We start from the raw sequence: 144,179 nt of genomic DNA, 5'->3' as shown, positions 1-144,179 counted from the left end.
AAAGATTCCCTTTTGACTTTCGGTATTGCTATTGAACTCAATAGAAATCAGTTCAGATTTAGATATAGTTCCTTCTCAAATATTTACACAACGATTTACTCAATAGCTCCTACAATATGTATGGATTTTGATTGAATTTCTATATATCAAATTTAAACAAATTTTAAATTCGACGTTTTAGCCTGCATATCCAATGTGGTGTAGGGTATCAAAAGTTCGGCTTCGCCAGACTTTAGCCCGTTCTCACTTGTTTTTTACTTCATATGTCCTCTTAACACACGAAAATTTTTTTTGCACCAAACTATTTTTGTAGCCTACACAGCAAATTTACTAAAAATACCGATTTTGAAATCTTCTTTACCTCTAATGGGTATTTTGTGGATTTTCGTAAAAAATTATTTTTGATTTTTTAATACACTTTTATTTGAAGAATTCAAAAATAATTATAAAGATATTTTTTTTTTTTCCTTTTTTTACTGTTTTTCCAATTTGAGTTTTCGTTTTCAGAAAAATTAAATTTTTCGCCTATTTTTTAAATGAATGTCCGACTCATGAAAAGTGGAAAATGAATTATGTGTCAAACAAAAAATAAGGGAAAAAGTGAAATTTTCTGATAAAGATTAACAATTTCTAAGAAAAAAAAAAAAACCAACAGAGATATCATATTAATTCTTGTTGAATTCTGCAGATAAAAGTGTCTTTAAAATTTAAAAATAAATTCTGCCCGAAAAACCCCCAAAATACCCATTTCGATTAAAGATGATTTCAAAATAGGCATTTTTTTTAGTAAATTTACTGTAGAGCCTACAAATATTGTTTGGATGTGTTTAAACGTGTGCTAAGTTCAGCCGGGCCGAATCTTATATTCACTCTACCATGGAACGCATTTGTCAAGTTCTTTGAATGACTTTTTGAAATATATATGAACCGATATGGACCGTACTTGTCATGGCTGTTAGGAGTCATTGAAAAATACCACCTCGAATTATATGGCGGCTATAGCAGGTTATGGACTGATTTAGACCATACTTGGCAAGTTCTTGGAAGTCATACCAAAACGATATGTGCAAAATTTCATCCAAATCGGATAAGAATTGCGCCATCTAGAAGCTCAAGAAGCCTAGCCGATATCCCAGTTTTATGGTTATGAATCGATTTGAACCATACTTGACACAGTTGTTGGAATTGATACCAAAACACCAGTGCAAAATTTCAGCAAAATCGGATAAGAATTGAGCCCTCTAGGATCTTAAGAAGCCAATACCCAAATCGGTTTATATAGCAGCTATATCAAAACATGGACCGATTTGGCCCATTTACAATCCCAAACGACCTACACTAATAAGAAGTATTTATGCAAAATTACAAGCGCCTAGCTTTACTTCTTCGAAGGAAATTAGTTTATCCCCATCCTATGGCGGAGGGTATAAAAATATTAGACCGACTGGTGGATCAAGAAGTAAAATAGAGAGATCGATTTGTATGGGAGCTGTATCGGGCTATAGACCGATTCAGACCATAGTAAACACGTATGTTGATGGTCATGAGAGAATCCGTCGTACAAAATTTCAGGCAAATCAGATAACAATAGCGACCTCTAGGGGCTCAAGAAGTGAAGATCCCAGATCGGTTTATATATATGGCAACTATATCAGGTTTTGAACCGATTTGAACCTTATTTGACACAGTTGTTGAAAGTAAGAATAAAATACGTCATGCAAAATTTCAGCCAAATTGGATAGGAATTGCGCCCTCTAGATACTCAAGAAGTCAAGTTCCCAGATCTGTTTATATGACAGCTATATCAGGTTATGAACCGATTTGAACCATACTTAGCACAGTTGTTGGATATCATAACAAAATACTACGTGCACAATTTCATTCCAATCGGATAAGAATTGTGCACTCTAGAGGCTCAAGAAGTCAAGACCAAAGATCGGTTTATATGACAGCTATATAAGGTTATGAACCGATTTGAACCGTACTTGGCACAGTTATTGAATATCATAAAAAAACACGTCGTGCAAAATTTCATCCCAATCGGATAAGAATTGCGCACTCTAGAGGCTCAAGAAATAAAGACCCAACATCGGTTTATATGGCAGCTATATCAAAACATGGACATATGTGGCCCATTTACAATACCTACCGACCTACACTAATAAGAAGAATTTGTGCAAAATTTCAAGCGATTAGCTTTACTCCTTCGGAAGTAAGCGTGCTTTCGACAGACAGACGGATGGACGGACAGACGGACGGACGGACATGGCTAGATCGACATAAAATGTCGCGACGATCAAGAATATAGTTACAAACAGAATGACGAAATTAGTATACCCCCCATCCTATAGTGGAGGGTATAAAAAACAAGTAAGAGCGTGAAAAGTTCGGCCGGGCCGAACCATTGATCGCATTTGTCGAGTTCTATGCGCGGTATCTCTTTTTAGACAAACATAGAATATTGAATAAGAACTGTTATGCTATTGGAGCTATATCAAGTTATTGTCCGATTCGGACCATAAATTAATGCTGAACATTGCAGAAGTCATTGTGTAATATTTCAGTTCATTCGGATAAGAATTGCGCCTTGTAGGGGCTCAAGAAGCAAAATCGGGAGATAGGTTTATATGGAAGCTAAATCAAGCTATTGATCGATTCAGACCATACTAGACAAGTCATGAGAGAAGACGCAAAATTCAGTCAAATCGGATGAGAATTGCGCCCTCAAGAGGTTCAAGAAGTCAAGATCCCAGATCGGTTTATATGGCAGCTATATCAGGTTCTATATCGATTTACGCCATACTTAGCACAGTTATTGGAAGTCATAACAAAACACCTCATGCAAAATTTCAGCCAAATCGGATGAGAATTGCGCGCTCAATTGGCTCAAGAAAACAAGTTCCCAGATCGGTTTATATGACAGCTATAGCAGATTATGAATCATACCCAGCACAGTTTTTGAAAGGAATACCAAAACACTACGTGCAAAATTTCAGTTAAATCGGATGAGAATTGCGCCCTCTAGAGGCTCAAGATGTCAAGACCTCAGATTGGTTATAATGCAGCTTTATCAAAATATGGACCGATTTAAACCATACTTAGCACAGTTGTTGGAAGTGATATCAAAACACTACGTGCAAAATTTCAATAAAATCGAATAAGAATTGCGCATTCTAGAGGCTCAAGAAGTCAAGATGCAAGATTGGTTTATATGACAGCTATACCAGATTATGAACCGATTTGAACCATATTTGGCACAGTTGTTGGATATCATAACAAAACACGTCGTGCAAAATTTCATTCCAAGTGTTGGGGGCTCCATCCCTCCCCAAAAACACCACCAAACAGGACTAATTTACTGACCATCGCAACATGGGGCTCAAATGGAAGGTATTTTAGAGTAGAATACGAAAATGATATCAAACTGTGGAACCAAGTGTTTTGGGGGCCGCTCCCTGCCCCAAAACACCCCCATAGAGCACAAATTTACGAGCATAGCAATATGGGGCTCAAATGAAAGGCCTTTGCAAGTACCCCATTAATCTGATATCAATATTCGGGGAAAAGTTTCTATTGGCCCAACCCACCCCATAACACCACCCAAATAGAAAGTATTCGCTGGCCATTGCAATATGGGGCTCCAATAAGGGATACTTTAGAGTAGAACACGAATCTGATATACATATTTTCAAAGCCAAGTCACTGAGTGGCCACCCTATCCCCAAAAACACACCCAAACTGGTCATGTTTGCAGACTATGGAAAAATGGGGCTCAAATGAAAGGTATTTGGGAGTAGATCACAAATCTGATATCAACATTCGGGACCAACTGTCTAGGGGACGTTCCACCACCATAACAACCCCCAAATAGGTCGTATTTGCTCACCAAGACAATTTGGGTCTTCAAGACAGTGGAGCTCGATATTCATAGTTTTTAGGGCCCAAATCTCAAACCGGACATATTTGCCGGATTTTGCAATAAGGGATTTAAATGAATGGTATTTGAGATTAGAAAACGAATTTGATATCCAATTTTGAGGCAAATGCCAATATGAGGTTCAAATAAATGATACATAGATATATAAGAATGGAACACGTTGCTGATATATTTTCAGGGCTTAGTGTTTGGGTGACCATCGCACTCCCCAAAACACCCCTAAATAGGGCATATTTACCGACCATGTCAATGTGGGGCTTAAATGAAAGGTATTGGGGGGCAGAGCAAGAATTGATACCCACTTTCGGGACTAATTTTCTAGGAGTTTACCCCTTTCCCAAAATACCCCACAAACAGCAATTTTTAGTGACCATCGCAATATGGCGCTCAGATAAAGGAATTTGGAAGTAGAATACGAATTTTTTATTATCCAAATGTAGGACCATGTATTTAGGGCATCACCCCTTCCCCAAAACACCGCCAAAAGGGTAAAAAATTTTCGACCATGCCAATATGTGGCTCAAATGATTTTGGGGCCATGTGTTTGGAGGGACGCCTCATCCTGTAAACTCCCCCTCAAAACCAATGGCAATAAGGGGTTTAAATAAATGGTATTTGAGAGAAGAGCACGATGCAGATATTGTTTTCAGAGCCAAGTATCTGGGGGATCGCCTCACATCCGAAAAGACCTCAGACATCATGAGAATATCGGGTTGAAATAAAGTATTTTAAGAATGGAGTACATATCCAAACTTAAGTTCGTAGACCAGTAAAGATCATATGGGATTCAGATAAAGGCACTTATATTGTTAAACTGTTAGTCAAGCGATATATGTACTATTTTCGTAGCATGGTATTTCACTAAATGCACTTTAATTGTCGAAAATAAATATTCAAAGAAAAAGTTTGCTCCTTATAAAGTAAAATAAGGCGCAGAGGAGCGGGCTCGGTTCAGCTAGTGTTCTATAAATATCAATGTTTATTAAAGTTCTCTTATCACACTCATTAATCTTCTTAACCTAATCTTAAATTAAATTCCTAACTTAGAGATACTTTCTAACTGTAGCACTACCAAAACATCGGACCATATCCTTAGGCAAACAAATTTCCTTCTGATAGTCCCAGGCATAAAAGAAACTGCATCGGAAAATGCTCAAGTATCCTGAAATACATTTGTAATAGTATTCACAGCGCCCAGGATGTGGATAATAGGCATCGTTATGACGATCACACACAGGTCTTGAGTTAATAAAGTTTTGTGTTGGAGTTACGGCAGTCGTTGCAGTGATCGAAGTGGCTAAAGGAGTAGTTTGAGTGATACTGGTACTTGACTCCTTCACAGGTCTATCAACAGTTTCCTTATGGGAATCTATGTTTTCTTCTGATTCATTTGCTTCAACTTCCATATTCTCTGGACATGTATTGAGCTCATCTACTACACACTCAACAATTACTGCATCAAAATAGGTTCCCTCTGGACATTTTTCTTTAAAGGTGTCTTCTTCTGTGTCACTACAATATATGTAGGCATAACATTCATTAGGAACACCAACATAAGTATTGACCGGCGCTGAAGAACATTCTTCAAAATGTTCCCCCATAATGGAGGTGGTAAATGCAAAAAAAGACATAAATAAAGAAAAAGTCTTCATTTCGATAGGATATTGAAGATTAGTTTTTTTTAACACTCTAATATTATTATACAATTTTGTTTTTTGAAACTGTTAACTTTGTTCGTTTAGTATCTGGTATTTATACATGCCGGTTTCAATGTTAGTTTGCTTGAACCTTGAAATCGCATTGCAAAAACTTAAAATTCTGTCGAAGATGTTGTTATCTTTTGATAGAATGGTGACAATGGGCGCACGTTCATTGCCCTTAAAAGTCATTTACCCCAATTCAATTAACTTAACTAAAATATGTTGTCATTAAATGAGTCAATCTCATGCGAAAAAAAAGAAAATATGGGTCATGTAAGCAATATGGCGAGCCCTTTAAAGAAGGTTGGTTCTATATTCGTTTTTCACAGGTGAACATATGTTTTGCACGGTTACTTTTTTGAAACACAACAAAACTCTCAACGATAACGTAATACCTACTTTTATGAACATTTTTTCATATATTCGATTTAGCGAAATTTTTCATGATTAGTTTTTTTAGATAATAGATTTTGAAGCAAAACGAGTTAGAGCGTGCTAAGTGTGGCCGGGCCGAATCTTATATTCCCTCCACCATTAATCGCATTTGTTCTTTGTTCAATATCTCTTTATAGACAAACAAACAATATCTCTTTATAGACAAACAAAAAATAATGGATAAATATTGCTATGCTATTGGAGTATGGCTAAAAGAACGGCAAAAAATATAGGAAAATCGAAAAAAAAAAAATAAAAAATATGCTGTGTGAGAACGTGTAGAGATATCTCTCTTTGAAATTTGGAATGGTTAGAGCTGAGTTCGTGAGCAAAATTTCCAGGGCCCTAGATGGTCCGGGCGCCTCTATTCAGACCCCCTAAAGTTGGTCACCTCGGTACTCCGAACAATTTTTGGAGTTTTTGACCAAGATCTGCTTTGTATTTCGCAATTCACGAATGCATTTGTGGTTCGATTTTAATTTGTATGCTGGATTCGTGACAAAATTTAAATTTACAAAATTTACACAAACTTTACCGCCACAATGGTCCACATCTGATTATTCAGTTAACCGTTATACAATTTGGAAGTCAAAAGCGAATAAAGTGTATTTTTTGCATTTTTTGGTAAAAAAAAGTACTTTCCTTGATTAGTCTTTATTGAAAAAAAATTGCTTAAATATTTTTTTTCTTTTTTGTTTGCAAAGTGGATATATAGTAGATGCTTTCAAAGACAAATTTGAACAAGATATGTCAACTTAAACGAGTGCTATATGTACTTCAAAATTTTTTTACTCCATATGTCCTCTGCAAAAAAATATTTTGCACCTTCCAATATTTGCAGCCTCCACAGCATCTGTGCCCGAAAGGGGTTTTTTTGGGGATTACTAAGATTTATACGTTCTTTTCTTAAAATTTTTTCAATTTGAATTTTCGTTTTCACAAAAATGTAATTTTTTCCATATTTTTGCTTTTACAAAAATTTCTCTTCTACAAGCCTAGACCTTTTCAACAATGTATAATTTGTATATAAAATATTTTATACCCTGCGCAAAAATCGCTACCTAATTTGCACACCTCTATGATTTTATCAACTATCCGGTAGAGTGTTATTGTGTAGAACATTTGAATAAAAGTCGAAAGGTGAGGTTTTCCTCTAATTTGTGAATTGCAATATCAAAATACTGACTGATGCCAAATTTGGCCCAAGTTTATCCTTCACATATCCGAATACCTCAAATTCACGTGAAATGCCTTATACTAAAAAATTGGTATTAAGTCAGGAATTAAGGTAAACCTTTTTGTTGCATTATCATTATTTTTAAAATACATGTAAAATTTAATCTTATTTTTTTGAATTATATTATTTCTTGAAAGTAATCGTCTGTATTGCTATCTAAATCTGAAAGGTAAATCAAATCCTCAAATTCTTTGAAATTAGAATTAGAAAAGTAATCGTATGTATTGCTATCAAATCTAAAAGGTAAATCAAATCCTCAAGTTCTTTGGAATTATTGAATGTTAAAGTTCTGTAGCAGAACCACCGATTTCAACAAGCTGTTAAAACTGGATCTAAAGATAACAGAAGTTTTTTTTTAAAAATATCGTCATTTTGGAATTCTCTGGAACATTTTCTTCTGTGGAACTGCTGAATGTGCCAAAAATCGCGGTTTCTTGCCTCTTGTGGTTCTTCCGTATGTTCGCCCAAATGAAGAATGTTCTGAAGAATTTTCGGTTATGATTTTACCATGATACAATTTCTTATGAAGTGTCGGTGTCATTGGCTTCCATGGATAAAGATTTTTATATAAACTCGAAACCTCTGAGCAGTAGTTGCTAAATTTCTCTGAATTAATTTTGGTGTTTGTTATTTATCGACATTTTGATGACATTTAATTTTTTAATTAAGATTTGGTCGATTCCTGTAATTTTTGATGTGGTTTCAGAATCTTTGAAAAAACGTCTTGCAGTATTACCATCGTTATTGCTTCCAAATAGTGGCTTATCGATTTTTAACGCCTGACCGATATTAAAACTCATCCTGTATTCTCTTCTTTTCCGAAGCTCGCATTTCCTTCAGAATTTGTTTATCGACGGGTGTGCTCTCTAGCATCCTGTAATATTTTAAATCGTATGACAAGTGCAGGAAATATTCCAAAACCCGTATGCGTGCATGCAATGGAGATATTCCATATTTCAAAGCTTCTTCCTTAATTTCAAATTCCTTTGACGAATCCGGAACTCCTTTTTCCACAAATTCCACATCTCCATATTGATGACGTTTCAGTTAAAGCGTTGCTTACTTTTCCGTCTATCATCGTTAGTTTCATATCGAATCCCATTTCAAAGGAATATTCCATTATTTCGACGGTGATTGGTTCCAAGTTTTTAAACTCAATTTCAATGCGGTGAACTAACTCTTGTGTATTGACTGAAGACTCTATAATATTTTTAAAGCAAATCGGTCTACATAAATTTTTTGAACCAGGTGTTGAATTTATCCAAATGTCTTCTCAACTCGTTAAAGGCAGGCCTGTATTATGTATATTTACGGATTCTAAGTGGAACCAAAGATGCCATAAAAATGCTCCTATAGTCCGTTGATGATGCTTGCTTATAATGGGCCAAATTGAAGAGGGTTGTCGAAGGGCCTAACGCAACTCAATGTCCCAAATCGAACAATAAATGCGTCTTTTATAGGCCCAAAACCTTAAATCGAGAGATCGGTCTATATGGCAGCTATATCCAAATCTGAACCGATCGGGACCAAATTAAAGAAGTATGTCGGGTGGCCTAACACAACTCACTGTCCCAAATTTCAGCATGATAATATATATAATCGGATAATAAATGTGGCTTTTATGGGCCTATGACCTTAAATCGGCGGATCGGTCTATATGGGGGCTATATCAAGATATAGTCCGATGTAGCCCATCTTCGAACTAAACCTGCTATGGACAAAAAAAGAATCTATGCAACGTTTCAGCTCAATATCTCTATTTTTAAAAGCTGTAGCGTGATCGTAGACGATCAATAATATATTCTTTATAGGGTCGGAAATGAGTATTTCGATGTGTTGCAAACGGAATATCAACATGAATATACCTCCATCCTTTGGTGGTGGTTATAAAAACATAAATGTATTACCTATTTCCTGTTATTTACATAGGTGAAGTCTCTAATTTGCCAATAAACTAAGGTATCAAATGTTACAATATAAAATTATTTCCCACAAATTCGGAAGGGTTAGGATACTTCGAGAAAAAGTAAAAAAACTACAAGTTTTATTACCTTTTTTTAGATAAGACACCTCAGTGATTTTAAGGTATTCAGGTAAGAAGGCGAAATTATTTGAATATGTGAAGGATATACTTGGGTCAAATTTGGCATCAGTCAGTATTTTGATACTGCAATTCACAAATTAGGGGCAAAACCCACTTTTCGACTTTTATTCAAATGTTCTACACAATTACACTCTACCGGATAGGTGATAAAATCATAGAGGTGTGCAAATTAGGTAGCGATTTTTGCGCAGGGTATAAAATATTTTTATACAAATTATACATCGTTGAAAAGGTATGGGCTTGTAGAAGACAAGAAAGAGTATGAAACATAAAAATTAAGATTTGTGATGTGAAATTTTTGTAAAAGCTAAAATATGGTAAAAATTAAATTTCTGGGAAAACAAAAATTCAAATTGAAAAAATTCTAAGAAAAAAAAAACGAATAAAGTTATCTTAGTAATACTTTTTGAATTTTGGAGATAAAATTGTCCTTCTTTTTCAAAAATCCCCTTTCACGCAAAGATGGTTTCCAAATCAGCATTTTTTAGTAAGTTTGCTGTGGAGGCTACAAATATTGAAAGGTGCAAAATATTTTTTGCATGAGTTTAGAGAACATATGGAGTAAAAAAACATGAGGGAGTTTCCCCATTTTTTAATAAAAAATTGCCTATTTTGAAGCACATATAGCTTCCGTTTAAGTTGACATATCTAGTTCGAATTTATCTTAAACAGTATCTTCTATAAATCCTCCTTACAAACAAAAATTAAGATATTTAAGCAAGGAAAGTACTTTATTTTACCAAAAATGGCAAAAAATATACTTTTTCACATTTGTTGACTTCCAAACTGTTTAACTTTTAAATGAATAATCAGATGTGGAACGTTGTTGCGGCTAAGTTATTGTAAATTTTGTCACGAATCCAAATCATGAATAAAAACCAATCGTATTTTGCAATTCACGAAGGCGAAAGCTGATCTCGGTCAAAATTGCAACAAAAAAATTAAAAGTTGAATGTCTCAAAAACCTCACGCGGACCAAAAATTTGAAAATCGGACCACAAATGAAGATTTGGCAGCCCCAACAATTTTTCGGAGTACCGAGGTGACCAACTTTAGGGTTCTGCCAAGAAGCGCCCGGACCACATTGAATTTTGCACACGAACTCGCTAGAACTTCAGCTCTGACCATTTCAAATTTCAAAGAAATATCTCTACCCGTTCTCACGCAGCATATTTTGTATTAGTTTTTTTTTCGATTTTCTCCCATTTGTTGTCCCAATGGTTTACTTTTGTAGCGTCCCTGTTTAAAAACCTTTTACTTATATGAATTAAACAGCTGGTTATCACAAAAACAGGGTTCACTAAAGAAGATTACCTTACTTGCCCAGCTGATGGAATTGTCCAATTCCAGAGTGATATCCAAATTCTAGAACGTCAAATGCTTGATTTGGATTCAAAAATTTTTTCACATTGCGTTCCTTTTTTCACATTTTAATTATTTTAATTTTTTATTTACACGTTTATAATTTTTGATCTTGTGGGTGCTACACATGATAATGAAAATAAAAACCAGATTATCAATTAGGAAGTGTCCAGAAATTTTACAGCGTATTGGGAATTTGCGCCGTCATCGCCACAGGGTTGAATCATTGATTTCGTTGTAGTTGGACAATTCTTCTTAATTCTTCTTAATTCAACCATGGTAAATACTCCTTTAGCTATTCGCAAGATATCAACTATCATATTCTACTCTCTCCCGCTTTCTTCTGCTGGCAAATAAAGCAAACGAACAACTACCAGTAACAGTTTGTGCAAATTTGCACACATTTTTGAAATCGCGAGCATACATAATATTATTAAGAGACCGAAATTCAAGCCATGGGGTATAAAATAGGGGTTTCTCCATCCTTTCAATTGGGCCGTAAAACCACGTTTGCACTAGAACCCAAATCGACTTGATTAAAGTAATGTCAAAACAGAATGAGCGCGTTGAGCATTGTTGTTGAGCGTTGCGTTGAAAAATGCAACTCTGCAAATAAAACCCACAAAAGCAACGCGCAAAAGTTAAAAAAAATGTAACTTTGACCCCTAAAAACACTACACTCATAGAAAAAGTTTGCTGAAAATAGCAAACACTGCCTGCTGAATATGGGTAGTTAATGTTGATGCTATTGTAGCAGTGGTTCTGCTATTGCAGCAGTAGTACTGCAATTTCAGAGTAGCAGGCTTACTGCTGAAATGTATGTTGTTGGCTGAAAATGACTGCTGCTTAATTATGTAGCGGATGTTAGAAGAAAAAAATGATGTTTATAAGCACTACTCAATGTATATTTTCCATAACCTTTTTTCTATAAATTTAAATACAAAAGATCATGCCAGTCATGTGCACATTAATAGAGGAATAACAAAAAATGCGAGCCAGATCAGCCACATTTCGAAATGTATACCAATGGATGGATCAGGTAACCTCTTTACAATAATATTCCACAAATTAAAATCATCTCTTCCAACAAAATTTCTAAAAACTCCCTGAAGTAATCAAACAAGTAACAGGCAACCATAAAAAGTAGCATTCACATTTTTTTTCAGCAGACTTGTGTACTCAATACAGCAGATTTTGTTACTTGAAATAGCAGTAAGAAATGTTTGCTAATACAGCAGCCCTTTGTTTGCTGAAACATGTCTTTCTTTCCCATTTTCAGCAGACAAAAACTGCTGTTTTAGCAAACATTTTTGCTGTTTTGAATAACAAATTTGGTTGATGTGCTTTACAACTTACTGTAGATGGAATGGTTGTAAAGCACCATGATCCAGTTGACATCTGCTGATAATTTTTCTTGGTAGAAAATGAAACCGCGATACAGGAAACCAGTCAAATGCTTCTAGCAACAATACATTCTTTGCTGACTTTTAAATGTTTTTCCTATACTATTCTTTAAATAGAAAGCATTAAACAATGGTCTAAAGCCGGACATTATCCTGCAATGCAATCTCTAAAGACAAAATTTTAATAAAAATTTTTCTGAAAATTATATTTTAATGATATTTTTTTTCTATCGACAAAATTTTCGTGATAAATTCGTGATAAGACAAGCTTTTGTCCCAAAATACAAAATAAATTTTTTTCTATGTAAAGATAAAAATTGAAAGATATTTTTTTTCTAAAGGTAAAATTTCAATGAAATGTGTAAAGGCAAAATGTTGCTCAGGCCCGGGCATCCCCGAAACTATTTTGTCTAAAAGAAATTTTTAAAGATTTCGATAAATTTCAATAAAAGCTTTTCAAACGAAAACATATTTCTTAAATTTTTCTATAGACAATTTTCAATAAATAGTTTTAACGACAAAATTTTAATCCATTAAGCTTGACCCTCGATTCTCTTGTCCCATTTGGATGAAATTTCATATTCATAATTAAGTGCGGTTATATTGACGTAGTATTTTTTTATTTCCTTAACGACAATTCTTTTAAAGAAATTTTTTAAAAAAAAATTTGTTGACATTTTTGAATAAATAAAAAAACCTTTTTATTTCCTACTTTTTATTTCCTAAGCCACAATGTATTTACAATAAAAAACAAAAAATAATGCTTAAATTATTTTATAAGCATTTAGCGAAGAATGGTGGATTTAATTATAGAAACCATCAAATGCAACAAGATACTAAAATGGATTCCAGATATCTCACTCCTGATAATTTTGAGAAAAATTTTTGTTAGATATTTTTGAATGTAAAAAATTGGCGAATTTCGACAAGCCAATTTCCCCCAAAAACATGACCTTATATCACGGGTTAAATTGTTTTTAAATAGTTTTAGTCGTCCACTTTACGCCTATCCCAATTTCATTAGGAGACCTCTTTCCTAGCTCGAATTGGAATTATTTTAAGACAGCTCCATTCTTGTTTAATGGGTGAATTACATTTTCTTTAAAAAACGAGTTATGCAGATTTACATTTTAAAATAATTATTTCAAATGAAACCATTTCTTTTTTTCCTTGGAATTTCACAATACAGTATTTAAGGCAATTGATACGGAGCTCATAGTGAGTTAGGATCGAAATCTATCAGTCGATAGCATTGATTCTAGTAGAAATTTATTAGTTCTGTAGGCTTTGACCGTAGAGATGGACACAGTGAAATATTTTTTAACAAAATTTAAAATTTACCTTTTGAATTATTGATTTTCTTCAAAAAAAAAAATTCTACAATGAAAATATTACAATGAAAGGAACTTACTATGTATGAAAATGTGTTAAAATAGTATTAGTTGGCGGACTTTTATCTATGACATAAAGTTTTATATTACACTTATGCTTGTCGCTGGGGCCTTTGACATCAATTAATTATTTATTTCATCTACCGAGTAAAAATTAGTGAGCAAAGAAAGAAAAAGGTTTACAACTCCAACAACGTGGAAATCTCTTTGTATTTCTGATTTCCAGATCTACCACCTTTTCTTATGTTATCTCTAATAAATTAGGAAACTTTTAGGACTTATAAAGACATAATGCAGATTATAACCATATGCGGCAATAGTTGGATGCAATTTAAACCGAACATCTTTTCCTTCAAAATCGGATTTTCGATCGATTTTAATAAAGTTTGGAGGCGAACAAGGTGGCTTAATGAAGGTGGTCTCACGCGAACAGCTGAAAACAGCCGCCCAGTTTGACGGTAATAAAATGTCAGTTCAATGTTTACATTCTCAGTTAACTACCCCATTTTTTGCACGTTCTCTTTGTTTGAGTTTCTCTTCCTCTCATTCAACTGGCACAGTAAACTACGCAATTTTTTGCATGTTCTCTTTGTTTGAGTTTCTCTTCTTCTCATTTAACTGGCACACGTCGCAAAAATTGGTCAACATTTATTTTTTTGAAATATTTAACATTTATTGTTACTTAATTTTTTAATTTATTTGCGTAAAATTTTATGGAAATAAAATTCATTTAAAACAAATTGGCCGGCACAAACAATAACCGGTGGAATCATAAAACTAGTTTGAGATCAAATAAAAATGAGCGCAAAAGAATAATTTCATCAAAATACTAAAAAAACTATCACTATAAAACTAACATATTCGCAAAGACAAGCACATTTTTAAGGCTTTGAAAGATTGGGATCGGCCTGAAAATAGTGTGTTGGAACACATTGCTGGATTGCTGCAACCAGTAGCGACGACCATGGCAGCCGGTTGTACGCACCGGATTGACCCGATGGAATCCTCATCGGCAAGGGCTGCCGCCTCAGTGTACGTGTTCGTCTTTTTTCGTCATGGGAGATGCACATCCCGGAGTGCCTTCTTCGCACGCTTCTGGTCCGTGCCGGGATTGAAAAGAACCCCGGACCCTGGTTCTGTTCGGTTTGCCAGAACCGCCTTCATCATCGGTCGGTGTCGGTGAGGTATAACCGGTGCATGGAGTGGGTACATTTCCGTTCTTGCTCTGGCCTAACTTCACTGGCTATGTCGCAAGATGCTGTGCGAACATAGCCAGCAGTGGGTCACAAGCGTCGTCGTCGTCGGACTATGTGACCCCTCCGACCTCTCCCGTACGGCAATTTATGCAACGACATAAATTGCAGTTAAACTGCAACGGACTGCGTGGCAAGATCAATGAGATCGTAGACTTTATGAGTCGGAAGAGCATAATGGTCGCAGCGATCCAGGAGACAAAGCTGACCAACACCTGCAGCTTGCACAGTTGTCACGGTTACAATGTGCTTCGTAAGGATCGCCCAAGGAATGGAGGTGGGGGATTGGCCTTCGTTATACACCATTCCGTGCAGTATAGACCTATCTCGCCTGCGCTTGACGCTAGTGACCCCTACATGGAATGTATAGGGGTAGCAGTCAGGTCTGGTACTGCCGAGATAGAGATATACAACGTGTATATACCGCCGGTTGTTAGCTGTGTCCCGATTAATGGCCAGGCCACCTCCCCATAATTCTCACCATCGACCGACCAGCCGACTTCATAACCTCTGAGCGCCGGACGTTTATCAATTATAAGAAGGCCGATTGGACTGGCTTCAGAGAGTATACCAATCGCCGCTTCGGTGAACTGCCACGCCCCTCTGATGTGCTTGTGGCCGAGAGGAAATTCCGAGACATCATTAACGCAGCAGCCGCTCGCTTTATACCAGCCGGTCGAATACCCCAAGTGGATACTCGCAGACGAGCGTGATGAGATTCGTGCTATGGACCCGCTAACTCCAAAATTAGCGAGCTGAATCTGGAAATAAACAGGGAAGTCATCGAACATAAACGGAATTTGTGGCTGGAACACTTGGAGCAATGTAACTTAGGCACCGGTGTGGGCAAACTGTGGGCCACTGTTAAGTCACTCTCGAACCTCGGTAGACTGGACGACAGGACCTCAGTCACTTTTGGCGAGATAACCGTGACTGATCCGAAGAGATGCGCCAGGTTGTTCAACCGTCAATTTTTTTGTGCATCCCGAGAGAGACAGGGCAAGGAGGAGAGCCATTCGCCGTATTCGTGGTCTCCGAGCCGAGGAACAGCCATCACAATTTACCGTGGGCGAAGTTACGAATGTCATCCGTGGCGCCAAATCTTCCAAGGCGTTGGGCCCCGACGGAATCTCTACATTGATGCTGAAGAATCTGGATTCACCTGGAGTTGAGTACCTTACCACTGTCCTCAACCTGTCATTGAACACTCTTATAGTTCCCGATGTCTGGAAAATGGGCAGAGTGATCCCGCTACTGAAGCCTGGTAAAGACCCGAGTTTGGGGGAGTCGTACAGACCGATCTCCCTTCTCTCACCAGTGGTATAGACGCTTGAGGCATTACTCCTCCCGAGCCTCGTAGGGGAATTTCCATTCGCCGAGCATCAACATGGATTTCGGAGACTGCAAAGCACAAAAACAGCTTTGTATGCCATCACCACACACATTTGCCGTGGCTTCAATCAACCCAGGCCATGTGATAGGACGGTCCTCGTGGCACTGGACCTATCGAAGGCATTCGACACGGCCAGCCATGCCAAATTATTTGAGGACATCGCCAACACGTCCCTTCAGCCAGGCCTGAAACGGTGGGTCGCGAATTATCTGTGTGGTCGCCAGTCATTTGTGGAATTTAGGGATAAGAAGTCGAAACACCGTAGAGTGAAACAGGGAGTTCCCCAAGGTGGGGTGATATCTTCGGCACTGTTTAACCTCTACCTATCCTCCATTCCACCCCCCTCCCAGACGGCATAGAGATCGTATCATATGCGGACGATTGTACGATCATGGCATCAGGCCCCACACCCATTGATGACATCTGCGATAGGTTGAACGCCTACCTCAACGAGCTTGCCTCATATTTCGCTGCAAGAAATCTGAAGATATCCCCCACCAAATCTTCAGCCACACTGTTCACTACAAATACGCGTGAAGTGAATACTGAGCTGACTGTGATGGTCGATGGAGAAATGATTCCGACCATCAAGTGTCCCAAAATACTTGGCGTCACATTTGACAGCTCTTATACATTCTTCTCGCCACAGCAATCTGCAATAAAGTCAAAAGTAGAAACAAGGTCCTCAAATTACTCGCTGGCAGCACTTGGGGTGCAGACAAAGAAACCTTGTTAACCACGTACAAAGCAATTGGCCGGTCTGTGGTAAGTTGCGCAGCGCCAGTGTGGTCTCGTCAACTTTGTGACACGCAGTGGAATAATATTCAGATCTGTCAGAATGCCGCCCTCCGAACTGCGACGGGCTGTCTCCTCAGTTCTCATGTGGACCACTTCCATCAGGAGACAAAGATCCTACCAGTGCGAAGACATAACTACATGCTGTCTAAGCAATACCTTTTGTTCTGTTATCGCAGAAATCATCCAAATCATCATCTTGTGGATAGATACCCACCGCCCAGAAGCCTTAAGGTAGATCTACACGATCTAGAGCGTGAGGTCCAGCGCTACAAAAGAGAACCTCTAGATCAAGCGGCATATCAAGCGGGTCTGAACAACATTCATGCAGACACGGTAGCAGACGCGGTAATTGGCTACCGGGTGAATGTATTCCTTGAAGAACGACCGCTACCCATTGCACCCGAAGAATCGACCCCCCCCTGGCAAACCAGAGTGGTTCTGGCTTAATTACGTTCCGGCAGATGCAGCCGCCTCAATTCACACAGAGCCAGGATTGATGCCGACGTGCAAGATGTATGTCCCGATTGTAACCAGGGACCTCACGATACACGTCACCTGTTTAACTGCCCGGCCAGACCCACTCGACTCAGACCCAGATCCCTGTGGACGCACCCCATCTTAGTCGCAGAGTTCCTGGGTCTCGACACTCAACAGAATCAAGCAGACGAAAGATTGAACACGATAAACTGCTACAACAACAACAACGACAATTAAAAAAAAAGTTTGAGGTATTTTACCAATTTCACAGTAACAGAAACATTTTGGCAATTTTCGATTTTGAAAAAATGTTTACATATGTGTTCCATTTTTTCTTCTAACATACCCTTCAAAATTTAGCAGCAGTCATTTTCAGCAAACAACAGGATTTTCAGCAGTAAGCCTGCTACTCTGAAACTGCAGTAATACTGCTGTAATAGCAGAACAACTGCTACAATAGCAGCAAAATTAACTATTATTATTCAGCAACTATTGCTACTTTCAGAAAAAATTTTTTCAATGAGTGCAGTCATGTGCACATTAGTAGAGAAATACCAATAATGCGAGCTAGCTCAGCCACATTTTGAAATGTATACCAATGGATGGATCAAGTAACTTCTATACAGTAATATTCCACAAATTAAAATCAACTCTTCCAACAAAATTTCTAAAAAAAATCTAAAAGAAATGCCTAAGGTAAAAAAATCTAAAAGAAATGCCTAAGGTAAAAAAATCTAAAAGAAATACCTAAGGTAATCAAAACAAGTAACAGGCAACCATACAAAGTAGCATACACATTTTTTCAGCAGACTTGTGTACTCAAAACAGCAGATTTTATTAGTTGAAATAGCAGTAAGAAATGTTTGCTAATACAGCAGCCCTATGTTTGCTGAAACAGCAGTAATGTCTGCTTTCCCTTTTCCAGCAGACAAAAACTGCTATTTAAGCAAACATTTTTGCTGTATTGAATAAGAAATTTGGTTGAGTGCTAGCGTTATCTAGATAGGTAGATAGGGTCAAAGGGGGACAAATGCACTCCACATGAGTTGCAACCCAATAGGTGACATGGTGGTTGTTTGTGTTGTAGCCACATTCCCGTATGTGGAGGTAGCGATCCTCGTCAGGCTCAAATGTGAGTAAGCTTGATCCGGTTCACCCGACTTCTCACTGAGACTCTCCACTCGATATCGCTCATTGAGACCCTTCACTCGATATCGCTGATTGTCCGGAACTGCAACTGCAGCTACTCCGTATACGAATCATTTCACTATCCGTAACCTGTGAACGCCACCGATAGCTCCCAGCTGAGCTTCGCGTTGTGACGATGAACACCACACAAATCGAAAATCAGAGTTGTAATCATAGCCGGGCCTTGCCTGGCGGCATGGTGACGGAGCATATAACAGAGGTTCTTTCTTATTGACGAATTGGACGTCGTTTTTCCATGAAAAGAGGGCTCTCTGCTAAAGGCACTCTACTTTTCCCCTGAAAACGGATGGTCCCAGGTTAGGTTCAAGAAGTCACCGGTGCAGGATTTTACATTAAGTTCCTACGAACTTCGCTTGAAAGAGCGAAGAGCACTCAGTATTTAATTAAGAGGCAGTGCCACCTGACTCCCGGTAGCTTTCAGCTAAGCTTCACGTGATAGCGATGGATACCACACAAGTCGGAGCGTAAAGTTCCAGCCCGTGTGGTGCTCATAGTTATCCCCTATCGGCCGGAAATACCTATCCACAAGATGATGATTTCGATGGTCGGTGCGATAACAGCCCAAAAGGGCTGTTTAGACAACATGTCTTCGCACGGGTAGGATCTTTGTCGTCGTCGTTGTAGCAGTATGATGTACACTGAGGAGGAAGTCCTTGCCGATGAAGAATTCCATCGGGTCGATCCAGTACATACAACCGGCTGCCATTGGATCTTTGTCTCCTGATGGAGGTGGTCCACATGAGAACTGAGGATACAGTGCGTGTCGCAGAGCTGGCGAGACCACACTGACGCTGCATAACTTATCAATTTTCTTTGTACGTGGTCAACAAAGTTTCTTTGTCAGCACCCCAAGTGCTGCCGGCAAGTGACTTGAGCACCTTGTTTCTGCTTTTGACTTTATCGCAAATTGCTGTGGAATGTGGGGAGAATGTGTAAGAGCTGTCAAATGTGACGCCAAGTTTATTAAGACACTTGATGGTTAGAATCATTCTCCATCGACAATCATTTTCAGCTTAGTACTCACCTCACACTTATCTGTAGTGAACAATGTGGCTGAAGATTTGGTGGCAAATATCTTTAGATCTCTTGCAGCGAAATATGAAGCAAGTTCATTTAGGTAGACGTTCAACCTATTGCAGATGTCATCAATGGGTCGGGGCCTGATGCCATGATCGTACAATCGTCCGCATATGATACGATCTCAATGCCGTCGGGAGGGGGTGGAATGGAGGAAAGGAAGAGGTTAAACAATGCCGGAGATATCATCCGGCCTTGGGGAAATCCCTGTTTCACTCTACGGTGTTTCGACTTCTTATCCCTCAATTCTACAAATGACTGGCGACCACACAGATAATTCGCGACCCATCGTTTTGGGCCTTGTTGGAGAGACATGTTAGCGATAGGTCCAGTGCCACGAGGACCGTCCTATCATATGGCTTGGGCTGATTGTACTACCACATGCCTGGGCTGATTGAAGCCGCCGCAAATGTGTACGGTGAAGGCATGAAAAGCGGTTGTAGTGGTATGCAGTCTTCGAAATCCATGCTTATGACCGGCGAATGGAAAATCTGCAACGAGGCTCGGGAGGAGTAGTGTTCAAAAGTCTTGGCTGGTGGTGTGAGAAGGGAGATCGGTCTGTACGACTCCCCCAATCTCGGGTCCTTTCCAGGCTTCAGTAGCGGGATCACTCTGCCCATTTTTCCGACATTGGGAACTAAAAGAGTGTTCAAAGACAGGTACCTTACAACTGTCCTGTAAGGTACTCAACTCCAGGTAGATCCAGATTCTTCTACTTAAGTTACATTGCTCCAATTGTTCCAGCAACAAATTCCGCTTATGTTCTTTGACTACCCTTTTAATTCAAGACTCAGCTCGCTGATTCTGGAGTTAGTAGGGTCCGTACAACGAATCCCTTCACGCTTGTCTGTGAGTACCACTGCCTGCGCCGGAAAATTGGGCCGCCGAAACTGATCCATCTCGCCTGCGCCTGGCGCTATTGACCACAAAACGGAGAGTGTGGGGATAGCAGTTAAGTCCGGTACTGTCGAGATAGAGCTATACAACGTGTACATACCGCCGGTTGGTAGTTGTGACCCAGTTAATGGCCAAGCGTACAAGTCCGACAGAAGTGGGCTACTGTCTGGCCACAATCGTCTGGTTCTAGGAGACTTAAATGCGCATCTCGTTGCATGGCAATCTCCTCTAGGTAACGACCAACGGGGCATAGCTTTGGCAGAGCAGATTGAAAGCTTCACGTTTTGCACGGTAAATGAGGATGCCCCACTAGAATTAGGAGGAGATGCAGCAGCTCACCAGGCATTTCCATTGCACGCCCCGATCTCCTGAGTAACGCATCCTGGGAAGCCGTCATTTCTTTGGGATCAGACCACCTCCCCCTAATACTCACCATCGACCGATCACCCGACCGATCACATAACTTCTGAGTGCCGGACGTTTATCAATCAAGAGAAGGTCGATTGGGTCGGCTTCAGAGAGTACACCAATAACCGCTTCAGTGAACTACCACCTCCCCGAATGTGCTAGTTGCCGAGAGAAAATTCCGAGACCTTTTAATTGTCGGATTCCATTGCGTTAGTATATACTTTGCAGATCCTCAGATAGAATGAAAGATAAAAAAACGGTTTTTGCTACAAAAATAGCAAACAAGCATTAATTTGCATACTCAATTACCCATTCCAACTGGCCATAGTATATTTATGTTCTAATCCTATTTCTTGACGACTGAGCTTGTGGACGTTACTAATACACAATCCCATGGCAGTTGTATGTATCGGATTGACCCGATGAAGTTCTTCATCGGCAAGGGCTGCCGTCTCAGTGTACAACACACTGAAACAACAACAAGAACGTTGTTAGTACAGGTCATTTACTTGACGTAAATTTTAACCTAGAAGCACCTAAAAGTATGCTAACAATTACGTAAAATGAATACTGAACATCGCTACTGAACTTTTTCATTGACATTTTTTTTTTGCGATATTCGCAAGATTGTTTGCATTTTTGAAAACTTCTTTCCATATTATTTTACAACACGCTTTTTGTAACCACGAATTTTGCTTGAATTGGGAAACACTGGTGTTGTTGTAGCCACAAGCTCGTCAAGCTCCTGCAGGTGAGCAAGCTCTTTCCAGTCCAAAGGGCCGATCGCTGCGGGAATAGGGTGGCCATTGGTTATTTAAAGGCGCTAATTGCCCGCCTTATCATATCGAGCATCATAGGCACTCAGCACTTATGCAAGAGCCGGTGCCGCCCGGCCTCTCAGTGAGACTCTCCGCCCGATACCGCTGATTGTCCGCGACTGCCTCCGCATTCTACTATCGGCAATCTGTGGACGAGCCCGGTAGCTCGCAGCTAAGCTTCTCGTGACAGCAATGAACACCACACAGATCGGACCTTAATGTTCCAAACTGTGTGGTGTTCATAGCTATCCCGTGCCGAGATGATAAGAGAAAATAATAATGGAACATTACAAAAACTGGTTTGATTTTAGATATTTCATATATATTTCCAGGGCATGGTTTTAATGTATTATTATTATGGATATCCACTTAATTTTAGACGTTGCTTTAATAACAATAGCAATCCATCACTTTTTGCCCCTATCTTTATTGGTTTATGGTTATCATTAACAATATTATAACTTACCGGTGCCTTTACATATCCGAAAAAGTGATGGTTCATATTAATATTAATATTAATTCTAATTCTTATTTTTATAAATGGAAGTATTTGCATTTAGCCTACACTTGAAGCATAGGTCGTTTTTCTTTGCCTTCTAAGTTTTCATTTGTGAAAGCATAACCAGTACCACCCTGAAAAAGAAAAATTAAGTCATAAACAATATTTAAAAATGGTTTTAGAAATGCATAATAGCCATTAGTATATAATAAATTAACTATAATGGCATTAAAATCTTCATTATAAAAACTAGTATGGTTCTATATTCTCTAATTACCCTTTGCAGAGGAATGATATCCTTCTCTTTCAATTTTTGGTTTGTCAAAGGATGTATCATATCCTTTCTTATAAGTTTCTCAACACATTCCATAGTCACAACATCGCCACTGAAAAAAGGAAAATTGTAAACTAAATTATTCTACAATTCTGCCAAAGCACTTACGTTGGTCTTAGCACAGCACAGGGAACAGCATTACTGAGTACATCATGCGTGACAGGACACATATATCGTGCCTCTTTGGCTATCAAAGATTTGCTAGAGTCACCATCCTTAAGCAAAGTGAATTTAACATCTATCAAATCTTTAGCCTTTAATGGTTTCTCTGACACGGGACAATATATGGTTGATTCAGGCTTTATAGCTTTAGCTCTGCCAGCATTAGGACAATTCTCAGGTAACCAAAAACTTGGTAATTTTTTTTCGTGTCCGTTGGCCATATTCGATATTGAGCTTTTATCTACTTTGTTGGAAGTGGATGACTTGGAGGAGGACGGCAACTCCACTGTGCCATTAACAGGTTTACCCGATTTAACAAATTGTTCCACTTTGCTTTCTTGCTGGCGGTTAGCCTCTTGTGATTGCTCGTCTTCTTCTAGTTTGCGCAAACGCTCGTATTCCTTTAATTTGCGGCTATATTCATTTTTCTTGGTAATAATATACTGAAGTATTGCCTCCTTGTCGAAGAGATATCCATCCTTGGTAATTACGGGATTTCGGCAGGGCTGTAGGGATAGGGAACAGCAATCAAATGATTTTACTGAATCCTTGCCTAAGCGTTGAGCGTTTGTGCCGTAACCCGATTCGGCAGCATCTTTTTTCTTCTCATTGTAGGTGTAAACGGCTCCCGCAGTACAATTTCTGGCGTGCCTGGTCATTTTAAAGCTTTAAATCCTTGAATTATTTTATTTATTTTATCGAGAAATGTAATGCTATCCAAAGGAAAACAACCCGTTTTACACTATGCTTTGTAACTCATTAAAAGCCAAACGTCACAAAAACGATGCTACATTTACCGGCGACATGTAGCAAACACATGATGCACTAAACAAAGTAGTATAAAGCAATTTTGATTTAAGCCTAGTACTTACTTGACTCATACGAAAATTGTTTATTAATTGTTGGCGAAATATGCCGCATTATATTGGACGACATAACACAAACAAAAGTCAAAAAAAGCCACACAACAAAGCAACTATGATGAAACAGAATTGCTTCGACCTAATTCGTCATGGCGAAACAATTAAAGTTGGTCTCATTTGTACAACAACCACAAATCATATGGTGCAATCTACCATCTCGTCATAATGAGGTCATTTTGAAATTAACATTGTTCTCAACACAACTAAAGAAACTTGTCCTAGTGGGTGTACGTGTTCAAGTAAAATGAGAGAGCGAGAACACCCTGAGAAAAGTTGATACCAAACGTGCTCATTTCAGTACCATACGGTATTGATAGTAATGCAACACCGTATGGTACAAAAACAATACCAGATGGCATGGATGAAACATAAATTGATAAGTACCATCTTGTACTAGCTTTATTAAGTTATTATGTTAATGGGCAAAATTTGCAATGTTAATAATTCAATTCTTTGGATTCAGCAATTTATTCCATATTCATTAATTCCCAAAAGTGGTTTTCATATGAATACAACAACATAGCATCGTTTTCCACACAAGAGACTATTATGTTTTTGATGTAGAATGTCCTTAGAAATTTTACTATTTCCATTTTCACCGCTTTTGAGCAGGTTTTTTATTTGTTTAACAAATATTTTATAACGGCGTCAAGATTTTAAGTACAGAAGTCAACAACACTTCTGGCGCGATGACAAGAATACAAATATGACGCCGTAAATTCTCCTTTGTCTGGTATAACAAAATAATACCAGGCGGTATTGGTAAAGTACCGTCTTCTTTCTATCAGTGCAACACAAACAAAACTAATGTAAATGTAAGCACAGAATTGACATCTGAATACCGTTAAACTGGCCGGCTGTTTTCAGTTGTTCTTAAATCCGCCTTGTTTCAGTCGTAACCTTAATGGTGTGATGTTTCTGTATGGAATCTAGTGTCCTCAGGCGTATTTAAAAAGGTGGTCTCACGCGAACAGCTACTAACAGCCGGCCAGATTTGACGGTATTAAGATGTCAGATTTTTGTTTGCATTCTCTTTGTTGTTATCTTCTTTCTCACATAGTATCTGCTCAAGTACACACACTTTCTGCACATGTACATACATACATATTTTTTTTGTTAGTAAAATGTCGATCAGCTTCACGGAAAGATGGTTGTGGTTGTTGTTGTAGCAGTTTGTTAAGTTCTATATTTCGTCTTCTTGATTCTGTTGAGAATATAGGTCCAGAAACTTTGCTACTAAGATGGCGTGCGTCCAGAGGGATCTGGGTCGGAGAAGAGTTGGGTAGTTTAACAGGTGACGTGTGGTCCCTGGTCACAATCGGGACATACATCCTGAACGTTGGCATCAATCCTTGCTCTGTAGGAATTGAGTCGGCTGCACCTGCATCGTTATTGAGCCAGAACTACTCTGGTTTACCGGGAAAGGCCGATTTCTACAGGTGCAATGTGAGGCGGTCATTCTCCAAGGTCTACATTCATCCGGTAGCTATTTACCGCATCTGCTACCATGTCTGCATGAACCCGTTTGGAGGATAGGTTGAGGTTAAACAGTGCCGGAGATATCACCCCGCCTTGGGGATCTCCCTGTTTCACTCTACGGTGCTTCGACTTCTTATTCTCAAATTCCACAAAAAACTGGCGACCGCACACATATCTCGCGACCCAACGTTTCAGGCCGGAGGCTGAAGGGACGTGTTGGCTTGGCATGGCTGACCGTGACGAATGCCTCTGATATATCCAGCGCCACGAGGACCGTTCCATCACATGGCCTAGGCTGATTGAAGCCGTGGCAAATGTTTGCGGTGATGGCATGCAAAGCAGTTGTTGTGGTTTCCAGTCTTCAAAATCCATGCTAATGGACGGCGAATGGAAATTCTCCAACGAGGCTCGGGAGGAGTAGTGCCTCAAGAGTCTTGGTTACTGGTGAGAGAAGGGAGATCAGTTTGTACGACTCCCCCAAACTCGGGTCCTTTCCAGGCTTAAGTAGCAGGATCACTCTGCCCATCTTCCAAACATCGGGAACTATAAGAGTGTTCAAAGACAGGTTGAGAACAGTTGTAGGGTACTCCACTCAAGGTAGATCTAGATTCTTCATCATCAGTGTAGATTTCGTCGGGGCCCAACGCCTTGGATGATTTGGCGCCACGGATGACATTTGTTACTTCGCCACGGTAAACTGTGATGGCTGTCAATCGGCTCGGAGACCATGGATACGACGAATGGCTCTCCTCCCAGTCCTGTCACTTTTGGGATTCGCAACAAATTGACGGCTGAACAATCTGACGCATCTCTTCGGATCAGTCACAGTTACGTCGCCAAAAGTGACCGAGGTCCAGTCATCCCGTCTACAGGGGAGTGACCATACTGTAGACCACAGCTTGCCTAACCCGGTACCTAAGTTACATTGCTCTAAGGAATCCAGCCATAAATTCCGCTTATGTTCATTGACTACCCTGTTTATTTCCAGATTCAGCTTGCTGATTCTGGTGTTAGTGAGGTCCGTGTGACGAATCACACTCGTCCGCAAGTACCACTTCTTCTGATTAATAAACGTCCGGCGTTCAGAGGTTATGAAGTCGGATGGATGGTTGATAGTGAGAATTATGGAAAGGTGGACTGATCCCAAAGAAATTACGGCTACGTCACTCAAGAGATCAAGGGATGTAATGGAAATGTCTAGCGAGTTGCTGCATCTCCTAGTAATTCTAGTGGGGGTATCTTCATTCACCGTGCAAAACGTGGAGCTTTCAATCTGCTCCGCCGGAGCTATTCCCCGCTGGTCATTACCTAGGGGAGAATGCCATAAAACGTGATGCGCATTAAAGTCTATTAGAACCAGATAGTAGCTCACTTATGTTGGGCTTGTTAGCCTGGCCATTAACTGGGTCACAACTACCAACCGGCGGTATGCACACGTTATATAGCGGCAGTACCGGGCTTACCTGCTATCCCCATGCTAGCGTCAGGCGGAGGCGTTATATGTCTATATTGCACGGAATGGTGTATCACGAAGGCCAATCCCCCACCTCCATTCCTTAAGCAATCCTTTGTATCCGTGACAACTGTGCAAGCTGCAGGTTTTGGTCTTCTGGATCGCCGCAACGAATATATTCTTCCGACTCAAAAAACCTATTACCAGCACTGCACCTTGCAACATATTCAGTGTGACTATATTTCTGTCGTGAGTTAAGGTCAGAGCAAGATCGGATATGTACCCACTCCTTGCACCGGTTACACCTTACCGACACCGCCCGATGATGGAGGCGGTTCTGGCAGAACCAGGGTCCGGAGTTCTTTTCAATCCCGGCACGGACCAAAATGCACTCCGGGATGTGCCCCTCCCAAGCCGAAAAAAGGACGAACACGTACACAGAGACGGCAGACCTAGGCCGATGAAACACTTCATACTATAAATTTGTAGAAATGTGCGATGTATGGGCCTTTGAAATCTCCTTCCGTTTATATTATAGGTGACAAAATAGCCTTTAATTGAATTTACTTAAGCACCATATATAAAAATTTTTCAAGATTCAATTAAAAAATTTTTAATTAAGAATGCCACGAATTTCATTCACGAATGTATTTGAAAAAATTTATGTTAATTTAAAAAATTATTGAATCAATTAGTTTTTTAGTTGAAAACGATTTTATTTTCAATTAAATTAATTGAAAAATGTTTTTCAATTTTTTTTTCTGGGTACACAAACGAGCGCTAGTTTCTTTGGTTGTGTTTAGAACAATAGGGGTACTTTATTTATATATTAAGCGCATTTTATTAAGCCCGTTTAACTAACCGGCTTATGTTATCGCCGCTTATTACAGTCGTTTATTAAAAGATATGGTATCATCATTCAATTTGAATGGCATAATAAAAGAGGAAGACCGCAACATATTTAATCACTGGTTTAACGTTCTGAAGTGGCAAAACTGCTTAGGATTATAATAAAATCACATGTATTCACTCCAAGAAACATTTATTTTAAATTGAAATGACTTATTTTTTTGTTTTTTGGATATTTGATTATTTCGGATGTGTGTCAGTGCTGCCAACGTTTAAAGTATAAAGCATTTAGCTGGAAGAGTGTTTTATTTAAACTAAACACAGCATATGACGTCTTGATGACGAAATGGCGGATTGCACCATATGGTTTGTGGTTGTTGTACATATGAGACCACCATTAATTGTTTCGCCATGACCACTTCTACGGAATGTGTTCGAATTTTCTTCGTTACCATTTTTTATAATGCATTTTGACGGTTGTTCAGACGAAAAGTCGATGCCCATATTACCTTTAAGTAAAATCACAAAATAATCCAGAATTTTATATAATAGTCAGGTAAAGTGTCGAAGAAGAAGATTCATAATAAAGGATTTTACTTTTCCAGGGAAAATTTGCAGGAGAGTTAGCACAGCCTTTACCCTCTTCCAGTAACAATTTGTGCAAATTTGCCCAAATTTTTTAGTACACGTACACACTTATTCTGAATTACAAACAAAACGTTCCCAAGCATAGTCCTTATCAGTCAACATACCCGGCAGTCCAAACCACAGATGTTCAATAAAGATAAAAATGTATTTTGCGACTCTTTCGAAAATGGCTAGGCGCTAGGCTAGATTAGAAATTAACGAAGAAAATTAAGAGAAGAGAGAATTTTGAGAGTACTGTGATTAAACAATGAAAGTGATTTGCAATTTTTTTATCGATTGTGGTAGTTTTTTTGCTTTTAAACATACAATTATTTAAAAAAGCACGTTTTGTTAAGTGAATTGCGTTGTTAATGCAACTTGCAAATTAAAATGATGAATCGTATTGACAACTTCGACAAACATTTTCAATTACATGTGAATACAAAATGTTTTGTACCTTGTACAATTAAGAGGTAGAGTCATTAGCACAACAACAAAAATCTACCCCCAACGAAACTACCTTGAGTGGCGTATGCCGTAAATTAAAACGTCAAAGTGGTTTTAGAAATAAACTTTTTTTTACAACTTATCTTTTTCAAATGTGAATTATATTTATATTTTCATCATTATGACACTGTTTTGTTGCTTATGTGTGGAATATCGGATCACAGAACATATTTTTAATATTTTAGAAAAATATCACAGCTGTGTTATCAAGCCTTTAACATTTAGATTTACTGCAAAATCAAAACAAAATCACCTTATTAGTGCATCCTGGTTTTGTACACCAGTGAAAAAGAAATCTAACTGTAACAAATAACAAAAGAAAGAAACAAAGAACAATGTGATGGAACGTGACCAAGTCATTTGAGTATCAACGTCTGACTAGAACTTTTGTTATATTATTGAAAAAAAAGTGTAAAAAAATAAAAAACATAAAAACACTACGACATATTTAAATTATTGGTATGGATACTTTTTATATTACGCGTAGGTAGATTAGGTAGAGTTTAAATCTGTCTGCCATCAGACTCACTTAGACGTTTTCGTCCAATGTGATACCACAGGAACAAGAAGGAAGATACCTTCTAGCTCCTACCGATGAACAACTTGCAAACGTCCACATCCGCTAAATCAGACAGATTCTCAAGGAAATAAGAACCTGAAGTGGAACTTCTTCTGACTGCCAGTGTGGGACACACACACAGAAGGTGATCCATAGTCTCTTCTTCTTCGATGTCCTCACAGCTTCTTACTGCTTCGTTACTGGTAATCTTCAGTCTGTCAGCATGTTTACCGATTAGACATTAACCTGTCATAACGGACACAATGAGTGATACGTCTGTCCTTGCCGGTGACAGCAAACCGGTAGACCTCCTCGAGTCTAGATTAAGTCACATAGTTTTGGAATGCTCAAAGCCACCTCTTTGTAACCATTTATAATTCGTTGTCCTTCCTACACCAATGTCTTGCAGGTGTATAGGACAAGAGTTGTCTTTCGAAAATGTTGGAATTGAAGCTAAATTTCCTGTCACCCAGGTATTTTGCGCTTTCTGTAAATGGAACATTCTCTCCCCCCAAGAAGACAGGTGCCACTGTAGGTAACTTGTATCTCCTGCTGAAAAGAACTACTTCTGTCTTCTACTGATTTGCATCTAGATCATTTTCGGCAGCCCACTTTGCTGTTGAACGTAGAGCTTCCTGAAGAATATCTCTTAGAGTGCTGGGAAACTTTCCCCTAACCGCAATTGCCACGTCATCAGCATACGCGACCACTTTTATGCCTTTTTCTTCCAGAGGCAATAATATATTGTTAATGGCTATATTTCAAATTAGAGGAGACAAGTGAGGTGTTTTCTGCTGACCCGTGTAATGTATCTTTTAGTAAGTAAGTTATTAATAAACTTTCTAACGGTAGATTAGATGCCTAGAAACTCCAACTCCTTTATGATTGACGTCGGTTTTACATTATTGAAAGCAACTTCAATGACTCTCTCATAGAAATTAGTCAGTAAAAACAGCAAAAATTTCTGCTGAAACAGCATAAAATATGCTAAAAATGGGACAGCAGTAATCTGTTTCTAAAACAGCAAACATTTCCTGCTGTTTTCAAGTTTAGAAAAGTTGAAAAAGCTTAAAAATGTCATCAATATTTCAAACATTTTTATATTCTTTCTAATTTTTCAATTCTACAAGCATATGACTTAAATTTTGGCCCTAAAGCATAGTACTGACATCGACTTTTCACACTAACAACTGTCAAAACACACTATAAAACAAGTAAAAGCGTGCTTAATTCGGCCGGGCCGAATCTTATATACCCTCCACCATGGATCGCATTAGTCGAGTTCTATGGTATCTCTTCAGGCAAACAAAGAATATTGAATAAGAACTGTTATGCTATTGGAACATTATCAAGTTATAGTCCGATTCGGACCATAAATGAATGCTGAACATTGTAGAAGTCATTGTGTAATATTTCAGTTCATTCGGATAAGAATTGCGCTTTGTAGGGGCAAAATCGGGAGATCGGTTTACATGGGAGCTGTATCAAGCTATTGATCGATTCAGACCAAATTAGACACGTATGTTGAAGGTCATGAGAGGGAAGGTCAAGGAATCAAGATCCCAGATCGGTTTATATGACAGCTATATCAGTTTATGTACCGATTTGGCCCATACTTAGCACAGTTATTGGAAGCCATAACAAAACATCTCGCCCAAAATTTCAGCGAAATCGGATGACAATTTCGCGCTCTATTGGCTCAAGAAGTCAAGATTCAAGATCGGTTTATATGACAGCTATACCATATTATGAACCGATTTGAAGCATAAGTGATACTAAAACACCACGTGCAAAATTTCAGTCAAATCGAACGAGATTTGTGCCCTCTAGAGGCTCAAGAAGTCAAGACCCAAGATCGGTTTATATGACAGCCATATCAAAACATGGACCGATTTGGCCCATTTACAATCCCAACCGACCCACACTAAGAAAAAGTATTTGTGTAAAATTTCAAGCGGCTAGCATTACTCCTTCGAAATTTAGAGTGCTTTCGACAGACAGACGGACGGACATGGCTAGATCGACTTAAAATTACATGACGATCAAGAATATATACTCTTGATGGGGTCTCAGTCGCATATTTCGAGGTGTTACATATAGAATGACGAAATTGGTATACCCCCATCCTATGGTGGAGGGTCTATAAAATGGTGACGAAGGTAATGCGAATATATTCCGTACAAGTGGTACTGAGTTCTATGAGCAAAATAGTAGCGGCATGTCGCTGCATCAGAATAAATTTCGCACAATTTTAATTGCAAATGAAATTAAATGCTTACGAAATGGGCCGAATCAACTTAGTTTTAACACTGCTGTCTTTGTTGTGAGTTGTTGTTTGCGTTCTGACAAATAAAAGAGTCTGTCGGATTTTGCAATAATTTAATAGGTATTTTCGCGGTAATGAACTCAGTACTAGGCTTAAGATATGTTTCTATCAACCTCTCAAGAGTCTTCAGCATAAGGGATGACAAACTAATGGGACGAAAATCTTTCGCCTTAGTATGGTTTTCCTGTGTTCGGAATGAAAATGGCATGCCTATACAAGCAGAATATATCTTCCTAAGCCAAGGATGAGACACAGCTTGTAATTCAACCGGTGATACATCATCAGGGCCTGGCGACTTAAAGGAGTCGAAACTTTTTATCACAAATTATTTTCGGCTCAAACACAATTTCCCTTATAACTTCCGACGAACCCATACCAGTAGACAACCTCTTCTGGCACCACGTTGTCCGTTAGAGAATTTCCTGGGAAATGTGTATCAACAAGTAGTTCTAGTGTTTTCTCACTAGACATTGTCCATACACTCATAGAAATTTGTTAGTAAAAACAGAAAAATTGTTGCTGAAACAGCAGAAAATCTGCGAAAAATGGGACAGCAGTAATTTGTTGCTAAAACAGCTAACATTTTCTGTTGCTTTCAAATTTAAAAAAGTTAAAAAAGCTTCGAAATGTCGTAAATATTTCAAAAATGTTTATATTTCATCTTGTTTGTTAATTCATCATTTTGTTCAATTTGCTAATTTTTGATCGATTTAAACAAAAGCAGACAAAATAACTAGTACTATTATATTTTTGCTTTTAAACAAAAAATTTACATTTAAAATTGGCAATTTGTTTTATTAATATATATAGCAAATGTCTCAGTTGTTGTTTAAAAATTTTTGAATGAATTTAGTCAAAAGTTTACAATTTTTAAATTAATATCAGCAGACAGTGTTTGCTGATATCAGCAGATTAATTTTTCTGGGTGTACATTCTCTGACTTCTGAATATACCCCACCGTAATAGGTCTCGAGTACAGAATCTTCCATAGCCTAGAGGCCTCAAATGCATCCTGCACGGAGCTGCAGAACTCAACCGGATTTGTTTTGAGCTTTTCTCCGCTCGCCCTTATTCTCAGCCACACAGCCACTCGTGTGGTGCCCTTGTGGCTTTCGCTCCGTTGAAGAGTTTTCTTCCTTAGACCAACCAGCTTTGGGGTCCACCATGGCGGTCGCTGTTTGCTCCTTGGCTTGGCACAAACAGACAAATAAAACGAAAGGCACGTCGCATATGGTGTAGGTTACTGCCATGATTCATTTAACATCTCCCGTTGATGATTTTTCTTGGTCGGTTGAAATCGCGATCCGGGAAACCAGTCAAATGCTTCCAGCAACATCACACTTTTGCTGACTTTTAAATTAGACAATGGTCTAAAGCCGGACAATATTCTGCAATGGAGTCTCAACTTGTATTTTGTTTTTTGCAGTATTTTCTTTTTTACTAGAAGCCGTAAAAGACGAGGCGTTGACGGAGTATGTGTGAAAACTAACAACAAAATTCCCAGTAACAAAAGGAGAACCAAAATTAAATTATAATTAAAAAACTAGCCGAACCGGGCCCGCTCAGCTGCGCCTCTCTAATATCTTTTTAGGGTGGGAATGCTGAACGCTTTCGAATCATGGCGAGAACATCGGACAAAGTGGTGTTTATCCCCTCTTAATGTTGGCGACATTTGTGAGGTAAAGGGAATGAACACATTTCGAACCGAACACTGATTTTGGTAATAAAATTCAATGATTTGCAAGCGTTGCTCGTTAGTAAGTCTATTCATGATGAAATGTCAAAGCATACTGAGCATCTTTCTCTTTGACACCATGTCTGAAATCCCACGTGATCTGTCAAATACTAATGCATTAAAATCCTAACCTCAAAAAAATCACCCTTTACAATGCTATGCAAGGTCATTTAAAAAATTTTCCCCAAAGAGGTATCGCATTGCGGGACGCCGTTCGTACTCGGCTATAAAAAAAAGGTCCTTTAACATTGAGTTAAAACTTGATGTGTGACATTTAGTTCAGTTTACGGGTTGCTTTAGGGCGTACCCCAAAACATTTGGCTCCAAAATTGGATATAAAATTCATTTTCCACTCTCAAATACCTTTCATTTGTGTCCCATATTGCCATAATGGGTCAAATAACCCATTTCACGTATCTTTAGGAGGAAAAGCGCCACCTAGACTTGAACGCAAATTTTAATGTCATATTCGTAATCTACTAATAATATGCCCATTTGGGGGTATTTGGGGGTGGGCGACTTCCCATTACTTGGACCTATGGATTTATGCCATATTTGTAATCTACTGCCTAATACTTTTCATTTGAGTACTTTAAGTACTGAACTTCGAATATATCTGTTTAGAGGAGTTTTGAGGTTGGGGGTGCCCGCTGGGTACTTGGACCCAAATTTTCATACCATGTTCTTTTTCTGGTCTCCAATACCTTTCATTTGATACCCTTATTGTCATCGGACCATTTTCGCATATGGCTGGCTTTTTTGGGGAAGGTGAAGGGTCCGCCTCCACCCGATATCTAAAAATGTTTCCTTCCAGACAAACGTGCAAAAAAACATTATCGTATATTTTTTCTGTCAGCCAACACGCAGGGGATGTCCCCTGTGAACGCAGTGCATTTCGTTGGCGAAAGGAAATTTGGAATTGGAGGGGGAAAAATTATGTAGTGCTTATTGATATTTGTCTTAAATCTTTGGGTGTCAAAGTGAGTGGGAAAAACATTAGCCGGAAGTCGATTCCACATACGAACGGTTTGGTTTGGGAGAACGAACGGTTCTCTTTATAATGCATTGTGCGGTCCGCTGGTCAATCAATTACAAACGGGTGTGAGTTCCTGGAATGTCTAGTGTCCCTGATATACATCCTTAGATCAGGAATAACAAGACGAATATCAGACGAACACACACCATGAAAGTACCAATAGAACAGCGCCAAACAACCCACATTGCGACGATGATGAAGGGAGGCAACAGAGTTGGATACCCCACTGTCCCCAATCAACGCCATCGCTCTCCTTTGTACACGGCCCAGTAGCTCAAGGGATGATTTGAAGCTCCAGCCCATACATGTGAGTTGTACTCCATTTTCGGCCTTATGAAAGTGGTGTAGATGTTAAGAAGATCAGACGGAGTGAAGTAATACTTACACCGTTTAAGGAAGCCTAAACACTTGAATGCTTCTTTCGACACTTCAAATACATGTTTAGCCCAACGGACATCACTTTGTATTTTCATGCCCAGAACATCAAGAGCTTTTGATTGCTCAACATCTACACCGTTGATAGACAAAGATGATCGTAATTGGTCAGCGAATCGTTTGTGTGACAACAAGCAGCACTGAGTCTTCCGTGCATTAAAATCTACTCGATTCATTCGACCCCACTCAGAAGTGGCCGGTAAATCCTGGCAGAGTGTATCGTCCATAACCCACCTCTTGTCTATGGTCGGATGAGAACGTATGCTTGTAAAATTGAGAGATAAGATGGACTATACAATTTTTAAAAAATATTTATGACCTTTTTTAGTGTTTTTTCAGCAGTCTTTCTGCTGTAACAGCAAACATTTTTGATGTTTTTACTAACAAATTTCTATGAGTGTAGGCTGTCGACTATAAGTCTTCGACGATTTAACAAGGTCATGCACCCTTCTCTTAAGACGTCTTGACGACGTAGCCTGCTGAGTATGATCTGATGTTGCACACCTATTAACCAACTTGGCTTCTTGGATAGTTTTCATCTGAATTAAGGAACACATTCTGGACACTGGTACCCAAAATTCCTGGATATATTATAATTAGAGTCCGCCCATTATTTTCCAAATGCTGTGGTATCTTGCAATACAATTTACATTTGTAAACATATAGGACTTTGGAACTTCGATTATGCATGTATGTATGTAAAATACCATCGCAAATCCCAAATAACTGATGGCAAAATTTCGATTTTGCATACAAATCCGGACTCTAAATATAATGTTTGGTCTAAACAAGTTCTTACAGATAAAAAACATGTAAAATCGAGCTAAGTGCAGCCGCGCCGAATCTTATATACCCTCCACCATGGATCGCATCTGTCGAGTTCTTTGCGCAGTATCTCTTTTTAGGCAAACAAAGAATAATGAATAAGGACGGGGGAAAACGAGCTATATCAAGTTATAGTTCGATTCAGGGCTCCAGAAGCAAAATCGGGAGATCGGTTTATATGGGAGATGTATCAAGCTATAGATCGATTCAGACCATATTGCACACGTATGTTGAAGGCCATGGGAGAAGCCGTTGTACAAAATTTGTGCCAAATCGGATTAGAATTGCGCTCTCTAGAGGCTTAAGAAAATCAAGATCCCAGATCAGTTTATATGGCAGCTATATCAGGTTAGGTACCTATTTGCGCCATACTCAGCACAGTTTTTGGAAGTCATATCAAAACACCTCATGCAATTCATTTTAGCCAAATCGGATGAGAATTGCGCCCTCTAGCGGCTTAATAAGTTAAGATCCAAGATAGTTTTGTATGGCAGCTATATCAAAACATGGACCGATTTGGCTCATTTACAATCCCAACCGACCTACACTAATAAGAAGTATTTGTGCAAAATTTCAAGCGGCTAGCTTTACTCCTTCAAAAGTAAGCGTGCCTTCAACAGACAGACGGACGGAGGGACGGGCATGGCTAGTTAGACCTTAAATGTCACGACGATCAAGAATATAAATACTTTATGGGGTTTTAGACGCATATTTCGATGTGTTATAAACAGAATGACGAAATTAGAGTACCCCCATCCTATGGTGGAGGGTATAAAAATAGACAAACATGCCCAAGCAGTTGTTCTAAAATGTAAAAAGAGTCAATTTTCCTTCATTTCCTTTAATTGCATAACATACAATTCTTTATTTCCATATATCTTTAGATACATGAGTGTGTTGTATAATCCATTCCTTAGACAATAATTTACTCTTATAGATTCTCGGACACATATTGTATGTATAGCATTCAACGTACTTAGTTAAATATTTTTTAAGTTTTCTTTTCAATATTTAATACTTTCTCACATATTGTAGGTATGTAATTTCTTACTGTTTTTTGTTTTTGGGTTTTCTACATATAGAAATGGTTTTAGAAAAAGAGACGATTATATTTTGTTCACATGATTTATCACAGAACATACAAATGATAGTTTTACTCTAAGAAAAAAACATAAAAATAACTATATTTAGGTTTTTTAGCAATAAAAAAAAATAATTATTATATTCCCATAGATGATGATATTACAATAATTTGTTTAATGCTTAAAAATATACATTTTTATAGTATGTATAACTACATTTGTTTGGCATTGCATTTTTTTGTGGTTGTTTTCAAAAAATGTCTATAAAAAGTGAAGCAAGTCGTAAAAAGTGGGGGAGTAGTAAGAGGCTGAATAGTATGATAATTATTTTATGTTTTTGGTAGTTTTGTTTGCTGTTAGAAAAATATTAGCCTTAAATATATGCTTTACTAAAGTTTGAAAAAGAATTTGAGTTTGTGCTGTGAGTTTTCTTCTTTAATGTATTTGTGTGTGATTTTTTTTAAATACAATACATTTATAGTAAAAATGTTCTGTGTTTAATATTATTAGTTTACATTCTTAAATGTATAACAAAATATGGGTTGTGTAGATTTGAGCATATTACAGCACTATCAAGTTGTAAATATTTAGACTATTTGTAATAGCTAGGAAAAGAGCGCATTTATGTCTTGCATAAATATAAATATATTTTATACGAGTATGTAAAATGATTATTTACACAATTTTCTTTCATTGCTTCCCTAAAGCAAGTGTGGAGGTAAACAGCATTAGTTTCACCAAGTTTGCTTGCTTTCTTTAAAAATATGCCGATACATGTACATTTTTAGTGAAAATCGTTCCCACACAGCGGAAGGGAACGGGAGAGAGAAAACATTTTTATGTTCCCTAACTAAGAAGCTGCGGAGATCTGTTCTAGGTAGCTTTTAATAAATAATTAAAAAAATACAAAATGATGACTTTTATTTTAAATTGTTTATTTAACCCATTAACGACGAATAGTTAGAAAAATGTCCAAGAATAGAGCTGTCTTAGAAAAATTCTAGCTCGAGTTAGGAAAAAGGTATTATAAGGAAATTTTAATTGGGGTAAAGTGGACGAATGAAACATGTTAACATTTTTTCCCGTTGTATAATGTCATGTTTTACTCAAAATTCCTAGGAGTGAGATTTCTGGAAATTCTTTTAATGTCTTTTTGCATATGAGGGTTTCTATATTAAAACAAGTAAAAGCGTGCAAAGTTCGGCCGGGCCGAATCTTATATACCCTCCACCATGGATCGCATTTGTCGAGTTCTTTCCCCGGCATCTCTTCTTAGGCAAAAAAGGATATAAAAAAAGGTTTCCTCTGCTATTTGAGCGATATCAAGATATGGTCTGGACCACAATTAAATTATATGTTGGAGACCTGTGTAAAATGTTAGCTAATTCGAATAAGAATTGCGCCCTTTGGGGGCTTAAGAAGAAAAGTAGAGAGATCGATTTATATGGGAGCTGTATCGGGTTATAGACCGATTCAGACCATAATATATACGTATGTTGATGGTCATGAGAGGATCCGTCGCACAAAATTTCAAGCAAATCGGATAATAATTGTGATCTCTAGAGGCTCAAGAAGTCAAGATCCCAGATCGGTTTATATGGCAGCTATATCAGGTTGTGAACCGATTTCAACCATACATGGCACAGTTGTTGGATATCATAATAAAATACTTCGTGCAAAAATTCATTCAAATCGGATAAGAATTGCGCTCCCTAGAGGCTCAAGAAGTCAAGACGTAAGATCGGTTTATATGGCAGCTATATCAGGTTATAGACCGATTTGAAACACGTCGTGCAAAATTTCATTCCAATCGGATAAGAATTGCGCGCTCTAGAGGCTCAAGAAGTCAAGACCCAAGATCGGTTTATACATGGCACAGTTGTTGGATATCATAATAAAATACTTCGTGCAAAAATTCATTCAAATCGGATAAGAATTGCGCTCCCTAGAGGCTCAAGAAGTCAAGAAGTCAAGACGCAAAATCGGTTTATATGGCAGCTATATCAGGTTATAGACCGATTTGAAACACGTCGTGCAAAATTTCATTCCAATCGGATAAGAAATGCGCGCTCTAGAGGCTCAAGAAGTCAAGACCCAAGATCGGTTTATATGGCAGCTATACCAGATTATCAACCGATTTAAACCATACTTAGCACAGTTGTTGGATATCATAACAAAACACGTCGTGCAAAATTTCATTCCAATCGGATAAGAATTGCGCACTCTAGATTCTCTAGAACTTAAGACCCCAGATCGGTTTATATGGCAGCTATATCAGGTTATGAATCGATTTGACCCATACTTGGCACAGTTGTTGGATATCATAAGAAAATACTACGTGCCAAAATTCATTCAAATTGGATAAGAATTGCGCCCTCCAGAGGCTCAAGAAGCCAAGACCCAAGATCGGTTTATATGGCAGCTATATCCGGTTATTAACCGATTTGAACCATACTTGGCACAGTTATTGGATATCATAACAAAACACGTCGTGCACAATTTCATTCCAATCGGATAAGAATTGCGCACTCTAGAGGCTCAAGAAGTCAAGACCCCAGATCGATTTATATGGCAGCTATATCAGGTTATAAACCGATTTGAACCATACTTATCACAGTTGTTGGATATCATAATAAAACACGTCGTGCAAAATTTCATCCCAATCGGATAAGAATTGTGCACTCTAGAGGCTCAAGAAGTCAAGACCCAAGATCGGTTTATATGGCTGCTATATCAAAACATGGACCGATATGGCCCATTTACAATACCAACCGACCTACACTAATAAGAAGTATTTGTGCAAAATTTCAAGTGGCTAGCTTTACTCCTTCGGAAGTTAGCGTGCTTTCGACAGACAGACGGACGGACGGACGGACATGGCTAGATCGACATAAAATTTCACGACGATCAAGAATATATATACTTTATGGGGTCTCAGACGAAAATTTCGAGTAGTTACAATCAGAATGACGAAATTAGTATACCCCCCATCCTATGGTGGAGGGTATAAAAAATAAATTTATGGCGATAAGCCTATTTCTTTTCACAGCAGGTGTGAATTTATGTCGCAATCAATCAAATCCACTTTTCTTTGCCATATAGTCCTAAAATATTAGGAAAATAAATTTGTTGTTGTAAAAACATTGTTAAAAATTTTTTTTTAGTTTTTTGTTTTTAAATTTTTTGCAAAAAATAAATACGTAAATATAAATGCTCTAAATAACGAATATTAGATGTTTTATAAAAATTGGACAAATCAATCGAGCGTCAGGCGTTAATGGGTTTAAGTGTGTTTAAAATGATGAAATAATAAAATGTTATTCTTCATTAATCTCCCAAAGGGGAGAGATACAAACCATTTAGCATGAATATCACCAGAATGAAAGGTTTTAGTGATTACAGAAAAGAAATTGCCAGACATACAGGCGCAGATAACACACCACTGGCGGACGTTTCGGATGCCTGGTTGAGCCCCATCATCAGCGCCATCTTGTTCACTGAGCATCCCGTCTGTCGGCTCACAGTTCTTGGCTTGCTTGTCTCTAGTATATTAGCTTAGAATACAAAGGGGATCTATGTACAAGTACAATGAACGATGCCGCTAATGATGGGGCACTAATCATGCACCTGAAACGTTCGCCAGTGGTGTGTTGTCTGTGTCTATTCCGCCTGTGTGTCTGGCAATTTCTTTTCTGTAATTAATAAAAACCTTTCATGCTTGTGATATTCATTCTCATGGTCAACAGGCCGTATCTCTCCCCTCCGGGTGATTAATGAAGAATATATGAAATCATACATTAATACAATCATAGAAAAAAGTTTGCTGAAAATAGCAAACACTGTCTGCTGAATTTTATTAGTTAATTTTGCTGCTATTGCAACAGTAGTTCTGCTATTACAGCAGTAGTACTGCAATTTCAGAGCAGTAGACTTACTGCTGAAAAGTCGGTTGTTTGCTGAAAAGAACTGCTGCTTAATTATGAGGGGGATGTTAGAAGAAAAAATTAAACACAAATGTAAATGTGTGTCTCAGTGGATGTTTATAATCACCACTGAATGTATACTTTCCATAACCTTTTTTCTTTAAATATAGATACAAAAGGCCATGCCAGTCATGTGCACATTAGTAGAGCAATAAAAAAAATGCGAACTATCTCAGTCACTTTTTGAAATGTATACCACTGGATGGATCTGGTGGCTTCTGTACAGTAATATTCCACAAATTAAAATCATCTCTTCCAAAAAAATTTCTCAAAAGATGTTAAAAAATGCCAAAAATAATCAAAACAAGTAACAGGCAATCATAAAAAGTAGCATACAATTTTTTTTTTTAGCAGACTTGTGTACTCAATTCACCAGATTTCGTTAGTTGAAATAGCAGTAAAAAATGTTTGCTCATACAGCAGCCCTATGTTTGCTGAAACATCATTAATGTCCGCTTTCCCATTTTCAGCAGACAAAAATTGCTGGGGCCGAATTACCTCACACGTGAGCGAATAAAATTGTTTGAAAATTTTTGTGTTGGTATTACCGCGTTCGTTGACGAATAAGCACTTTCGACATTCGAGGTTATGGCATTCGTTAAGGAAAGCATAGTCGAGTATCAGCTGTTCGAAATCTACTCGTGAGATCTGGAGCAATCGAATAGAATTCTTACTTCATATAAATAATTAAAACAAAAGTAAAAATTTAAGTTTTTGAGTGTAATTATAATATGGAATAAATAAATACACACTTTTTCGTATTTAGGAACAATTTATGCAAAATGAATGGGCTACAAAAGGTTGAAATGACTCAATTCATAGCGTTCCGTATTTGGCAAAAAAATTCCAAATTGTAGCCAAGGGAAGGCAACATCGAAAGAATAAATCATCACAAATCTTGGAGAAAAATAAGAACGGCCAGCTACCCGGTTAATCTAAATAACATGCAATTGTTATTAATAATATAAATGATTTATTAAGATTATTTATGTAAGTTTTTTTCGGCAATGACATTGGATTACTTTTATCTATTGGGTTGCCCAAAAAGTAATTGCGGATTTTTTAAAAGAAAGTAAATGCATTTTTAATAAAACTTAGAATGAACTTTAATCAAATATACTTTTTTATACTTTTTTTCTAAAGCAAGCTTAAAATAACAGCTGATAACTGACAGAAGAAAGAATGCAATTACAGAGTTACAAGCTGTGAAAAAATTTGCCGACTATATGAAAAATCCGCAATTACTATTTGGGCAACCCAATAATATCCTTTTCAGAGTCAGAGGACGACAATCACAACGAAAGTAATGTAACAATGCTTTGTTTTACTTATAAATTCACGTTTGTTTGTTTATGTTGTTTTGTTTTCCCATAAACATATGTTCAAATTAACTCTAATGCAAAAAATAATCGGTAGCCATTTGAAAATTCTCGATACGACAGCTTTCAAGTGCAGTAATACATCCATTCGATACGTGACGAAATCTCTTTCGATACAAAAGCGTACTCGATCACGCATGCGGTAATTCGGCCCCTGTTTTAGCAAACATTTTTGCTGTTTTCAAATAAAAATTTCAAAAATAAAATTTAAAATATCAAAAAAAAAAAAAAAATACTAATAATATATTTCTTAAATTTTGAATTTGAATTAAAAATTTTGGAATTTAATTCAGATAGCCTTTAAGTTTAAGTTGCATATTTTCTTTCTTTACACTTCGAGCCACTGTGCTGCGTTTAAAATTTCAAAAAATACACTTTCTGCGCAAAATTTTTTCGATCTTGTAATAATCGAAACAATCCGATATTGTTTGGCTAGGGTGCTCTGACCGTAGGGTGCTCTGTTTCTATGACAAATAGAAAAACAAAAAAATTTATTTTTAAAATTTCAAGTTTTTTGCCTGTTAAGCCTACTACTGACTTCATTCACAACGAAAATGTATATTAAATTATTGTAAAACCGGACGGACTCTTTTCTTTGTCAGAACACAAACAAAGGTCAAACAACAACACACAACACTATTGAAACAGAGTTGATTTCATGACATAATTACCAGGTAGTGTACCGTAAACAGCTGAGTACAATTTTTTTCGAGTGCATCCGTCAACGAGTTTTGGTTGTATGTGTGTTTTATAGTTAAGATCTATATCACTCAAACAATAAAAAATGACGCGAACTAGTAACATACACAAAATTAGAGTTGCACTAATCACTGATTTTGACAGATAGTGCACTCAATATTTTGTTGTTGGGGAACTGCACTACCTGTAAATGAATATATCTTGGTTGATTCGACCCATTTCGTGAGCATTCAAACATTTGCAATTAAAATTGTGCGAAATTTATCCTAATGCAACGACACGTCGCTTCTATTTTGCTCATAGAACTTAGTACTACTTGTACGGAATGTCTTCGCATTATCTTCGTCACCAAATTTTTTATAAAGCGTTTTGACAGTTGTTCCGTCGGAAAGTCGAAGTCAGTAGTAGGTTTTAGGGCGAAGATTTACAATTTTTGTTTGTTTCTCCTTCGAGACGAGCTCAATGATCAAAGATTTTCTCTGCAAATGGAAAAGGAAAGCCAGAGATCGAAACACCAACCACTGTGGGACACGTTTCGTCACTTGGTTAGAATAAGTTATCGGCCATATTAGGTGTGAAGGCTTTAAGGGATGTACGTTGGTATGTTGTACTTGTACTGAATTTATTGCGAAAACGCCTGATATAAATACCACATTAACCACGCTGAACATTTGGTTGGTCCCATAGTGGTTGGTGAGAGTTGCGATCTCTCTGGCTTTCCTTTTCCATCTCCGATCATTGAGCTCGTCTCGAAAGAGAAACAAACAAAAATTGTACAATTAAATGATCTTCGAGAAACAAACAAAAATTGTAAAATTATTTTTAAAGTTAAGGCTGGAACGCCGCAATATTTTACTCCGATTACTTTTTTAGATAATAGATTTCAAAGTAAAGCAATTTTCTGAATTCATTCAGTAGGACATTCCCTCATTACTAAGGCTGCGTGTTCCATGCAAAGTTGTATGAAGTTAAGTGTGGTGATTAATTTTTGAGTAGCCCAGGAGCTAGTAAGATTTTTGACAGCACAGCAAATGTTGACGTTTTATTGAGCAAAGTCTTATGTCAGTAATTGCTAACATAATTACCAGTCAGTGTACCGTAAACAGCTGAGTAAAATTTTTCTCCCGAAGTACACTATCTGTCAACGAGATTTGGTTGTGTGTGTGTCTATTATAGTTAAGAACCATAACACACAAACAACGAAAATGGCGTCAACTATTTATATACATAAAATCAGAGTTGCAGTAATGACTGATTTTGACAGAGAGAGTGCACTTAATATTTTGTTGTTGTGCAACTGCCTGTAAATGAATATATATTGGTTGACCTGGCATGAGTCTTGTTCATCATTTTCATGTAAACAATAGAAAAAAACAAGCAAATTGGCATTTGCATAAATTTTCGTGAAGTAATGGATCAAAAAAATATTAATACAAATGTCATTAAAATAACATATCTTGTCTTACTCGGCGTGTTTTCCTCTTTTCCAAAGCAAGACCCAAAATATCTCCATATTGCAGCGTTCGCATTTGCAATAAAGCTGCTACCAGTAATGGAAAATATTTTTGAAAAATATTCAGATAAAAAATGTCATTGGTATGAAAAGAAAAACAAAACATAACTGTCAAATTCCGCTCGCGGAACAATTAAAGATTTCCGCGACTATTCCGAAAGCGGAATAAAATACCAACCCTTAGAAAAAACGGTAAAATTAAATTTTTTCTCACCAGTGTAAAAAACAACCCCCTACGTCACGATAGGAGATTGTTTTCATTCGACACACGCTCTTATAGTAAAATTTTAATAGAATTGTTATTTTTTCATTGTTATTTGTGCAGCGTTTCAAAAAAGTAATCGCTAACAAAATTAGGTTTCAACGGTGAAAAACGAACATAGTACCAGCCATTAAGCCTAGTACTGACTTCGACTTTTCCCCCGAACAACAGTCAAAACACATTATAAAAAACTGGCGAAAAGAAAGCAGAAGTGGGACAGAGTCCCTTGGACATATTGCCAGCGACATGTCGCTGCGCCAATACCAATTTCGCTTCAATTAATTTTAAATTTAATTAAATGCTCACGAAATGGGCACCAATCAACTCTGCTTCATTGCTGTGTGTTGTTATTTGACTTTTGTTTGAGTTCTGGCGAAGAATAGATACCGTCGGATTTCACAAAAATTTAATAGGCATTTTCATTACGAATGAAGTCAGTACTAGGCTTTAGCAAAATATATTCATTCAATTATGTCATGGGCTTTAGTCAAAAAATGTGTTTGCTGTAATAGCATTTGACTGGTTTCCTAGATCACGATTTCTCTTAAGAGTATTTTCTTTTTGTAGCGCAGCAAGAAAGAAATCGAACTCCACTTCATATATTTCTCCCATTTTCTGCCTTAAGCCTAGTACTGACTCCATTCGCAGCAAAAATGCCTATTAAATTATTGCGAAATCCGACTGAATCTATTCTTTGCCAGAACACAAAGTCAAACAACACACAACAAAGACAACGTCAATGAAACAGAGTTGATTGGTGTCCATTTCGTGATAATTTAATTACATTGGCAATTAACTGAAGTGAAATTTGTATTGGCGCAACGACATGACGCTACTATTTTGCTAATGCAACTCAGTACCACTTCTATGGAATGTGTTTGCATTTTCTTCGTTACCATTTTCTTATAAATCAGTGCTGACTTCATTCACAGCGAAAATGCCGAAATCCGACGGACTCTTTTTCTTTGTCAGAACACAAACAAAAGTCAAACAACAACACACAACAAAGCCAAAAGTATTGAAGCAGAGTTGATTCGGTCTATTTCGTGAGCATTTAATTACATATACAATTAAAATTGTGTGACATTTATCCTGATGCAGCGACATGTCGCTACTAGTTTGTTCATAGACTTCAGTACTACTTGTATGGAATGTGTTCGCATTATCTTCGTCACCATTTTTTTTTATAATGCGCTTTAACAGTTGTTCATGTGAAAAGTCGAAGTACTAGGCTAAATGCGTTTTGACAGTTGGTCGGCCGAAAAGTCGAAGTCTATAGGGTTGGTATTCTATCCAGCTTTCGGAATAGTCGCAGACGGAATTTGACAGTTATGTTTTGTTTTCATTTTCATATCAAAAGACGTTTTTATCTGCACTTATAGTTTTATTTTTTTTTCGCAAATAAATAAAATAGAAAGAAGAAAAAACGAAACATTGAAATCAATAAAACAGAAATGATGAAGACAATTATGTCAAGTGTTGCGTTACTAAAATTTCTTTTGGCCATTTTTCTCACTATAAAAATACTAATGCCTTTTTGCCAATTTTCCTCCAGCGTTTCGCCGACATTTTTTATATGGAGTTTGGCAGCATTCCGCCTGATAAGCCGAACAGAATACTCAGCTTTTCTTTAAAAATAAGGTTTTTTTCTTTTTGAAATTTGTAATATGGTCTACAGCCGGGCTATGTCCGATTATACGAATTTCAAAAATAATTTAAAGATTCTCTGGCATTCTTCTCAGATTGGAATGTTTTTGAAATACTTGTTAATATTAAAATGTATATGTTAATGAAATTAATTTAATCAAATCTCCACATTGTATTGGAATTCCCATCTAGTTCTGTCAGGTGCTATTTGTACAACATCTCTCCATATAAATTGCGATTATGATAAAATGTTTAGAGATCGTGTATAACAAATAGTTTTGGGACGACCTTGTCGTTACTGTGCTTGCGGGTTATATGTGAGAACAATTTTTACTTAAGCATTTTGGGATCTTAAAGCATGTTCAAATGACGTTAATCAGAGATTGGTTTAGGGCTCTATAAAACGGCATGTTATTGTCTTATGACATGTCAAATATAACACATGTTGAGTTGTACATGCCGTGTGATACTAACATATGAAAATCACTTTTAAAAATAGCACATGTAATTTTTTTTGATTAGAGCGAAAAAAAAATCAGCTGTTTTTGTCTTCAATCGAATGAAAGCAATCCTACTTTCTAATAACTTTAATAATTTGTTCGCATAAAAATATTAGCTTCTGCTCAAATTTTTAGCTTATGTCATACGAAAATAACATACAGGTATGATAGCAAAAATGATGAATCGTAGGTAAATTGACAATTTTGAATTACATGTGAATACAAAAAACCAACATGTCAAAAGACATCTACATGCAGTGTAATGTCAAACATACAGAATTGATGCTACTGATCTCTTAAATCGCTCACATAACGGTCTTTAGTATCCATTTCTGTAGCATTTCACCTTTTAAAAATTTATGCACATTCATTTTTTTCATATCACAAACATTTAATTTTCATGCTCTGTCCAAGGAATCAAGTATTCCAATGTCGCCTTGCGAATGTTAACCGAAACAGTACCTTCACTTTAATATCATCTCTGTAATCAAGCCAAAAGCCCACCAAATGGTATTGTTAACAGCTTTTTTGGGCTTGGAATTGTGTTTTTGGAAGTTTTTTTTGCCAATAGTATAAACAATATGTTTATAATATAAACTATCTATAAACTTAAAAACACTTTCTACAACTCACTCACTCATACAACAACTAACTGACCATTGAAAAGGCCACACTAAAATTTCGGTAGCCGTTTTCACCCATCTTTTTTTTAATCCTAATAAAAACCTATGCTAAATTCCATTCATCCATGTCCCCAAGGGTCTATATACGTAGTTACAAAATTTTCATAAAGGAAGACATACAAATAATAACTTTTGGATGTTTGTTTTTGGTATACAGTAGTAAATACATACATATACTTATATAAACTTAAGAATAAATATCGTAAATATAATCGATACGAGTTGCTCGCTTTGTTTTAAAAAAATCTTAAGTATATGTGTACGTTTGTATGTGTATAAATTTATGTATATATAAGTAAATAATAAATATAATGTGTATAGCTATTCATGCTCTAATTGTTGCTTAACATCTAATGACACCGCCTAAAAGTAGGAAGCCTCATAGCGCTATTTCTCTTCTCTTGATGATTTTCTTTTTTTGTGATTTAGCGTGTTTTATTTGGTTTGGTTTAGATCAATATCTTATCGTAGGACGGTGGTGGCGATTCTTCTACTTGCTCTATCTCCTCCTTGGCTTTTGACTCTGGCAGCAGTATAGCTATATGATATGGTGGTGGACCCGCCTGCTGGGCCTGTTGCGATGCCTGACTGATTTGATGCTCCAACATTTCCTGTTGTAGATCATGCAAACCCAACACAACGTCATCCACAGCATCGACCACGGCCGCTTCTCGATTCTCATCCAGACTGCAACGTTCGCGTGCTGTTTGATCCCTTGATCCCGATCGTGATGAAGCCGATGACGCTGCAAACAGAACGCGTGGTACTTTGCAAATGGACACAAAGCAGAAGGCAAACACAAAGGTGGCGGTGAGTAGCCAAAATAGACCCACCTCAAATTTGGTGCCATGATTATCGAAGTAGGCCTTAATGCCGGCAATAAAAGCTATGGCTAGAACAAATGAGGCGAAAATTCCGAATTTCAAGTGATAGGGAATGAATTGTAATTCGGCACTCTCAATCGACTGGGTAACATTGCGTCTACGCGAATTGCCGTGATGAACTGTGCTGCTGCTGCCGTAAATGGCTCGCATTGTATTCGGTGCAGTTGTGGTGGTGTTGGTGTTGCTGGAGTGATCACATGTGGCTGTGGAAGATAAAGGTCTGGGAAAAACAGTTACAACTCTGGGCGATGATTGATAGAGTTCAGCAGTTATGTTGGCAGTTTGATTTGGGCTAAAAAAGACAACGAGTTTGGGAAAATTAATCAATTTTATAATCATCATTTATATAACGAGCAAAAACGCTCAGAGTTCAGAGCTGGCCATATCTTGGGTACGCACCATCATGGATTTTTATGGAATATACATACAAATTTACTCAGTTTATATGTAGTTTTGAAGAAATAAATCGGCAAATCAAAGAGACTTCCAGGTTCTCAAAAATCTAAATTTAAAATCTATCGAAAATTTAAGTTTAATAAAAAAATTCTAGGATTAATAAAAACGAATTTCGTCAATATATTTCTATACCCTCCGCCATAGGATGGGGGTATACTAATTTCGTCATTCTGTTTGTAACTCCTCGAAATACTCCTCTGAGACCCCATAAGAAATAAATGAAGAAATAAATCGGCAAATCAAAGAGATTTCCAGGTTCTCAAAAATCTAAATTTAAAATCTATCGAAAATTTCTGAGATATAGGATTTTTAAAATATTTTTTTAAGTTTAATAAACAAAATTCTAGGATTAATAAAAATGAATTTCGTCAATATATTTCTATACCCTCCGCCATAGGATGGGGGTATACTAATTTCGTCATTCTGTTTGTAACTCCTCGAAATACTCCTCTGAGACCCCATAAAGTATATATATTCTTGATCGTCATGTCAGTCGATCTAGCCATGTCCGTCCGTCTATCTGTCGAAAGCACGCTAACTTTTGAAGGAGAAAAGCTAGACGCTTGAAATTTCGCACGAATACATCATATTAGTGAAGGTCGGTTGGGATTGTAAATGGGCCATTTCGACCCATGTTTTGATATAGCTGCCCTATAAACCGATCTTGGATCATGATTTATTGGGTCACTAGAGGGCGCACGTCTTACCTGATTTGGCTGAAGTTTTGCATGAGGTGTTTTGTTATGACTTCCAAGAACTGTACTAGGTAGGTTCAAATCGATCCATAACCTGATATAGCTGCGATATAAACCGATCTTGAATATTGACTTCTTGAGCATCTAGAGGTCGCAATTATTATCCGATTTGGCTGAAATTTACAACGAATTTTCTTATGAACTTCAACATACGTGTCAATTATGGTCTGAATCGGTCTATAGCCTGATACAGCTCCCATATAAATCGATTTTCCTATTTTACGTCTTGAGCCCATTAAGGTCGCAATTCTAATTCGAATAGCTCAAATACCATAGCAATTATTTCCTTTAATGATATGTTTGCCTAAAAAGAGATACCGGGAAATGAACTCGACAAATGCGATCCATGGTGGAGGGTATATAAGATTCGGCCCGGCCGAACTTAGCATGCTTTTACTTGATTATAGATAAAATATAACAGAAAGTTGTGTTAATAAGATCTTTTATTAAAATCCATTCTTATCAACATTTTTAATTAAAAAGGAACCTTCATCGACAATTTCTTAAAAGTCAAAATTAGGTCTGTTCGCGTCTGGAAAAATCTCCACGCGTCTGGAAAAATCTCCACTAGAAATTTGCAAGCTCTCAATTACCAAACCCATAAATTTTGCTCGTTCTCACAAACTCTCTTTTTCTGGTAAATAAAGTACGCGAACAGTGTTGCCATCTTGAGTTTTTCTACCAAATTTGGTAGGATTTACTTTTAATTTTAGGGGTGTGGTCGGATAGACGGCCCAGATTTTTAGAGACATTGTGTTTTTATACCCACCACCATAAGATAGAGTGTATGTTCATTTAATCATTTCGTTTGCAACACATCGAAGTATCAATTTCTGACTCTGACAAATATATATATTCTTGATCGCCATAAAACGAATTACGATTTAACGATGTGCGTGTCTGTCCGTCCATCTGATTTAATCGTTTGAGACAGACTCTTATTTTTTTCCTGAGCACGTTAGGTTCTTGAATTTATTTTTTACCCGATTTTGCTGAAATTTGGTACAGTGAGTTGACTTGATACCTGCGCCAAATATGGTCAAGATTATGTCCGTCCGCCCGCCTATTGCTCTCATGCTACAGCCTTCAAAAATGAGATATAGAGCTGAAATTTGAGAGAGATCTTTATTTTCCATAAGCAGGTAAGGTTCTTGAATTTATTTTTTTCAGTAGAGTGAATTGACTAATGCCCCTCGATACCTGCGCTGAGTATGGCCAAGATTGGATTATATTTATATACTAGCTGAACCGGGACCGCTCCGCTGCGCCTTTTTATACCCACCACTGTAGGATAGGGGGTATATTCTTTTAGTCATTCCGTTTGCATCACATCGAAATGTCAATTTCCGACCCTACAAAGTATTTATATTTCGGATCGTCGAAAAATTCTAAGACGATTTAACGATGTCCGTGTGTCTGTCCGTCTGTTGTAATCACTCTACAGCCTTCAAAATTGGGATATTGAGCTGAAATTTGGAAGAGATACGTCTTTTTCATGTACGCTGGTAATGTTCTTGAACGAGCCAGATTGGACTATATTTAGATATAGCAGCCATATAGACCTATCTCCGGATAAAGGGTCTGAAGCCCACAAAAGCTTTATTTATTACCCGATTTTGCTGAAATTTAAAATAGTGGGTTATTTTAAGCCTCCCAACATCTGACATAAATATGGTTCAGATCGGGCTATACTTAGATATAGCTGCCATATAGAACGATCTCCGACAAAGGGTCTGAAGCCCATAAAAGCTTTATTTACTACCCGATTTTGTTGAAATTTAAAATAGTGGGTTGTTTTAAGCCTCCCGACATCTGACCCAAAAATGGTTCAGATCGGACTATATTTAGATATATCTACCATATATATTTCAAGAAAATCGGTTCAGCCGTTTCTGAGTCTTTAAAGAACACACAAACAAACAAACAAACAAACCTACAAACAAACAAATTGATTTTATATATAAGATACTAGATGACCCGGGCCCGCTCCGCTGCGCCTTCTTTTACTTTATATGGAACAAAAGTTTCCTTGGAATATTTATTTTCGACAATTAAATATCTTTTAGTGAAATACCATGCAAACTTGATTAACAGCTTATCAATATAAGTGCCTTTATCTGAATCCCACATGATCTTTATTGGTGTACGAATTTAAGTATGGATGTATGTTGTACTCCATTCTTAAAATACTTCATTTCAGCCCGATATTCTCATGATGTCTGATTTAGTGGTGTTTTCGGGGGAGAAGTGGTCCCCCAAATACTTGGCACTGAAAAAATATCAGCATCGTGCTCTTCTCTTAAATACCATTTATTTAAACCCCATATTGCCATTGGCTTAAGAGGAGTTTACAGGATTAGGCGTCCCCCAAACACATGGCGCCAAAATAGGTTATCAAATTCGTTTTCTATTCTCAAATACCTTTCATTTGAGCCACATATTGGCATGGTCGAAAATTTTTTTTCCTTTGGGGGTGTTTTGGGAAAGAGGTGAAGCCCTAAATACATGGTGCTACATTTGAATATGAAATTCGTATTCTACTCCCAAATACCTTTATTTGAGACCCATATTGCGATGGTCATTAAAAATTGCTGTTTGTGGGGTATTTTGGGAAAGGGGTAGACCCCCAGAAAATTGGACCCGAAAATGGGTATCAATTCTTGCTCTACCCCCCAAAACCTTTCATTTAAGCTCCACATTGACATGGTCGGTAAATATGCCCGATTTAGGGGTGTTTTGGCGATTGGGGTAGGCCCCTAAACACTGAGCCCGGAAAAAATATCAGCAACGTGCTCTATTCTCATATATCTTTATATCATTTACTTGAACCCCATATTGCCATTGCCCTCAAAATTGGATATCAAATTCGCTTACTAATCTCATTTAAACTCCTTATTGCAAAAGTCAGCAAATATGTCCGGTTTGGGGTATTGGCCCTAAAAACTATGAATATTTAGTTCCACTCCAAATTGTCTTGGTGAGCAAATACAGACAGTTGGCCCTAATGTTGATATCAGATACGTGGTCTACTCCCACATACCTTTAATGTGAACCCCATATTTCCATAGTGGGCAATGATGACCGGCTTGGTGGGTGTTTTGTGGGATGGGCATCCACTCAGTGAGTTGGCCTTGAAAATATATATCGGATTCCTTTCATTTGAGCCCCATATTGCTATGGTCGTAAATTTGTCCCCTTTGGGGGAAGTTTTTGGTGAGAGGCGGCCTGCCAAACAGTTGGTCCCATATTTGGATATCAGATTCGTATTCTACATTCAAATACCTTTTATTAAAGCCCCATATTGCTATGGGCAGTTAATAAGTGTTGTTTGGGGGGTGTTTTGGGAAAGGTGTGGACCCCCAGAAACGTGGTCCCACATTTGGATATCAAATTCGTATTCTACTCGCAAATACCTTTTGTTTGAGTCCCATATTGCCATGGTCGGTAAATATGTTTGATTTGGGGGTGTTTTGGGACTTGGGATGGTCCCCCTAGCACTTGGTCCGACAATTGGATATCAGATACGTTTTCTTATCCTAAATACCTTTCCTTTAAGTCCCATATTGTCGTGATTGGTCTGAATATATGTTTGGTAGGTTTACGGGTGGGGCAGCCCCCCTAGGTACCCCATTCGAAATTTGGATACCAAATTTTTATTTTTAGGGTACTATTTGAGAGCACACAAAATTTCGCTTAAATCGCACCACCCATCTCCGAGATCTGGCGTTTCTGAAAATTAGGATAAGGGGGAGGGTCCGCCCCCCTTTCAGATATGAAAAAATGTAGTACCCTATTTTCACCACGGTGTCATTATGCACCATCTGTGAAAATTTTAAAGAAATCGGTTTAGCCGTTTCTGAGCCTATAAGGAACACACAAACATACAAACAAACAAACACAAATTGATTTTTATATATAAAATATGGTGTGTTGTATTAGACCCTAAGTGTGTTGTATTAAGTATAGTGAGGAGATTATTTTCCCTCAACATCTTTACCCAATGGAGATGTGGACAACATTTTAATAAAGTGTTTTGTTTACTTGTTTTATGTTATTTTTATGTTTTGTATGCTATAGTAGGTCTGTTCGCGTATTTTCCAGTAAACATTTAGCAGTAACAATTTGCATTCGCCAGCAAGTCACTTGACTCTCTTTAAAAAATTTTCCAGCAAAGTACACGAACGACTCTCAGTAGAAATTTGCGGAACAACAGCCGTGGGGGTAAAATTGCCATTAGATTCGATAAATTTTCTGTACCAGAATAATGGTTGCTCCCTTGGCTCTTGTTAAAAAGTCAATGTTAACATGCTAATGTAAATATTACAAATAAACACTATTGTTTTAGTTATTAATTAATTTTTTTAAGCGTTTTGGTGTTAACTTTTGTCGTTTCATATAATAGCTGTTTTAAAAAAAAAAGCTAAATCTTTTGAAAGTTGCAAACTTCTGCTGGTGAAAAAATCTCCCTTCAGAAATTTGCAGGTTCTCAATTTTCGAAGTCTCCAAATTTTCTTTCCCTCTCGCGCTATCTTCTGCTGGCAAATAAAGTACGCGAACGACTTCCAGTTAAAATTTTGGCAAATTTGCAAGAATTTTTGGGTACACGAACACAATTATTATATACATATTGTCAAATAAATAATAACTGCGGTTTGATTTAGTTTACAATTTTGGTTGGCAGGGGGGAATTTGGAAGGATTTTTGAAAAATGTTGTGGTTTTTTAGTGGGAACGCTGTAAGCGAACAGATTCCAGTAGGGCTGCCAGATTTGCTGATTTTAAGCTTCAAAAATATCAACATGTCGATATTCAAATTTTTACTTTAAAAATGCCAACTTTTTTAAATTTGAACATTTATTTTTTAAGGAGGTATTTCTATTATAGGCAGATTAAGTTCGAACATAGCGCTTATCTTGATATTGTCCCAATATCAACCGATTTTTACTCTCAAAATGACGATTTATTTTTTAGGGAGGTATTTTTATTTTTGGCTGATTAAGTTCAAAGATAGGTCATATTTTGATATTTTTGCAATATCAACCGATCTGCAGATTTAACTTCTTCAGTTCACAAAAGGTGTATTCTTTACCAGATTCGGTCAAAATTTGCTGATTTTGTATAATTCCCATAAATACAGGTATCACAATGCAATTGTTTTATCCTTCTTTTAAAGACTATTTTTATATAAATACTACCTATATACTCCAAATCTGAAATAGTTTGGACATAGCTGCCATGAAGATCGATCGTTAAGACTTCTTGAGCTCATTTGACTTCTTGAGCTCACGCGCTTCTTACAAAATCTTTAATTGTTTTCCATGCCATGTCTGGTATTGTGTCTCCACCTAAGTACTGGTGTGTTTTAGCCACGAAAGCCGGGCAATGACATAGGAAATGCTCCAATGTCTCATCATCTTCCCCGCATGCCCTACACATGCCATCACCGATTTTACATAAGTGAGCTGAAGTCCTATGTGTCCGTTATGATACCGAAAGCTATACTGACCTCCTTCTTACTTCTTTTCAGTAATAGCCTCGTCTTCTCACGGTCTGGATATCCCCATAGAAATTTCGCGTCGCTGTTCCACAGGGTAACAAGCGCATTCGTCGACTTGATAGGCTTCGGGTTAATCAAGTTTATTGACGGCAGGTCTCTGGCCTTTACTGCTAAATCGACTGTTTTTTTTTCCAGTTACTCCGCTATGACGCTGCACCCAAACAATGCGGATCGGATCATCCTCAGAGAAGGCGTTAATCCCCTTCTTACATTCCAAGACTGTCCTTGATCTTACCGTCCTGGTTGTTATTTTTCTTATGGCCATTTTACTGTCTGTAAAGATGTTCATACTCGACGTCCTCGCGTCAGTACCACACCACCTCACGCATTCCGTGATCGCCCGGATCTCCGCATGCAGGATCGTATTATGGTCAGGCAGCCTAAAATAGATCGCAGTCCCTGGGTTCTCAATGTAGACTCCCAGGCCCACTCTGTCCTCTAGCTTTGATCCATCCGTGTAACATGATAATACAACATGTTCTCTGAACCTGTTTTATTATTCTTACGTTGCACTTTTTCTCCATCGCAGTCCATCAAACTACTGTGGCGTAAGTAAGTAGTGGTCTAATCTCGCTTCTGTAGAGCCAGTGGACTATCCTCAGATTCAAGCCTACGGCCCGTCTACATAGCGCCCAACATCTGTGAGTCTTCTCGGTACGCTCCTGAATGTGACACTTTCAATTAAGTTTCCTAACCAAGATCATACCTAAGTATTTGGCCTTGTCAGATATCCAAATTTTTCTATTGAGGAAATGTGGTGCGTAAAATTGGCCTACCTTCGTCTTTCTCCTGAACAGGCAGATTCCAGTCTTCTATGGGTTAACATTGCTACCCCTAGGTCTTGCCCAGTCGTGTACCATCTGCAGGACCCTTCTGTATAGCTGGTTCGGATCCTTACCCTTTAGAAGTATTAAAAGATCGTATGCGTAGCAGACGGGTTCAAATCCCTTCTCAGTCAGTATCCGTAATTGGTCATTTATAGTGGTCACCCATACGAGTGTCGATAAAATGCCCATCCTTGTGGTGTGCCTTGTGCCACTTTCTTCCTTATATCTATGTCATGGGACACACAATTTATCCACCTGTTCCTTATTCAGTCTCTAAGGACCAGGTCCATCCGATACTGGTGTAAGGATTGGATCAATGTGTCGGTCCGCACATTGTTAAAGCCCCCTCGATGTCAATGCCTACCATCACGTTTTGGCACCGAAGATTCTTCTATTTTATGTACAGCCTCGTGCAGGGCAGTCTCCACCGACCTTCCCTTGATATTTGAGCAGTTCACTGGATGTCCTACTCTTTATCATGCAGGACTTTGGTGTCGCAAATTTGCCTTGCCGGGCTTGGGTATAAGGCTTTCGAAGTATATGCAAGTCCTAGGCACTCTGTAAAAATAGTGGCCAGATGAGGCGCCAGGTAGTAGGCTTCCCTTTGTAGTAAGGCCGGAACTATTCCATCAGGTCCGGGTGACTTAAATGGTTTGAAGCTCCTCAAGGATTCCTTCACTGGTGTATCCGTGAGTCCCGTCGTACCTGTGGAAAATGGGTTTTCATCAAAACCCTCAACATGTCCTCCGTTGTTTCTGCTCTCACCCCCATGTCGTCTACTAACGTTTCAGTTTGGACAATGGTTTTTGAAAAAAACTTTTTCACGTTGGAGGCGTCATTATCGCTATCGACCTGTTAGCAGAAAAGCTTCCAGGAGCCACGTTTTGTCTCCCTGTCTTACCACTGTTGCATCCGACGTTGACAACTCTGGGGAAAATATATAAATTAAATGACAAATAAATAAAGTTGGTCCTCGGCCGAATACCAGTGTTGCGGAATAATTGGTAGTTGATATGGTTAAGTCCAGAAACTTTGTTCCGGGTCGTCCATGGCCCCTGAATGAAGACAATATGAATATTGCTGATGTTCTTCATCAGAGCGTGAGTAGCTGTCTTGCTCCGGTGGTTTATACGGATAACCTCCATTATTGATCCTCCAGTAAATGGGCTACTTTAAAATGGGTGATGATCTCATCGCCCGCTCCCTGTTCGGTAGCACGTATTGGTATTCCCGTCCCTGCACTGCCTGATGTTTCAATACTAGGATCTTTGCTTATCTTAGTCTTCCAAATCTTAAATAAATGGGCTTCTTGAGAGTAAGTGATAATACCATCGACGGCTCCCTGTTCGCTACGCTGCATTAAGACTCCTGCCACTGCGTTGCCTGATGTTTCAATCTTAGGATCTTTACCTAACCTAGTCTTCCGAATTTTGAAGTCGGTGACGGATCCGTCGTTGGACCTTGTTCGTTAGACTGTGTTGGGTTTCTTGCCCCTCCTCTGCCTACTGTTTTAGTATTAGGATCTTTGCTTATCCTAGTCTCTCCAATATTGACAGAGATGGTGATTGTCTCGTCGTCAGCCCCCTGTTTATTGGGCGTTATTGAATCACGTGCCACTGCACGTCCTGATGTCTCAATATTACGATTTTTGCCTATTCTAGTCTTCCCAATCTTGAAAAAGACAGCCTTGCTCAGGAAGTGCGCCATGCCTTTAGTCTCAGCCAAACTTGTCACGCAGACTTGATCAATGCCAATCACAAGGAGAGTTCCTACCTCCTTCTCTTCCCTGTGCAAGACCTCCCACTTCTCTGCGGCCAAACCTTGGTTTTGGTTGCCCAAGAATCCCAGCATGCGTTCCGTCGGAAATTTACTGCCCCATCCCTTGAAGAAGAGCGTCGCCTTTGTGAGCTGAGGTATGTCCATCTTTCTGAGCAGGTCGAGAAATCCGCCCTCCCAGGGAGGATGGATACCTTTGACGAGCTGTTTCACGGTATTTATACATTCCACCGACGCAAAACGCAGCGTAGAGATGTCCCCTCTATATTCGCAGCTCATCATTTGTATGGGTGGACCCTCTACAGATTTCCACACATGTTCGAAAATCTGCTCGTTAACCAGATCCTCCACTTGGGACCGATGATGTGGTGGAATTCTACCGGATGCACTGCCGATATTGTGGAATTCCACCGGACGCACTGCCCCTGAGTCCATGAAGACTCAGGGGCAGTGCGCGCTTACCTCGTCCCTGTTTCGACTTCGACTCCCTCCGCTGGAGTCCCCATTGCGGAAAGGCTGGCTTGGTTTTCCCAGAGTACTTGAAAGCGGGGAGCTCTTTTTCTTCTATAGCATTTTAGCTGTGTTATGCTCTTCGGGAGGTCTGATTCTCTTTCCAGCTTCCGTAGAATAGCTTAAAATGTAAGTACTATTCCTTCCAGCAACCTGCACTTTCGCCCTATCGCGCTGCCGGTCTCCTTCGTCGTGCCCCGAATCACTTTCTCGGCCTGCTTATGAGCTTAGCACAGCCATCGCTCACTTCTTCCGTCATCCCGATTCGGCTGCGATGACGGTTTCATTGACACTGTATTTGTCTGTCACCTTTACTTAAAGGCTGGGGACGAACTGTGCATCCCTCTGGTTTATCCGTCTCTTCCTCATTTATTAGTCTGACGATAGTTGTGCGTTTGAAGCATTACTTTCAACTACAGTTGCCAAGGCACCCATACCTATAGTAGGGGAGGACAACATGCTACGGTCTGATGCCGCCATCGCAGCTGTAGGGTGTTCTTGGGGAGTCCTCCAAAAAAGGCTTTACAATTTTTCGTAATAGGTAATACCTTTTCCGAGATACGGATATTTTTCTTTGAGGAGCGGAATGAAAACAAGTCCGCTCCATTGAACGGCTACTTCAATTTGGTATATACAGTGGTTTAGACCCCTCACATACACGCCACATCCGGTTTAAATCAAACCATATCTCGATATACCATTTAGACCCATCTCTTGCCTGATCTCTTGAATGACGAATCTTTATCTGATTTCGCAAAAAAAGTGGAAAATTTGTCTATACATTATGATGGGTTCATACCCAACTTCAGCCAAACTTAAGCCTTGTTTGCTTATTGTTTTTATTCTTAAAGAAAATTTTCCAATTTTTAATATTGAAGTGACGAAAATTACTACTTTTATTTTACTTGAAGACACTGATTTTCTTCCAAATTAATCTGGCAGCCTTGCTTCCAGTAAACACTTGTGCAAATTTGCACAAATTTTTGAGTACGCGAACACACTTATTACCTGCACAATTTTAACATAATATTCACTTACCTTTGATTCTGTAACAAATTATTTTCGGCCAATATATTCAGAGTCGATTCCGCTGATTGTGTCATCTGTTGCACATTGGAATTCTGCGTATGACATGCTGCTGACAGTGAATGAGCCGTCGCCGATGGGGGATATGTCCTAACCGACATATTTCCAAATTGGGGATGGCGATAACGCTGCTGTTGATAGGGATTCTGTTGTTGAAGATGGTGATTAGACGTTTGGACGGCCGACGAGGATGACGACGTTTGTGTGGTGGCGGCATAGGATAAATTAATATTATTGCCAGTGGGTGATGATAAGTTACTGGGTGGTATCGCGGTGGTGGTGTTGGCAGCAGCGGTGTTGGATGAATGATTGTTATTGCTGGAATTGGGAATATTTGTGGGGGTATGATGCGCCGTCTGTGCCTGTTGTTGCTGCTGAAATTGGCGATTGTTGTTGTAGTAATTCCCACGTAGATGATTGCGATTGGAAGGCGTGTGAATGGCAGCACCTACACCCGCAGCACCATGGCTGTTGTTGTTATTATTGGAATGTGAGCCACTACTACTGGTACATGGGTAATTGGGAGAACGATAATTGGTATTCGAGGCTGTGGTCGTTGTTGCACTGGCTACGCAGGCACCGCTACCACCTGCCACAGAGCTATTGCTGCCATGTTGGTGATATTGGGAAGTTGTTTGTTGCTGATGCTGTTGTTGTTGGTGCTGGTGTTGTTGATGCTGGTGTTGTTGGTGCTGCTGTTGACGATGGATTCCTGCACTACTCGATTTATTACCACCCGTTCTACGTGGTGGGTGCCCAAAGCTGACCCCTGCACCTCCACCGGCCCCTGACAGCGATGCAGCCACCCGGGATCTACCAAAACCACATTGTGGCGAACGTTTGTCTATCCAGAAATGCATGTCTTCCTTACCTTACGGCTACCGCCGTGTGTAGTCGAGTGACGTTTAGATGTCCTGGTTCAGACCTTTAAAGAAGAAATGGCTAGCAATTACAAAATTTATAGTTTTCCACGAGGAAAGTAATAAAAGAAGAAAGGAAAAAAGGTCAAAGCACTTGAGAGTAAGCAGGAAATATTGCAAAACTTTTACACAGGAACAAAGAGAACTCGGGTTCTTTGTTGCTTAAACACAGGAAGTTTCAGACGTCTTAACAAAGGATATTTAGTGAGAACAGCAGTAACATGGTTGCTAGACATACCCACATGCGCTCACATACAACACCGCCCTTAACGGCAACCAACACACTTACACACTCTGCATGATGATACTCATGCACAATGAATCATAGATGTTTGTAAAGCGATAAAGATGTGTCTGATACTCAACTTACCAACTATTGGTAAAACTTTACAAGACATCCAAAGTCTTTCATCTTGAAGTTCTGACAAGAAGAGTAGTGTGAGTACCAAGAAATTGTATTAGGGGAAACAAATCATAGGTTACATTGCATCTTTCTGCTATCCACAAAATTAATCAAATTCAGTGCAAATGCTGAGGAAAGCGCTGACTAAAAATTTGCATCGTAAAAGCAAATGTAATCATAACCCCTTATGTATATACATACACATATTGGGGACAAAGAAGACTTTTGTGGTATATAAAGGCAAAAAGTAAAATATACACTAAAATTAAATTGTCAAAAAAAAAAATATTGTAGGATTTAGTTAAAAATCCCCTTTAAGTGAAACTTGATGGAAAGAACCATTAATTTTTGGTGTTATTCATTCCAATTGAATTCTCTTAAGCGATATATAGCTTAATTGCAAATACCGCTTAACCGAAAATGTTTTTACACCTCAAAATTTTCTTTTTTTATGAAAACAGAAACACATAAGTGAAAAAACTGTAGCCAAATTTTAATACGATATTCGTTTTCTGGTCTCCAATATCATTTATTTGGTACCCTTATTGAGCCCATCGGGCCATTTTCGAATATGGGTGCCATTTTTGGGGTAAGGCCTTCTCCCGATGTTAAATGAAAGGTACTTTTTCGTGTCCGACCGCAACGACATGCGATCAAGGGAATTTATAATGATCAATGGCCTACAACAAGGCACAGTGAATGCCCCTACATTATTTAATATTTACATTCACGATTTGTTATCCAATATGACGAATTCCATAGGATATGCCGATGACATAATAGTATATCACGCTGATGATAATGTGGAAGGAATAAACAGGAATTTGTAGGACAAATTTGACCTGGTGGTAAGATATTCGACAAATTGGAACATGTCTATTAACTATGATAAATGTGAGACGATACTTTTTCGCCCACCAGTGGGCAAATGCAATTATAATGTAAGAAAATATTGAAATTAATCGGAATCAAATCCCCAAACCATCAAAATATCCCAAATAAGGAAAAAGTTAGATATTTAGGGTTTTATTTAGATAAGTTCCTATACTTTCACGATCATATAAAGATTCAAATCCAAAAGGCAAGAGGCTCTTTTTTCCGGCACAGAAAACTGTTTCATTCAAGAGATATAACTTCGTCAGTAAAACTTTTACTATATAAATCTCTTGTAAGACCCATTTTAACTTACGGTTGTCCCATATGGTTCAATATATCGCCATCGTATATGGAAATGCTAAGGAAATTTGAGAGAACATGTTTACGGGTCTGTACTTCATTATATAGGTCAGCGGAAAGCGACTTTGTTAAATATATGTATACCTAACAAAAGACTGTATGAAGTAGGAGATGTCATAAGGATAGATAATTTTATAATAAAGCTAATAAGAAATCATATTGCTAAAAGTACACAATGTACTTCAAACAACTTAATTAAAGCGCCTTATTATGTAGACCACAAATACATCTCTAACTGTTTAGTTGCAGGATATGTGCCCCCTGAAGCATTCATATTTTTAGACACTCAAGAATTTATTCAAAATCGACAAGGTATCCCGATATTTTACCATCTATATAGGAGGGCCAATGTAAAGGCTGTAAGAAATGATCTAATCATAAGTAATGAGCTAAGGTTTGATACTTCTATTTCAAACAAAGATTCAATTGAGAGGAGAAATTTAAACAAAGAAATTTTTTGGTGGATTGCCAATTAAACCCGATGCATTTTTTAATTTTTCTTTCACTTCCTCTAACTTTCTTTTATACTTCAATAATATTTAAGTAATGTTTTTGTAAATTTTTTCACTACATGTATATATAAAAAGATATTCGAACATAAATCAAAATTAATGTAAATATGTATAGATCATAATTAAGTCTAACTATTATATATAAAGTATTTGAGAACCCAAACATGGGCTATGTACTATATCACATTTCTTTTTTAAATAAGTCTTTTTTTGTTTATTTATAGTATCAACTTTGTAAATATAACAAATTTTTGAAAATAAACAACTTAAAAAAAAAGCCTTCACCCGATATCTAAAATTTATATAGCCTATTTTTCCTTCCAGACAAACGTACACAATTAATGAAAATTTTAAGAAAATCGGTTCAGCTAAGTATCATATAGGCATAATGGGTCTAAAGGCGTGAGGGGTGGTGTAACATCCTATACTTTGATCTGATTTTGTATGCCAGATTCGAAATCTACTCCCGAATACCTTTCATTTGAGCCCCATATTGAAATGTGCGTTCAATATGTCTATTTGGGGGAGTTTTGGGGTAGGGGCGGCCCGAATGGTACTTAGACTCAAATTTTAATACCATATTCGTATTCTACTTTCCATTACCTTTCATATGATACCTATTTTGTGTTGTGTTTTTGGCATAAGGGGGAGGGTCCGCCCCCCTACCGATACCGAAAAATTATATACCCTATGTTTCCTTCCACCCGGCCGATACGGGATAACTATAACACATCACACAGGCTGGAACTTTGAGCTTCGACTTGTGTGGTGCCCATCGATATCACGGGAAGCTTACCTGAAAGCTACCGGGCACGTCCACAGGTTGCGGATGGTGGAAAGCTCCGTTTTTATGCGGAGGAGGGTCCGTCCCCCTACCGATACCGAAAAATTATATACCCTGTGTTTCCTTCCACCCGGCCGATACGGGATAACTATAAAACATCACACAGGCTGGAACTTTGAGTTCCGACTTGTGTGGTGCCCATCGATATCACGGGAAGCTTACCTGAAAGCTACCGGGCACTTCCACAGGTTGCGGATGGTGGAAAGCTCCGTTTTTATGTGGAGTAGCTGCAAATGCGGCCGCGGGTAGTCAGCGATTTTCAAGAGGAGAGTCTCAGTGAGGACTTAGGTGGCACTGGCTTTTAATTAAATAATGAGTGCCAATGGCGCCTTCAAATAAACAATGGCCAACACAAGCGTTTGTTCCCAGGTTAGTGGCGGCTGGAGGTGAGCGTCGGATCTTGGACCGTGCGGCTCGCGCAATCCCACAAAACCCATGCTGTTGGGGCGCTGGGCCAGTAACCAGCCCCGGAAAACTGAGAACTACTATGAGAAACAAAGGAATAGTAAAAACGGACCCCCCCAACGTTGACGACCCACGCAAACGAAAAAGGGACCATGATTTTCGGATCTGCACCTGGAATGTCCGCACTCTTTATAGAGAAGGCACAGTATACGCGCTGGAGGATGTATTAGAGAAGTACAAGGCAGATATTACCGCCTTACTGGAAGTGCGATGGACTGGGAATGGCGTCACTACAACACCAAACGGTGACGAACTATACTATATAACACGAGGCATGAATTTGGCTGTGGATTTGTGTATAGTTGGAGACTGAAACACCTTGTCTCCAGCTTTACTCCGTTGGATAAGAGGCTAGCCACAATCCGCATAAAAGCCAAATTCTTCAACATCAGCCTTATTTGTGCCCATGCCCCCACGGAAGACAAAGACGAGCAGACCAAGGATATTTTCTACGAGCGCCTAGAGAGAGAATATGACCGCTGCCTCGCCCATGATATTAAAATCGTTCTGGGAGTTTTTTATGCGAAAATAGGGAAGGAAGACATTTTTGGTCCAACAGTCGGAAAGTTTAGCCTCCACGAGATAACGTCCAGCAATGGGTTGAGGCTGAAAGATTTCGCCGCGGCAAAAAACATGGTAGTTATAAGCACCAGGTTTCAATATAAAAATATTCACAAAGCCACATGGCTGTCACCCGATCAAAACACGAGAAACCAAATTGATCACGTTGTGATAGATGGTAGGCATTCATCCAGCGTGTTAGATGTACGATCGATCCGTGGAGCGAATATAGATTGGGATCATTACCTCGTTGCAGCAAAGGTTCGCTCCCGTTTGAACATGGCGAGGAAAGTACGATCTGACACTGCACGGAAGCTGGACATTGAAAAGCTGCAAACACAACAAATGGCAGCGGCATACTCCACTCGACTGACCCAACTGCTTCATGAAAGCACTCCTAGTTCCGATGATATAATTGTGCAGTGGCAAACTATTGCCCACTCCATGGAAAATGCCACGAAATCCGTACTTGGGTACCGGAAGACTCCTCCAAGAAACCCATAGTACGACCAAGAGTGTCGAGATGCTACTGAAGCCAAGAATGCGGCATATAGACCAACCCTGCAATCAGTAGCAATGCGCTAGATGAAGGAGAGGTATCGGGAGAAAAGGAGAGAGGAGAAATGTCTATTCCGCAGAAAGAAAGACGTGAGTGCGAGCGAATTGAGATGTACAGGAGCCAGAACGAAGTCCGGAAAATCTACCAAAGAATTAAACATCAAACCCATGGCTTTGGTGCAGGCACATCCTCCTGCAGAGACAAAGAAGGAAATCTGGTAACTGACACAGATAGCATGCTGAGGATATAGAAAGATCATTGTACCTAACTGCTAGTGCCATACCATACCATAGAAACAATCAATGACGATGGTATTGAATGTGTACCTTATATAAAATTAATAAGACTCTGCAGGATGACACTTTCTGATACGCGTTTCTTAGTAAGAATTGGAAATAATCTCTCCGTACCATTCAATACCAAACGAGGTTTCAAACAAGGAGACAGCCTATCGTGTGATCTCTTTAAAATCCTGCTGGAGAAGATTATACGAGATGCAGATGTGAATAGATATGGCACACTAAACACAAGAGTACAAATGCTATTCGCCTATGCCGACGATATCGACATCACTGGTCGGTCACCGGAAGTAGTATATGCAGCCTTTGAAAGAATTGAAAGAGAGTGAATGAAAATGGGTCTGGCAGTAAATGGATATAAGATGAAATGGATGGTTTCAACTCCCAAAACGCCTTGCACAACCAAGCAGATAAAGGAAATGGAGAAAGTTGGGAACCACAACTTTGAGACAGTCAGTAACTTTATCTACCTCGGCACCGCCGTAACCGAAACGAATGACACCAGTTTTGAGATTAAGCGAAGAATAATACTGGCAAACAGATGCTTCTTTGGACTAAGTAAGCAGTTTAGAAACTAGGCCACCTCTTGACAGGCGAAGATTACACTATACAAGACACTACTACCGTGCTGTTATATGGTTCTGAGGCATGGGTACTTGTGAAAGCAGATGAGGCAGTACTTGGAGTATTTGAGAGAAAGATTCTTCGTAAAATATATGGACCAGTTTGCGTTAACGGAGAATATAGGCGACGTATGAACCACGAGTTGTATGACGACGTTTCTCTAATGAATTGGATTTTGGATACAAAAATTGTACCTCAACATGTATGCGGCAAAATTTGTCTACCCACTACAATATACTAATATATACAGTAACTAGAAATCCGGAACAAATGTTTCAATATATTTACACTGATAAAAAAGGAACGGTACCTTGCCAATACTGTCTGGTATTATTTTATTCAAGTTTTGGCAAATATTTTTAATTCCATTTGATATTAGTTTGATACCATTCGAAGGAGCCAATTAAGAATTAACTGCATCACATTTGTATTCTTGTCATCAAGGCAAAAGTGTTGTTTAGCTTGGTGCTTAAAATATTGACGCCATTACAAAACATTTGTTTAAAAATAATCCAATATTTAAATACGATTGCGTAAAATACGTGTTAAAATATTCGAAAGCGTCGAAAATAGTACAAACAAACATGATAAAATCACTTGTGTGGTTAAGGATGCAACGTTGGTGTATTCATATGAATACCACTTCTGGGAATCAATGGGTATCGAATCAATTACTGAATACAAAGAATACAGGTTGGTCACGGTGTAACATTATGGTTGTATTTATTTCATTAGAATTGTTAACTTAAATAAACGAAATAAAAAATAAAATTTTTTTCAATGTTTTTTATTTTGGTTCATTAAGGGGCGGAATATTCAATATTGATTTGGTACAAAATCGATACCGGTTTGGTACTTAAACCAATAACAGTATGGTATTGAAATCAATGCCTATATGAATATATGAATACTATATGAATATAGTATCATTACTTGGTAATAAGGTTAGTACCAAATGGCACTAATCATTTTATTTTTTATCCATACCATGCGTTATTGATTTCTTACCATTCGTTGTTGCTTTACTCTCTATACCGCATGGTACTGAAATGAGCACCTTTGGTATCAACTTTTCTCTGGATGTATTTGTTAAGCCAAAAAAAAAAATCAAAAATTGTGAAAACCTATCTCTGTTTTTCATGGCATGTTTTTTTTTTAATTTAAGACGTTTCGAAAAAATTACTGTGCGCATGTGCACAGTTTTGCACGTTTTGCATAATTTTTGAAGTTTTTCATGTCTTTCATAAATTCCTAAGCTATTTTGTTAATAGTTATTTATTTCTACATCTTAAATTTTGCTTGTCACTTAATAAAACCAATGTAGCATGTTTCGTAGATTTCAAGGGAATGATTCACAATTTTTTACTTGATTTTTTGGCGGAGCTAGGATTCGAATTTTGTAATTCTCTTGTATTGGCATTATAATTGTGGTTTTTATTCATTTCACTATAATTTTTGCTGTGTATTTTAAAATGCCATTATGATTTCACTGCTCAGTTTTTTATTTTCCCCAAATGTTAGGAGGCGAAAGTCTTAAAAATATTCTTATAAAGTACTAGCTGACCCGTGCCCGCTCCGCTGCGCCTTCTTTTACTTTATGTGGAACAAAAGTTTCCTTGGAATATTTATTTTGGACAATTTAAGATTTTTTAGTGAAATAACATTCTACGAACATAGTATATCGCTTGACTAACAGTTTAACAATATAAGTGCTTGTATCTGAATCCCATATAATCTTTATTGGTCTACGAATTTAAGTTTGGATATAAGGTGTACTCCCAGATACTTGGCCCTGAAAAATATCAGCATCGTGCTCTTCTCTCAAATACCATTTATTTAAACGCCATATTGCCATTGGCTTAAGGGGAGTTTACAGGATGAGGCGTCCCCCAAACACATGACCCCAAAATAGGTTATCATATGGATATCAAATTCACATTCTACTCCCAAATACCTTTATTTGAGCCCCATCGTGCGATGGTCACTAAAAAATTGCTGTGTGTGGGGTATTTTGGGAAAGGGATAGACCTCCAAAAAATTGGACCCGAAAATGGGTATCAATTATTACTCTACCCCCCAATACTTTTCATTTAGGCCTACATTGTCATGGTCGGTAAATATGCCCGATTTAGGGGTGTTTTGGGGATTGGGGTGGTCCCCCTAGCACTTGGTTCGACAAATGGTTATCAGATACGTTTTCTTATCCTAAATACCTTTCATTTGAGTCCCATATTGCCGTGATTGGTATAAATATATGTTTGGTAGGTTTTAGGGTGGGGCGGCCCCCCTAGGTACCCCATCCGAAATTCGGACACCAAATATTTATTTTTAGGGTACTATATGAGAGCACATAAAATTTCGCTTAAATCGCACCACCCATCTCCAAGATCTGGCTTTTCTTAAAATTAGGGTAAGGGGGAGGGTCCACCCCCTTCAGATATCAAAAAATGTAGTGCCCTATTTTCACCACGGGATCATTATGCACCATCTGTGAAAATTTCAAGAAAATCGGTTCAGCCGTTTCTGAGTCTATAACATACACAAACAAACAAACAAACAAACCTACAAACAAACACAAATTGATTTTTATTTATAAGATTTTCTACATAACGACTTTCTGTTTTTTACGAGTGCCGAGTACGATTCAAATTGGTCTATAACTTGACAAAGCCGATCTCCCGGTTTGACAACTTACGTCCGTAGAAGCTACTATTTGCATCCGATTTGGCTCAAATTGTGTTCTTGTACGACTTTTAACAACCGTGCCAAATACGATCCGAATCGGTCTTATTTCGCTCTGTATATCTCCCACGTAAACCGATTTTCCGATTTGACATCTTGAGAGACTGGAAATCCCAGTCGCCATCCGATATGGCTGAAACATTGATCGTTGTGTTCTGTTATGACCTCCAACATATGTGTTAAGTAAGGTTAGCTACCATACAAACCGATCTCCCGATTGGTCTTCTATGGCCCATAGAAGATTAAACTTTTGGCTGATTTGTAAAAATTTTGTACGTAAAGTGCACTATGCCCTTTAACTAAGTTAATTTTTGTAAATTTTACGTTACATTGTGGTGGGTTCCCAAGACTCGGGCCGCTCAAATTGATCGCGCTTTTACTTGTTTTATTCATTTCTCTTAACTAAATACTAAGTGCCGATGATACTCGAGATGTCAAGGTTAGTTATTGGCGCTTATGGTCAATATCAGCGTCTGTTAGGATAGGGGAGCCTGGAGGCGAGCAAGGGATTTGGAGCAAGCGGCTCGCGACAACGAGGGATACATGTCCGAACCCACAAAACGCATGCGGTTGAGGCGCTGGACCAGTAACCCGCCCCCGGAAAACTATGAGAAACAATGGAATAGTAAAAACGGAATCCCTAACGTGACGACCGACGCAAACGAAAAAGGAACAATGATTTGTGAATGGAATGTCCGAACTCTCTATGGAGAAGGTGCAGTATACGCGCTGGCGCATGTATTGGAGAAGTACAAGGGTGATATAACCGCCTAACAGGAAGTGCGATGGACTGGGAATGGCGTCAAAACAGCACTAAACGATGATGAGGCATGAATTTGGCTGTGGATTTGTGGTTAGTTGGAGACTGAAACACCTTTTCTCAAGCTTTACTCCGGTGGATGAGAGGCTTTTTGAACATCAACCTTATTTGTGCCCATGCCCCGACGGAAGACAAGGACAAGCTGAGCAAGGATATTTTCTACGAGCACCTGTAGTGCCCGGCTGCACTGAAATTTCCACTTTTCCCCAAAGTAAAACGAAATTCAGCTTCATATTTAAAAATTTCATGTATGCTTTGTTTCAGAGGCCTCTAAGTATTTAAAATTGGTTTAACTTCGTTTGCAACACATCGAAATATCAATTTCTGACCCTATGAAGAATATATATTATTGATCAGCGTAAAAATCTAAGACGATCTAGCCATGTCCTTCCGTCTGTCTGTTAAAATCACGCTACAGTCTTTGAAAATAGAGATATTGAGCTGAAACTTTGCACAGATTCTTTTTTTGTCCATAAGCAGGTTAAGTTCGAGGTCAGTCTATCGGACTGTATCTTGATATAGCCCCCATATAGAACGATCCGCCGATTTAGGGTCTTAGGCACATAAAAGCCACATTTATTGTCCGATTTTGCCGACATTTGGAACCGTGAATTGTGTTAAGCCACTCGACATCTTTCTTCAATTTGGCCTCGATCGGTCCAGATTTGGATATAGCTGCCATATAGATCTAGTTCTCGATTTAAGGTCTTGGACCCATAGAAGGCGCATTTATTGCCCGATTTCGCCAAAATTTGGGACAGTGAGTTTTGTTAGGCCCTTCGACATCCTTCTTCAATTTGGCTCAGATCGGTTCAGATTTGAATATAACTGCCATATAGACCGATCTCTCGATTTAAGGTCTTGGGCCCATAAAAGGCGCATTTATTATCCGATTTTGCCAAAATTTGGGACAGTGAGTCGTGTTAGACCCTTCCACATTCTTTTTCCATTTGGCTCAGATTGGTCCAGATTTGGCTATATAGCTGTCATATAGACCGATCTCTCGATTTAAGGTCTTGGGCCCATAAAAGGCGCATTTATTATCCGATTTTGCCAACATTTGGGACAGTGAGTTGTGTAAGGCCCGTCAACCTTCGTTTTCAATTTGGGTTCAGGTTCCATTATGAATGAGAAACAACATTTTATTTGGATATCATCCGAGGTGTAATATATATCCCCTTGACTATCAGGATCAAATGTTGAAGTTTTTTTTGTCTTTGAAAAAACATTAAGTTGTTGATGTGTAGGGAAGAGATGTTGGTAACGACAATAGTCTTGTAATTTTGATTTTCTCAGATCTCGGTTCTCGACGTTCGACAGTTCTCTTTTTGCAAATCTAGATTTACAGACTTGCAGCTCAATTAATATTCTTCCTTATTCTGCCAACCTTTGAGAAGAATAGTTGGAAAGTTCTCTGAGAATTAATATTCAACGTTTTAAATCCCATTGTGGTCAAAAGTGTGCGTTTTCTGAGTGTGCATCAATTTTATTACGGTGTTTTTACATAGTGCGGTCATGTTTTTAAAATTTGTGCAAAATTACACAAGACCGAGGAAATATCTAAAATGTGGCGAAACACTTCGCCTAAAGGAGGCGAGTGGTTTTCACGTTTTCTGAGGCCTGTACACCGATAAAAAGTTTACGGTTTTGGAAAACGTCTTACGAATTTCTGGAAAGGCATTAACAATTATATTGAGGTAAATTGCTTGGACAAAAGAAAAGTAATGGCTTGTTAAGTAATTTTTGTTTTATGGGCTCGAGGACACCCGATTGCAGTCTAGGCGCCTCCAAATCCTGGAGGAACTTTAATCCATCTTCACATAGTCCTAATGCTTCAACATTGCTGTCTACCCACAGGGTAGACACAATACCTTGCGGACATCACCTTCATTTGGAGTTTCTGCTTTGGTGGTCATACCGGACCCTTCCAAAGAACACCATATTATTAGAAACTTCATTTCATCACCCGCATCATATTAACGCCAGAAGTCTGTTATGAGTGTTCCCTGCTCTAGGAATGGTACAGAACCCCTTGGAACAGCAAACAGTCCCAACTCTAATTGGGTGATCACTTTTGGCGCTCATTCGTTCTTATATATTGTTGACTATTGAGAAGATCAGACCAAAATCTGTTTGAAAACAGAATAAATACTACCAGTTTGGTCAAGATTTGGCACACCATCCGCAGCTATTCCCAGCCAATTAGTAATTAAACCGTGTAAAACTTTTGAACATTAAAGTGTTGCCAGCAGCACGTTGTTTGGACTTGTCTAGGTAAAGAAGGCTCCTTTTTGATGAGCTAACAATGGTGAGCCACCATGACTTAAGGTTTGCAACTGCTCCTATCACACTGAACGTCATAACTTTGGGGGTACGGCGGCAGTGTCCTGTTGGGTTATTATAATTGATCAACTGTTTTGAGGTGAGGTGGTCCGCTAGATATGTGGGCAGAATAAAGATATCACATTCGCAGTCCACAACCTTATACTTTGAATTTAACCCCATATTATCATAATTGGTGTATACAGCCGTTTGATGGGGGGCGCCTCACTCCATCTGCCACTTGAGCACAAATTTGATTGACGCAATCCACATAAAAATATCTATCACTTGAGGTAAAGCACCACCTAGATTCTTGGACACAAAGTTGAATGCCATATTCGTAATCTGCCACCAAATGCCTTTAATTTGAGGCTCATCTAGCTAGGAACGAATTATTATTATCGAAATTATATTATTCTCATTTGATGGTGGGGTGGCCCCCAATTACTTGGACCTCATTTTTTATGCAATATTCGTAGTCTAGTCTCGAATACCTTTCATTTGAGTCTCATATTGATATTTATGTCCAATATGTTTGTTCGGGGGAGTTTTTGTGGTTGGACGACCCCTCGCATACTTCATCCCAATTTTTAATACCATATTCGTATTCTACTCCCCAATGCCTTTCATTGAATACCCATATAGTGCCTATCGGTCCACTTTTGATTTTAAGTGATCCACAAACTTCCAATATCCACAAACTAAAAAGCCTTTTCCTCCTCCCTGACCATTTTCGTAATCTACTCCCAACTACCTTTCATTCGAGTTCCATATTGTCATTATCGTCCAATAAACCTATTTTAGAGGGTTTTGGCGTCGGGGTATCAATATCAATAAATTATATAGCCTATTGCTCCTTCCGGACCACTCCCCACAATCTGTGAAAATTTGAAAGAAATCGGTTCAGCCGTTTATGAGTCTATGTATAACAAACAAATTTACAAACCGACAAACAAACAAACATACAAAAAAAAACAAACAAACAAACACAAATCCATTTTTATATATTGTATATAGATTTTGTCATGATTTTGTTCATTTCTCTTGCGAGACAAGCTCACTGATCGAAGATTTTTGCAAGGCAAAGGAAAGTCAGAGGATACCTCAAACCAACCATGATAAGAGGAGTTTCGCCTTGGAAGTATTTACACCCGAATTAATTGATAAGCCCCCACAAATGGCGAAACCTGCCTAACCATGGTTAATGTATGGTAGCCTTTACCTAGGGAGCTTTAAGAGATCATATTTTTAGGGCTTTCTAAGCAATTCCAATTAAAACAAGTTGAAAATGCGCCTTTGCTGTCCCAAATAAATGTAATAGGGCTGAGATTATAAACTTTGAGGACCAAACACCGGGCGCTTGAGGTCCCGGTAAATATCTTACCATGATCTGGTAAATATCTCATCATTATCCAAATTTCATTTAAATGTATCTACCAGTTTAAAAATTACATATTTCTTTCCACTTTAGTTTTTTTTGTATTCTATAGTTTTTGAATTAAACAACTCACAAGCATCACCAACATCAGTAAGGGGACAAACCCGGCTTAAAACTTGGTCCTAAGAGTTTAGTGTCATAGAGAGACGTGCTATCCTATGCGCATTATGGGCGCTTAGAAATGTGACAAATGATTTTCATAGAAAAGTTTAAAAGTTTTTTGCGCCACAGTGGGTCCTTGAATATGTTTTCATCACTTGGATTTTCGTAGAAATTTAAAAAAATATATGTATATCAAAATCTCGTTTTAAAAATTAAAAATTTTATTAAATTTTCATAGTTTTATTTTATTGTACGGTTGCCCAAAAAGTAATTGCGGATTTCTTAAAAGAAAGTAAATGCATTTTTAATAAAACTTAGAATGAACTTTGATCAAATATACTTTTTTTACACTTTTTTTCTAAAGCAAGCTAAAAATAACAGCTGATAACTGACAGAAGAAAGAATGCAATTACAGAGTCACAAGCTGTGAAAAAATTTGTCAACGCCGACTATATGAAAAATCCGCAATTACTTTTTGGGCAATCCAATAGATTATTTTCATATATAGATTTTTAAATCCAAGGACATCAAACATTTAATTCAATATGCCCGAAAGCTATGTATTTGGCATCAAACTAATTATTTACTAAAGGGTGTTACAAATTCGTTCTTAATGAACGCAACGTTATTGCGTTGCGTGCTGCCACCAGAGCTCACAACAAAAAAAATCATTTCGCATACCAAGGTCAATGGTGCTTATTTCTTGTTTGCTCGCACAATAACAAAGAACCATGAAAATGAAGCATAATTATTCAAATCTTGTATGCATAAAAGGATAAACAACTACATTGCTGTGTAAACAGCGAATGAAATTAACACATCATCCATCACTTGTTCACTCACTCACTCACACACCAAGCCTTATGCTGCCACTCGCTTTTCTCTCTCGCTCTCCCGCAATTCGTTTGTATTCATCTTTAACATCTCTCAATTATTAACAGGAGAATGAATTGGCTTCCTTGCAATGTTTAAAAAACGCGACAGCAACAAACAGAAATCCAGCGAGGGGGTATTTCCACACTAAGAATAAGTGCAAACAAAAATATATTGGTGGGTAAAGTCGAGAAAAAATATTTTGTATTGAAATACAAAACGAAATTTATATTCGTTAAAAGAAGGGTTTGCTATTATCTTTATCATAATAGAAATATTTTTCTTGTTATAATCTTACAAAGGTATTCACAAAACCTAATGTAGATTTGAAATAGGTTTATTTGACAGATTTCCTTTCAAGAAGTGTCAAAAAAACCCATTTTAAGGCTTCATTAATGTATTCGTTTGCACAGTATAACTATAAAAATTTATGTTTTTTTTTCTATATGAATTTATCATGAAAATTATTGAATTTTATTATCAAAATGCGTGCTCTGATCAGAAATTTAATCGTGCTCAAATTGTGTTCAGCGACGAAGCTCATTTTTCGCTCAATGGGTACGTAAATAATAGTAGAAATAGCGATTTTTTAGTGAAGAGCATTGAAATAGCTAACAATGCATCTAGAAAAAGTCACAGTTTGGAACGGTTTGTAGGCTGGTGGCATCATTGGACCGTACTTCTTCAAAGATGATGCAAATCGTAACGAAACTATGAATGGTGAGAGCTATTGTGAGATGATATTCAACTTTTTTTACCCAAAATGCAAGAGCTTGAATAGCATGACATGTAGTTTCAACAAGACGGTGCCACATGCCACACAGCACGCGTAACAATGGACTTATTGAGAGGCGAGTTCGGTGAACATTTTAATTCACGTTTGGTACCGATCAGTTGGCCGCCTAGATCGTGCGATTTAACGCATTTAGACTATTTTTTGTGGGGTTATGGCAAAGCTCATGTCTATTCAGACAAGCCCGCTTCAATTGACGCATTGGAAGATAACATTGAAGCATTTATTCGTGAGATACCGGTCGAAATGTTGGAAAGAGTATGCCAAAATTGAACTAAGCGGATGGACCATTTCAGGCGCAGTCACGGTCAACACATGCATGAAATAATCTTCAAACATTAAACTATATGGACCTTACTATCAATTCAAATAAAAATTTCATGCATTTTTCTGAATTTTAGTGTTTTTTTAACTTTGCCATAGCTTTTAAAAAATCACCCTCTATATATATTTCGGATGGTATTAAAATTCTAAGGCGATTTCACGATGTGCGTGCGTCTGTCCACTCATCTGTTGTAATCACTCTACAGCCTTCAAAAATTTTATTATTAAGTTGATACGATACGTCATTTTGCTGCACGTAGGTTAAGTTCTTGAACGGGCCAAATTTGAATACAGCTGCCATATAGGCCGATCTGCCGATAAAGTATCTAAGGCCTATAAAAGCTTTATTTATTGCCCGATTTCGCTGAAATTTGCTTGCTGCTATACAGACCAATCTGGCGGTTAAGGGTCTGAAGCCCATAAAAGCTGCATTTATTTTAAGCTTTCCATTATCCGACCCAAATATGGATTAGATCGGACCATATTTGGATATAGCTTCCATATAGACCGATCTCACGATAAAGGGTCTAAGGCCTATAAAAGCTTTATTTATTACCCAATTCCGCTGAAATTTGAAACAGTGAGTTGTTGTAAGCCTTCTGATATCCGATTTAAATATGGTTCAGATCGGACTATATTTAGATATAGCTGCCATACAGAGCTATCTGCCAGTTAAGGGTCTGAAGCCTATAAAAGCTGCATTTGTTATCGAATTTCGCTGCAATTTTAAACAGTGAGTTTTTTTAAGCCTCCCGTCATTCAACCCAAATATAGGTCAAATTGGGCTATATTTTTATATAGCTGTCATATACACCGATCTGCCGATTAGGAGTCTGAAACCTTTAAAAGCTTTATTTATTTCCCGATTTCGCTCAAATTTAAAAAAGACAGTTGTTTTAAACCTCCCGTACTCTGACTCAAATATGGTTGAGATCGGACTATATTTAGATATAGCTGACATATCGACCGATTTGCCGATAAATGGTCTGAAGCCCATAAAAGCGTTATTCATAACACGATTTCGTTGAAATTTGAAATAGTGAGTTGTTTTAAGCCCCCGACATCCGATCCCATAAAAATCGGATTTATTGGCAGATTTCGCTGAAACTGTTACTTGTATAAGAGTTCTCGGGCTAGGGGTTTGATGTCGTTAGCACGCCATTGTTCGTATATACTAAAGTTAAGGCAATATATGTATTTCCAAATATATAATAACTGTCGCGTCAATGCATCGTTTGTGTTTTTTTTTACGGTGGATGAGTGATAGATGCAAAACAACAACAACAATCTAATCAACATCAAAAATAAAACAAAAACTGCTGCTAAATTCACTTTAAGATTTAATATGTTTAAAAAAGTCTTTTTCTACAGGAAAATTGTCCATGACCTAAGAGTTCAGTCATATCCATGTATGTGTATGACGAACATTATTTCAAATACTCATTCGCTCCCTCGTACAACAAAATGGGAAAAAAATTGTGTTGCCCAAAAAGTAATTGTGACTCTGTAATTGCATTCTTTCTTCTGTCAGTTATCAGCTGTTACTTTTAGCTTGCTTTAGAAAAAAAGTGTAAAAATAGTATATTTGACTAAAGTTCATTCTAAGTTTTATTAAAAATGCATTTACTTTCTTTTAAGAAATCCGCAATTACTTTTTGGGCAACCCAATAGGTTTTGTAAGTAAGTATTCATGTTAGCTAACTACGTTCAGCCGGGTACTAAGTTCGCCCGAGCAACTGACAAAACAATCTATGAAAAAATCTGCAGAAGAAAATTTAAAAACATTTCCCAAAAGTGGTACTAAGTTCTATGAGCAAGCTAGCAGCGACATGTCGTTGCATGACTACAAATTTCATTTAAAATAATTGAATGTACGTGTTTATTAATTTATCACGAAATGGGCACAAATCAACTCTGCTTGAATGCTGTTACCTCTGTTGTGTGTTTTTGTTTGTGTTTTGGCGAAAAATAGTCCGTCGGATTTCGCAATAATTTAAAAGGCATTTTGCTGCAAATGAACTCAGTACTACTGTTTAGGGTCTTTGCCATTTTAATAGAATTGCTAATTTTTATAAGAGATGGAATACAAAAAACCTTTAACAATGAAAAATATCGAGTCCAAAAACTCACAAAAAACTAATTATTTTATGAAAAGGTTAATTTTTTCTACATTTATTCCAAAAATTTATAACAAAATAAAATGGTGAAAAAGTTTTCTGTGGAAAGAGAAACCATTCTCCTTACCTCTCTCTTTTATAAACAAAGGATTGCGACAAGTAAAATTGCAAAGTGCGAATCGGAGCTTTGAGAATAAAATGTTGTAAAGATTTTCTACAAAATTTCTTTTTCAAAAATATTTATAATGGCAAATGAGGTAAAGATAAATCTGCGTTAACGGAGAATATTATTGTCCTGTAAACCACTAGTTGTTGTCGAAACTGCTACAGTTAAGCGCATTATACCACTGTGCAAAATCCCACGTAGCATAGTGGAACAGGACAAGGAGGAAATGAAATAAGGTACACCATTTTGAAAGCTGAGGTGTTAGATCTAGATGTCCAAGCATCCCATTGCTGGACCCTGAAGGTTGGCTCTAAAAAAAAAGCTGACCTACAAAATTTAAACCCATCAGCAAAAAGTGAATCTTTAGTCCGAATTTTGGCAAGATGCTCTATGAAATCAAAATTTAGACGAAAAAATCATATGCTAAATTTTCTATAAAAATATAATTTTCAACCAATTTTCTTTGAAAATCCAATTTCGACAAAAAAAATCTATTAATTATTGCATTGCAAATGAGAGCAGAATACAATAAAGCAAAAAACTTTCAAGATGTATTGTACAATGCATATGGGTGTTGAAGTTTTTTTTTTTCATTCCTATTTGTTGATTCTATGGAAATGCCACAATACTAAGGTCAGAAAGACACCATAACTGACTCGTGACAACACATTGATACTCAAACACACACAGCCATCTAAGTATACATGTTCATTGTATTTGTAGGAGAACCAAGATTGAGCCCTCTAATTCAATAAGGTTGACAAGTATGCAACACTTAAAATGATTCGTGACATTTTCATATAAAAAAACATGAGCAACAGCAATAACACTCGTACTGGCGCTTACTACATACATATGTATGTATGTAAAACAGCACACTTTTAAAACTGAAAAATGCATGTGTGGCTATCATATGAACTTAATGTCATGTATGAATGTGTGCATATACACAAATCAGTTTATTCATACCATTTTCTTTCATTTGTGCTTGTTGTCTACTGTGAATCTCAGTGCGAGAGATATGGGGTAAAAGTAGATGAATGAAATTGTGAGAGGATTTCATTTAATATGTATATGTGAAAGAGTTGCCATTTTTGAATTTATCGGTTAAGACAAAGACTCTCAAAATTTGACAGCAAAAGTCAAGCTTGTAGGTGTCGTCAATTATTTTATTTTTCTTCAAAGCAAGCAGCTCTACCGAAAAAATTAAAAAAATCAAAATGACCGGGGAAATTCGCTATATTAGGAAAGAGGTTCGTAGACTTTTTAACAGAGCACGTCGTAAAAGTCGGAAGTATATTGGGATGTGTATTACACACTGCTCGCGGAATACAATAAGATTACCAGAGCGGCAAAACGTGCCTCCTGGAAGCTTTTCTGCGAACAGGTCGATAGCGTTAAGATGAAAAAGATTTTCTCAAAAACCCATGTCCAAACTGAAACGGAGCACATGTTGAGACTTTTGATGAAAACCCATTTTCCACAGGACACGACTGGACTCTCAGAGACACCGGCATCTTGGAATAGTGAGGTTGATCGAAGGTTCATCATAACTGAATTTATGGTCAACGAAGCCTTGAGGAGCTTCAAACCATTTAAGTCACCCGGACCTGATGTCCGGCACCTCATCTGGCCACCATAGTCACAGCTTGCCTAGGACTTGCGAATACTTCGAATGCCTGGCAGGAGGCAAGGGTGGTGTTTATACCCAAGCACGGCAAGGCAAGTTATGCGACACCAAAGGCCTACAGGCCTATAAGCCTTACATATTGACGTACACATTGGCGGTTTGCATTGACATCAAGGGGGCGTTTAATAATGTGCGGACCGACACATTGATCCAATCTTAGACCAGTACCGGGTGGACCGGGTCCTTAGAGACTGGATAAACCATATGCTAAGGAACAGGTGGATAAATTGCAGGTCCCATGATATACATATAAGGGAGAAAGTGGCACAGGGCACGCCAAAGGGGGCATTTTATCTTTGGTGACCACCATAAATGATCTATTACGGATGCTGATTAAGGAGAGATTTGAACCCGTCTGCTACGCAGACGATGTTATAATACTTCTAGGAGGTAAGAATCTGAACGAGCTATGTAGAAGAACCGAAAGGGTCTTGCATATGGCGTATGACTGGGCTAAACCCAGGGGTCTCAATGTTAACCCAGAAAAGACAGAAATATGCCTGTTCACGAGGTAGACGGAGGTGGGCCAATTTGACGCACCACATTTCCTCAATAAAACAATTTCGATATCTGACAAGGTCTTATACTTAGGAGTTATCTTGGTTAGGAAACTTAATGGGTTAAGTGTCACCTTCAGGAGCGTACTGAGAAGGCTCGAAATGGGGCTTGAATCCGAGGATAGTCCACTGGCTCTACAGAAGCGTGATTAGACCAATGCCTCAGTAGTGCAACGTTAGGACCATACAACAAGTTCGGAGAACATGTTGTCTTGACATAGGCGGAGCGATGAGAACCACGCCCACTAGGGAACTATTCTAGATATTCGACCAATTGACATACAGATTAAATGTGAGGCAGCCACTCCGCAGTGTCTGAGACTTAAGGCGATGGGAGAATGGATTGAGGAAGGGAGCAGTTCATACCATCGCGTTATAATCGAGGAGCGATAGGAAGCCTGGAAGGAAGGGAGAAGGTTTCCAATCGGATACTTAAGACGACACTTGAGGTCGAGTGCGAGGGTCTGCGGCACAGTCTTGGACCCTAATATTGCCGTCTGGAAGATCATGTTACAAGGATGGATCAAAGCTAGGGGATAGAGTGGGCCTGGGAGTCTACACTGAGAATCCAGGGACTGAGATCTGTTTTAGACTGCCTGACCATAATACGGTCCTGCAGGCAGAGATCCAGGCGATCACGGATGCGAGTGCGCTGGTGTGGTACTAACGCGAGGACGACGAGTGGGAACATCTTTACGGACAGTTAAATGACCATAAGGGCAATAACAATCAGGACGGTAAGGACACAAACAGTCTTCGAGAGAAAGGAGAAGATTAACGCCTTCCCTGAGTATGGCACAATCTGGATGCCGGGTCATAACGGAGTAAGGAACAATGAAAGGGCAGACGATTTGGCAGTGATGGCCAGAGAACTTGCGTCGATAAATTTAGTTAACCCGAAGTCTTCCGGGTCGACGCAGTCCGATTTAAGGGCGTGGACGACAAACGATGGGACGGCCAAATCCTATGGGGTGATCCGGATAGTGAGAGGACGAGGCTATTACTGAAAGGAAGTAAGAAGGAGGTTAGTACAGCTTTTGGTGTCATAACGGGACACTTAGGACTATGAGCTCACTTATCCAAAATCGGTAAGGCAAGTGATAGCATGTATAGTGCATGTGGGGAAGATGATGAAACGTTCGAGCATTTCCTATGTCATTGCCCGGCTTTCGCGGCTAACAGAAGACAGTACTTAAGTGGAGACACAATACCAGACATGAACCAACTTAAGGGCGTGGCATGGAAAACAATTAAGGATTTTGCAAACTTATAATTTTCTTTTTCGAAGTTACCTTTTAGTTTTTGGAGCACACAACAACCCGATTACTGGCTTAAGTGTATGTCTATAGTAGCATGGGACAGATTAATATCTGCACCCTCTTTTCAACCTTATTACATTGTGGAACAAAATGCAATATTTTTGAAAATTAAAAAAATCATAGTAGATTTTGAAAGAAATTTTAAAAATAGAAGACATGTGTATAGAAGACATGTGTATTTGTCTTAAAATTCCTTGTAATCTTTATTACTAATTTTCTCATTCCGTTTGGAACACATCGAAATATTGTTCGAGACCTGACCCGGAGTGAACATCAGAAAAATTTTCAGCGGTGGTTATCCCGTTACTTATGCTGACTACATTTGTAAGGTATTCTGCCATGTTAAAACTTCTCTTGGAGTTTGCGCCTACAAAATGCGTAATTTTCATCCGGTAAGGCTAAAATTTTGTGCAATGATTTCTCTCTTGACTTCCAACTAAATTTATTAAATTTGGTTTTATTCGGTATGTGCATTGATATTGATTCTATGTAAATCGATCGCTTGGTTTTTACTTCTCATTTCCTTTAAAATATAGGTGATGGGAATTTAACAATAGTAACGATATTATCTATATTTATTATTAGAAATATCGAAAATATTGCATTTTGCGATCATCGATATTTGCCAGCTCTAGTTCGGACCAGGGTTACCGTTGAGATTTTTTGAAGAGGGTCAAAAAGGGCACTTTTTTTCAAAAAATGATCAAAGCAGTTTTTAGATTAATCACCTTGTTTGACGCATCTATTATGAAATGGGGAGTCTCCTCAGCTTATAGGTTAGCATGTCCGCCATTGAAATTCTGGCGAGAATATCAAAAATTTTTCAGCGGTGGTCATCGCCTTTTAGTGCTGGCGACACTTGTGAGGTATTTACCTTAGTGAAAAAGCCGTGTAACTTACTCAACTAAGTGAAGTCATTGATTAAAGGGAAGTATCCTCATAGGCAAAATTGCATACTGACATTGTCATTCTTTGGAGGAGATCCGGTAAATTCTTTTTATGGGTAATTTCGGTTGGAAATTTCTTGGTAACATCTGATTCAGAGCCTTCTAAAAATTCCTGCAGATGTTTTTTTCTAATTGATAACTGCCTCCGGGCAATTCATCGTTAACCTGTGTTATTTTTCTATAAAATCAGCTGATATCGATAAATTGGCGAACGAATTGAATACGAACATGTTAGTAGATTTGACAATGAATTTTAATAGACAACACTACATCGTAACAAAGAACATCAGGTGTAACCAAAGAAGAACTAAAGCAAAAATTAAAAAAGGGTATTGATTAAAAAGGTCAAAAAAGGGCCAAGGTTTAAAAAACGGGTCAAAATTACCCTTGATCGTCTTGACATTCTAAGTCCGCCCGTCTGTCGAAAACACGCTAGGCGCTTGAAATATTGCACAAATAGTTTATATCAGTGTAGGTCGGTTGGGGTTGTAAATGGGCCATATCGGGCCATGTTTCGATATAGCTGTCTATAAACTGATCTCGGATCTTGAATTCTTTAGCCTCTAGAGGGAGCAATTCTCATCCGATTTGGCTGAAATTTTGTATGAGGTGTTTTGTTATGACTTCCAACAATTGTGCTAAGCATGGTACAAATCGGTTACACTCTGATATAGCTGCCAAATAACCGATCTCCAATCTTGACTTTGACCTTGAGCCTCTAGAGGGCGGAGTTATTACCCAATTTCGCTGAAATTTTGCACAACAACTATGCCAAGTTTGCTCTAAATCGGTTTGTAACCCGCTTCTCCGATTTTACTTCTTGTCCCGTATAGGCCGCAATTTTTATCCGATTTGGCTGCAATTTTGTACAATGACTTCTACTATGGTCTTCAACATCCAATCGGTCCATAACCTGCTTTACCTTCAATAGCATAGCACTTCTTATCGATTATCCTTTGTTTGTCTATAAAGAAATACCAGACAAAGAATTTGACAAATGCGATTCATGGTGGAGGGTATATATGATTCGGCCAAGACGAAGTTAGCAAGCATTTTATTTGTTTTTGGCCTGCTTTTCCCAGCGCATTCGCCAGCTTATAGTCAAATAAAACGCTCCTTCTGTTAAATGCTTATTATTTTAACGTTGACTTACACAAACACTCCTCAGACAAAATCCAATATCAACAAAACATATTATACAGTTAGTATACGCTACACCACTTCTCTAGTACGGGGTGGTACTGTAGTACTCAGTGAATTCGTTTGGGCAGATCGGCTCAGAAGGCATTTTCAACAGGCATCTTTCTTAGTCTGGGGACGAAGCCTATTGAAATTGGATATATCTTGCTTATATATGAACATCCAATTTGCACAAATATTTTTGTAATAACGGCATTTGTCAACCGATTCTCACGAAATTTCGGTTGACAATGACGCTCGACATTACTGGTGAATATAATAGAAATCGGTTCAGATATTCATATGTTCCCATATGTATCGCCCGAATTTCACTTTTAGATCCGTTGCAAGCGCATTTATCAACCGATCTTCTCAAAATTGCAATGCAATACAGTTTTTTCTACAACTGCCATATGCGGATTTTAGCAAAAAAAACCGGTTCTGATTTGGATATAGCTGGACTAATATTGCGATTCTGAGAAATGTGGCACAAAGGATTCCCCTATGATGATATTTCATAGAAATGGGTTCAGATTTAGATATAGCTGCCATATATGTATATCGCCCGATTTTCACTTCTAGAGCCACTGCAAACGCGTTTATTGACCAATACTGCCGAAATTTTACACAAAGCTTCCACGACTACTACCACAATATTTAAGAAGCTTAGTCGAAATCGGTTCAGGTTTAAATATAGCACCCGTATATATGTTCGTCAGATTTTGGGTAATTTGCAATAATGTAGTCATTTGGCAAATACTCCTACAATACTTCATTGCAGCAGCCTAGTATCAAAAGGAAGAAATATTCAATACTAAATTTCACTATGGCTCACTCAAGGAAATAAAAATGGCAACGCCTTTGCGTCGAACGCCTGGGTTCGAATCTTGGAAAGAACATCAGAATAAAATGTTCAGCTGTGGTTATGATTATGCTGGCGCAATTTGTGAGGTACTTTTCCATGCATAGAAGCCATGTAAAAGCTTTCACCAAAGAGGTGTCGCACTGCGGCACGCCTTTCGAACTCGACTGTATAAAGGAGGTCCCTTATTATTGAGCTAAAAAAACCGGAGATGGTCTATGTGGAAACAATGTCGAAACATTTACATATATAACATACTAATCACACATGTAGAAGGGGATTATACGACTCACTATTCCAAGATTTATCTAAATCTGAAAAAAATACACCCTCAGTGCGTCCTCAATAAGCAAAACCGGCAGATTGCTCTTCCTTGGATATTTGAATCCTATGGTTTGACTAAATTGAACTGCTGTTTGTATGGTAGTTTTGTTCCATTCAAAAGCATTTGTTCGAATCTGTAGAAACTTAGAAAAATCCTACCAAACCCGACCAAAACCTACCAAATGTTCTACAAACCAAAAATGCGGTATATGTTTTTATAGCCACCACCGAGAAGTTGGTTATTTTGCTATACTATTTGCAACACATCAAATAATAAATGTCCAACCCCACAAAGCGGTATATATTCATGGACAATGTAGACTATATTGATATAGCACTGACCTCCCGATAAAAAGTCTTGACTTCATAAATGTCGGTGTTTTGTCACGATTTAAACGAGCAACCGTGCCGTGTTTAGATAAGGCTATCTCCCGATTTAAGGGGTTGAGCCGATAAATACGCTTTGCTACCCATTTTCGACGTTTTAGTGAGTTACATGTATGGACGTGTCCTGTTTTCCGATTGAAGGAATGCAAAAAAGACGCATTTCTTACCTAGAGATCCCTCAACGCTCATTCCAGTTACAATCAATTTCAAAATTTCCAATCCCATGGCAGCCGGTTGTACGTACCTGATTGACACGATGAAATTTGAAGCAGTGAGACCCCGTGTAGCAGTAATTGGCCCTTCGCATCAATGGTTTTATTCTGCACTATTAACGAATACACAGAAACGACAAGAAGTGAACTAGTTTTAGTTATCCCCGTTGATTTTTTCAGTAAATTACTTGGTAAACCCTACCACAAATTGAGGTCAGCCTACCAACCTACCAAAAGAATAAAATCCTTCCAATTTTGGTAGGAACCTACCAAAAACGGCAGCAATGGTGGCAACACTAATATGTGGTCATACATGTTGTGCTTAGGTTTAAGTGTTTGTGTGTTGGTATATTCTCATACATTCACATATATGTACGTACATTGCAATTTCTATATGAGTATGGGCATAAGGGCAAATTTACTTTACCAGTGTTACTGCTTAGTACAAGTAGTCGGATGTGTTGTGTGATTGCTATTGCAGCTATGATAAATTGAACTTTCGGTTTTCATTTGGGACAAAATCTTACCTTGTTTTTTTTTAGTTTACCCTCTCTATCTGCTTTCCCTCTCACTGCCTGATTGCTGTTAGTTTCGGATTTCGTTTTTCTTAGATTATCTTTTGCTTGTAATAAAATTTCTTCGTTTTAATTGCACCATATTGGCTTCTTTTCTTTTATTATTATTATTATTATTATTATTGGGTCAACATTTTTTATAGTTGTTTGAGTGTATGAACTTTTATTAAATGCATGAGATTTAGGACTTGACTTGTGCTTTCTTTTCATTTCGTGCATAAATCGTAACATGTATGTCCTTGGTTAAATTTTCTAGTGCAATGACATTGTTTCCTTTTGTAATTCACTATTTTTTTCTTTCGTTCTCGTTGATATTTACACTTGCCACAAACAAAACGAAAAGCCATACTTTTATTGCATGCATATTTGCTCTATTCACAGTGCAATTTTTTTTTTGCATCACTTTGTTCGCATGATTCACTTTCACTTGTTATAATAACTTAACGTTTCACTTTTCATTGCATTGCATTTGGCTGTGATTTGTGGTCATCCGAGATTTAATGGGTACATAAACATTGGTATGTATGTCTAAGGAATTTGCATGCTCTCCTGACATTTAAAAGGGAATCAAGGACACCTGCAGTAGTAGTAGGCAGACCACCAACTCAGCACACCATTGTGTGATATGGTAAGCGACTTATAATTTCCCTTAGAAAATTATAAAAAAATTTTATTGATGACTCGAAGAGTAACAGTAATATCGTCCTAATAGTGTTAAAGCTGTGGGATAGAATACCAAGACAAACTATTCTAGAGTTATAACAGTTCACGCACACGAAGGAGCTCGTACACTCTACTGCAAATATGATTTATAATTGTATTTAAAGCACATTTGCACTTTTGTTTTGATTGCTTAGTATACACCACTCTGGCTTCTGAAGACATGCTCTGGTCTGCGACAAAGTTGTTTTTGTTTTCGGTATGTGTTATTATTAACAGAGAACACCAACGATGATAATGGAGAGAGATGTTTGCACACCGGACTTGCGCTCTATTGCAAAATGAAACGAGTGAAGGTAGTAAGCCGTTACAAGAATGTTTATGTTTAGAGTTGCCAATTGTTCGTTGTTCAGGACAGTCTCGTGTGGAATAAAGAAGCAGCAATCAGGCTTTCACATGAGTTGGCAAAGCTGAAAAGCTGTTAAGAAAATGGGGGTTAAAATGATAAAAAAAATTAACTAAATAAGAAAACGAAACAAATGAAAATATAACATGTAAAACGTGTTTGGATACCCACCACTTTTTATGGAATTAAGACCCTAAATTGCAACATCGGTATACATATAATGCAGCTATATCTAAATATAGTGTGACCTGGACCATATGTTGCTCGTATGACGGGAGGCTTAATACAAGTCACTGAGTCAAATTCCAACGAAATAGGGTAATAAATGCCTTTTTTACGGGCTTAAAACCCTTAATCGGCAGATCGGTCTATACGGCAGCTATTGTATATCTGAATAAAGATCTCAACCATATTTGAGTCGGATATTGGGAGGCTTTAATCAACCCACTGTTTCAAATTTCAGCCAAATCGAAAAAAAAACATTAAAAACCCTTACTCGGCAGATAGGTCTATTTGGCAGTTATCTAAATATAGTCCGAATTGGCCCATTCAAGAACATAACCTGTGTATAGAAGAAATACAAGTCTGAGCAAAATCTCAATCTCTTAATTTTTAAAGACTGTAGCGTGATTGCAACTGACGGACACACGGACGGACAGATACTCGCACATCGTTAAATCGTCTTAGAATTTTACGACGCTCAGAAATATATATATTGTACTTTGAAGGGTCGGAAATGGATATTTTGATGTGTTGCAAACGGAATAACTAAATGACTATATCCCCTATCCTATGGTGGTGGGTATAAAAATATAAAATAAATAACATTAGATGAAATGATATAAAATTAGATAAAAACTAAGCAAAATAAAATATAACAGTAAAAAAGGGGAATAAAATCAAAACACAAAATACCCACGATCTCATAAAAAAATTAAATTATATAAAGTAAAAAGCATTACGTTCAGTTGGGCTTTGGATACCCACCACCTCGGATATATATGTTAAAAACGTTTTGTCAGTGAAAAATGCATCATTTATGAACCCATATCAGCTATATCTAAATATAGTCTGATCTCCACTATATTTAAGAAAGCTATGTAAGTTTCTAACACAATTCATTGTATCACATTCATCGGGTAAAAAATACACCTTTTATGGGCCTACGAACTTAAATCTGAAGATCGGTATATGTAAATGACAGTTATATCCAAATATAGACCAATCTGAACCATATTGAGCCTAACACATCCCATTGTATCAAATTTCAGCGAAATCGAGTAATAAATAGGATTTTACTATCCCAATTAATTAAATCGATAAATATGACAACTATATCCAAATATAGCTCGATCTTGACCATAGCCGGTACGAATGTCGAGAGACCTAACATAACTTACTGTCCCTAATTCAAGAGATAGGTCTATATGGCTACAATATCTAAATCTGGATTGATACGTATTAAACCAGGATTTCGAGAGGTCTTACACAACTCTCTGGCCCAATTTTCGATAATTATGATATTAGTCTTTGTAAATAAAATAAATAAATAAATAAATAAAACTAAATAAAATGAAACAAACCAAAACAAAAAATACGAAATAAAATATGTATAATAAAATGAAAAAAGGAAAATTACAAAAATAAAACACAAGAAATAACATAAGACAATCTATATACATCAAAATGAATTTGTGTTTGTTTGTATGTTTGTTTGTTTGTGGGTTTGTACATTTGTTTGTTCCGTATATACTCAAAAACTGCTGAACCGATTTCTTTAAAATTTTCACAGATTGTGAGGAGTGGTCCGGTAGGACCGATAGGCTATATCATTTATTGATATCGGTAGGCGGGCGGACCCTCCCCCTTACCCTAAAAGAACGACCCCAAAATAAAAGTGAACTGATCGGGACAATATGGGATTCAAATAAAAGGTATTCTGGAGTAGACAAATGGTCAGGAAGGAGGACAAGGCTTTTTAGTTTGTTGATATTGGAAGGGGGCGGGCCCTCCCCGGTTACCCTAAAAACATCACTTAAAATCAAAAGTGGAACGATAGAGACAATTTAGGTATCAAATTAACGGTATTGGGGAGTAGAATACGAATATGGTATTAAAAATTGGGGTGCAGTATGCGAGGGGTCGTCCAACCCCAAAAACTCCCTCAAACAAACATATTGGACATAAATATCAATATGGGACTCAAATGAAAGGTAATCGGGACTAGACTACGAATATGACTTAAAAAATGAGGTCCAAGTAATTGGGGGTCACCCCACCCTCAAATGGGAATATAATTCGATCCTAGCTAGATGAGCCTCAAATTAATAGTATTTGGTGGTAATATTACGAATATGACGTTAAACTTTGTGTCCAGGAATTAAGGTGGTGCTTTAGCTCCTAAAGTCATCTCCAATAGTTTATTTGACCCATTAAAACAATGGGGGATCAAGTGATAGATATTTTTTATGTGGAGTGCGTCAATCAAATTTGTGCTCAAGTGGCAGATGGAGTGAGGCGCCCCCCACCAAACGGCTGTATACACCAATTATGACAATATGGAATTAAATTCAAAGTATAAGGTTGTGGATTGCGAATATGATATCTTCATATATCTAACGGACAACCTGACCTCAAAACAAGTGATCAATTATAATGCCCTAACAGGACACTGCCGCCATACCCCCAAAGCAAACCTTAACGTCATGGTGGCCGATATTTTTAGCTCATCGACAAGGTGCCTTCTTCTTCTTTACCTAGAAAAGTTCAAACAACTTGCTGCTGGGCAACACTTTCATGCTCAAAAGTTTTACATATAGACTAATATAAAGACCGGCAAATTAGTTCTTTACCACTGGGAATCGTTTCATATGGCAATTTGATTTGTCATATGACTAATCAACAGGTAGCCATAAAGTCAGTTATAGACAACTAACACACGATGATCAATGTTATAGGCGCTAAGCCGCTCCAAACGAGTAGCAGCATAGACAAAGGAATATATATTCAAAAAAAGCTCTAATAGATGGGAGAAATGTCAAATTCTCAGTCGTTTATATGTGATTGCGCAAGCATCCGTGGTGACATGGAACGAAGAACTGAATGGAGACGCCACCACGAACAAAGGGAGGGCAGAGTGGTAAAAATTTATCATGCAGCATTTATTTTTGTTATGGCAACCTTTCGGTCTATAAAATAAAGAAAAATTAAGTAAAGGAATTACGTTGCGGTTGTTTGCTGTATTATATTTTAAATTTTCCACCCTAAGACGGGCCTTAACAATAGGTGTTTCAGGTAGTTTAAGTGGCTATCTTTGCCATAGATACACATTTATTTAGTAGAGTGCGAATATCCCAGTTTGTGTTAAACTTTAGAGGGGAGAGCTCAACGAACGTACACAGAATCAGAGCTTTGAAGAGTAGGTTACGTTACAGAGGTGAAATTTTTCTACGTATTGAAAGCGAAAGCTCAGTGGAGCGGGTTTGATTGAAAATTTAGCTCAAATATAAGAAGCCTCCTTTTATAGTCGAAGAAAAGTGGCGTGCCGATAAGCACACAGTTTTTTCGTTTTGTCACTCGATTCGTTCGCCAAGTCATTTTATAAATGGCGAACGAATCGAGTGACAACAAGTAAAAGCGGAAAAGTTCGGCCGGGCCGAATCTTACATACCCTCTACCATGGATCTCTTAAGTAATTTTTTTTACCCGATATCTCTTTGTAGGCAAACAAAGGATAATGGATATAAATTGCAAAGGATTATATCCATTGCTTGGTTTGGCTCTTGGAGACAATAGTAGATATCATTGTGCAAAATGTCAGCAAAAACTGGATAATAATTGAGCCCTACGGTGGCTTAAGAATAAAAATCAGGAGATCGCTTCATATGGGATCTATATCAGGTTATGGACCCAATCAGACCATACTTGGCACGTTTAATGGCAATGTTTAGCCAAATCGGATTAGAATTGCGCCCTCTAGAGGCTCAAAGAGTCAAATTAGGAGATCGGTTTATATGGGAGCTATATCAAGTTTTAAACAGGTTTGAACCATACTTAGCACAGATGTCGGAAATCATAATAAAATATCTTATACAAAATTTTAGTCAAATCGGATAAGAATTGCTTCGTTTAGGGGCTCAAGAGATCAAGATCCAAAATTGGTTTATATGGCAGCTATATCAAAACATAGACCAATATGGCCCATGTAAAATCCCAACTGACCTACACTAATAGGAAGTATAAGTGCTGAACTTCATGCGCCTAGCTTTGAACGTGCTTTCGACAGATGGACGGACCGACATGGCTAAATCGACTTAGAATGTCAAAACGATCAAAAATATACATACATACTTTATTGGGTCTCAGATGACTATTTCGGTGTTTTACGAACAGAATGACACAATTATTTTATGATGGAGGGTAAAAAAGAAAAAAATTGTAGTTTTTGTACTGAAGTCTTAAATGGATAGTGATTATTGTCGCAACTATTATTGAAGGAATATCCTGGGCTGACATTTTTATCTGGTATTTTTAGCATGGGTAAGCTGAAGATGATGACCCATGCGCAACGGTGAAATTAGATAGGCCGAAAAAAGTGGAAATTCGATTGAATTTAAAAATAGACTAAATGATGACAATGTGATGGCAATCAACAGCGAGCATCACCAACAACAAATTCAGCGCTATCCATTGGAAGATAGAAATTATTTTAATAGCCAAGCAAACACGAACAAAGGGAAAGAGCGAGAGAGGTACAGGAGAGTGTGTTCAAAGTTGATCATATGCTTCTCATTACTGTTTTGACAAGTTATCTGTCGAATAAATAAAATAAAGGAACTAACCTATGACTGTTTTCGGTATTATTTTTTAACACTCCTACCGTGGGACAAGCTTCCACAATAGTCTAAAAGTTCTATAAAAACATGGCCGCAAAATTTATACGTAATTAAGTGAATGCAAAGAAGAATTATAACTTTCTTTTCAATTACGAAAAGAAAGTTATAATTCATATGGTGTAGAACGGAAGAGCAGCGAAGCGGGCCGGGTTCAGCTATATATATATTTATACAAATGAATTTGTGTTTGTTTGTTTGTTTGTATGTTTGCTTGTTTGTTTATGGGCTTGTAAATTTGTTTGTTCCGTATAGACTCAAAAACGGCTAAACCGATTTATTTCAAATTTTCACAGATTGTGGGGTTGGTCCGGAGGGATCAATAGGCTGTATAATTGTTTGATATCGCATTGGGGGCGGACCCTCCCCCTTACCCCAAAAGTACCAGCCAAAAATAAAAGTGGACCGATTGGGACAATATGGGACTTAAATGAAAGGTATTCAAGAGTAGAGTACAAATTCCATATTAAAAATTGGGTCCAAGTAATTGGGGGGCTGCACCGACCCCAAAAGCCCCCCAAAATAGGTTTATGAGACGATAATGACAAAATGGAAATCGAATGAAAGGTATTCGGGAGTAAATTACGAATATGGTCCGGAAGGAGCAATAGGCTATATAAGTTTTTGATATCACAGGGGGGCGGACCCTCCTACTTACCACAAAAGTACCACCCAAAACTAAAAGTGGACCGATTGGGATAATATGGGACTTAAATGAAAGGTATTCAAGATTACAGTACGATTTCCATATTAAAAATTGATTCCAAGTAATGGGGGGGCCGCCCCGACTCCAACACCCCCCAAATTGGTTTTTTGAACGATAATAAAAGGTATTCGCGAGTAGTGTACTAATATGGTCAGGAAGGAGGTAAAGACTATGTAATTTGTTGATGTTCGAAGGAGGCGAATCCTCTCCCGTTACCACAAAAACGCCACCCAAAATCAAAAGTTGACCGATGGGGGCAATATGGGTATCAAATGAAAAATATTGGAGAGTAGAAAGCGAATGTAGTATAAAAACTTGGGTTCAAGTATCCAAGGGGTAGCCCAAGCCCGAAAACTGCTCCAAGTAGACATATTGGACATATGTATTAATATAGGACTCAAATGAAAGGTATTCGGGAGTAGACTACGAATATGACATAAAAAACGAGGTCCAAGTAATCGATAGTCGCCCGACAAGCTCCCCAAATGGGAATACTACTCAGTCATATCTTGATGAAACTCAAATGATAGGCATTTGAGAGCAGATTACGAATATGACATTAAACTTTGCTGTATACACCAATCATGACAATATGAGGTTTAATTAAAGGTATAAGGTTGTGTACTGCGAATCTTATATCATTATTCTGCTCATATATCTAGCGGACCACCTCACACCAAAACAGTCGATCAATTATAATGACCGAACGGGACACTGGTGATTTAATTAATGTGTAGGCTGCCATAGCCCCGAAATTATAACATTCAGCGGGAAAGCAGGAGTTGCAAACTTCAACGATAAGGTTGCAACCATTTTTAGCTCACCGATAGAAGAGACCAAACGACGTGTAAATACGCCGTTTATATGGCAGCTATATTAAAATTTGCACCGAACTAGGCCAAATTGAAGAAGGATATCGAAGGCCCTAATTGAATTCACTGTCTCAAATTTCTGCGACATCGGACAATAACTGCCTTTTATGGGCCCAAAACCTTAAATCGAGAAATCGGTCTATATGGCAGCTATATCCAAATCTGCACCGATCAGGGCCAAATTGAAGAAAGATATGGAAGGGCCTAACACAACTCTCTGGCTTTTATGGGCCTAAGACCCTAAATCGGAGGATGGGTCTATATGGCAGCTATATCCAAATCTGGAACGATCTGAGTTAATTGTTGAAGGATTTTGAAGGGCCTAACACAACTCCCTGTCCCAAATTTCAGTAAAATCGGATAATAAACGTGGCTTTCATGGGTCTAAGACCCTAAATCGGCCGATCGGTCTATATGGGGGCTATATCAAGATATAGTCCGATATAGCCCATCTTCAAACTTAACCTGTTTATGGACAAAAAAAGAATTTGTGCAAAATTTCAGCTCATGTCTAGATCGTCTTAGATTTTTACGCTGATCAAAAACATATATACACCATATAGGGTCGGAAATGGATATTTCGATGTGTTGTAAACGGAATGACAAAATGAATATACCCCCATCCTTCGGTGGTGGGTATAAAAAAAGACTAAATGATGACTATTTAATAGGTAGTCATATGGTATGGTGGTTGTCTATGAACGACTATTCATAGACAACCACCATACCATATGATCCACTCCAAGCGAGTAGCACTAACATTTAAATTAGCGTCATCATCGGTCCTTTGAATAAAGAAAAATAAAATATAGGAATATAGGAAGGATCTAAAAGCAAAAAATTTGGTATCAATAGAGCACGAAATTGACTTTCACTTTTGGGACCGAGTGTCTGGGGGTCCACCACAACCCAAGAGGGACTTTTACTGGCCATTGCAATGTGGGGTTTAAATAAGAGGTACTTGAGTGTAGAAAAATCCATAGGAAAATTGGAATACATTTTCAACTACAATTACGCAGAAATGTTCTAATTTAATTTAAAGTACTTCTCTCCAACATAGCATAATAGGGCGCAGCAGAGCGGGCTACGTTCAGCTAGTCTATATATATAAAAATTAATGTGTGTTTGTTTGTTTGTGGGTTTGTAAATTTGTTTGTTCCGTATAGACTCCAAAACGGCTGAACTGATTTCTTTCAAATTTTCGCTGATTGTGGGGAGTGGTCCGGAAGGAGCAATGGGCTCTATAATTTTTTGATATCTCCAGGGGGGCGGACGCTCCCCCTTACCCCGAAAGTATTACCCAAAATCAAAAATAAAAGTGGGTCAATATGGGACTCAAATGAAAGGTATTCGGGAATAGATTAAGAATATGGTCAGTAAAGAGGATGTCTATATTGGAAAGGGGCAGACCCTCCCCCATTACCCCAAAAACACCATCTAAAGTCAAGGTTGACCTATCCGGACAATATGGGTATCCACCCCCAAAAATTGGACGCACATATCATTATAGGACTCAAATGAAAGGTATTCGGGAGAAGATTACGTATATGTAATAAAAAATGTTGTCTAAGTATTTGCGGGTCGCCCCACCAAAAGGCCCCCCAAACGGGAATTTTACTCGATTATAGCTATGTAAGCTTCAAATGAAAGGTATTTGTAAGTGGATTACGAATATTAAACTTTTTGTTCAAGAATCTAGGGGTCGCTTTACCTCCAAAAGTCGCCTCTTATAGATTATTTGACCACCAATCATGACAATATGGGGTTAAATTAAAGGTATAAGGTTGTGGACTGCGAATCTGATATCTTCATTCTGCCCATATATCTAGCGGACTAGCTCACCCCAAAACAATTGATCAATCATAATGACCTAACAGAACACTGTGTGATTTATTGTAGTTAATGTGTGGGGACACAAATAAATGTAGGCCTTCATATCCCTAAAAGTATGACGTTCAGCGTGATAGGAGGAACTGCAAACCTTAATGGTAAGATTGCAACCATTTTTAGCTCATCCATAGACTAGACTAAACGACGTGTTGCTGGGGAACATTCTTTTGTTCAAAAGTTTAATATGATTTAATAGTAAGAACCATCGCCACCGCACCAAATATATAGACTGGCAAATTAGTTATTTATCACAGAAAATCATTTAATATGGCAATTTCATTCATTTAAAGTCATATATTTATTTATGGACAACTACCACATGTTGATCAATGTAATAGGCGTTAAGCCACTCCAAGCGGGTAGTAGCATTAACATTTAAGTTAGTGTCATCTACTGGCTGTTTTTAAAGGCTGTTTTCAAATAGATTTAGTTGATCCAATTAAAAAAAACAGTAAATGGTGCTAATTGAGAGACTACAACATGAACTGAAAGAGGGCAGAGTGGTCAAAATTGATCATACACACTTACATTAGCCTAAAATCAATATCAGACATAAACCAACTTATGGGAGTGACATGGAAAACAAATAAGGATTATGTAAGTAGCACGGAATTCCTAACATAGATTTACTTTTTAGTTTTTAGAGCACACAACAAGCCGATTAGTCTATAGAGGCATGGGGCAGATTAATATCTGCACCGTCTTTTCAACCTAACCTAGCCTAAAATAAAAAAATTGGTACCAGAATCTGAGGTGGGGTGCCTAGGAGGGCCGACCACCCCCAAAACCCGCCAAACGGATCAATCAATCACCAGATCAATCACTATAATATGGTTATCAAATTAAAGGTATTTGAGAGTAGAAATCAAATCTGATATCCAATTGCGGGACTAAGCGTTTCGTGGGTCACCCCACCCCCAAAAATCCCCTCAAATCTGACATATTTACCAACCATGGCAGTATTGATCTTAAATGACAGGTCTTTGGGAGTAGAGCACAAAATTGACTTCCACTTTTGAGACCATGAGACCCCAACCCTAAACCCCCTAAAATAGGTGTTTTGGACGATCATGAAATATGGGTCTCAAATGAAAGGTATGCGGGAGTAGATTGCGAATAGGCTTTATATTTTGTTGATTTCGGAAGGGGGACCCTCCCCCGTTACCCAAAAACACCACCCAAAATCAAAAGTGGACTGATCGGGACAATATGGGTAACAAATAAAATGTACTTGAAAATAGAATACGAATATGATATTAAAATTTGGGTCTAAGTACCCATTGGGTCGTTCCAACCCCGACATTTTTTATTGATATCGGATAGGGGCGCTTCCTCCCCATTACCCCAAAAACGCCACCCAAAACCAAAAGTGGACCGATGGGCACAATGTAGTTATTAAATCAATGGTATTGGAGACTAGAAATGAATATCGTATTAAAATTTTGGGCCAAGTACCCAGCGGGCTTCCCCAACCCCGAAACTCCTCTAAACAGATATATTCAACGTTCCTATCAATATTGGACTCAAATGAAAAGTATTCAGCATTCGATTTGAAATATGGCAAAAAAATAAGGTCCAAGTAACGGGAGCTCGCACCACCCTCAAATACCCCCAAAGGGACATATTAGCCGACCATGGCTGTATGAGACTCATATGAAAGATATTTGGGAGTAGATTACGAATTTGACATTAAAATTTGAGTTCAAGTCCTGGTGGCGCTTTTCCTTCAACAAATACGTCAAATAGGTTAATTGACCCATTATGACAAAATGGGGCTCAAATGAAAGGTATTTGAGAGTAGAGAACGAATTTAATATCCAATTTTGGAGCCAGGTGTTTAGAGGGATATGAAGATCAGTTTAGGGGGTGCTTTAGGGCGTCACCCCCTAAACTGAACTTCACGTCCGACTATGGAGCTCAAATCAACGGTATTTGGGGGTAAAGAACGAATTTGATATCTATTTTCATGGTAAAGTACCGGTGGCCGCCCAACACCAAAACACCCTCCGAATGGTTCGTATTTACCGACCATGGCAATATGGGGCTCAAATTAAAGGGATTTGCCAGTGTTGCACGAATTTGATATCCATATTTGAGTCAAAATGTCTGAGCTGCCATCGCTATCCTAAAAAGCACTTCTCATTATCCTAATTTTTAAAAACACCAGATCTCGGAGATTGGTAATGTGATTCGTTCAAAATTTTTTTGCATTATTGCAATCACCAAGGAGAGTAAGAAGGAGATTAAAGCCTTCTCTGCGGATGGCACAATCCGCATCGTTTGGGTGCCGGGCCATAACGGGGTAAGGGGGAATGAAAGGGCAGACGATTTGGCAGTGAAGGCTAGAGGACTACCGTCGACAAACTTGGTTAACCCAAAGCCTTTCGGGTCGACGCATCCGATTAAAGCGAGTGGGCGACAAACGCACAGCGAAAAAATCGGTAGGACGGCGAAAATCTTATGGGGTGATCCGGATCGTGAGAGGACAAGACTATTACTGAAAGCAAGTAAGAAGGAGGTCAGTATAGCTTTTTGTGTCATAACGGGACACTTAAAACTACGAACTCACTTATCCAAAATCGGTGCGGCAAGTGATAGCATGTGTAGGGCATGTGGGAAAAACCATGAGACGTTGGAGCATTTCTTAATATTAAAATTTTCTTCTTCGAGGTTACTTTTTAGTTTTTAGAGCGCCCAACAAGCCGATTGCTGGCTAAGGTGTATGCCAAATGGATATATAGACCAATCACGACAATTCAGCGTCATAGGCGGACATATGCTACAATGGCACGAATTCGATATTCACATTCAGGATGAAGTGTCCCCACCCCTAAAAGATATTTGAGAGTTAAAGAAGGCGCAGCGGAGCGGGCCCAGTTCGGCTACTTTACATATATAGTAAAATGAAGGGATTTGCTTAGCTGCACCACCCCATAGTAGTGAGTTTGATTAAATCGAAATGTACTCTCTAAAAGATAGATGTTTCTTTTTAAACCCACCACCATATTATGGGGTATACTAATCTAGTCATTCCATTTGTAACACCTTGAAATATTGACCGAAGACCCTATTAAGTATATATATTCTTGATCGTCACGGCATTCTAAGTCGATCTAGCTATGTCCGTCTGTCGAAATCACGATATCGGTCGAACGCGTAAAGCTAGCCACTTAAAATTTTGCACAAATACTTCTTATTAGTGTAGGTCGTTTGGGATTATAAATGGGCTATATCAGTCCACGTTTTAATATAGCTGACATATAAACAAATCTGGGATCTTGGGGCCGCTAGAGGGCATAATTCTTATCCGATTTGGCTGAAATTTTGCATGAGATGTTTTATTATGAATTTCAATGATTGAAATCGGTCCATGACCTGACATAGCTGTCATATAAACCTATCTGGGGTCTTGACTTCTTGAGCGTCTAGAGTGCGCAATTTCTATCCGATTTGGCTGAAGTTTTGCACGACGTGTTTTGTTATGACTTTTAACAACTGTGCTAAAAAATAGTTCAAATCGGTCCATAACCTGATATAGCTGCCATATAAACCGATCTGGGGTCTTGACTTCTTGAGCCACTAGAGAACGCAAATATTATCCGATTTGGCTGAAATTTAGCATGAGGTGTTTTGTTATGACTTTTAACAACTGTGTTAAGAATAGTTCAAATCGGTCGATAACTTGATATAGCTGCCATATAAACCGATCTGGGGTTTTGACTTCTTGAGCCTATACAGGTAGCAATTCCTATCCGATTCGGCTGAAATATTGCATGACGTGTTTTGTTATGACTTCCAACAACTTAATTAAGAATGGTTAAAATCGTTCCCTAACCTGATTTAGCTGTCATATAAACCGATCTGGGGTCTTCACATCTTGAGCCACTAGAGGGCGCAACTATTATCCGATTTAGCTGAAATTTTGCATGACATATTTTGTTTTAACTTTCAACAACTGTGCTAAGAATAGTTAAAATGGGTCCAAATGGGTCTTTAGCCCCTCAAGTGCGCAATTATTACTAGATTTGGCTGAAATTTTACACAATAACTTCTACTATGGTCTCCAATATTCAGTTCAATTATGGGCCGAAATGAACCAGAACTTGATATTGTTCCAATAACATAGCAATTATTTTCTTTTATCCTTTGTTTGCCTAAAAAGAGATACCGTGGCAAGAGCTCGACAAATGCGATCCATGGTGGAGGGTATATATAGGATTCGGCCCGGCCGAACTTACCACGCTTTACTTGCTATATTGTATAAATTTTTAGCAGAGAAAAATTTCGCTTTATTATGCTCCCACGAGTCATAAAACTATTTTTCACTAAATAAAATCACAACAAATCTCCAATAATACTCAAATCCCATGAGTTGAATGTCCCACTATGTTCGAAACAATTAAATGCGCAAAATTATATCAAATGACAAATTCAATATAAATTCAAGATCGATTTTTCTTATCAGACATACCAAGAAATTGTTTTATTTGCTATACTGCATGGTTTTTATTGTAGCCTTTAATGTTTGGAACATTTGAAATTAAATGTTTTTCTGTAAAAATAATAAAACAAATTGTATCTAAAGCAAAATAATTGTTTTGAAATTTTATAGGAAAAAAATATCTTGATAAGATCTTTGCTCTATATAAATGATGGGCAGGCAGATCACAATATCAACGGTGTGGTGATCTTATCAAAAACTTTTTCTGACAATTCCCAAAACATTTTGTTTCGTAAATGGAGGGTTTTGCTATAAATGCCACTGGCAGGTTGGCATTTGTATAGTTTCTGTTGGCTGTCGTTCGTTACCGTTATTCTATCACGCAAACTGGAAAAGTAAGTAGGAATTAAAATTTGAAAAAAAAATAAATCCTCCGGTACGTTACATACCAAACCTATCAAAGTTTTATGTTATTAATAAACAAATAAATAGAAGTCAAATTAGGTTGGCAACGTATTTCCAACTACGACAAATAATTCTTTAGCATATTTGAATGAATTGTTGCCATATAACGAACTGTTGGCAACGCATAATGTAAACTTACTTAGGTAAAGCCATTTCAATGCATCTTAATATTTTAGTTTTATGTTTTTTTTTTTTTAACTTTGTTTCTTTGCTCGTTCATTTCAGTGATTCGAAATATTTTAATTTCCGCCCTACTTTTGGCTACCGCCGCTAAGGCTGCCAATATAAATATCTGCGAAAATGTTGCCGATAAGATATTCTTGGAAGATGTAACTAACTGCACCAAGTACTACTTGTGCATGAATGGTCAACCACAGTCGCGTTATTGCGCCAATGGTTTATTCTTTAATGCTGAATCCCAGGCCTGCACTGATAACAAGACCAGCTGTCTCACATGTCCACAAGGGCAAATAAAAATGGTGCCTTTGGCCAGAACTTGTAATAAATATGTTCTATGCTACGATGGTACTCCCGTTATTCAATCCTGTTACGATGATTTACAATTCAACCCCGATATTGGAAAATGTGATTTTGCCACAAAAGTTGGCTGTGTCGACAACTACTGTTCGGTGTATGATAACAATGTTCTTAATCTTAAATATGTGCCGAGTCCCAATAACTGCAGCAACTACTACATCTGCATGAATGGTATAGCACAACCGTTTTCATGTGCCACCGGATTACACTTCAGTACCAACTGTAACTGCTGCGATTTTGTGGACAATGCTAACTGCACCATTGCTAAAAGCAAGACATTCGATGGGTATGTCATGGACGAAAGACCAGTTCGTGTTAACACTTTCGAAGGCAAACATACACAAAAGAAAACTTTCAGAGAACCCATTATGGGCGATTTCCCTTCGCAAGGCGTAGTGAACTCCAATGTAAAACATTAATTGACAGGATTATATACGTGTATATACAACAACAAAAACAGCTTTAAAGTTAAATAAAGTTACATTTATGGAAAGTACAAACATTGTGACATATAAAGGTAAGCAAGCAATGCTGCCAAACTCGTTTAAGGTAATAAAGTTGACATAATGAAAAGATACCGAAAGAAAGGAACGAGAACCACATAATTTTATATTTTGAGGAAAATTTAATAAGACTTTAATAAAGGGTGATTTTTTTGAGGTTAGGATTTTCATGCATTAGTATTTGACAGATCACGTGGGATTTCAGACATGGTGTCAAAGAGAAAGATGCTCAGTATGCTTTGACATTTCATCATGAATAGACTTACTAACGAGCAACGCTTGCAAATCATTGAATTTTATTACCAAAATCAGTGTTCGGTTCGAAATGTGTTCAAATTTTGACAAATTTTGTTCAGCGATGAGGCTCATTTCTGGTTGAATGGCTACGTAAATAAGCAAAATTGCCGCATTTGGAGTGAAGAGCAACCAGAAGCCGTTCAAGAACTGCCCATGCATCCCGAAAAATGCACTGTTTGGTGTGGTTTGTACGCTGGTGGAATCATTGGACCGTATTTTTTCAAAGATGCTGTTGGACGCAACGTTACGGTGAATGAACACATTTCGAACCGAACACTGATTTTGGTAATAAAATTCAATGATTTGCAAGCGTTGCTCGTTAGTAAGTCTATTCATGATGAAATGTCAAAGCATACTGAGCATCTTTCTCTTGGACACCATGTCTGAAATCCCACGTGATCTGTCAAATACTAATGCATGAAAATCCTAACCTCAAAAAAATCACCCTTTATTAACAAGTAAAAGCGTGCTAAGTTCGGCCGGGCTGAATCTTATATACCCTCCACCTTTGATCACATTTGGCAAGTTCTTAGCCCGGCATCCCATTATAGGTAAATCAAGTTCTTTGCCGAGCATCCCTTTATAGAGGATAACGATAAGAAATGCGTTCTATACGGGCTCAAGAGGTAAAGTCAGGAGATGGGTATATATGGGAGCTACGTCAGGTAATGGAACGATTCGAACAACACATTTTTCAACATCGAAAATTCCTTCAATTTTGTTGTATTGTATCGACTATACGTCCATGAAAACACAAATATTTAATGTTTTTTCTTTTATTTCATTCCAATATTTCGGTAGACTCCTTCTACCATTTTCAAGACTAGATGGATTTAAACACAAAGAACGGAAAACACAAACTTTAGTAAAAGCGAATCACACAATAAACAGACAGAAATATAATAATAACAGAAATATAATAAGAATCGTTAATTACACTCAGTTGCCAACTATTGTCTGTTGGCAACTGAGTGTTCTCTTCTGCTGTGCTTGTTGACTGTGTGGCGAATTACCTTCGTGCAGCTTTCTATGTCTTTTTTAAAATTCATTCTCTCGTTAGTTATGCAACATCTCGAGAGTGAACCTTCGTCTGTAGTTGTTCTCTTGAGCCAAGATGTCCACGTCGTTGAAGTTTGGCTTATGTCCAGTCAATATTTTTGCTCGATTGGTTTATCCTTGGCTTTCTGGTCAGATTTATGTGCAGATAACCTAGTTTTTAGCTTCGTCGTGGTAGTGCTAATATATGCCATCGAGCATATTGGACATGTCGCCATTACATTTAATTTTATATACCACGTTTTATTTTACCTCCTTTTTAATTTTACATTTTGTCTTGCTGAATAATTCATTCACAGTTCTACTTGTTCTTAACGCGAGTTGGTATTTGTCTTTGTCATATAGATTTGATTTGCCAAATCTTTCGGAGAATCCTTGTATGTATGTCAGTGGTTTGTAAATTTTTATACCCTCCACCATAGGATGGGGGGTATACTAATTTCGTCATTCTGTTTGTAACTACTCGAAATATTCGTCTGAGACCCCATAAAGTATATATATTCTTGATCGTCGTGACATTTTATGTCGATCTAGCTATGTCCGTCCGTCCGTCTGTCCGTCCGTCCGTCTGTCCGTCCGTCCGTCCGTCCGTCCGTCCGTCCGTCCGTCCGTCTGTCCGTCGAAAGCACGCTAACTTTCGAAGGAGTAAAGCTAGCCGCTTGACATTTTGCAGAAATACTTCTTATTAGTGTAGGTCGTTTGGTATTGTAAATGGGCCATATCGGTCTATGTTTTGATATAGCTGTCATATAAAGAGTGCGCAATTCGTATCCTATTGGAATAAAATTTTGCACGACGTGTTTTGTTATAATATCCAACAACTGTGCCCAGTATGATTTAAATCGGTCCATAACCTGATACAGCTGTCATATAAACCGATCTTGGGTCTTGACTTCTTGAGCTTTTAGAAGGCGCAATTCTTATCCGATTTGAATGAATTTTGGCACGTAGTATTTTGTTATGATGTCCAACAACTGTGCAAAGTATGGTTCAAATCGGTTTATAACCTGATATAGCTGTCATATAAACCGAACATGGGTCTTGACTTCTTGAGCCTCTAGAGGGCGCAATTCTTAGTCAAGATCCCAGATCGGTTTATATGGCAGCTATATCAGGTTATGTACCGATTTGAACCATACTCAGCACAGTAGTTGGAAGTTATAATAAAACATTTTTTGCAAAGTTTCAATCAAATCGGACGAGAATTGCGCCCTCTAGAGGCTCAAGAAGTCAAGACCCAAGATCGGTTTATATGACAGCTGTACCAGATTATGAACCGATTTGAACCATACTCAGCATAGTAGTTGGAAGTTATAATAAAACATTTTTTGCAAAGTTTTAATCAAATCGGACGAGAATTGCGCCCTCTAGAGGCTCAAGAAGTCAAGACCCAAGATCGATCCGATTTAAACCATACTTAGCACAGTTATTGGAAATGATTCCAAAACACCACGTGCAAAATTTCAGTCAAATCAGACGAAAATTGCGCCCTTTAGAGCCTCAAGAAATCAAAACCCAAGATCGGCTGTATGGCAGCTATATCAAAACATGGACCGATTTGGCCCATTTACGATCCCAACCGTCCTACGCTAATAAAAGGTATTTGTGGAACATTTTAAGCGGCTAGCTTTACTCCTTCTAAAGTTATCGTGCTTTCGAAAGACAGACGGACGGACATGGCTAGATCGACTTAAAGTGACATGACGATCAATAATATATATATATATTTTATTGGGTCTCAGGCGGAGATTTCGAGGTGTTACAAACAGAATGACGAAATTGGAATACCCCCATCCTATGGTGGAGTGTATAAAAAGACAGCAAGCTGCGCGAAGGAACATCGCCACACAGTCAACAGCAGAAGAGAACATTCAGTTGCCAACAGACACTAGTTTGTGTAACAACTCATTAAACGTAATAAATAGTTAATTAAAGATTCTTATTGTATTTCTGTTTTTATTGTGTGATTCGCTTTTACTATAGTTTGTGTTTTCTGTTTTTTGTTTAAATCCATATAGCTTTGAAAATGGTAGACGGAGTCTACCGAAAAATTGGAATGAAATAAAAGAAAAACACAATACAATACAACAATAAGTCAACAATACCCAAACAAAAAAAAAAACCCAAAATGCTAATATGCTTCTGTTACTGTGAAATTTTTGAAGATACCTGAAACTTTTTTTTTAAATTGTGGTCGCTATTGGGAGCGTGAACTGACCCATCGGCGGTCACATTTGGACATAAAGTCAGAGCTGAATTCTGCACTGATTGCCAACACACTATTTATGGGCCGATCCTAATTTTTCACAGCCGTCAAAATGTGGTTGTCATTGCGAATATCTTGGTTTCATAGTGAAAGTTTCGGCGAACCAGGTTCAGTATTTTGATGAAATTTTTATACCCTCCACCATAGGACGTGGGTGGACGAAATATTCATCATATAAACCGATCTTAGATATTGACTTCTGCATGACGTGTTTTGCTAAGACTTTCAACAACTGTGCCAAATATGGTTCAAATCGGTCCATAACCAGATATAGCTGCCAAATAAACAGACCTGGGATCTTCACTGCTTGGCCCTCTAGGATACGCAATTATTATCCGATTTGGCTGAAATTTTGTACAACGGCTCCTCCCATGAACTTCAACATACGTGTCAAATATGGTCTTAATCCGTCTATAGCCTGATATAGCTGCCATATAAACCCATCTCCCTATTTTACTTCTTGAGCGCCTGAATGACGCAGTTCTATGGTCTCCAACATTCGCTTCGTTTATGGTCGGAATCGGACCATAACTTGATAAAGCTCCAATAGCTTAGCAACTATTTTCTTTTAGCCTTTGTTGGCGTAAAAAGAGATACCGGAAAAAGAACTCGACAAATGCGATCCATGGTGGAGGGTATAAAAGATTCAGCCCAGCCGAACGCTTTTACTTGTTTCATTTGCGCTAATTTTTGTTCTCAATCTAGTTTTAGGATTTCATTAGGTCTATTGGTTTTAAATTAAAACTTTAACTTAAACTAAAACTTTCCTAATTTGTTGGAGATAAAACAGGAATAGGTTTTTTCTGCTGTTAGAGCGAAGATCATTAATTTTCCAATTTTTATACCCACCAACGTAGGATAGGGGGTATTTTCATTTAGTCATTCCGTTTGCAACACATCGAAATAACAATTTTCTATCCTTCAAAGTATATATATTTCGGATCGTCGTAAAATTTTAAGACGATTTAACGATGTCCATGTGTCTGTCAGGCCGTCTGTTGTAATCACTCTACAGGCTTCAAAAATTGAGATATTGAGCTGAAATTTGGCGCAGATACATATTTTTTTTATGCACGCTGGTTAAGTTCTTGAACGGGCCAAATCGGACCATATTTGGATATAGCAGCTATATTGACCGATTTTCCGACAAAGGGTCTAATGCCCATAAATGCTTTTTTTATCCGATTTTGCTGAAATTTTAAACAGTGAGTAGTTAAAGGCCTCCCGACATCTGACCCAAATATGTTCCATATCGAACTATATTTAGATATAGCAGCCATATAGACTAATCACCTGAAAAAGCTTAATTTGTTAACCGATTTCGTTGAAGTTTTAAACGGTTAGTAGTTTAAGGCCTCCCAATATAAGACCTAAATATGGTTCAGACCGGACTTTATTTAGATAAAGCTGTCATTTAGACCGATATGCCGATTAAGGGTCTGAAGCTCATAAAACCTTTATTTATTACCCGATTTTGTTGAAATTTGATATATAAAATTCAACAGTGACTTATATTTTTTATGCCACTCATCATTACTAAATTTGATCAAAATCGGCTCAGATTTGGATACAGTTCCCAATATAGTTTCCAACCTACGGAAAATGCAGTCCAATAATTCAACTTAAGCTACTATCTCTATATGGGAGCTATATTTAAATCAGAACTGATTTTGATGAAATTTGGCAGAGACTTTCAGATGAGTAATAAAAACCTTCATACAAAATTTCGAGCGAATCGGTTAAAAAATTGGGACAACTACAGCAGCGGTAAAAATAATAGCACCAATATACATTTTCAAGTCAATAAGGCCTGTAAATTAATGGATTTTGATGGGGGTTTACAACATAAAATAATCATAATTATTAGCTTTATGGAAAACTAGCTGACCCGGGCCCGCTCCGCTGCGCCTCCTTTTACTTTATATGGAACAAAAGTTTCCTTGGAATATTTATTTTCGACAATTAAATATCTTTTAGTGAAATACCATGCAAACTTGACTAACAGCTTATCAATATAAGTGCCTTTATCTGAATCCTACATGATCTTTATTGATCTACAAATTTAAGTTTGGATGTATGTTGTACTCCATTCTTAAAATACTTAATATCAGCCCGATATTCTCATGATGTCTGATTTAGTGGTGTTTTCGGGGGAGAGGTGGTCCCCCAGATACTTTGCCCTGAAAAAATATCAGCATCGTGCTCTTCTCTCAAATACCATTTATTTAAACCCCATATTGCCATTGGCTTAAGAGGAGTTTACAGGATTAGGCGTCCATGGCCAAACACATGGCCCCAAAATAGGTTATCAAATTCGTTTTCTAATCTCAAATACCTTTCATTTGAGCCACATATTGGCATGGTCGAACATTTTTTTTTCCTTTGGGGGTGTTTTGGGTAAGAGGTGATGCCCTAAATACATGGTCGTACATTTGAATATGAAATTCGTATTCTACTCCCAAATACCTTTATTTGAGCCCCATATTGCGATGATCACTAAAAATTGCTGTTTGTGGGGTATTTTGGGAAAGGGGTAGACCCCCAGAAAATTTTTCCGAGAATGGGTATCAATTCTTGCTCTACCCCCCAATACTTTTCATTTAAGCTCCACATTGACATGGTCGGTAAATATGCCCGATTTAGGGGTGTTTTGGCGATTGGGGTGGGCCCCTAAACACTAAGCCCGGAAAAAATATCAGCAATGTGCTCTATTCTCATATATCTATATATCATTTACTTGAACCCCATATTGCCATTGCCCTCAAAATTGGATATCAAATTCCTTTTCTAATCTCATTAAAACTCCTTATTGCAAAAGTCAGCAAATATGTCCGGTTTGGGGTATTGGCCCTAAAAACTTTGAATATTTAGTTTCACTCTCTTAAGACCCAAATTGTCTTGGTGAGCAAATACGTCCTATTTTGGGCTTGTTATGGTGGTGGGACGACCGCTAGACAGTTGGCCCTAATGTTTATATCAGATACGTGGTCTACTCCCACATACCTTTAATGTGAGCCCCATATTTCCATAGTGGGCAATGATGACCGGCTTGGTGGGTGTTTTGTGGGATGGGCGGCCACTCAGTGAGTTGGCCTTGAAAATATATATCGGATTCGTGGCCCAATTTAAAAACCCTCTTATTTGAGCCTCATATTGCTATAGTCAGAAAATACTTACTATTTGGGTGGTGTTGCGGAGGTGGGGTGGCCCCATTGACAATTTTCCCGAATATTGATATCAAATTCGTGCTTTACTCCCAAAGACGTTTCATTTGAGCCCCATATTGCTATGGTCGTAAATGTGTCCTCTTTGGGGGATGTTTTTGGTGAGAGGCGGCCCCCCAAATAGTTGGCTCACATTTGGATATCAGATTCGTATTCTACATTCAAGTACCTTTTATTAAAGCCCCATATTGCCATGGGCAGTAAATAAGTGTTGTTTGGGGGCTGTTTTGGGAAAGGGGTGGACCCCCAGAAACGTGGTCCCAAATTTGGATATCAGATTCGTATTCTACTCACAAATACCTTTCATTTGAGTCCCATATTGCCATGGTCGGTAAATATGTTTGATTTAGGGGTGTTTTGGGACTTTGGTGGTCCCCCTAGCACTTGGTCCGACAATTGGATATCAGATACGTTTTCTTAACCTAAATACCTTTCATTTGAGTCCCATATTGTCGTGATTGGTCTGAATATATGTTTGGTAGGTTTAGGGGTGGGACAGCCCCCTACGTACCCCATTCGAAATTTGGATACCAAATTTGTATTTTAGGGTACTATATGAGACCACACAAAATTTCGCTTATATCGCACCACCCATCTCCGAGATCTGGCGTTTCTGAAAATTAGGGTAAGGGGGAGGGTCCGCCCCCCTCTCAGATATCAAAAAATGTAGTACCCTATTTTCACCACGGTGTCATTATGCACCATCTGTGAAAATTTTAAAGAAATCGGTTCAGCCGTTTCTGAGTCTATAAGGAACACACAAACATACAAACAAACACAAATTGATTTTTATATATAAGATACTTAAAATCAAGCAGTCAAAATTATAGCACCTCTTATAACGAAGTGTCCAAAAATTATATTGGTATAATAGAAACAGGAAAAAGCACCATGATCCATTTGACATCGCCCGCTGAGGATATTTCTTGGTCAAAATTGAAATCGCGATGACGGAATACCCATCAAATGCTTCTAGCAACAACACACTTTTGCTGACTATTAAATGTTTTTGCTATACTATTCTTTGAATAGAAAGCATTAAACAATGGTCTGTAGCCGGACAGTATCTTGCAATGGAATCTCAATAAGATTTTAAGACCGAAAAAAGAAAGCGCAAACAGACAAAAACGGATTGTCTTTAATTTTTTTTATACCAACCACCGTAGGATAGGGGGTATATTCATTTAGTCATTCCGTTTGCAACACATCAAAATATCAATTTCCGACCCTACAAAGTATACATATTTCGGATCGTTGTAAAATTCTAAGACAATCTAACGATGTCCGTGTGTCTGTCCGTCCGTCTGTTGTAATCACTCTACAGCCTTCAACAGTGGGGATCTTGAGCTGAAATTTGGCACAGATACGTCTTTTTGATGCGCACTGGTTAAGTTCTTGATCGGACCCTATTTGGATATAGCTGCTATATTGACCGATTTTCCGATTAAGGGTCTAATGCCCATAAATGCTTTATTTTTTATCACATGTTGCTGAAATTTGAAACAGTGAGTAGCTTAAGGCCTCCCGACATCTGACCCAAATATGGTTCAGATCGGACTATATTTGGATATACCTGCTATATAGACCGATTTCCCGATAAAGTGTCTGAAGCCCATAAAAGCTTCATTTATTACCCGATTTCGCTGAAATTTGCAACAGTGAGTTATTTTAAGCCTCCCGACATCTGACTTGATAGCTGCCATATAGACTGATCTCCGATAAAGGGTCTGAAGCCCATAAAAGCTTTATTTACTACCCAATTTTGCTGAAATTTAAAATAGTGGATTTTTTAAGCCTCTCGACATCTGACCTAAATATGGATAAAAGGTCTGAAGGTCATAAAAGCTTTAAATAAAATATGGTTTTGATCCGACTATGTTTAGATTTAGCTGCCATATAGACTGATCTGCCGATAAGGGGACTGAAGCTCATAAGAAAGGGAGTTTTTCCGAGCCTCCCGATATCCGACCTTAATATGGTTCAGATCGGTTTATATTTGGATATAGCCCCCAAAAAGACCAATATTTTGTTCTACAAAATTGAATAGTGTCATATACATTATACCACTCAATGTCCGTGTCGAATTTGGGTGCTTAAGTTATCCAATTTTCACCGGATTCTGACGAAAGGGGGTTTACATATATTCTCGAGGTTGTGGGTATCCAAAGTTCGGCCCGGTGGATCTTAATGCCTTTTTATTTGTTTGTTTTAATTTATTATTATTTACTACTTGTGTTATGAATGTTAGAAAAACATTTTTTTATGTATAACATAGCTGACTTGGGCCCGCTCCGCTGCGCCTTCTTTTACTTTATATGGAACAAAAGTTTCCTTGGAATATTTATTTTCGATAATTAAAGAGGTTTTAGGGAAATACCATGTTAGGAAAATAGTATATCACTTGACTAACAGTTTAACAATATAAGTGCCTTATCTGAATCCCATATGATCTTTATTGGTCTATAAATTTAAGTTTGGATGTATGGTGTACTCCATTCTTAAAATACTTAATTTCAGCCCGATATTCTCATGATGTCTGATTTAGTGGTGTTTTCGGCGGAGAGGTGGTCCCCCAGATACTTGGCCCTGAAAAAATGTCAGCATTGTGCTCTTCTTTCAAATACAATTTATTGAAACCCCATATTGCCATTGGCTTAAGAGGAGTTTACAGGATAAGGCGTCCCCCAACCACATAACCCAAAAATAGGTTATCAAATTCGTTTTCTAATCTCAAATACCTTTCATTTGAGCAACATATTGGAATGGTCAAAATTTCTTTTTCCTTTGGGGGAGTTTTGGGAAAGGGGTGATGCCCTACATATATGGTCCTACATTTGGATATCAAATTCGTATTTACTTCCAAATACGTTTATTTGAGCCCCATATTGCGATGGTCACTAAAAAATAGCTGTTTGTGGGGTATTTTGGGAAAGGGGTAGAGCTCCGGAAAATTGGTTCCGAAAATGGGTATCACTTCTTGCTCTACCCCCCAATACCTTTCATTTAAGCCCCATATTGTCATGGTCGGTAAATATGCCCGATTTAGGGGTGTTTTGGGGAGTGGGGTGGTCCCCCAAATTCTAAGCCCTGAAAATATACCAGCAACGTGCTCTATTCTCATATATCTATATATCATTTATTTAACCCCATTTTGCCATTGCGAAATTGGATATCAAATTAATTTTTTAATCTCATTGCAAAAGTCAGCAAATATGTCCGGTTTGGGGTATTGGCCCTAAAAATGAATATTTAGTTCCACTCTCTTTAAGACCCAAATTGACTTGGTGAGCAAATACGTCCCATTTGGGGGTTGTTATGGTGGTGGAACGTGCGCTAGACAGTTGTTGATATCAGATACGTTGTCTACTCCCACATACCTTTAATGTGAGCCCCATATTTCCATAGTCGGCAAACATGACAGGCTTGGGGGGTGTTTTGGGCGATGGGCGGCCACTCAGTGAGTTGGCCTTAAAAATATATATCGGATTCGTGTTCTACTTTAAAAACCCTCTTATTTGAGTCTCATATTGCAATAGTCAGAAAATACTTACTATTTGGGTGGTGTTGTGGGGGTGGGGTGGCCCCATAGACACTTTTTCCGAATATTGATATCAAATTCGTGCTTTACTTTTTTTAGATTCGTATTCTGCATTTAAATACCTTTTATTTAAGCCCCATATTCCCATGGTCGGTAAATAAGTCCTGTTTGGGTGGTGTTTTGGGGAAGGGGTGGACCCCCGGAAACGTGGTCCCACATTTGGATATCAGATTCGTATTCTAATCGCAAATACCTTTCATTTGAGTCCCATACACCCCTAATGTCCGATTTAGGGGTGTTTTGGGGGTTGGGGTGCTCCCCCTAGCACTTGGTCCGACAATTGGATATCAGATACGTTTTCTTATCCTAAATACCTTTCATTTGAGTCCCATATTGTCGTGATTGGTCTTAATATGTGTTTGGTAGATTTTAGGGTGGGGCAGCCCCCCTTGGTATCCCATCCGAAATTTGGATAACAAATTTTTATTTTTAGGGTACTATATGAGAGCACACAAAATTTCGCTTAAATCGCACCACCCATCTACGAGATCTCGCGTTTCTGAAAATTAGGGTAAGGGGAGGGTCCGCCCCCCTTCAGATATCAAAAAATGTAGTACCCTATTTTCACCACGGGGTCATTATGCACCATCTGCGAAATTTCAAGAAAATCGGTTCAGCCGTTTCTGAGTCTATAAGGAACACACAAACAAACAAACAAATCTACAAACACAAATTGATTTTTATACGCTCCACCATAGGACGGGGGTATACAAATTTCGTTATTCTGTTTGTAACTACTCGAAATATTCATCTGAGACCCCATAAAGTATATATATTCTTGATCGTCGCGACATTTTATGTCGATCTAGCCATGCCCGTCCGTCCGTCTGTCTGTCGAAAGCACGCAAACATCCGAAGGAGTAAAGCTAGCCGCTTGAAATTTTGCACAAATACTTCTTATTAGTGTAGGTCGGTTGGTATTGTAAATGGGCCATATCGGTCCATGTTTTGATATAGCTGCTCTTGGGTCTTGACTTCTTGAGCCCTAGGGTGCGCAATTCTTATCCGATTGGAATGAAATTTTGCACGACGTGTTTTGTTATGATATCCAACAACTGTGCCAAGTATTGTTCACATCGGTCCATAACCTGATATAGCTGTCATATAAACCGATCGTGGGTCTTGACGTCTTGAGCCTCTAGAGTGCGCAATTCTTATCAGATTGGAATGAAATTTCGCACGACGTGTTTTGCTATGATATCCAATAACTGTGCCAAGTATGGTTCCATTCGGTCCATAACCTGATATAGCTGCCATATAAACCGATCTTGAGCATCTAGAGTGCGCAATTCTTATCCGATTGGAATGAAATTTTCTTATAATATCCAACAACTGTGCCAAGTATGGTTTACATCGGCCCATAACCAGTTATAGCTGTCATATAAACCGATCTTGGGTCTCGACTTCTTGAGCCTCTAGAGGGCGCAATTCTCATCCGATCTGACTGAAATTTTGCACATAATGTTTTAGTGTCACTTCTAACAACTGTGCTAAGTATGGTTCAAGTCGGTTCATTTCCTGGTATAGCTGTCATATAAACCGATCTTGGGTCTTGACTTCTTGAACCCCTAGAGTGCGCAATTCTTATCCGATTAGAATGAAATTTTGCACCACATGTTTTGTTATGATATCCAACAACTGTGCCATGTATGGTTTAAATCGGTCCATAACCTGATGTAGCTGCCATATAAACCGATCTTGTGTCTTGACTTCTTGAGCCTCTAGAGAGCGCAATTCTTATAGATTTACCTGAAATTTTGCACGACGGATCCTCTCATGACCATCAACATACGTGTTTATTATGGTCTGAATCGGTCTATAGCCCGATACTGCTCCCATATAAATCGATCTCCCTATTATTCTTTTTGAGCCCCCAAAGGGGATCAATTCTTATTCGAATTGGCTGACTTTTACACAGGTCTCCAACATATAATTTAATTGTGGTTTAAACCGGATCATATCTTGATATCGCTCTAATAGCAAATCTTTTCTTATATCATTTTTTGTCCAAGAAGAGATGCCGTGAAAGAACTCGACAAATGCGATCCATGGTGAAGGGTATATAAGATTCGGCCCGGCCGAACTTAGCACGCTTTTACTTGTTATATATAAGACTAGCTGATCCGGTCCCGCTCCGCTGCGCCTTACTTTATATGAAACAAAACTATCCTCTGAATATTTATTTTCGACAATTAAAGAGATTTTAGTCAAATACCATGCTGCGAAAATAGTATACGCATATCCTTTGACTAACCGTATAACAATATAAGTGACTTTATCCGTATTCCATATGATCTTTATTGGACTACGAATTCGCACGGAGAGTTTATTGTCATTTAAGTTTGGATGTTAGATGTATTCCATTCTTAAAAGACTTTATTTCAGCCCAATATTCTCAGGATGTGCGATTTGAGGGTTTTTTGGGGGTGAGATGGTTCCGCAGACACTTGGTAATGAAAAAAAATTATCATCATGCTCTTCTCTCAAATACCATTTATTTCAACCCCATATTGCCATTAGTTTAAGGAGAGTTTATAGGATGTGGCATCCCCCAAACACTTGGCCCCAAAATTGGTTATCAAATTCGTTTTCTAATCTCAAATATCTTTCATTTGAGCTACATATTGTCATGGTCGGTAAATTTTTACCCTTTGGAGGGTGTTTTGGGGAAGGGCGGTACCCCAAATACATGGTCTCATATTTGGATATCAGATTCATATTCTACTCCCAAATACCTTTATTTGAGACCCATATTGCAATGGTCAGTAAATAATTGCTGTTTGTGGGGACCCCCAAAACATTGGTCCAGAAAGTGGGTATCAATTTCGTACTCTACTCTCCAATACCTTTCATTTGAGCCCCACATTGACATGGTCAATAAATATGTCGGATTTAGGGGTATTTTTGGAAGTGGGGTGGTCTTCCAAACATTTAGCCCTGAAAATATATCAGCATCGTGCTTTATACTAATATATCTATACATCGTTTATTTGAACCCCATATTGTCATCAGCCTCGAAATTGGATATCAAATTCGTTTTCTAATCTTAAATACCTTTCATTTAAAGCCCTTATTGCAAAAGTCTGCAAATATGTCCGGTTTAGGGTATGGGCCGTAAAAAATATCAATATGGTGCTCCACTGTCTTGAAGACCCAAATTGTCTTGGTGAGCAAATACGTGCTATTTGGGGGGTTGTTATGGTGGTTTGACGCCCCCTAGACAGTTGGTCCCGAATGTTAATATCAGATTCGTGCTTTACTCCCAAATACCTTTCATCTGAGCCCCATATTTGTATTTGTATTTTATTATGATAAAACCAATACAAAAGACAATGTCTTATATAAAGGATGGGTTGGTAAATTGATAAATACAATAAGCTCAACAAGTTTTCATTTAAATAGAACAATAACATATTTCCATAGTCGGCAAACATGACCTGTTTGGGGGATGGGGCGGCCACTCAGTGACTTGGCCTTAAAAATATATATAAATAAGATTCGTGTTCTACTCTAAAATACTTCCTATTTGAGCCCCATATTTGAATGGTCAGCAAACACTTCCTATATGGGTGCTGTTATGGGGGTGGGGTGGCCCCACAGACACTTTTTCCTGAATGTTCATATCATATTTGTGCTTTACTCCCAAAGATCTTTCATTTGAACCCCATATTGCGATGGTCGTAAATTTGTCCTCTTTGGGGATGGGCGGCCCCCAAACACTTGGTCCAACATTTAGATATCAGAATCGTATTCTACATTCAAATAGCTTTTATTTAAGTCCCATATTGCCATGGTCAGTAAATAATTCCTGTTTGGGGGTATTTTGGGGAAGAAATCACCTCATAAAAAATTGTTGTATAGATTGTCTCTCGTCCATCATATTATCTGTGCAGGTGTAGCTTCTATGGATAAGTTGTGTTCTGTTCAAAAGCATTATCAAGACCGGCAGAAGGAGCTGCACCGTCGTTTGCGTCTAAAACGAGCAGACCGTCAAGTCGCCTATGCCGTTCTGAGTATGAACGGCAGCGGAAAACAAGGGCCTATTGCTATTCCTGTAACAACAACGGCCAGCGGTTTGTTGAGCGCTTGCATGTACATGTGCCAAGCATCTGGTCCATTGTATCAACGCTCGGTTTGTTGCCGTTGTGATCCAAAACAGCAAACGGCTTCTTCTTTTCGGTTTGCATGTCCATACCGCAAGTACAATGTTGTGTCGACAGCAAAATTGCCGCTTTGTTATTTTGGGCCACACATGAACATAGTGCTATATCGCCTTCGTTGAAGCCGAACAATGGGCCGTTGACAGGACACGTATGATTTTTTTGGAATTCCCGGAGCACACATGTCTTATTCGTTTTTTTCTGATCAAAGTACGCGCAAAGTCCAAAGTTGTGGAAAAAATTGTCGGCATAAATTGTGCGGCCTGTTTTCAAATATCTCTCCAAAAGTTGAAGTACAACATTTTGCCCTTGATATACCTCTCGCGCCTGGTCAGGCAATTTCCCAGATTAAATCATTCCTTTGACAGGATAAAATGGTTTTGAGTGGCACAACCACCATATCTTTATAACGTTTTTGACAGGCTTCGATGGAATGTATTGTGTGAAGCGGGTGCGGGAATAACTGCTCATCAATGGTCACTGCATCATTCTTGTATTATACTTTTAACTCCTTTATTGTAACTTTAGGTTGTACTAAAATCCATGCGATTCTTATAACCATATACTTCAGAATAAGTTAATATTAAACGATGCACAGTGGGCCAAATGGCAAAAAAATTGGAAATAAGTCTACAACTTTTTATCTGTTGATTTTAGCCATACAAAATGTTCTAGACATTTGTAGAGGAGGACATAGGCTTTCAGAAAAGTGCTGTTGTTGGTCCATATCTTTAATACAGGGTGAGCTACAGGGTGTCAAAGTTGACCACTTTTGACTTCTCCAAGCTTCTGGGGGCCATAACTTTTGATCTACTCAACCGATTTACATGATTTAGGACTCTAGAGAAAGAGCTTGACAAGATCTAAAAAACTTATGCATAAAGTACCATGCCATCGTGTACTGTTAAGGAGTTATGAATTGTTTAATTTTAAAATATGAAAATTTGGCCTTGGTTTTTTTCAGTGTTTTTTAAATAACTCCGTCAATTTTAAAGCTATAAACTTCATACTTCACACAAATTATGCCAGCATATGTGTGCATAAAATACAAAAGGAATCACGTGAATATCTTTGGCGGTTTAAAAATGGCATCGTTTTCAATATGAAAAATATTTTTTTTGTCAAAAAATTGCAAAATTTTTCAAAAAAGATACTCCCATTTCCTTTAAGTTTTCGCAAACTTTGGCCATCAAAGCATTATCATTTCTTTCCATTTTCACAAAGTCGAGGTATTAAGAAAAGTTTTAAGTGCTAATTTGGCTAATTTCGATATCAAACAACACCGTTATCTTAAGACCAAAATGGCCAATTTTTTTACTAAACTTCAAAAGTTTCTCACTGGAAAAAAAGTTCCACGGGGATTTTTTCGCTTTTTTTGAACTTAAATGAAAGCTTAAAATGTTCCCAACATTTTAAGGTATGTCTCGCCATATCCTAGCCATAAATGAGATCGTAGCGATCAAAATACTGAAAAAAGTCAATTTTCAAGTAGTGCTATATTCATTGCTAAAAAACAAGTATTACGTCACATTTTATTGCAAAGATGTTAAATAAACTTTTATTTGGTAACACTTCTTCTACAAAACACAAAAAGAATCATGGAAATATCTCTATTCTATTCCATTTTATGGAACCGGCAATAAAAAAGTCAATTTTTCAAAAAAGTCGAATTTCCCAAATTTTGTTTTTGTTGTCCTAATTGCACATGACACACTATAGCCATATTTACGCAACATACCTTATCGTAAAGGAAATTTTCATACCTTTCCAACGATGTATAAAACATTTCTCAACTCGGATTCTATCTACTCTAAAATTCATTTACACTTCATTAAACTCTATATAAAAATGTCTATTTGTGAAATGGAACCTTATATGGGGCCTACACTAAAACATTGATAGATTTGCCCAGGGTTTACAATACAAATGTGTTAGAATAAAAAAAGGTCTCCTGCCAAAGTTTAAAAAAATTGGAATAAAAATATGTGTTTTAGAGCGAAAACACTTCGCATCGGCGTGCGTTTATATGTATATTAGCTACTCCCAAAATAAAAAAGCATTTTAGTTTTGTATTATTTGATTTTATTCTCTACCAAATAATCTAAGGTATCAAAATTTAAAAGCTCTTTAATTTGAATGGCATCGGGATCGTCCTTATCTATATCGTCACATATTTTTGGTAGCCATTTAGTTCTGATGCTGTATAGTACCGGATCAGACGATAACAATAAATATTGAAGTAAATCATAATTTTGGTTAAATTTGGTGCTCTTTCGGGTATTGAAAAGCCGGAACTGTTTAACATCTCTATTACGGGATTCCTGAGCTTCTTCTGTAAGTTCTCCTAACGGAAGTATGTTGTATTCCACAATTTCCTTGCCATGATGTAAGACTTTATGTACTGTCGGTGTTAAAGCTTTCCACGAATATAAATCAGATAAAATGTTTTTTGTGTCATTACTATAAGCTTCAAATTTGGTTGAATTTATCATCTTTTTGCTATTGATTACAGCCAAAATCACTTTGAATCGTCTTAGCAAGTGTTCATCAAGACCGGTTATTTTAGATGTCGATACGGGGTCCTCAAAAAACCGCCTTGCCGAGTTGCCATCATTTGTGCTTCCGTATCCGTAAAGAGGTTTATCTATTATAAGTCCCTTTTGTTTAAACTCCAACTGGATTCGATTCTTCTCTTCCTGCCTCATTTTGTGAAGATCTTGGTTGTTTCTAGCAGAGACATCGCGGTTTCCAGGGCTAGTCCGATATTTAAGGTCATACGATAAATGCAAACAATACTCCATGAATCGAATTCTACAGTGCAGGGGCGAAATACCGAAATTGAGCGCATTTTCGTTTACTAAATTTTCATCAGACTTGTCCTCGAATTGCCCATTCTTCTTGCCACAAATATTGCATCTCCAATTGGACATAACGCCAGTTAATGCGTTTGCCACCTTTCCATCGATCATAGTGAGTTGTAGTTGAAACGAAACTTTTATATTTCTTCCCAATTGGTTTATAACAATCATGGGTAATGCAGCAATTTCTTCCTTTATTTCGTTCACCAAAGATCGTGTTGTGTTCCGGTCTTCCTTTGTATACTCAAACCGAATTGGGCGACATAAATATTTTGACCCAGGTGTTCTATTTATCCATATATCTTGAAATGCATTTTCTTTCGATGATGAAGATTGGTCCTTGTACAATCTCATTCTCAATGGTACTAATGATGCCATGAAAATTGATGCGAAGTTGGTATCTATTTCTGTTTGTTGCTTATATTCGGAAAATCCAGATGATCCATCACAACCCCATTTGCTGATCAAAACCACTTCGGAATTATTACATGTGTTCAACTGTTCTTCAGTAAAATTAGAAATAATTCTAACAGCTGTATTTTCAACAAGATCAGCAAGTTTCACTCTTGCTTTTAATTCGTCCACGTATATATTTGATGGCACCATTTTCGTCCTGGTGTTGTACAATTTATGTTTTGAGGGTAAACAACCCCATCCTTTTTCACGAAGAGCCTTCCTCATTGTTGAGTATTTGTTTCTTGAGAGGCCTAGGTTCAAAATCAGGGCCAGTGCATCTTCCTCCGTGAATTCTGTAGTCGATTTTGGAGTTGGAATACTTTCTACCATTCTCTTTACCCTTTTCGGAGATGCTAATGGTAAAACATCGACAATTCGTCCAACATTTTTTGGTTGTGTTTTTAACAATGCTGTTTTGAACGTATCTTTTATTAAATTTGGCGGATGTGCCGCCAATAGTTCCTCTTGTTTTTTCTTTTTGGTTTTCTCCGTAACTTCGTCGTATGCTTTGCTAGGCCGGCCGGGAATCAGCGGTTTAATTTCAATAAGTAGATCCGATTTCAGCCACTTCTCATACATTTTGAAAAACTTGATTTTTGCGAATGAACATTCTGGCAACCTTCTCTCAAATGATTTGTAGAATTTTTCAAGTTTGTCTAAAGCGTCTTTATTTAGCCTTATTCCATATATGTGGTCCAAAGTGTAAACAAGTTCCTTAAATGACTCCGTGTATGATTTGGAATCATTTTTGATGTCCCATACAATTTTCGAAAGAGTGGAATACTTCAGTATGACTTCCATAACTTATAAATGTCCTTTACGCCTCTACAAAATATAATGAAGAAAATTTGGATTTTGTTCAAATATTTATGCAATATATTCACAATTAATGACCCATTTCAGGTATCAGACGCAATCGTAAAAAGGGGTCCAAAGTGCCTCTTTTTACTTACTCTTCTATAATTATTTACCTGGACTCGAATTTGGTTAAAAAAAATGACAATGAATTTTTTATGGGTAGGTTTTTTCACATTCATTGATACGGTGGATTTCCTGGGAATTCGACATAGCGAAACAGGTAACATTTGTCTGCATCAAATCTTAACACAAATATATATATATATGCAGGTATATTTCTAGGTTACTTTTTATTCAAAAATCATCAGCTTACATTAAAAATAGATGTAGGTACTATACAAACGCACGCCGATGCGAAGTGTTTTCGCTCTAAAACACATATTTTTATTCCAATTTTTTTAAACTTTGGCAGGAGACCTTTTTTTATTCTAACACATTTGTATTGTAAACCCTGGGCAAATCTATCAATGTTTTAGTGTAGGCCCCATATAAGGTTCCATTTCACAAATAGACATTTTTATATAGAGTTTAATGAAGTGTAAATGAATTTTAGAGTAGATAGAATCCGAGTTGAGAAATGTTTTATACATCGTTGGAAAGGTATGAAAATTTCCTTTACGATAAGGTATGTTGCGTAAATATGGCTATAGTGTGTCATGTGCAATTAGGACAACAAAAACAAAATTTGGGAAATTCGACTTTTTTGAAAAATTGACTTTTTTATTGCCGGTTCCATAAAATGGAATAGAATAGAGATATTTCCATGATTCTTTTTGTGTTTTGTAGAAGAAGTGTTACCAAATAAAAGTTTATTTAACATCTTTGCAATAAAATGTGACGTAATACTTGTTTTTTAGCAATGAATATAGCACTACTTGAAAATTGACTTTTTTCAGTATTTTGATCGCTACGATCTCATTTATGGCTAGGATATGGCGAGACATACCTTAAAATGTTGGGAACATTTTAAGCTTTCATTTAAGTTCAAAAAAAGCGAAAAAATCCCCGTGGAACTTTTTTTCCAGTGAGAAACTTTTGAAGTTTAGTAAAAAAATTGGCCATTTTGGTCTTAAGATAACGGTGTTGTTTGATATCGAAATTAGCCAAATTAGCACTTAAAACTTTTCTTAATACCTCGACTTTGTGAAAATGGAAAGAAATGATAATGCTTTGATGGCCAAAGTTTGCGAAAACTTAAAGGAAATGGGAGTATCTTTTTTGAAAAATTTTGCAATTTTTTGACAAAAAAAATATTTTTCATATTGAAAACGATGCCATTTTTAAACCGCCAAAGATATTCACGTGATTCCTTTTGTATTTTATGCACACATATGCTGGCATAATTTGTGTGAAGTATGAAGTTTATAGCTTTAAAATTGACGGAGTTATTTAAAAAACACTGAAAAAAACCAAGGCCAAATTTTCATATTTTAAAATTAAACAATTCATAACTCCTTAACAGTACACGATGGCATGGTACTTTATGCATAAGTTTTTTAGATCTTGTCAAGCTCTTTCTCTAGAGTCCTAAATCATGTAAATCGGTTGAGTAGATCAAAAGTTATGGCCCCCAGAAGCTTGGAGAAGTCAAAAGTGGTCAACTTTGACACCCTGTAGCTCACCCTGTATTAAAGATATGGACCAACAACAGCACTTTTCTGAAAGCCTATGTCCTCCTCTACAAATGTCTAGAACATTTTGTATGGCTAAAATCAACAGATAAAAAGTTGTAGACTTATTTCCAATTTTTTTGCCATTTGGCCCACTGTGCGATGTTGCATATTTAACAGGAGAAGGCCACCGTAGCGCAGAGGCTAGCATGTCCGCCTATGACGCTGAACGCCTGGGTTCGAATCCTGGCGAGACCATCAGAAAACATATTTAGCGTTGGTTTTCCCCTCCTAATGCTGGCAACATTTGTGAGGTAATATGCCATGTAAAACTTCTCTCCAAAGATGTGCCGCGGCTATAAACAGGAGGCCCCTTATCATTGAGCTTAAACTTGAATCGGACTGCACTCATTGATAGGTGAGATGTTTGCCCCCGTTCCTTAGTGGAATGTTCATGGACAAAATTTGCAAATTTTTTGCATAATATACAAGTACGATTGTGAAAGAATATCAAAGGTGAAAACAATGTAGCTTTTTTATTTGAATATCCAGCATTTCTTCCTTTACCTCATGGAGAGAATAGGACCCGGGGCTTATTTTGTCTACTGGTCAGTCTAGGAGCGGCTAGATTTATTTGACCTGCAGGTGGGTGTCGAAGTTTCTGGTGCTAGAACTGGACCGGCTTCTTCCCTTCTCTCCTCCATACTGGCTTCCAATGTAATTTGTGACTAGTTTGTAAAGTCATGTTCATCTGATTACTCTTGTTGTCCACCGTTGTTGTAACCACATTTTCATGGGGAGGTAGCGATCCTTGTCAAGCTCCTGTAGGGGAGCAAGTTCTTTCGGGTTCACAGGACCGATCGCCGCCTTGTCATATCGAGCATCGTAGGCACTCAGTATTTGTGCAATAGCCGGTGCCACCCGAGCTCTCACTGAGACTCTCCACTCGATATCGCTGATTGTCCGCGACTGCAATTACAGCTACTCCGAATGGAGCATTCCACTATCTGCAACCTGTGGACGCGCCCGGTAGCTAGTAACTAAGCTCGTGACAGCAATGAACACCACGCAGATCTGACCTCAATGTTCTAGCTTGTGTTGTTCAGAGAAGGGTTTAATTTTGGTGTTCGATGAATTTAAATTAGCAGCAACATGGTTGGTGATTGGCCAGTAGTTGCGTTAGGGAAATTTCGGTAGTGAAGCAGAAATTTATTTAAGTCCCTGTGCACTGTTTCTCTAACAGTTCCCATTGCTTTCAAGGTGTTTTTTACTGTTTGAACACATTTTTCTGCCTAGCCATTAGTTGCGGGGAGGTACGGAGCCGACTGTTTGTGGTACACTACTCCAGTATTTTTCAGAACATTGGGGAATTCAGTCGATGAAAAATTAGTTGCATTATGAGACACCACAGTATGAGGCACACCATAAGCCGAAAACATTTCAATTAAAATTGTAATCGATGCAGATGTTGTTGACGATGTCGGCTTTGCCTTCATCCATTTGCTATAAGCAGCGTCACAATGAGGAACATCATTCCTAAATATGGACCAGCATAATCCATATGTAACCGTTGCCACGGACCCTTTTGGTATTCCCAATAATGTTGTTTAAATGTTGGTGGTTTATTTAAATGAGCCGCACATGGAAACTTTTCAATATTTTTGTCCATACCGGGCCAATACACAAAGCAACGAGCCATACCCTTTATCTTTACAATGCCTAGGTGAGATGCGTGAAGATCTTTGAGTATTTGTGGTACGAAGAGTTTCAGGGATCACAACTCTGTGCTCAAAAGTTAGACAACCTGATGCTAATTTGTAAAGGGTGATTTTTTTGAGGTTAGGATTTTCATGCATTAGTATTTGACAGATCACGTGGGATTTCAGACATGGTGTCAAAGAGAAAGATGCTCAGTATGCTTTGACATTTCATCATGAATAGACTTACTAACGAGCAACGCTTGCAAATCATTGAATTTTATTACCAAAATCAGTGCCCGCATTTTCTTAAGTAAGTCCGCTTACAAAGGCCAGCTGCAATTTTTGATTCTATTGCTTTTGAATACCCTTCTCAATCTCATGACAGCCGGTTGTACGTACCGGATTGACCCGATGAAGTCTTTCATCGGCAAGGGCTACCGCCTCAGCGTACAACACACTGCTACAACAACAATACTCTTCTCGTAGTGCAATAGGAATTTCTCGCGCTTTCAGAAATATTGGTGTTGCATCCGGTTTCAAATGCACCTTTACAGGTGGTCCCATCAATTTATCTGTAAGAGTATTAAAAACGCAAATAAATTTGCCTTGTACCTGTTTGAACAGCATTTGTTCACTCGATGACATTTGTGGATGAGAAGTCTTAACATGGTTGATGTGAGTTGTTTCTTTAAAGAGATTCGCTAAGTCAATTTCACTCACAAATTTCTCAATCCATTCTCTTCCCATTATTGCGCCTCTTTCTCCTTCAACCACATATAGGTTTAAACGACATGATTTGTTGCCTATGTGTGCAGTTACCGGAATGCGTCCCATGCATGCGCGGTCCCCCAAGCCATGAAGAAGTTGATCAATTAACATCCTATTTAGGAATTGGGCATACTCAAACTGACTGCACCTTGTATCAGTCGGAGTGAGAAGTCAGCTATTGATTCGTCATGGTTTTGAAAATTTTTCCTAATTTATTACATTCGTCAAATTTTTTCTTTTTGCTATCAAAGTGTCCAACAAGGAGTGACTTAATTTCCTCGAATTTTAAAGATTCTGGGCTCCTTGGGCTAATCAGAATTTTTAGAGCGTTATTTAGATCAGCGCCCATATGCACTCGTGCGTAGTTGTGATATTCAGTAGCATCCCATTTAGTACTGCTGTTTATATAGCTTGAGCTATTGAAGAAGTTAGAGCTCGAATTGCCTTATCTGATGTCATTTGAATTAATTATTATTTTCTTTGGTGGCCTTGTTTTTAATTAATCCTACTCCTGACACCCCTTCCTATTTTCTTGTATTATACTTTTAATTCCTTTATTGTAACTTTAATGTTATACAAAAATCCTTGTGATTCTTACAACAATATACTTAAGAATAAGTTAATAGATAAAACGTCATCTAGATTAATGTTGTTGCGATGTTGCCATATTATACAAGTACGATTGTGGAAGAATATCAATGGTGAAGACAACCTAGCGTTTTTATTTGAATGTTCAGCAGACCCCATAACTATTCAATAGGGTCACTATCGATTTAGTGAGTCCATTATACAAAACATTAGCCAAATAGCATTGAACTCTTTCAAAATGATTGATTTCCATTCCTTTGTGCTGTTTCCGATTTGACTCGCCTATTATGATGTACGCCAAGTCTTCGGTGATGAGAGAGCGGAATATGGTAAAGGGATCGTATGTGGTTCCTAACGGTCGCAGAAAACAAGCCAAACGACTGTGCATTTATTAACGATTCAAAACGAACGGATCTTTTCACACGTTCACGTGCTAAACCATTTTAACTCTCAATAGGATCGCTTTGAAATTTTTTTTCTAGATAAAATTTTCTTCGAATACATGTGGGGGTCTGGTATTCCCATGTCAAATGAAAAAGGGACCCAGGGGCCTTCTCACCCGCCGGAGGGTTAAATGTTTTTGTTTTTTATTTTATTTTTCGATTTCAATGAAATTTGTAACATCGAGTTTTGGTAGGCGTCTATATCTTTTTGTTGAATGTGGTTCAGAACGGGCAATATTTGGATATAGCTGCCATATAGACCAATCTCCCGATATAGAATATTAAGGCCATAATAGGAGCATTTTCCATCCGAATTTGATGAAATTCGAAACGGTGAGCTTTAGTGGACCCCTACACATTCCTGGCAAATACGGTCTAGATTTGACCATATGTATGTGAATATAGTTGTTATTTATATTGGAGACGCAGAGGTAAGATTGACCGCCAATAACGCTGAATGACTGAGCACGAATAACCAGGGATTCGTAGCGGGATTGAGATTGCAAGCCATTCCGCTCCGCATAGAAATAATTTCACTCACTTTCTGGGAAAAACTGGGCCGCTCCGCTTCAGCTCCGACCCGTTCCGGCCTCGCTCCGAATCCCTGGGCATAACGCAAAAGAGTTGATTTTGCAGAAAACGCATTTTTAAATTTTAATTTTTCTTTACTTTCAAAGACAAAAAGAAGATTTTTCAATTAACTTTACCTTAACGCAAAAAATAAACATTTTGGTTCTTGTATTTAAAAGAAGAACCTAAAAATCAATGCTTCTGGATGACGATTCAAATTTCTTTTTTTTTTTTGAAAAAAAAATGACGTAATCAAGCGCCACAGTGCAATAGAATAAAACTAGTAAGGAAAGTAAAAAGTCCGGCGGTGCCGACTTTATAATACTCTACACCTACACTGTACAAAATGGAAGCTATATCTAATTTTGATGGATCTCGGCGAATGTTTTCAGATGGGTTAATAAACAATACGTATCAAATTTCGAGCAAATATGTTCAAACTGTAATAAATACGGTGAACAAATGAAACCATTATTGCACATTGCCCAAAATTTTACGAACATATATATGGGAGCTACATCTAAATCTGAACCGATTTTGACCAAACTTCTTAGATATTGTGGTAGGCATCGAGGAAAGAGTTGTGCACAATTTTGGCAAAATTGGCCCATAATGCAGTGACCCTAAAAGGTAAAATTGGGCAAAATACATATGTGGCAGCCATATATAAATCTGAGTCGATGAAATTCATATCGGGAGTCATAAGTCTCCCTTCCCTTCCTGCCGAATTTCGAGAGAATCGGTTAACAAATTAGCACTTTATTGCAATATTACTCCAAATCTGACGAACATATATATGGGAGCTTTATCCAATTCTGAACAGATTTTTTCCAATTTCAATAAGCTTTGTCTCTAGGCCCGTACCAAATTTTAAGACGATCGGATGAAAATTGCGTCCTGTAGTTTGTACACAAATTAACATGGACAGATGGACAGACAGACATAGCTAAATCGAATCAGAAAGTGATTCTGAGTTGATCGGAATACTTATTAATGGGTCTATCTCTCTTCCTTCTGGGTGTTACAAACAAATGCACTAGTTATAATACCCTGTACCACAGTAGTGGTGTAGGGTATAAAAACATTGCCGTTTCGATTTGCGATTTTTTCACTATTTTTGGAATGACTCTGACATTCATTCCGAAAATAGTGAAAAAATTTAATAAATGTGAAAAATAAAACGAAACGATATTTGAATTGAAAAAGTTGTAAGAAAACCCCAAATAAAGATACATACATATATTAATAAATTTCTTTCGATTCTTTTGAATTTTCTTAATTCGTTTCTGTTGCACATTAAAGAGTCCTTAAAAAAACAGAAAAAGAAAGAAGCAAAAATACCCATTTCGGGCAAATATGGTTTTCAAATTGGCATTTTTCGGTAAATTGGTTGTGGAGGCTACAAATATTGTTTGGTTCCAAGAATGTTAGGCATGAATTTAGGGGACATATAAAGTAAAAAAATATAGCCCAAATGGAGGGTCTGGGTTTTGCATTTTGAGAAATCGAGGGGGTTTTCCAATTTTTTGCTAAAAAAATTGTCTATTTAGAAGTACATATAACAACCGTTTAAGTTGATATACCTTGTTCAAATTGCACTTAAAACGCACCTACATACATCATATCCTCTTTACAAAATAAAACGAAACAAGTAAAAACCTGCTAAGTTTGGCCGGGCCGTGTCTTGGGTACCCATTACCGTCCACCTCCATTCCGCTAAAAATTAACCTTTAACCTTTGAATAATTTTGCTGCAACCATCCAATCGAAAGTTGATAGTGACTTCTATGGCCTCTAGAAGTCATATCGAGGCATGAATAGTTAAGCAGGCCCACATCATTATATAAACCGATTTAGATCATATTTGGCACAGATTCTGGTAGTCGTTGTGCCAAATTTCAACCAAATTAGGTGAAAATTGAGGCTTTTAGGAGCTGAAGAAGTCAAGTCCGGGGATCGGTTTATTTGAGGTTATTTAGTATTTAGACCTATTCGGATCATACTTGGCACAAATGTTGGAAAGTCGAATTTCAGGTATATCAGATGAAAATTGAGGACCCTAAGGGCTCATGAAGTCAAAACTGCGAATCGGTTTATGTGGGGGCTATATCCTAATCTGAACGGATATGGCCCCTTTGCTATCCCCAATGACGGACATCGATACGAAGTATCGGTGCAAAATTTCAAGCGGATATCTTTATTCGTTCGAACGCTATCGTGATTTCGATAGACGGACAGACAGACATAGCTAAATCGACTCAGGAAGTGATTCTAAGCCGATCGATATACTAAACAATTGGTCTAGCTCTTCTCCTTCTTAGCGCTGCAAAAAGGTAAAATTATACGAGTATGACCTTGGTTTCGTTTCGCATGCTAATATGAAATATTTGTGAAATGAGGTGCCCGTATGATAGATTTCACCAAAAAAATGCATGTGAATTCTTCCTTATACTGAAATAAACCTTAAAATCACAAAAAAAAACTGTTGAATAACCATTTTTGTGTTGTTTTCTTATTTTTGTCATTAGCTAAAAAATCTCTTCAGTGTGCGCTAAGATGAGATTTAAAAAAAAACATCTACAATTTTGTCTCAACAAAGCAGCCAACAAGAAAGCCGCAGGCATTTCGAAATTGCAAGTCCAAGGTTTTATTCTTCTTTCTATCCTTTGTTTTCCTTAGTTTCTGTAAATTGTATGAATTTGCAGACAAAACATATGTTTTAATTTTTCAAAATGTGGTTTCGAAAAAATTATTTCGTGTGAATTGGCGGTCACCTTAATATTTATTTGGTAAAACGAATGTGAAAAGGGAAACAAGTTTTGGTGAAACCAAGGTCACACCGGATGATAAGCAAACTAAGGAAACAAATGGATTACATCTCATTCATTTAAATATACAATTGTTTGAGAAGTTGTCATGGAATGGATTGCAGCATTTTCATTGCCTAACAAAATGCAGTCTTTTAAGCCTTCCATAATGCAAGGTCACACCGGATGATAAGCAAACTAATATAATGCAAGATGCAAGAAGTCGAGTGTGCATGTATATGAGCTCTCTTGTAAGGTCAACTTTTATTAGTTTTTAAGAGAAGGGCAACTATTCTCCGCCGCTGAGGTATGGGGGTGTTTTTAGGGGTGAGGCGGAACCCCATATATCAGATTCGTGCTCTGGTCTCAAATACCTTTCTTTTGAGTCCGATGTTGTCATTATTGATTTATATTCCATTTGTCTGGCTTTGGAGGTGGGGCGACCTCCTAGATATCCCACCCTAAATAAGGATACAAATTTTTGTTTTTAAGTTATTATAAACAAACAAAATGTTGCTTAAATCGCCCCACCCATCTCCAAGATCTGGCGTTTTTGAAAATAGGGTAAAGGGTTCGGATGTAAGATCTACTTCATTCTCTTGGATTTGGTGGTGGATTGGAGTATCCAAACTCTTTGCCCCGCAAGTGGATATCAGATTCATATTCCACTCCCAAAAACCACATTGGAGCTGCATATTGCGCTAGTCGGTATATATGTGTGGTTTAGGGGGAATTTATGAGATGGGGCGTCCCTGAAATACTTGGCTATGAAACAGATACAGATTTGAGCCCCTTTTTGCCATAATCCACAAATATGTCCTGTTTGAGGGGTATGTAGCATCGTGCTTTTCTCTCAAATTTCTTTTATTTGAGCCCCAATTGCCATTGGTTTAGGATGTTGTGACACGACCCCCAAACATTTGGGCTCAAAATTGGATATCAAATTCGTTTTCTACTATCAAATACCTATTATTTATCATGACCGGTTTAAAGAGAGTTTAGAGGCGGACCCTTCATCCTTCTGTGTCCATCCCAATTTGGGGGTATTTTTAATTCCTTTTTTTGGTAGGATAGGGGGAGGGGGATTGCCCTCTGATACGTCCTTTTATTTGAGTACCATATATTCTAGGTCATCCTACATGACAGTTTGGCGTTGTATTTACTAGGAGGAGAGGTTCGGACCCAAGACGCAAAGAACCAAACGAAAATTTATTTGAGTCTTTTATTGTCGCGATCTACTTGTCCTGCGGAACGGTAGGACGTGCCCCAGATACGTGAAACCTTATACCAACATTAGATTCGAAATAGATCTTTCTTTTAATTGACATATTATCCCGATCGAACTTCACGTCCTATGGAAGAGTATTTAGTGAGTGGTGGTGAGTCGGTCCCAGACTTTGGCCTAAATGTGTATACCAGATTCGAAGTCAACTCCCAAAGACCCATGATTCAATACCCATTTTGTGACGTTGGATATTTAGGCCCGTTTTGTGGGTTTTTGGAGTTGGGGAGGCCTCGTAGACACCTTGGACCTAATTCTTATAACAGATGTGTACTCTGGTTCCAAATATCTTTCGTTTGATACCCATATTGTCCCAATCGGTAAATATGTCCTGTTGAGGGGTTTTGGGGATGCGAAGGCGCCTCAGACACCAAGGAATAAATTTTTATATCAGCATTGGACACACCTTTAAATAGCTTTCATTTAATATCCATATTGTCCCAATCAGAAAAATTTGTCCAGATGGGGGTTTTTGGGGTGGTGGAGGGACTCCGAAAAATAAATTGTTGTGTCAGATTTGTATTTCGCTTTTTAAAATCTTTCATTCGATACCCATATTGCCTAAAGCGGTAAAAGTGTCCTGTTAGATGGTGCTTTTGGGGGTGGGGGACCCCCCGACCCTTAGGGTAACATTTTAATGCCAAATTCGTACTCTACTCTTAAATACTTTTCATTTGATACCCATAATGCCCAAAGCAGTGAAAGTGCCCCATTGGGGCTTTTTTTGAAAATTAAGAGTAAAATTTGTAAATGTAAATACTCATTTTAGCCGGGAGCTCAAACTCTACCATCTGTGAAAATTTCATGAAAATCGGTTCAGACGTTTTTGAGTATTTACTCATTTAATTTTTATATAATAGATACACCCATGGTTGAGTTAAAATAAACTACTTTCAAATAAAGTTGAACTTCATATGGCACCTCAGATATTTTTATTATTTTTTACATAATATAGATCTTAACAAGTAAAAGCGTGTTAAGTTCGGCCGCGCCGAATCTTATATACCCTCCACCATGGATCGCATTTGTCGAGGATAATGTTATGCCAATTCGAATAAGAATTGCGCCCTTTGGGGCTCAAGAAGTAAAAAAAACAAGTAAGAGCGTGCTAAGTTCGGCCGGGCCGAATCTTATATACCCTCCACCATTGATCGCATTTGTCGAGTTCTATGCGCGGTATCTCTTTTTAGACAAACATAGAATATTGAATAAGAACTGTTATCCTATTGGAGCTATATATGTTATAGTCCGATTCGGACCATAAATGAATGCTGATTGACATTGTAGAAGTCATTGTGTAATATTTCAGTTCATTCGGATAAGAATTGCGCCTTGTAGGGGCTCAAGAAGCAAAATCGGGAGATAGGTTTATATAAGAGCTGTATCAAGCTATTGATCGATTCAGACCATACTAGACACGCATGTTGAAGGTCATGAGAGAAGCCCATGTACAAAATTTCAGCCAAATCGGATAAGAATTGCGCCCTCTAGAGGTTCAAGAAGTCAAGATCCCAGATCGATTTATATGGCAGCTATATCAGGTTCTATATCGATTTACGCCATACTTAGCACAGTTATTTGAAGTCACAAAACACCTCATGCAAAACACATCAGCCAAATCGGATGAGAATTGCGCGCTCAATTGGCTCAAGAAGTCAAGATCTAAGATCGGTTTATATGACAGCTATACCAGATTATCAACCGATTGAAATCACACTTAGCACAGTTGTTGAAAGTAATGCCAAAACACTACGTGCAAAATTTCAGTTAAATCGGATAAGAATTGCGGCCTCTAGAGGCTCAAGAAATCAAGACCCCAGATCGGTTTATATGACAGCTATACCAGATTATGAACCGATTTGAATTATTCTTGGCACAATTGTTGGATATCATAACAAAATACGTCGTGCAAAATTTCATTTCTGTCGGATAAGATTTGCGCTTTCTAGAGGTTCAAGAAGTCAAGACCCAAGATCGGTTTATATGGCAGCTATATCAGGTTATGGACCGATTTTAGCCATACTTAGCACAATTGTTGGATATCATACCAAAACACGTCGTGCAAAATTTTATTCAAATCGGATAAGAATTGCGCACTCTAGAGGCTCAAGAAGTCAAGTCCCAAGATCGGTTTATATGGTAGCTATATCAGGTTATGAACCGATTTGAACCATACTTGGCACAATTGTTGGATATCATAATAAAATACGTCGTGCAAAATTTCATTCCAATCGGATAAGATTTGCGCACTCTAGAGGTTCAAGAAGTCAAGACCCAAGATCGGTTTATGTGGCAGCTATATCAAAACATGGACCGATATGACCCATTTACAATACCAACCGACCTACACTAATAAGAAGTATTTGTGCAAAATTTCAAGCGGCTAGCTTTACTCTTTCGGAAGTTAGCGTGCTTTCGACAGACAGACGGACGGACATGGCTAGATCGACATAAAATGTCGCGACGATCAAGAATATATATACTTTATGGGGTCTCAGACAAATATTTCGAGTAGTTACAAACAGAATGAAGAAATTAGTATACCCCCCATCCTATGGTGGAGGGTATAAAAAGAAGTAAAACGTATCTTGATGATCATGAGAGGATCCAAAATTTCAAAATTTCAGGCAAATCGGATAATAATTGCGACCTCTAGAGGCTCAAGAAGTCAAGATCCCAGATCGGTTTATATGGCAGCCATATCAGGTTATTAACCGATGTGAACCCTATTTGGCACAGTAGTTGAAAGTCATAATAAAATACGTCATGCAGAATTTCAGCCAAATCAGATGAGTTGCGTCCTCTAGAGGCTCAAGAAGTCAAGTCCCCAAATCGGTTAATATGACAGCTATCAGGTTATGGACCGATTTGAACCATACTTGGCACAGTTGTTGAAAGTCATAGCGAAAGACGTCGATTTGATCGACATAAAATGTCACGGCGATCAAGAATATATATACTTTATGGGGTCCCAGACGAATATTTCGAGTAGTTGCAAATCCTATGGTGGAGGGTATAAAAATAATTACTTCATATGAACTTCGTGATGGTTAAACGTTAACTGAAAATAAACTATTCTTTATTCAATACATATGATGAACAATTGTGTGAGACATTTTTAACTGAACTCAAAATAATTGATATAATAAAATTTTTGGGGAGCCACCGTGGTGCATAGGTTAGCATGCCCGCCTATCGTGCCCAAGCGTCCGGGTTCAAATCCTGCCGGCGAGAACACCTTAAAATATTTTTCAGCGGTGGTTATCCCCTCACCAAATGCTGGCGACATTTGTGAGTATTTCAGCCATGTACAACTTCTCAACCATGGGGTGTTACATTTCAGTGGCACGCCGTTCGGACTCGGCATTATCCAGGAGGTCCCCTTATCATTGAGCTTAAATTTGAAACGGGCAGCACTCAATTGATATTGTGAGAAGTTAATTTACCCCTAATTTGTTCCGTAATGGGATGTTTAGGAAGCACTAAACAATAAAATGTTTGAAATTTTCGTGTGTGCCAACAATACATCCGTACAAATTTCTTGCAAATCCCTTAGTTTTAACTAATACTCCCGATATAATTATTCTAATTGTAGATACACTATTCATTTTCATAATAATATTTATTTTTATATATTAACGATTCAAATAAAAACGTCACACTTTTAGTTATCAGTGGCTTTGGAGAAATTCCCAATTAAAAACAAGTAAAAGCGTGCTAAGTTCGGCCGGGCCGAATCTTATATACCCTCCACCATGGATCGCATTTGTCGAGTTCTTTTCCCGGCATCTCTTCTTAGGCAAAAAAGGATATAAAAAAGAGTTTCTCTGCTATTAAAACGATATCATGATATGGTCCGATTCGGACCACAATTAAATTATATGTTGGAGACCTGTGTAAAATTTCAGCCAATTCGTATAAGAATTGCGCCCATTGGGGCTCACGAAGTAAAATAGAGAGATCGATTTATATGGGATCTGTATCGGGCTATAGACCGATTCAGACCATAATAAACACGTTTGTTGATGGTCATGAGAGGATCCGTCGTACAAAATTTCAGGCATATCGGATAATAATTGCGACCTCTAGGGGTCAAGAAGTCAAGATCCCAGATAGGTTTATATGGCAGCTATATCAGGTAATGAACCGATTTGAACCTTATTTGACACAGTTGTTGAAAGTAAAAATAAAATACGTCATGCAAAATTTCAGCCAAATCGGATAGGAATTGCGCCCTCTAGAAGCTCAAGAAGTCAAATCCCCAGATCTGTTTATATGACAGCTATATCAGGTTATGAACCGATTTCAACCATACTTGGCACAGTTGTTGGATATCACAACGAAATACTTCGTGCAAAAATTCATTCAAATCGGATAATAATTGTGCCCTCTAGAGGCTCAAGAAGTCAAGACCCAAGATCGGTTCATATGACAGCTATATCAGGTTATGGACCGATTTAAACCATACTTGGCACAGTTGTTGGGTATCATAACAAAACACGTCGTGCGAAATTCCATTCCATTCCGATGAGAATTGCGCCCTCTAGAGGCTCAAGAAGTCAAGACCCAAGATCGGTTTATATGGCAGCTATATCAGGTTATAAACCGATTTGAACCATACTTGGCACAGTTGTTTGATATAATAGCAAAACACGTCGTGCAAAATTTCATTTCAATCGGATAAGAATTGCGCACTCTAGAGGCTCAAGAAGTCAAGACCCAAGATCGGTTTATATGGCAGCTATATCAGGTTATGGACCGATTTGAACCATACTTGGCACTGTTGTTGGATGTCATAACAAAACATGTCGTGCAAAATTTCATTCCAATCGGATAAGAATTGCCCACTCTAGAGGCTCAAGAAGTCAAGACCCAAGATCGGTTTATATGGCAGCTATATCAGGTTATGGACCGATTTGAACCATACTTGGCACAGTTGTTGGATGTCATAACAAAACACGTCGTGAAAAATTTCATTCCAATCGGATAAGAATAGCGCACTCTAGAGGCTCAAGAAGTCAAGACCCAAGATCGGTTTATATGGCAGCTATATCAGGTTATAGACCGATTTGAACTATACTTGGCGCAGTTGTTGGATATCATAACAAAACATGTCGTGCAAAATTTCATTCCAATCGGATAATAATTGCGCACTCTAGAGGCTCAAGAAGTCAAGACCCAAGATCGGTTTATATGGCAGCTATATCAAAACATGGACCGATATGGCCCATTTACAATACCAACCGACCTACACTAATAAGAAGTATTTGTGCAAAATTTCAAGCGGCTAGCTTTACTCCTTCGGAAGTTAGCGTGCTTTCGACAGACAGACGGACGGACGGACGGACGGACGGACGGACAGACGGACGGACATGGCTAGATCGACATAAAATGTCACGACGATCAAGAATATATATACTTTATGGGGTCTCAGACGAATATTTCGAGTAGTTACAAACAGAATGACGAAATTAGTATACCCCCCATCTTATGGTGGAGGGTATAAAAATGCGCAAAGGGGAAAGCACCATATTAATATTCATAGAAGTTCCGTTTCGCCATTTCCACAATATTTGATTAATTCAGAAAAATTTAAGTGTTAAGTATAGATACCAGAGAGCTGCAACGACTATAATTGTGTAGCAAAGATTTTAGGAATTGTACGCACAATTTAGGTTCAAATATGTGAAACTGTCATTTTTTGCCTGCGGTATGATGTTTTTATTTTGCAATTTTCCATTCCAGTAAATGAAAAATAGGCCTTTAAACTTACTATAAATGGTGCCAAAAGATAATGGAAATTTTTGTTTGTATGTTTCACAAACTTTTTCAACACAATTGAGAGAAATTTCGTAAAAATTTACAAATTAATTTTCTATTTACAAGGAACAAAAAGAGGAATTGGTTAAAGTGCTGTATTCGACATGCCAACTTGCATGAATCTAATATGTGCCAATTGTACGATATTAGGAAGACCACGCAGACCGCATGTCTGGGTCGTACGATATACTGTCTTTGTTGTATAGGCTTCATCATCTGTTTTGAAAAAAAAGTAAAAAATTGTTCATTTGTTCAAAGTGCAAATGAACAAGTCTGATTGGAATCAAACTACATAAATTTCCCTTCGCTTCCATAAATTAACAGAGATTCAGAAAACTAAAAAAAACTTAAATTTCATTTGGTTTAAAGACTTAATTCTAACATTCGAAAATCAATTTAATTAAATTAACTAAAAATGTTAAAATTTTACTTTTTCGATATTCGGGACACCGAATTCATTAAAAATGCACATAGAACGTTTTCGCTAGTTAACCACTCGAAATCCATTGATTTCATGACCAACATCAAATCAATTATCTTATGGTCTATTTGATAATGGAATGTCACTCCTAAAAAATTTTGCGTTACATAATTGTCGATAGTGGCTAATGCACTACCTGTACCGTCGGATTAAACTTTCAAAATTTCCACTTTCAACATTTTCAGCCATTTCAAACAAAGAAAACAGTAACACTAGGTTAGGTAAGGTTTAAGTGGCAGTCTGCCATCAGACTCACTTAGACGTTTTCGTCCATTGTGATACCACAGGAACAGATGAAGGAAGATGCCTTTAAAAAGCCCAACAACTCGCAAATGTTCTTACTTACTTTACTTTAATTGGCTATGACAGAATATTTGTTCCACTAGCCGAAAGTAGAATAGCGTTCCAAGCGCCTCGATCTTCTGCGCTCATTCTAAAATCTCAGACACCAAGTTTCAAGGTGTATTCTACAACATGATCTTTCCATCGGGCATTTGGTCTTCCCGGTTTGCGCGTACCACCGTGTTTGCTGGAGCTTCTTCATCCATTCTGACAACATGACCTAGCCAATGCAGTCGTTGTATTTTGATGTGTGTAACTATGCTGTCGTCGTCATACAGCTCGTGGTTCGTACGTCGCCTATACTCTCCATTATCGCAAACTGGTCCATATATTTTACGAAGAATCGTTCTCTCAAATACTCCAAGCACTGCCTCATCATATAACAGCACGGGTAGTATCAGTGTCTTGCATAGTGTAATCTTCGTCTGTCGAGAGGTGACCTTGTTTCTAAACTGCTTACTTAGTCCAAATGGCATCTGTTCGCCAGTATTATTCTGCGCTTAATCTCTACGGCGGTGCCGAGGTAGATTACTGACTGTCTCAAAGTTGTGGCTCCCAACTTTCTCCATTTTCTTTATCTGCTCGGTTGTGCAAGGTTTTTTGGGAATTGAAACCATCCATTTCGTCTTATCTCCATTTACTGCCAGACCCATTTTCACTGACTCCCTTTCGATTCTTTCAAAGGCTGCAGTTACTACTACCGGTGACCGACCTATGATATCGATGTCGTCGACATAGGCGAGTAGCATGTGTACTCTTGTGTTTAGTGTACCATATCTATTCACATCTGCATCTCGTATTATCTTCTCCAGCAGGATTTTAAAAAGATCACACGATAGGCTGTCTCCTTGTTTGAAACCTCGTTTGGTATTGACTGGTTCGGAGAGTTTCTTTCCTATTCTTACTGAGGAACGCGTATCAGCAAGTGTCATCCTGCAGAGTCTTATTAATTTTGCAGGGAAACCAAACTCAGACATGGCTTGGAATAACTTTGAAAGTAAAGTAGTATCGAGGACGGCTTTGTAGTCAACAAAGAGATGGTAGGTGTTGATTTTTCCTTCTCGGGTCTTTTCCAGGATTTGGCGCAGAGTGAATATCTGGTCCAGAGCGAATTTACCAGGTCTAAAGCCGCATTGATAGGGCCCAATTATCTCATTGACTTAAGGTTTTAATCTTTCACATAGCACGCTCGACAGTATTTTGTAAGCAATGGGAAGGAGACTTATTCCTCTGAAGTTAGCATATTCCGTCTTGTCTCCTTTCTTGTGTACGGGAAATAGTATACTGAGGTTCCAATCATCGGGTATGCGTTCTTCTAGCCAGATTGCGCAGATAAGCTGATGCATAGGCCTTATCAGCGTGTCGCCTCCGGTCTTAAATAGTCCAGCGGGTAACCCGTCGGCTCCTGCTGCCTTGTTGTTCTTTAGTCGGGTCACTGCTACCTGGACCTCATTCTGACTAGGAGGTAAACATTCTATACCATCATCAGGGATTGGTTCTGCGGTATCCTTTTCGCCCTCGTATAGAAGGCTATGTAACTTCTATTACTAGGTATATCGTAGTTCCAATCGGTTCTATCAGGAATAGTGCTACAGTACTTTTTATCAAAAACAGCTCAGGTAGAGTGTAATCCATACTGCCTGGAAAATAGTATATTGTATCAAGGAAACAGAAACACTAACAAGTGTTTGTTCTCAAAGTAGCTGTTGAGTGGAGTGGACTTACTTTCATTTCGCTCCTCAAAGAAAAATATCCCTATCGCGGAATATTAACTACCTATTACGAAAAAAAAAATGAAAGCCTTTGTAGTCGAAAGTAATGCTTCAAGCGCTCAACTAGTCGTCAGACTAATTAATGAGGAAGAGACGGATACACAGTTCGTCCCCAGCCTTTATGTAAAGGTGGTGTTTCCGACTGGGATTCAGACAGCGACAGTGTCAATGAAACAGTCATCGCAGCGGATTCGAGAGATGAAGGCAGCGGGATGACGGCAGAGGTGAGCGATGGCTTTGGTAAGCTCATAAGCTGGCCGAGAAAGCGATCTGGAGCACGACGAAGGAGACAGAGGGTTAAGTACCGGCAGCGCTATCGGGCAAAAGTGCAGGATGGTGGAAGCGATAGAACTGAGCTTCCAAGCACATCTAGGGAAGCTGGAGAGAGAATCAGATCTCCCGAAGAGCATAGCACTGCTAAAATGCTGCAGAAGAAAAAGAGCACCCCGTGTTCAAGTATTCTGACCAACCAAGCCAGTCCCCCCACAATGGAGACACCAGACAGTGTCTTGTGGGGAGAGACAAAGTCGGAACAGCAACGATGGAAGCGCGAACGGTCCCTGAGTCTTCATGAAGGACTGTGACTTCCAAAAGGATGCCACAGCCATCACAGAAGGGGGAAGATGGTCGCTGAAAAAGGTAAGAAGCCGCCCTCTTACGCCGGAGTGGCAAGGAAACACAACGGAGATGAGCCGACTTATGCAGTCATCGATATCGGCTGTGCATCCAGTAGGATTTCACCATATAGTCGGTCTCAGGTCAGGCATTTGGTAAACGATCAGGTTAACGAACATGTATTGAACTCTGAACGTGGTCCACCCATACGAATTTTGAGCTGTGAGTATAGAGACGACATCTTAACGTTGCGCTTTGCGTCAGCGGAATGTATTGATACCGTCAAAAAGCTCGTTGGAAGTCCACACCCCCAAAGCTCGGCGCAAAGCTCGACCTTGTGAGAAGGATGGATATCCCACAGCTCACAAAGGCGACGAAATGCATGATGCAAGTCTTAAACAAGGAAAACCAAGAGTTGGTCGTGGAGAAATGTGAGCTTTTCCACAGGGAGGAGATGGAGGAAGGAACTCTCCTTGTGGTGGGCATTGATTAAGTCATGCCATGTCCGTCCGTCTGTCTGTTGAAATCACGCTACAGTCTTTAAAAATTGAGATATTGGGCTGAAACTTTGCACAGATCCTTTTTTGTCCATAAGCAGGTTAAATTCGAAGATGGGCTACATCGGACTATATCTTGATATAGCCCCCATATTGACCGATCCGCCGATTTAGGGTTTTAGGCCAATAAAAGCCACCTTTATTATCAGATTTTTCTGAAATTTGGGACAGTGAGTTGTGTTGAGCCTTTCAACATCCTTCGTCTATTTGGCCCAGATCGGTCCATATTTGGATATAGCTGCCATATAGACCGATCCTCCGATTTAGGGTCTTAGGCCCATAAAAGCCGATTTTGCTGAAATTTGGGACAGTGAGTTGTGTTAGGCCCTTCGGCATCCTTCCTCAATTTGGGTCAGATCGGTTCAGATTTGAATATAGCTGCCATATAGACCGGTCCTCCGATTTAAGGTCTTAGGCCCATAAAAGCCACATTTATTACCCGATTTTGCTGAAATTTTGGACAGTGAGTTGTGTTAGGTCCTTCAACATCCTTCGTCAATTTGGCCCAGATCAGTCCAGATTTGGTTATAGCTGCCATATTGACCGATCCTCCGATTTTTGGTCTTAGGCCCATAAACTCCACATTTATTATCCGAATTAGCTGAAATTTGGGACAGTGAGTTGTGATAGGCCCTTCAACATCCTTTGTCAATTTGGCCCAGATCGGTCCAGATTTGGCCATATAGACCGATCTGCCGATTTAGGGTCTTATGCCCATAAAAGCCACATTAATTATCCGATTTTGCTGAAATTTGGGACAATGAGTTGTGTTAGACCCTTCAACATTCTTCGTAAATTTGGCTTAGATCGGTCTAGATTTGGATATAGCTGCCATATAGACCGATCCTCCGAATTAGGTTCATAGGCCATAAAAGGCGCATTTATTGTCCGATGTCGCCGAAATTTGGGACAGTGATTTAAGTTAAGCCCTTCGACATACTTCTGCGTTATGGCACAGATCGGTCCAGATTTGGATATAGCTGCTATATAGACCGATCTCTCGGTTTAAGGTTTTGGGCCCATAAAAAGTCGCCGCAATTTGCGACAGTGAGTTGTGTCAGGCCCTTCGACATCCTTCTGCGTTATGGCACAGATCGGTCCAGATTTGGATATAGCTGTTATATAGATCGATCTCTCGGTTTTAGGTTTTGGGCCCATAAAAGGCGCATTTATTGTCCGATGTCGCCGAAATTTGGGACAGTGAGTTAAGTTAAGCCCCTCGACATACTTCTACGTTATGGCACAGATCGGTCCAGATTTGGATACAGCTGCTTTATAGAACGATCTCTCGGTTTTAGGTTTTGGGCCCATAAAAGGCGCATTTATTGTCAGATGTCGCCGCAATTTGCGACAGTGAGTTGTGTCAGGTCCTTCGACATCCTTCTGCGTTATGGCACAGATCGGTCCAGATTTGGATATAGCTGTTATATAGACCGATCTCTCGGTTTTAGGTTTTGGGCCGATAAAAGGCGCATTTATTGTCCGGTGTCGCCGAAATTTGGGACAGTGAGTTAAGTTAAGCCCCTCGACATCCTTCTGCATTATGGCACAGATCGGTCCAGATTTGGATATAGCTGCTATATAGACCGATCTCTCGGTTTTAGGTTTTGGGCCCATAAAAGGCGCATTTATTGTCCGATGTTGACGAAATTTGGGACAGAGAGTAGAGTGAAGCCCCTCCACATATTTCTGCAATTTGGTCTAGATCGATTAAGATTTGCATATAGTTGCCATATAGACCGATATCTCGATTTAAAGCAAAACAGACAGCAGAACTCTCTCCACATTTTATGACGTAGTATCGACATTAATAAGCGGAGCCAAGACCTGGCGGAATTCTTGAATACTAACTACATAATAACACTTACTATTGGTAACACTGCTACCTTTGCTAATAGGATTAGATTTGACAATATGTTCGGAAAATCTAATCTATGAGGTTAAGGATTGGAGGGTCTCCATGGAGCATCCCTTCTCAGACCATCGCTACATTAAGTTTAGAATAGCACGGCCAGCGCCAAATCCAACTGGCCAAAATTCGGAAGACTCCTCATAAGAAGACTTGGGCAAGGTAATTTAGATTGTCCTAGCATAGAAGACATTGACGAGAATGTCAACAGGATTACGACAGCACTGGTGAGGTCTTTCGAAAATAGCTGTCCTTTTCGGGAAAAGAAATAACCCCTAGATGACCGGAGAGATTCAGAAGGTTGGGAAACAGGTCCGTCGTAAAAAATCCGAACTTTATTGGGATGTGTGTAACACACGGCTCAAGGAATACAATAAGATTCCCAGAGCGGCAAAACGTGCCTCCTGGATCTTTTCTGCGAACAGGTCGATAGCGTTCATCACGTCGCCAAGATAAAAAAGCTTCTCTCAAAAACCCATGTCCAAACTCAAACTTTAGAAGACGACATGGGAGTGAGAGCAGAAACAACGGAGGACATGTTGAGGCTTTAGTGAAAACCCATTTTCCACAGGATACGAAGGGACTCACGGAGACACCGGATCTTGGAGCAATGAAGTTAATGGAAGGTTTATAATTACGGAATTTATGTTGAAGGAATCCGTGAGGAGCTTTAAACCATTTAAGTCACCCGGACCTGATGGAAAATTTCCGGCGTTATTACAGAAGGAGGCAAACTACTGGCACCCCACCTGTCCAATATTTGCACAGCGTGGACTTGCATATACTCCGAAATCCTGGCAGGAGGCAAGGGTGGTATTTATACCCAAGCCCGGCAAAGCCAGCGAACTCCTCAAATACAAACAGCAAGGTTGCCTATGTCAAAAGAAGGTCGACGGTGACGGCCCTGCACGAGGTTGTGCATAAAATAAAAGAATCCTTCGATGCCAAATTGTATACACTGGCGGTATGCATCGACATCGAGGGGGCTTTTAACAATATGCGGAGCGACATACTGATCCAATCCTTAGACCAGTACCGGGGGGACCCGGTGCTTAGAGACAGGATAAACCACATGCCAAGAAACAGGTGAATAAATTGATATAAGGGAGAAAGTGGCACAAGGCACCCCACTGGGGGGCATTTTGTCGCCACTCCCATGGGTGGCCACCATAAATGACATATTACGGATGCTGACTGAGGAGGGATTTGAGCCCGTCTGCTACGCAGATGATGTTATAATAAGGGGTAAGGATCCGAACCAGCTATGCAGAAGTGCCGAAAGTGTTTTGCATATGGTATACGACTCGGCTAGACCCAGAGGTCTCAATGTTAATTAAGAGAAGACTGAAGTATGCCTGTTCACCTGGAAAACGAAGGTGGGCCAATTTAACGCACCACGTTTCCTCAATAAGACGATTTCGATGTCTGACCAGGTCAGATACTTAGGTGTGATCTTGGACAGGAAACTTAATTGGAAGTGTCACATTCAGGAGGGTACTGAGATTCACAGATGATGGACACTATGTAGACAGCCCGTAGGCTCGAAATAGCGCCTGAATCCGAGGATAGTCCACTGGATTTATAAGAGCGTGATTATACCAACACTTGCTTACGCCTCAGTAGTTTAGTGGACTGCTATGGAGTAAAAGTGCAACATAAGGACCATACAATAGGTTCAGAGAACATGTTGTCTTGGCATAGACGGTGCGATAAGGACCACGCCCACTAGGGGACTGAAGACTATTCTAGATATCCGACCCATTGACATAGAGATTAGGTGTGAGGCAGCCTTTGCGGCTATGAGACTTAAGGCGATGGGAGAATGAATAATACCATCGCGGTATAATCGAGGTGACGATAGGAAACCTGGAAGGGAAGAGATTTTTAATCGGATACCTAAGACGACACTTGAGGTCGAGTGCGAAGCACTGCTACCAGAGGCACAGTCTTGGATTGACGGAACCCTAGCATTGCCATCTGGAAGATCATGTTACAAAGCTAGAGGACAGGGTGGGCCTGGGGGTTTACATTAGGAACCCAGGGACTAAGATCTGTTTTAGACTGCCTACCATAATACGGTCCTACAGGCGGAGATCCGGGCAATCACGGAAGGTGGTGTGGTGCTAACGCGAGGACGTCCAGTGTGAACATCTTTACGGACAGTAAAATGGCCATAAGGGCAATAACAACCTGGACGGTAAGGACACGAACGGTTTTTGTTCGATTTTGTCGAAATTTGAAATAGTGAGTTATTTTAAGCCTCCCGACATTCGCCCTAAATATAGTTCAGATATAGCTGTCATAAGCACCGATATGCCGATAAAGGGTCTGGCGCCCATAAAAGCTTTTATTATTACCGATTTCACTTAAATTGGAGACAGTGAGTTATTTTAAGCCTCCCGCCATCTGACCCAGGTATTGTAAAGATCGGACGATATTTAGATATAGCTGTCATATAGACCGATATGTCGAATAAGGGTCTGAAGTCCATAAAGCTTTATTTATTACCCGCTTTCGATGAAATTTGAAATAGAGAGTTGTTTTAAGTCGGAAGGCGCAAATATGAATCAGATTAGACTCTATAGATATAGCTATTATATATATAGTTAATTCCATAAAAATATTCACAAAGCCTCATGGCTGTCACCCGATCAAAACACAAGGAACCAAATTGATCACGTTGTGATAGATGGAAGGCATTCATCCAGCATGTTAGATGTACGATCAATCCGTGGAGCGAATATAGATTCGGATCATTACCTTGTTGCAGCAAAGGATTGCACCCGTTTTAACATGGCGCGGCTGCTTGATAAATGCACTCCTTGGTGTCGAGATGCTACTGAAGCCAAGAATACGGCATATAGAACAACTCTGCAACGGAGAGTTATCGGGAGAAAAGGAGAGAGGAGAAACGTCTATTTCACAAAAAGAAAAAGGAAATGGAATGAGCGAATTGGAATGTACAGGAGTCAGAATGAAGTCCGAAAATTCAACCAAAGAACTAAACATCAAACTGATGCCTTTGGTGCAGGCACATCCTCCTGCAGAGACAAAGGAGGAAATATGGTAACTGACCAAATAGAATGCTGAGAATATGGAAAGAACATTTTAACCAAATGCTAGTGTCCGACGTTGGCGGCGAAGAGGATACCGCAGAACCAATCCCTGATGATGGTATAGAATGTCTACCACCTAGTCGGAATGAGGTTCAAGTAGCAGTGACTCGATTAAAGAACCAATCAATGGTGATGGTATTGAATGTGTACCTCCTAGTCAGAATGAGGTCCAAGTAACAGTGATCTGACTAAAGAACAACAAGGCAGCAGGAACCGACGGGTTACCCGCCGAACTAT

At 38.4% G+C, this 144,179-nt stretch overlaps 3 protein-coding genes and 1 long non-coding RNA gene across 5 annotated transcripts; 2 read left to right on the top strand and 2 right to left on the bottom strand.

Annotated features, from left to right (window-relative positions):
• Window positions 1-22,199: 22,199 nt before the first annotated feature.
• Window positions 22,200-23,638, bottom strand: LOC106095191 (nitric oxide synthase-interacting protein homolog). The gene is made up of 3 exons (XM_013262436.2): window positions 22,841-23,638; window positions 22,676-22,784; window positions 22,200-22,532 (listed from the first exon to the last, which is right to left on the bottom strand). Exons 1-3 carry the CDS (start codon window positions 23,551-23,553, stop codon window positions 22,461-22,463), a joined length of 894 nt encoding a protein of 297 aa, XP_013117890.2. The 5' UTR covers window positions 23,554-23,638; the 3' UTR covers window positions 22,200-22,460.
• Window positions 23,639-41,057: 17,419 nt separating this feature from the next.
• LOC106095215 (uncharacterized) lies at window positions 41,058-41,698 on the top strand. The gene is made up of 2 exons (XR_001222713.2): window positions 41,058-41,411; window positions 41,480-41,698. It is a non-coding gene; the product is annotated as an uncharacterized LOC106095215 (long non-coding RNA).
• A 5,824-nt stretch (window positions 41,699-47,522) lies between these two features.
• On the bottom strand, window positions 47,523-86,316 carry LOC106095214 (probable serine/threonine-protein kinase cdc7). The gene is made up of 3 exons (XM_059363702.1): window positions 85,371-86,316; window positions 59,199-60,171; window positions 47,523-48,572 (listed from the first exon to the last, which is right to left on the bottom strand). The coding sequence occupies exons 2-3, from the start codon at window positions 60,104-60,106 to the stop codon at window positions 47,846-47,848; spliced, it is 1,635 nt and encodes a 544-aa protein (XP_059219685.1). The 5' UTR covers window positions 60,107-60,171; window positions 85,371-86,316; the 3' UTR covers window positions 47,523-47,845.
• Window positions 86,241-100,787, top strand: LOC106093418 (peritrophin-44). Of its 2 annotated transcripts, none has more exons than XM_013260475.2 (2): window positions 86,241-86,434; window positions 99,976-100,787. In XM_013260475.2, the coding sequence occupies exons 1-2, from the start codon at window positions 86,386-86,388 to the stop codon at window positions 100,704-100,706; spliced, it is 780 nt and encodes a 259-aa protein (XP_013115929.1). In that variant the 5' UTR covers window positions 86,241-86,385; the 3' UTR covers window positions 100,707-100,787. The 2 variants fall into 2 exon arrangements, with proteins under 2 accessions (XP_013115929.1, XP_059219701.1); XM_059363718.1 differs by lacking the exon at window positions 86,241-86,434 and adding an exon at window positions 99,538-99,680.
• Window positions 100,788-144,179: the final 43,392 nt, after the last annotated feature.

This window comes from Stomoxys calcitrans, chromosome 1 (assembly GCF_963082655.1).
Source record: "Stomoxys calcitrans chromosome 1, idStoCalc2.1, whole genome shotgun sequence".
NCBI classification, from domain to species: domain Eukaryota; kingdom Metazoa; phylum Arthropoda; class Insecta; order Diptera; family Muscidae; genus Stomoxys; species Stomoxys calcitrans.
Note: the sequence above shows the minus strand (reverse complement) of the source record. Positions and strands in the feature narration are given on the sequence as shown.

What these genes read in the sequence shown, in the direction of transcription:
- LOC106093418 (XM_013260475.2), top strand. Translation starts at nt 86,386, where the DNA reads ATGTTTGCACACCGGACTTGCGCTCTATTGCAAAATGAAACGAGTGAA. An exon ending in GCAAAATGAAACGAGTGAAG is followed by an intron (nt 86,435 to 99,975) that starts GTAGTAAGCCGT and finishes CGTTCATTTCAG; the next exon opens with TGATTCGAAATATTTTAATT.
- LOC106095191 (XM_013262436.2), bottom strand. Translation starts at nt 23,553, where the DNA reads ATGACCAGGCACGCCAGAAATTGTACTGCGGGAGCCGTTTACACCTAC. An exon ending in TGTGCTGTGCTAAGACCAAC is followed by an intron (nt 22,785 to 22,840) that starts GTAAGTGCTTTG and finishes TCCTTTTTTCAG; the next exon opens with TGGCGATGTTGTGACTATGG. An exon ending in ATATCATTCCTCTGCAAAGG is followed by an intron (nt 22,533 to 22,675) that starts GTAATTAGAGAA and finishes TTTCTTTTTCAG; the next exon opens with GGTGGTACTGGTTATGCTTT.
- LOC106095214 (XM_059363702.1), bottom strand. Translation starts at nt 60,106, where the DNA reads ATGCATTTCTGGATAGACAAACGTTCGCCACAATGTGGTTTTGGTAGA. An exon ending in AATTTGTTACAGAATCAAAG is followed by an intron (nt 48,573 to 59,198) that starts GTAAGTGAATAT and finishes TGTCTTTTTTAG; the next exon opens with CCCAAATCAAACTGCCAACA.